The sequence below is a fragment of the Canis lupus genome, chromosome 10 (assembly GCF_011100685.1).
Source record: "Canis lupus familiaris isolate Mischka breed German Shepherd chromosome 10, alternate assembly UU_Cfam_GSD_1.0, whole genome shotgun sequence".
In the NCBI taxonomy this organism is placed as follows: domain Eukaryota; kingdom Metazoa; phylum Chordata; class Mammalia; order Carnivora; family Canidae; genus Canis; species Canis lupus.
The window spans coordinates 38,342,261-38,486,439 of record NC_049231.1 but is presented as its reverse complement, the minus strand read 5'-3'; the positions used below and the strand labels follow the sequence as shown (position 1 = coordinate 38,486,439).

Below are 144,179 nucleotides of genomic sequence, written 5' to 3'. Positions count from 1 at the left end.
CGAAGTCTTCCTGACCTGCAGGTCTGAACCCAGACTGGGGAGCCTTTCAAAATCGCACAAAAGGCAGCACCGCCAAAAGCACCCCGAGGCGCAGCGCGGGAATTAGGGAAATTCCTAAGGCCGCGGTGGACGCGCAGGCGGGGGCGGGGGCAGCACCCCGAGCCGGGGCCGGGGGCCCGGGGCCCGGAGCCCGTCGCGCCCCCCTTCCCCGGCCTCGGAGCCGAGGGGCGGCGCCCCGGGCAGGTCCCGCCCCGGCCGGGAGGAGGGACGCAGCACCCGCCGGCCCGCGCCCGGGTCCCCGCGCCCAGTCCTCTGGCGGCGGCTGCAGGTGCGCGCTGTCCCTCCGGCCCCGCCGCAGCCATGGCCGCCTCCTCCGCGCGGCCCGCCGTCCTGGCCCTGACCGCGCTGGCGCTGCTCCTGCTGCTGTGCCTGGGCCCGGGTAAGCGGGGCGGCGGCGGGGCGCGGGAGGGAGATCCGACACCTGCCAGGGCGGAGGGACCCGGCCGAGCCTGGGCCAGTGCCCGGGGCACAGGGTGTTGGGTGTGGCCCGCGCACAGGTGGGGGTGGCGCGCTTGCCCCGCACACGGAGGACCAGGGGCAGGGGCAGCTCCGGCACGCGTGCTCACCTTGGGAAAGAATGAGGGTCACGGTCGGAAGCGGGGGGCGGCAAGAAGTGTTTGGGACCGAACCTAAGGGGCGGGGGCGGGGGGTAACGCGAGCGGCGGCGGGAGGCGCGCCGGCCCGGGGGTGGGGGGTGGGGGAGCCCCGAGCGCCGCGATGCAGAGGCTCTTGCAGGCCGGCAGGTCCCTGCCAGGCGCTCCCCAACCGACTCAAGTTCCAGGTCTGCCACGCCGTTCCCAGGCCTCCCCTCCCGCCCGGGGAGGTGCTCCTAAAGGAGAAACGCTTCACCTTCTGTGCTTCCTGGAGTCCTCAGCGAATCGGTTGAAAATTCCAGGTTCCTTCCCTATAAAATGAGCGTATTCGTACAAATCCCCCCAAATGAAGCAGTTTGGTGCAGGCATCTGAACCCGGAGTCCACAGACCCGGCCTTAGGGTTCTGGCCTGCGAACACTGCCTTCCACTTGTAGGGTCACCGTTCACAACTCGGAGAGGCCTAGGGTGATCCCGGATCTCCTGCTAAGGGGACTCACTGGAAGGCACGGAATACTCGCCCAACATGCAAGACTGGTGCTCTTGCCCCTGCAGAGTAGCTGGCTAATGACTGGGAGACACCCTTCATAGCTTGGCTTCTGTGCTTGCTTATTCAAAACAGGTGTGGAAAAGAAAACTGCAGGTGGAAGAGAGGGAGGAAGCCCACCTCTAGGAGTCCTGAGGCCAAAGCTCCAGGTCGCCCCAATAGCAGGGGACCTGTTCCACTGGAGAGAATTGCTCTCCTTCTAAATTACAACCACAGGGGGGGCTAATCAATTATGTGATTGATCCACCTCTCCTACTTCGTTCCTCCCATTTTCAGAAGCACATCCTCTTTTTTTTTTCTTTTAAGATTTTATTTATTTATTCATGAGAGACACAGAGAGAAAGGCAGAGACACAGGCGGAGGGAGAAGCAGGCTCCATGCAGGGAGGCCGATGTGGGACTCGATCCTGGGACTCCGGGGTCAGGCCCTGAGCGAAGGCAGACGCTCAACCGCTGAGCCACCCAGGCGTCCCAGAAGCACATGCTTATAAGCGAGTGAGCACCTGCCAAAGCCATTCCTTTTCAGACTTGTGTCTTACCTCACTCATATGAAAAACAGGGCGAACAGTGTCAGGTAAAATAGTATCATCATTGAGCTGGAGTGTGAAAGTTCTTATGACATAAAATGAAAATCCTTATACACCGAGTCCCACAGGTGGCTCTTTATGACCTCCAAAATCATTTCATGGGGAAAATGATCATTGCTCCTTCTTGAGCAGTTTATTAATAGTTAGCACCTTCAAAGGGATATCCTGCAATTCTGCATCTGCTGGGAGATCTAATGTCAGGTTAAATAAATTCAAGAGTGCCTGTTATCACCATCTAGAAGTAGTGACTGATGATGTTGGGACCAAAAAATCCATTCTGTAGGAAAAAATTCACAGCTCTTCATTTTTTCATTTTTCCCCCTCAAACTAATGTGGTATCTGATTATATGTATTAATATTTATACTTCAGTGGGTAGTAATTGGCACAGTGGCCACATTAATAATTCACAATTTAGGATTTTCCCGAGCCTTTCCTTTGTACAGCTGAGATTTGGTGAGGCTTTCATTTCTGGAACTGCAGTGACACATTTGCTGTTAGAAATTGCAACGACTTCATCAATGCCTGAATCCAGTGTCTATTTCAACATCAGGCCACATTTCATTCACTTAATGTTAAGTGCTTTTACAGAAGGCAAACAGATGGGCGGACGATACTTAATTCTGTGTGTGCCACGCTGTTGTTAAAAGATGGACAAATGTTAAGATATTAATAAACCCTAATATTAGTGGCAAGGAGTGGATCTGTCTGCTTTGGCAAGTGTATTCACAGATTTCTTTATTGACTCTTAAGGTTTGATGGGAAGTACAGCCTTTAAGAGTAGTCTCCCTCCAATCTAATTAAATAATCCTCTCTACAGGAGCCCCGTCAAGGGCTCATCTCTGCTTACGTACTCTTGATGGGGAACATCTTTGGGGTGACTCACCCCATCTTTGGGGTGGCTGCCTAGGTGTTGGAAACCTTACTTTATGCCCTAATCTATGGCCCAAGTGTGTTTCTGGAAACAACTTGCTGACTCGTTTTCTCAGATCAGATTCCACTGTATCAGTTAACGTAGTTTAAAATGTATATATTATAAATATCTGTAGCCAAATCATTTGAAGGCTTGGTAAATTTTTAACAAAGTTTGTGCATTCTTAGTGAAAGTGACTAGTAATGCTTATTTTTAATCCCTGTGCCAAATTTTGGAGTTGAGACGGTTGTTGGTAATAAATGTATGATGTACCAAAAAAAAAAAAAAAAAATTCCCTGGCTCCTAGAGATTCTTCCCAGCCATGCTCCCTGGCTGGCACATCCCCTCTACAGGCAGTTGGGTAGCCTTCAAATCCAGATGCCTACAGAGGCTAATAGGCTCTTTGTGGACCATGGGGGTGTGCTGAGTGACTTGGGCCCAGAGCATTCAAATTCAGATTTTTTAAACACTGGGTGCACTCATAAAACACAGCTCCAGGTAAAGCTCAGCTGCAGGCAGCTAATTTGTGGCCTTTGGCCACACGTGTGGCTTTATCCCCCAGTTACATAGTCAATTCTTTAAGCAGGAGGGGTTCTTAATCTTATCTGTGTCCCAGACACTTTTTGAAAGTCTGGCAAAAACTATGGCTCCTATTCCCAGGAAACTATCTTTGCAGAAGCAAACACAGGCATTAGGGCCTGTCCATGGGCAGGGAGGTTAAGGACCTGCCGTGAAAGGTGGACAGGACACCACTTCCTCCATCCTGGGGCCAGACCATCTCCTTACACCTGAACATGCTCTGCTCGTTATTTAGGAGGTCGGGCTTTTCTCCTGGGTGCTTTAGACACCCCTTCACCGGATAAGCCTTGCACCTATGTATAGCGCTTAAGGATCAGAGGTGTCTACCGATCCTCACATCTGCTCACCAGGAGGAGGAGGGTGTCCTACCAGGCCAGGTTTTCGGTTCAGATGTTTAGGCTGATTAGAAATACTTTCAGAACTCAATATAAATAACAGCAAATGGTACCAATGATGCCAAACTGGGAAGATAATCCAGGTAAGCTGTAAAACTGGGCTGGATTTTTTTAAAGAATTAAAGTGCATTCCTTGGCTTGTGGCAGCATGAGTTCTTGATAGCTGCCCACCTCTGCCTTCACATGGCTACCTTCTCTGTACCCTCGCCCTTGCCTCCAAAGATCCCAGCCATCGGATTCAGAGCCCACTCTAGAGCCAGCGTGATATCACCTCATTTTAGTTAGTTAACTGAGATCCTTGATTATACCTGCAAATGCCCTATTGCCAAATAAGTCCACATTCAGAGGTTCTGGGTGGATGTAAATTTGGGGGGATCACTATTCCATTTGCTCTACCACAAAAAAAGAGAGAGTCTGCAGGAAGGTACACATGACAGGTGGCCTCATCGTAAGGTATATGTAAGGAGCTAAAAGAACAATGTCATTTCTCCCAGGGAGTATCTCAAATCCTAGCGCCCCTGATCAGTCATGGTCATGGTCACCAGTATGAGCCACAGGCAGCCTGAATTGCTTTTCCTGCATGACATGGAATGCAGCAAACATGAAAACCGTGATACCACCAGGTTGCCAAGTGGAGAGGGGGCGCGTGGTGATTTTTTTTCCAGCTCTGATTTTTGCACTTGGGAAATTAAAGTGTACAGTGCAACTCTGACCTGATTTCTATCTTCTTTCCGTTAGGTGGCATAAGTGGGAATAAACTCAAGCTGCTGCTTCAGAAGCGGGAAGGTAAGCAAACCCCACACGGATAAGGGCGGCATTCTTAATGGATCCCAGTGAAAGGCCATGTTGAGTGTGCTCACTGGGGTCTTGTATTTGGAAAATCGGAAGTGTTTACTCCTTGAAAGGTTGGCAGATCTGAAGGGCTTCGTCTGTGGGTATGTGTGTGGTATTTTATTAGGTAAATATTATTACCAGTAAGTGTTTGAAGATTGTTTTCCTGAAAGCTGTCGGTGTGGACTCCAAAATAAAAGAAACAGTGCTACTGTGTTAATCGAATGCTCTGTGTGTTAGAACCATGATGCCCTTTATCTGAATTTAGAGCATATCCTCTAGAGAACAATCAAACCTCCATCAGTGAGGTAGACTCGGATTAGCACTATTTGGTGTTCTGTGTCTAATTAGCCCTCTGGGGCAGGGTGGCACAGAAAAAACTGTTTTGTTACTAACACCTGTTGCGAAAAAATACTCCTATGATGAATGTGGTGGCAGCGGCAAGATGTTTAAAGCAGAGCAGGCTGGGAGCCAGGCACTCTGAGTCCCGGGCTCACCAGAATCAGGTAGATCAGTTGGACCGATCGTGGGGTCTTGCGAAGGCCAGCTCCCCTCGGAACTGTCACCTTTGCCTGTAAAATAAAGAAGTTGTCTAGCTCTTGAAAATCAGGAGTGGGACCACATTTCTGGTGTGAGCCTTTGATCCCGTGTTTGTCTCTCCTCAGCCCCACCCTCCCACCCCCACGCAGTTAAGAGCGGTTCTGGCAGGTGGGGTCTGCTCCCTGACCACAGGGGCCCCTCATGCTAGTCACATGCCCCGCAGCCCCCTCCAGAGATTCCTCAGGTGCCGAGCACTTGGGGCCCCTCATAGGGGCAGAGGGCTCCTGAGGGAGCTCCCAGCATCTTCCTTAGCATTTCCAACCGCTCCCCAGGCACTGGCCAATCCCTGATCTCCGTGCGGGGCAGCACACTCCTCCAGGACACCTGGGGTGATGGAAGCTCTGGAAGGGCCAGCCTGTCAGAGGTGGGAGAGCACAGACCACCAAGACACTCCTGAGTCCTGATGCACATCCTCAGCTTTTTTTCAAGTCAAGCCTAGAAACACATATTGAGCACCCACTATGTGCAAAGAGTTGTAACAAACCCTGAACTGAACGGGAAGTGAGGAAACAAATCCACTGCTGCTCTATCCATGTGACCAAGGGACTCATAGAGCTTCTCTCCCAATGTCCATGCGGCCTTCGTAACAACACCAAGATAGGGACTGTCAATCCAGTTTGCTAGATGAGGGGGTGGAGAGCAGGGATAAGCCAAGCGGCACAGCTCCTTCTCCTGAGCACTTCCTGCAGAAGTGGTGCCTTTTAAACAGTTGTGACCACAGTGGGAAGATGCTGGGAGAAGCCGTGTATACCAGTACCCTCCAAGACTCAGTCAAATCGTCGATGATCTGTGAGGCCCACACATGGTAGCCCAAGGTGGGCCTGTCCCAGCTCCCCAGCCTGAGAGCTCACCAGCCCACCAGCTTGGGCTGGGGCCCAGAGCTATTGTTTTCATTCTCTTTTCTTCCTGGTCTCCTGAGCAAGCACGGCATCCTCATGCTCGCACATATAAGGAGTATCCACTTGTGTGGCCATACAACTGGATAGTTGTTTCTAAACACCTAAGGGGTAAGCCGCCAGCCCCTGCCTGAGACTGGGGTCTAGGCCTGGTGAGTAGCTGCAGAGGATGGGCTAAAATTTTGTCTCTCCCTTGTACCTTTGAAGTTGGGGGCTGGCCTGTGCCCCTTTATAGGGCTGCACCCAAATGGAGAACTTACTGCCAAGGGGCATGGAGTCCAGTGACAGGAAGCTGTATTTTATCCCATGTGATGTAAGAATGAACTTCAGAATCAAAACCATCTCTTGCAGGGTGGGCTTGGGGTCTGGGATAGATACTAGTGACTCACCTCAATAAGAAAAGAAATCATTCCTTCTACCTTGGGGGGTGGGGAATTGATCATTTCAGCACCTGCTCCAGCTAAGACTAATGTGGCAGTGGGCGAGAGCAAGGCCAAAGAATTCTTGAGCGGCCTGAAGCGCCAGAAGCGACAGCTGTGGGACCGGACTCGGCCAGAGGTCCAGCAGTGGTATCAGCAGTTCCTCTATATGGGTTTCGACGAAGCGGTGGGTATTCCTGCCTCCTGGAGGCCTGGCTCCCTTCAGGGCAGTGTGGTGGGGACAGCAGCTTGGTGGGGAAATAGGGCACAGAAAATTAGCCTTCGTAACACACTCCAAAGGATGAGCCCCCATTGTATGCCAGGTGCTACCCAGGCACCGGATAACATTTCCATCAGGATATAGGGATATCAGCTGGAATTTTTCATCACACCACAAACAAATGGGAATCTCTTCCAACACGACTGGGAAGCGGGATTCCAGAAAAGTCGTCGTCCAAAATGGCAGGGACTTAAATTCATCCCAGAATCCGATGTAATGTATCTGCATAGTTTTGCCTGGGTGTCTTTAAAATAACTCATAACTTCCTCTCCCCCCAAAAAAAATTTGCAGCTTTACCTCCCCCATATGTCAGAAACAACAAGATCGATGCAAAGACCCCTGTGGACAATGGGAAGAGATGAAAAGTGACTTTTTAACAGAGATGGGTCTTTGCAGATGTTTTCCGGAAAATCTGGCAATGCATTTGCAGGGAAAGTTGGTTCCATTCTGTTCATGGGTCCAGGCAGGGAGGTGCCTCAGAATGGATGTCTTCGCTAAGTCAAGGAAAAAGAGTGTTTACAGTGACAGACTCCCAGCGGGGAGGTACAGGTGAGGCAGCGGCAGAGCAAGCTGGCAGATCCGGCTGCACAAAAGGCAGTGTACAGAGTGCCCAGCAGGGCGGCGCTAGCGGAGCGCTCTCCTGGAGGCTCGGCGGCCTGGAGAACACTCAGCCCGCCACCCCATGCCCCAGGGGGGTGGGGGCAGATGACAGGCAGCATCTCCCAGCAGGGGCATCTGGAAATACTCTTCTAAATGGCCCAAGATTCATACTGTGCATCAAGGATGTATAAGATGTTGCAATAGATGGAAAAAAATTAAACTCTTTAGAAGCCTCATTTTTAATGGCTGCATAAAGTGCAGTCATGTAACGGGATTATAATTTCCTTCCCATTCCCAACCATTGGGTATATTGGTTATTCCCTAAGTATCTTCCTGTGCAAAAAGCTAAACACCTACATCTAGACTCCGTGCCAGGCAGGAATCTAAGCACTTATATGAATTCACTTATGGTCATAACCACCCAGAAGGCAGGTACTATGACTCGCATCTTCGTGTGTAGTTTGTTTCGTACTTGGTGTTGTGTTCTTCCCAGTGGAGTAGCTGAGGCAAAAGATAGAACCACTCGCAGGTCTTTAGGCTTGTCGGATTGCACATTCCCAGCAGTCACGTGTGAGAGCACCAGTCTTCTGGCATCTTCAGCACCACCTCGAATTCTCATTGAAAATTAAAACAAAACAAAACAAAAAAAGTACTTGCTTAAACATGAAAATGGTATGTCATTTGTAGTAATTTGTATTTCTTTGATGCAGTCCTTGAAAATGGGTATTAAAAGTGTAGCATGGAAATGGCTAAAATAACGACTGGTGACAAGGTGAGAATAAGGTGAGGATCCATAAGATTATAACTAAATATTAAAGAAGAGACTAGAAGGAAATACTCCAAAGTGTCAGTTGTGGTTGTCTTTGGCAATGGAGTTACGATCCCCCCCTTGACTCTGTCCCACTCCCATGTATCGATTTGTAAAATATAAGTCTGTGTTATTTCTGTGCTCATAGAACAATTTTTTAACTTCTTGGAACCCTTGACATTTCAAGGTCTGAGTTTTGCCAAAACTTCAAACAAGATTATAAAATGCCAAGAACCAAGGAGCAAGATGATTTGCTGCAATGTTGTGAGGAAAGCAAACATTCTCACTTTCCTGGCTGAGGCAGAAGGAGGGCTGAGCAGAGGCCAGAGCCCCTGGGGTTCAGCAAACAGAGGAGGGGCAGACTGCGCTCACCAGCGTGGCACAGGCTGACCCAGGGTTCACCTGAAGCGGGTGGCCACAGAGAACCGCATCGTGGGCGAGGCCGGGCCTTCCGGCCTCAGGGAGTGCCCAAATACTCATGGTACCCGGCAGTCTTATTAAATGCATTCCTGAGACCCAACCACCGGAAAATTCCATCCAGGCAGTGTGGACGGGTGCCTGAGAACGTGCACTTCATAGCATCCAAGAGATTTGGATGCAGGGGTGCACTGGGCGCACTTTGAGAAAAATTGGACCCAAACTTGTAGGTACCCTGCAAGCTCCCTAGGTCATCCTTCTCTTGTGCCCACCTTTCCGGCCTCACGCCAAACCTCGAACCAAGTCGTCGGCAGAGTCGTGTGCAAGTGCCCATCTACGTTCATCCTGTGCCTTCACTACCGACAAAGAATTAGTCTTTCTTTTAAGAGAGGCACCGACGGCAAAGACCTGTTACCCCGGCTGTAAAGCTGAAAATCCTTCTTTGCTTCTCACTCGATTCAGTTCTCCCCCTTCCCTTTTATCCCTGCTCACTGCCACTGTCTCTTTTCATGTGACTCTCAGCAGCTGTCGGCTTCATGAAGGCAGGGACTGTGTCCTACTTCGGGTGGCCCTTCAGTGCCAAGCACAGAGCTGACAGGCTGGGCCCATTTAATCAGGGTTTGTGGAATGAAGAAGTGCAGCCGTGCACGCTCGAACAACGCCATGGGTATAAAAGGTCATCATTGCAAGGTCGTGCGGCTGAAACACGCCAGGACAGTGGCTGATTTAACTTACGGAGCATCTACGCCGTGCACTTGAGGGGCCAGGTGACAGGACGGGGCGGGGAGAGAAGGCAATGTCTGCAAGATGTGTGCAGGAAGAGGTGTACCGTGCCCAGGGGGCAGGCCAAGTTATTGCGATCTTTGAGAGATGTCCATTTTATTTCCCCCAAAAAAGAGAAAAATATTGAAGTGTTGGGTACATTAAGAACTCAAAGGGCAAATGTTTACAGGGGCTCGGATGGGCCCTGTCCTGAGGGCAACGGCTTTTACCAGCGCTCTTCAGCTGTCTGCTGACCTCCATGCTATCAAGCCAAGTGGTTCTTGGTAAGAGTTGTTCATGGTTGAAGAAAAGCTGTCACAGAGAAAAGCCAGAGATAAGATGTGGTCTGGGGGGGTGGGGGGGTGCGTGTCCTTAAATCCGTTCTCTGCTTTTCTCTTTTTCTCCAGAAATTTGAAGATGACATCACTTACTGGCTGAACAGAGATCGAAATGGGCACGACTATGATTACTACCAGCGTCACTATGACGAGGACGCCGCCATCGGTCCCCAGAGCCCCTACAGCTTCAGGCACGGAGCCAGCGTCAACTACGATGACTACTGACCAACCACCCCTCGGCCCTCGGCGCCCCGGCCGCGGAGGTGACCCACTGGGCTGCCTTGCACCACGTGGCTTCCGCTGGGCTTTACTCCAGCAGATCTTGCCTACCCCCTTTCTGCAGCCAGGAAGGAAGAGTTAAACAATATAAATGCCTTTGATATTTCATGCAAGTGCCTAACATCGCATTTCATTTAAAAAATAGAAATAAAAGCAGTTTGTTAAAAACAGAAGTCTCAGAATTCATTTCGGTTGGGAAGAAGGCTGGCCACAGTTTTCATTCCCTGGATTTTGTCAGAGTCTGAGCCTCATCCAAGAGGCAGCTCTCTGTTACCCCTACCCTGCCGGGATCCCCGCCACCCCCCGGGCAGACCATGGCACTGAGCAGGGGTCTTTGGTTGGTTAAAATTCTGCCCCTGCTAAACGCAAGGTAGGAAGCCAGCGAGAGAATCTGGTCAGAAGTTATTTAAGGTCACAGAACACGGCTTGGAGTAGTCTAATCATCCCACAGGTGTTGGAGCCCTTGCTGGGCCCCAGGCCCTGAGCTCGCGCTGGGCCTGTTTAAGTCGATCATGCAGGAAATGAAGGGTAATAAGGAAAAAGCTGAAGCTTGGGTGAATTCAAGGCCTCGCTTCTCTTAAAAGAATTAAAGCTTCGCCAATGAATTCAAGAAATATTTAAGAACACACTTTACGTAGTCTTTAAACAACCTGAGTGGATGAAAGAGAAAAGTGGGGTGGGTGTGAGGAGAGGGAGGGAGGAAGGTAGGGTGGGGGGCAGAGGGGGTTAGGAGGAGGTCATGAGGCATTGCTGATGGAGGGAGTCAGGTCACAGCCTGTGTGATGCCCACAGAGCTGTGGCGGAGGTTGGGGAGCACTCAAAATGGTCTTACACTCTTGTGGGTCACAGACCCCTCTGACAGTCTGATGGAAACTTTTTGTTCTTTCTCAGAAAAATGGTGATTTTGTTTATAGTCCCTGAAATACATCTCCATTCACAAATCATGAGTAATTAGAAAAAAAAAAAAAAAAGCCGGCTTAGTAGGAAGTAGTGGCTTCAGGAGAGTGATGTTTATGGACACTCATAACATCTGCCTCTAATAATTTTGTTTCTTCCTTTAGAATCCTTACAACTTTTAAGAATTTTCACAAAGTATTCATACCATACAATTTACCATTTTTAGGTGTAGTGTATAGTTCAGTGGCATTGAGTGCTTTCACATTACTGTGCCCATCACCACCATCCATCTCCAGAACTTTTTCATCTTCCCTAACTGAAAATCTAGCCCCGACAGCCCTCCCTCCCAGCTCCTGGCAGCCCCCAGTCCACTGTCAGTCTCTATGAGCAGGATTACGCTGGTACCTCATTTAAGTGGAACCATACATTTTTTTTGTGTGTATGTATTTTTTTCATTTCACTTAGTGTAATGTCCTCAAGATTCAACAATGTTGTAGTCCGTGTCAGAATTTCTCTCCTTTGGGGACGCCTGGTGACTTGGTGGTTGAGCATTTGCCTTCAGCTCAGGGTGTGATCCTGGGATCCTGGGATCAAATCCTGCATCAGGCTCCCTGCAGGGAACCTGCTTCTTCCTCTGCCTGTGTCTCTGCCTGTTTCTCTCTGTGCCTCTCATGATAAATAAATAAAATCTTTAAAAAAATTTCCCTCCTTTGAAGGATGAATAATATTCCAATGGGTATTTGTATGGCATGTTATTTATCCATTCATCTGTCAATGGACACTTGGGTTACTTCTCCCTCTTTTTTTTTTGTCCTGTGCATAATGCTATGAACATGGGTGTGCACCTACCTCTTCATGTCCCTGCTTTCAATTCTTTTGGGTAGGTGTCCAGAAGTAGAATTGCTGGATCATATGGCAATTGCTTAATTCTTTTGAGGAACTGCCACCCATGTGTTTCACAGTGGCTGTCCTATTTTACATTCTCACCCTTTATTTTTATTTTTTAAGATTTTATTTATTTATTCATGAGAGATACAGAGAGAGTGAGAGAGAGAGAGAAGAGAGAGGAGAGAGAGAATGAGAGAGAATGAGAGAGGCAGAGGGAGAAACAGGCTCCATGCAGGGAGCCCGACGTGGGATTTGATCCTGGGTCAGGATCAGGCCCTGGGCTGAAGGTGGCACTAAAGCTCTGAGCCACCGGGCTGCCCCACATTCTCACCTTTTAAATGTGTTTCTTTTTCTTGCCTACTATTGGGCTACCTCAAGCCCCAGCAAAACTAAAGAGGAGGGAGGGAGAGGTGATGGAGAGGGCATCTTAGTTTTGTTCTCAATCTTGCTGTGTTCCTCCATACAGTATGTTTGCTGGATGATTTTTGTTGATGTCTTTTGTCAAATTAAGGAAATTTATCAAGTTAAGGAAATGGACTTTTCTATTTATCCTGCTGGCTTAAACAATATGCTAAGAAATGTTTTAAATGTCATGTATGGATGTCAAATTCTGTTTTCCTTATCTGTTGAGATGATACCACATTTCTTTGTTAATCAATTAACAAAATTCTAATATTTATGAATTGAATCCCTGGAGTGAAACCTAACCTGATCATGATTGCTTTTACTTATCTGGTTGGATGTGTTCAGAATTCCTGTACACATGCTCATGAGAGGGTTGGCTTTAGTGTTTTTTTCTGGTTGTTTTTATCCATTTAGATATCACGGTTATTCTGGCCTCTTAAAATGAGAGGGTTTCTTTTCTATTCGGTGTAGGAATGGAATGCTCTGTTCCCTGTTTGGTAGCATTCGGATAAAGCCGTTTGAATGCAGTGTTTTCTTTGTGGTAATATTGTTTCCTATCAACTGCATTTCTTTTATAGGTAAAGAATTATTCTGATTTTGTGTTTCTTCCTGATCTGTTTTGCTAAATTCTATCTTTCTAGGTAGTCATTCATTCTATCAAAATTTAAAGTATAGGGCGCCTGAGTTGCTCAGTCAGTTAAGCCTCTGCCTTGGCTCAGGTCATGATCTTAGGGTCCTGGGATCCAGCCCCGTGTTGAGCTCCCAGCTCGGTGGGGAGCCTGCTTCTCCCTCTCCTGCTCCCCTCTCCCCTGCTTCTGCTCTCTATCAAATAAATAAATAAAATCTTTTTAAAAAAATTTCTAGTGTTCTTGGTATCCTCTTACATGTTTTCACTGTAGCATCTGTGGTTTTATTTTTTTTCCCATTCCATTCCACTCAGGTCTTTAAAAAAAAAGTGAATCATCTTTTCAAACTTGAAGATTTTGCTTTGTTGATCTGTTCTTTTGTATGTTTCTCTGTTTCATGAATTTCTGTTCTCTTAATTTCCTTCCTTTTACGTCTGTGGGCCTTTGATTTATATTAGATCTTAGCTTTATTTTGAACCTTCTTATGTTTTGAAGGCTTTTAATATTGTTTCCTTCCAAGAACTGTATCCCATGAGTTTGATGCGAAAAGTTAAGATGATGAAATCATCGCATTTCAGTTATATTTTCTCCTCTGACCCTTAAGTTTATTACATGTGTTATTAAATTTCCAAGTGAATGGATTTTTTAAATTATTGTGTTGGCTTTGTTTTCTAACTTAATTGCTTTGTGGTAAAAACATTTTTTTAATAAATATTTTTTAAAAACCCAACTAGAGTCAGATCCTGGTCCTTTGAACTATACTGAGGTCAGCTTTATGTACCTGTATGTCGGCCCCAGCAAGTGTTCCATGTGTGCTCAAAAGGACTGTGTCTTTTCCAGACATCAGATGCAGTCAAGTCTATTAGTTCAAGCTTGATTTTTCTGTTTTCTTACTGTTTCTTTTGTTTGATCTACTAATTACTGTCAAATGTGTTAAAATCTACTATGATGATGGAATTTTGACAAGTTTCTCCTTTAATTCTCTCAGTCTGGTGTCATTCGAGGCTATACACAAATTTACAGGGTATACGCAAATTTAAAATCAATGCATCTTCCTGGTCAGAGGAATCATTGATCATTATGTAGCAAATTTATTATTCCCAGTAATGCATTTTGCCTGAATTCTCCTTTGATATCAATATAACTATATTTGCCTGGTATATCTAACTGCCTGGTATATCTTTTCCATAGTTTAGCCTTTTTTCTGTGTTCTTTATGTGTGTCTTTTGTAAAGAGTACATAGCAGAAATTTATTTTGTTTTTAAAATATGGCATAACTATTAAGATCTTAATGGGAGAATTTAGCCTACTTAAACTTATTGTGATTAACAATTTCATTTCTAACATCACATTTTGAACGCTTTGGAAAGATATTTATTTATTTATTTATTTATTTATTTATTTATTTATTTATTTATTTATTTATAGCACAAGGTGGGGGGAGAGGCAAAGGGAGAGGGAGAGATCTTAAGCAGACTTGTGCTGAGTGCAAAGCCTAACCTGGGGCTCGACCTCACAACCCTGAGATCCTGCTCCAAGAGATAGAGGCTTAACTGACTGAACCACCCAGGTGCTTCATATTTTGAACTTTTGACTCATTCCGTTTCACCTATTCTGTTCCCCTTGTTCTTCTTTTCTTGCCTTCCTTTGGACTGCTTTGTTTTCTTTGGCTTATTCTTCTCCCTTAACTTCTTTTGAAGGCATACACTGGGTCTATTCTATTATCGTTTGCTCTATTTAATACCTATTTGACAACACGACAGGCACTCAGTAGTCATGGTCTTCTTCTGGACAGCACAAGGACCTTGCAAACCTTATTCTTCAGTCTCCTTTCTCAACTTCTGAGCAGTTGGAACTTGGCATTTTAAGTCCAGCCTGATTTATTCTCCCAACAGTTTATCTTTGTTTCATATATAGTCATTAGTTTGCTTAGATATCGCATAGTTACCTTGGTTCACTATTTCTCCTTGCAGCTCAGACGGCACACCTGCAGTCATTTTCCCTTGGATAGAATTACATCCTTCAGAATCCATTTACTGAGGGTCATTTGGTGGGAAACTCTCAAGTTTGGCACTTTCCCTTGTTTCACTTTGTACAGAATTTTTGGTTGTTTACTCAGCACTTTGAGGATGATTCTTATGGTTTCTATTGTTGACATTAAGAATTTTGCTATTCATCTATCACTTCTCTGTGCGTGACACTGTCCCTCCAACAGTCTTTTGTAACCTACTTGTCTGCTATCTCCTACAGCTAGGTATACATATATACGCGCTATATGTGCTATAAATAAATAAATAAATAAATAAATAAATAAATAAATAAATAAATATTTACATTATTTGGGGTTTGTTGACTTTCTTAATCTGGGGGTCAGTGTCTTTCAACAAATTTGGAAAGTTCTCCGCATTACTTCTTTGAATATTGCTTCCTCTCCATTCTATTATCTCTTCAAAAAATGTTATTCAAATATATAAACTTCAATTATGTTTTACCTTTCTTTTTCAAATATATGTTATCTATGTCTCTGGTTATCTGCTCAGATTTTCAATTTTTTATTTCTTTAAATGTATTAAACTTCTTTTATATTGTTTGCTGTCTCCAGTATCTGAAGAAGTCTTTGTGGATCTGTTACCACCTGCCTTGCATTCATTGTTTTTCACCCATGATGTCATCTTGATTTTATGTAACATCTAATTCCTGCCCATTTTCTTTAGAGCTTTATTTGGTTGAGAACATTTGATGCCCGACTTAAACTGAATTCTTCCACGGGGCACTTGCATTTGCCTTTACTAGTGTCCTTGAGTGGAGGGGCAAGGGGAGGGGAAGTCTTACCAAGCTGGGACCACTGTAGATTAAATTCTCCACATGTGGATTTATAGACTACACAGGGACACCTTGAGGTTAAGATTCTCATGGATCTTCTCTCCCCACCAGCCCACTCACTCCAACCCAGCTGTTTGAAAGAAAGTATTCTCACTGCCTTCTTCAGTGTGGTGGGTTTATTTATTTATCCATACAAGTGGATTCCTTATTTTGTATCATTTAAGAGATACATCTAGAAAGATTTTATAAATTATAATCAGTATTTTATTTGCCCTCATTGGAGATTTACTCAGGTTATCTAATCTGACATGCTACTAGAAATAGAACTCCTGTTTGGTCATTTACTTCAAATCAGACATTCTTCACTTTTTTCATGTGTTTAGGAATCTCTTTGAAGCATAATGCTTTTTAATATGTAAAATATATAGGATTACGAGTGAAACCAATTATAGGATAAAGTTACCAACATTTTAAAAGACAAATTTGTGATATAGCAATAAGTGTGTTTCCTCATGCTATAAGTAACAAAATCTGGTGACAGGTACACAATCATGGTAATTTGACAGTAGTGAAAGTATTTTGAGATATTCATCACAAGTATAATGTGATGCCATATCTGATTTGTACGCATGACAACATCCCAAGTAAGAGCTAAGACTACTGCAGTTTGTTGTTTATAATTAAAGAAAAGGCTAAATTTGAGTAAAGGGATAGTAAAAAAAATTAATATTTTTTCCCCATTCAAGTTCATGAAACTCTATTAAAAGGGATTTCCAGTCCAAATCCTACAGTATATTCAGAGTGAAAGTTCCTGATTTTCTTAGGTTAAAGGTGAAAATACACGTGGAGTCGTAAGAAGTCTAGCCCCTGCCTCTCCCATTAGCCTTCTCCTGCCTTGCTCTGTGATTCAGCCACTCCAATCATTCAATCCCTTTAGCATGCCATCTACTCCCTCCTCTGGAAGGTTCTCTCTCCTTCTTTGCCTAGTTAACTCCCAGACTTTTTCAGGGTTCAGTGTTGTCATTTCCCCCTCCCTGGTTCTTCCAAGTCCACTTCCTCACACAGGCTGTGCTATAGTGCTGTGATTTAGCATTTCCTGAGAGAAAGTTATCATGTGGACCAGTATCTGACAGACCTCTTTCTCTGTTGCACTGTAATCTCCAGAGTAGAGAGCATGATTATCTTTTGCTAATCACTGAATTCCCAGAGCCTAGCACAGAGCCCATCAGAGTAATTGCTCTTCCATGTGGGCTGGATGGAGCCTGACCACATTCTGGAAAGGAGAAATTGATCTAGTCTCATTTTTACAAATGAGGAAAACAGCCGTAAGTGTTGGACGATAGACACCCTCCTAAAATACAAAGTGAGTTAAGGATCAGAATAGGAGTTATAACCCAGATTTGGGGGTCCTTCCCATATGGGGTAATCTCTCTCCTTCTTCCCCAGGATAAGGGCCACCTAATTTAGCTTATTCTTGTCCCTACCCCTATTTACCCATGGCAGTGTCCACCTCCTCCCTCCAAAGTGTATCTCATAGGCCTATAGTTTTCTGAACCTGGACTCAGACCGGAAATAGTGAACTTTTTCCTCATTTAACTATTGCACTGACAGCCAGCTGCCTTCTGAGCAGAAGCTCAGGTGACCAAGGGTGACAACTTGGTGAGAAGTTGAGGCCAGTCTGGGTGGGTCAGAGGCCCTTGATCAAGTGCTTTCCACATCATACCACCTAATTCTCTAAATGTCCCTTTTAAGATAAAGAAATATTGTCTTCTTTTATGGATCAGATTTACTCTCCAGGATTTTATAAACCAACTATTTTCTTTTTTTTTTAAACCAACTATTTTCATATAAAGCTTCAACAAAGGGCAAAAATTGCCATTTTAAAAAGATAAAAAGAATAAAAATGGAAGGATGGCCTGTGCCCAGACATTGCTATCCACCCCCACCCCACCCCATCTTTTTAAAGACTGAGTAGAGGGCATCAGGGGGGAGGATGATCAGGAATCTATGTTGTAGATGAGATGCCTGGAGTGACCAGACTGCTCATTTTCAAACATCTGAAGGGCTATTAGGAGAAAAAAGTCTTTGTCTTGTTCTTGGAGAGCCCCAAGGGCACAACCAGAACCCAATTTTAGCTCAAAATTCCAAACATGGAATGGGTTGCTTCACAAAGTTAAGTGTTTCCACCAGGGTGAGTGAACATTTTGTGAAGACTGTTTATTGAAAATTCTGCACTTGAAGATTAGTTTCTTAAAGTTTGAGATAATGGGATATCCAGTGGTGATTCTTCTACAACACTGATTCACTTTTCCATCCCTGCTGAGCCCTTGTGAGATCTAGCACCTGATTCCTCTGAAACTCTTGACTAAACTTCCTTCTCTCGTAAAACTAATAGCGTATATACATAAGGGCATAGGAAAGACTAGATAACGGTAGAAAAGTTAGAACTAAAAGAAATACACCCCATTCAGGCTCAGACCACTAAATAAACTTTCAAGGAAGTCTTGTTACTACTTTTCTAGTAGTATGTGATCTACTCTGCTTCTACAACATATTGTAGTAATTGGAGGGAAAAGCAAATATATCTAGGAAATCTGGATTTATAAAAGCTGTGTCTTTTCCTTGAAAGTTCATTTCTTTTCATGTAAATAAATACCTACCCTACCTAACATAAAACGGCCTGGGGAGAGGACAGAGAAAAACACTAAGAGGTGCTACTGCAGTGACCATCAGCATTAAAAAGAGGTGGAGAAGCAGTGGAAGATGCAGATGCAGTAATTCTGAACAAAATGTGTGGAGTCGACTGTTACAAAGGATGTGTGTATGCACTGGATGTAATTCATGGCTAGTTTTTTGTTGTTTTAAATTTAGATCTCTCATCCTATTCCTGATTTCCAGTTCCTTTTCTTTCTTTGCTGAGAAACAAACTTTGTGCAAATAAACCAGGAAATGTGAAATAGAACATCGTAAATAAGCATCCAATACCAAAGAAGCCCAAATGTTGATAGAAACGCTGACAAAGTGTTCTTAAATTGCTCTGATAACAGGTAAATTTTCCTCCTGCCATTTGATCTGTGAAACTAGGAGTGATGGGCAGTCCCGGTGGCGCAGCGGTTTAGCGCTGCCTGCAGCCCAGGGAGTGATCCTGGAGACCCTGGATGAGTCCCACGTCAGGCTCTCTGCATGGAGCCGGCTTCTCCCTCTGCCTGTGTCTCTGCCTCTCTCTGTGTCTCTATGAATAAATAAATAAAATCTTAAAAAAAAAAAAGAAACTAAGAGTGGTGATTTTGATTAATTGTCCATCCATGACCTTTCCAGCTGGCCAGTTGACTCAGTCATGGTTCTATAGTGGGAAGTATAAACACAATTATCTTCATTTCCTCCTCACATTCCTATATTGTATCACTGCAACCTCACCATCACCTTTAAAATAGGAAAATCAGGTGTTATCACCTTCACTTACATCTTTTCTGTATACCTTCAACAAATTTTATTTCATTAATACTTGATTAATGAAATTCCATTTTTAGCTACTGATTCTTATTTAATCCTTTTCAATGCTTATTAAAATTTTTATTTAAAAGTAATCTTTCGAATTCAAGTTTTGTCAGAAAGATAGCACACAGCATCAGACCATGATATAGCTGGAATACCTAACATCATTGGATTTTTGGCATCATGTAATCATCATGGGATTTTTTTTCTTCCACCTTTATAAGCAGAATATATTGATCAGGGTTTTCAAATATGGTACCAGCTTTGTTTTCCTGAATAAGTTCCACTTGGTCATGGTACATAGTTCTTTTTATATGTTGTTGAATTCAATTTGCTAACATTTTATTTAAAATCTTTGCACTTAAATATTCAATAAAAATTTTGTACCTATATTTGTGAGGGATATTGGTCTATAGTTCTTTTTTTGTACTATCTTTGCCTGGTTCTGATGACAGGGTAACACTGCCTCATAAAATAAATTAGGAAGTGTTCCTTCCTCTTCTAGTTTTTGGAAGAGATTGATGTGAATTCTAGAATTGATGTGAATTCTTCAAACATTTGGTAGGATTTTCCAGTGAAATCTTCTAGGCCTGGAGGTATTTTAGGAGGGTATTATGAATTTTATATAATTATTCAAATTATGCATTTCATATTGAATACATTGTGTTAGTTTGGGTTTTTCCAGGAATTGGTCTAGTTCATCTAAGTTGTCAAATTTATGTACAAAATTGTACCAACTGTTTCCTACATTCTCTTGATGTCTCCTAATTGGTGTTATTGGCCACTTACACTTAATGTAATTATGTAATTATCATGTTAAGTCTCTGCCTTTATTTCTTGTTTTCTGCTTGTTGTGTTTTGTTTCCTTTTTCCCACTTTCCTGTGGGTTTGTTTGTTTTACAATTCTATTTGCACATTGGGGTATGTCTCTGTATAACTTTCAGTGGCCACTCTAGATATTACATTATATATACACATGACTTCTCAAAACCTACTGGTATCAGCTTTTACCAGTTTGAGTGTAATATGGAAACATTTTCTCCTCCAACATTTATATACAGTTGCTTTCTTTAAATGAATTGAAAGCCACAAGAGTGTTAAAATTTTTGCTTCAATCATCAAACATAATTCAGAAAACTTAAGAGAAAGAAAACCTATTACATATACCCATATTTTTGCTCTTTCCATGTTTCTTCCTTCCTGATACTCCATGGTTCCACCTTTTATCATTTCCTTTTTGTTTAAATAATTTTACTTTAGTCATGCTTTTAGCATGAGTCAGCTGTTAAAACTTTCATAGTTTTCCTTCATAAGAGAGGAAGGAATGCTTTCCCCTCCATTTCTAAAGGATATTTTCACTGGATATAGAATTCTGGATTGACAGTTTTTTTCTTCCAGTACTTGGAAAATGTGCCATTTATTCATGGACTCCATGGTTTCTGATGAGAAACTCATGGCCATTCTAATTGTTTTGCCCCTAGAGGCGATGTGTCACTTCCCTTTGCCCTGGAGACTGTTTGCCTTTGGCTTTAGTTTTCAGTTTGATTATTATTATGTATCTTGGCACGGATTCCTTTAGGTTTATCTTATTTAGGATTCACTTTGCATTTTTAAATCTGTTGGTTTATGTTGCTTTGGAAACTTTAGGAAATTGTGCATTCTTTTTCTTGGAATATTTTTTTCAGTTCCACCTTCCTCTCCTCTTCTGGCACTCCAATGACATGATCCATTTTTTCGTTATAGTTCCACACACCTTTTTTTTCAGTCTACTTCTTCAGACTGGGTAATTTCTATTGTTTCATCTTCAAGTTCATAGAGTCTTCCCTTTGTTGTCTCCACTCTGCTGTTAAATTCATCCACAGAGCTTTTTATTTTGGTTATTTTTCACTTCTAAAATTCCATGTAAGTTTTTATACTTCCTTTTTGCTGAATTTTTCTGTTTTTCATGTTTCAAGCAGGTTTATGATTTCTCACTCAAGTGTTTTAATGATGCCTGCTTAAAATATTTGTCAGGTGGGGATGAGAAAGGTACAGCATCAGTAATATAGTCAATGGTACTGAAGTAGCATCCACTGAATGGTGACACACGGGATGGTAGCTACGTTTGTGAGCATAGTGTAATGTACAGAATTGCCAAATCATTATGCTGTACACCCAAAACTATATAACAGTGTGTTTCAACAATAATTCAATATAAAAAATTAAAAATAAAGTATTTGTCAGATAATTCTAACATCTGTTGTCTCTTCTTACTCCACTTGAGATCATCTTGGTTCTTAGTATGACATGCAACCTGGCTGAATGTTGTAAGATAAAACTCTGGGCCTTGGCAGGCCTTGCCTGACACCACTCCTGGGTGAGAGGGAGCACTGCTCTTTATTGTTTCCTGGGCATAGTCCAGGCTCCTCACTGGGTCGCCACTAATGACAATCAGGCTGGAAGGGGATAGAGGCATCTCATTAGTACTGCAAAGCGGTCCCCACTGGGATTGCTTTGTAACTACTGATCAAAGTGCTGAAAGTCCTGATTCTTCACTAGGGTTCCCCTGATACCACCCCAGTGGAAAGAGAAAGGGGCATGTCAATACTGCTGGTGGGGGTGGAGATCCAGGACCCTCACATGGTCAGACATCATGAAGATGGGGCCATCACCACTCACTGGAGATGCAAGTCCCTAGATCAGGCTGTCTGGTTCCTAGCTCCCGCTCAGTCCTTCTCGGATACTACCAGGGAGAGTGGTGGGGAGGAGGTTGACACATCTTGTTACAGCCAGGCAAGGGGAACTTCAGGCCCCACTTGGCCTTTGCTGGCAGGAAGGGGGGGTGGGATACGCTGTAATTTTTTCACATGATGTTTGGCTGGAGTAGACCCACTACTGTTGGAAGCCTTCTGCCTTACTAGGCTGCCCCTTTCCTGGTACGTTTGCTACAGTGACCAGGTTTCAGGCACATTGGCTGTGCCCATTGGCATTTCTGCATTGCCGGCTTCTCAAATCTGGGATATATGACACAAAAGGAAAACCCAGGGAACTCACCACCACTCAGTTTCCTCAGGCTGCCATAACAAAATACAGGAGACCAGCGGCTAAACAACAGCAACTCATTTTCTCACAGACCCAGAAACTGAAAATCCAAGATCAAGATGTCAGATTTGGTTTCTCATGAGGTCTTTCTCCTCAGCTTTCAGATGGCCACCTGCTTGCCGTGTCCTCACATGGTCTTTCCTGTGTGCGTGCACACATACGCTGTCTGAATTTCCACCTTATAAGGACACCAGTCACACGATTAGGTTCTACCCTAAAGGTCGCCTTTTTAACTTAATAAACTCTTTAAAGACCTTATCTCCAAATATAGCCTACATTTCAAGGTGGAGGGTCTTAGGAATCCAACATGTGAATTCTGGGTGGGACACAAGTCCACCCATGACACCACTGTATCCCTCCTCAGGTCCTGAGACACCTAGTCACTTCCCAAGTCCTCCTACATGTGTTTTTCATATAATGTCCAGGATTTTAAATTGTACTTAGTGGGAAGAAAAGGGAGTCTGTCTACTCCATCTTCTTGGAAATAGAAGTCTCCTCCTTGCATTTTTCTTTAACTCTATTTCTTTACAAACTGACCTTCCTTGGTTGGTAAATGGTAGAGCCAGCTCTTCTGACTCCTGCATCCTGGGTCTTTATGCCACGACATATTGGTTTCACTTCAAATAAAATGTTTAAAAAAATACAGAAACACAAAATTCAAAATGCACCCAAACAGCAAGACTTTTAAAAAGCATTAAAGTTCTTGAATGAACCCTTTTGCCAACACTGAAGGAGCTTGCAAGTCATCCCTCTGTCCTAACTGCTAAAAAGCAGAACTGAAAAAACCAACATCTCTTCTTAGGTACAAGAAGAGGCACGGGGCAAACTGCCATCCCTCACATTGAAGACTGATAAGCAAAAATACAGAGTTACAACTTACTGGAATAGTCGGCTCTGAGTGAACAAGGGCTGAAGGAGGAAAATCTGAACTGTAATTGTCAAACTGCTGGAGGCTCGGTGCAGACAAGTCTTAGTTGTCTAAAATCCAGGGGGAGCCCATCATAGGGGGACCCCACAATTTTGTGAGTTTTATCTTTAGGAACTAAGCCCAGTATTCACAGCAAAGAGCAGAGAAAAATGTCATGCTTAGTATGCTCAGGAGAGAAAACGGAACTGTTTTGAATCACAGCAGGAGTACTCTGTTCTCCCTGCCAACACCTGCCCTCAGGAGGCATGAGTCAACGGGTCTAACTGCTGTGGTTTTATCAGAGCCTAACTAATCTGGGGAGAGGGAAATCATGCCAGTCCTGCCAAATGTGTCCCACCCAAAAGCAGAAAAAAAAAATTAAGATTTCTGATAATGAAATCCCTACTTTTCCTGCCCACAACACAACTGTAGATAAAAATGACCCTGGTTCCCCAGTGTGCCTAAGGTACAAACAGGCCTAGTCAAGAATTTTTACTACAGAGAAAATAAGCAGGTTAATCTTGATAATTAGAACAAAGCTACCCCAGGGTCTTTGAAGCAGTGTGCATCTCCACCTCAGATACTGTGGTCAACAGTTCTCAGGGCAACGCAATGTTTCAATTCCCTATCAAATATAACAATCTGCCACAGAGTCTACCTGATACACACAAATCACCTTCATATGCAAACCTCCTCTGCCCCAGGAAGTCACTTGGACTTCCCAGATTTCCCACAGCCTCCCTTATGAGGCCAAATTGTCACTCACTGCCAGGGCCAGACCAGCATTTCACTCAATAAAACGTCGACATTGAGAACAAGGTCAGGCTCACAGTACAACTCAGAACCGTGAGAGGGAGCCCATCCAGGGCCATGACTTGAGGCTCCAGCAGGGCCCATGGAGTAGCCAGGCTGCTGCAAGTCTCCTCAGGGCCAGTGGGCCCGGCTTTATACTGAAATCCAGTATGTTCTGACTCTGTCATGTGCACCTTGCTTGAGCTCACTCACGGTCATCGAAGGAAGAGGAGTTGTACCCCCACAGTAACGTCCAGGTCAGGAGCCAATCCTGAAATGCAGGGGGCACCATCATCTAAGCACTCACCTGTCCATCTCCAGGCTCTTCAGTACCACTCTCCTCTCTCCCTGGACAGTTACATGCTCCATCTGAAGCTTACATTACTTCCCTGGATGCATAACCCTTATCCTTAGGGAAAATTAGACATGATCCCTCTTCCCCTTTTCCTTATCTCCGGAAAATCTTTATGAAAACCATGGGGATGAAAGTCAAAAGAATTCCAGAATTCTAGCCACGAGCAAATAACAAGCTAAAAGAATTCTGAACCCCAGGGCTTTTGGGTACCCCCGAAGTGCTCTGCCCAGCCTAGCTCTACAGAAGTTCCCTTCAGGTCTCTGCTAATTTTTCCATTTCTGGGGGTCACCAATAGCATGTCCCAAACTTCTCAGCTCTATTCACCTCTGCCCAGCAAAGTGGTGTATCACATAGTTTAGGCCAAAATAATGACAATTAAAATAAGAAACCTTCCTTGAATCCTCGTTCTCTTTTATACAATGTCTGGTCTAGCAATAATCTTGAGTTCCAGACTCTACTAGGGAATTTAGCATGACAAATCAAACAAAACCACAGCTTCCTTGGCCTGGCCTCAGAGATTCTAATAGGAAAAACATGTCCAATTAAAAAAAGAAAATCCCCAAGTGATTCTGAAAGGCAGGCAAGTCTGGCTTCCCCTGGTTGGCTATGGAAACAAGCATTCGGCCCAACCACTGAGCTCTCACGGTGGCAGGTCAGCTTTTTGTTGTTATTATGCAACAAAATGGAAAATGGAAAATGTAGGTGCTTTAACTCACTGCATTGCTCTCCCATTTATTATAAAAGGAATGAAAACATACTAACATTAGAGCTTGGAAAGAATTCTTAATGAAAGCCAAGGCTCTCAAAGTTTTCACTCAATGAGCCTAGTTTATAGATTTTACAAAAAAATGGCACTTCTTTTTCTCCATCTGGTCTGTGCTGCCAGAGGAGGACACACACTGATTCAAACCCTGGGTGAGATCTGAAAAATCTCTCCACGCAGCAGTTAATATCGCATGTAGATTCAGCCCCAGTAGCAATGTGTTTAATATCTACTCCTCAAGTTACATCCACCAACCTGGAAGCTTTTGGATTTTTCCTTTAAAATTCTACAGTGCTTTTCTTAGCAATCCAACAACGTACCACGCAAAGCAGAAAGTCAGCCAATCCTTAAAACTGCAAATGTGTTTCAATATTTTATTAAAATAGCATATTTAACCACTGTTAACCAAGAATACGTTAACTTTGTCCCCCCGCCCCCACCCCAAATACGCAGCACAACACAGTAGTGATTTCAAATATCCTTGATCGTGATAACCAACAGAAGTATTTCAAAGTCAAGTTTGCAACTAAAAACTAGACCTTGGAAAAATTCTGAATTAAAAGAAACATAAAGCTCTCAAACAGAATTCTTTTATCCGCCTGAAGAATAGATGTCGGTGTGTCACCCACCTGACAATACTGCTAAGTTCACTTTTTTTTTTTTTGTCCTTTATGCATAGTATAAGGTCTCATTTATAAGTACCCACTTTTATAAATAAAATTGGCATATTTCACCCCATTCAATGTTCCTTTTCAGCTTCACAAAGAAACCAGTAAATAAAACTGTCAACGACAGTCACGACATATGCTCTCATAGCAAGATAAAAAACGTGAAAATATGCAAAGATGCATCTACGCTATTTTACATAAAAAGACAAGATTTTAAAAAGTGCAAGGCAAAATTTGCAGTTTTCTGAGGGGAGTTTTTAGGCACATCCATTTCTTTAAAGCAAGCTTCAGAATGAAATTCCAGTTTGTTCTTCATGACACCTGTTTTAAGTCTTTCTTAAAAAAAAGAAAAAAAAAATACATCCCATCAAGTGTGACACAGGGAGTCTCCCATCGTGAGAAGTGAGGTTTTCAGTTATGGCGTGTCCGTCCTTTTTTTATCCTTGCGGGCTTTGGTTTGGGGATGTACTGATTATTTGCCTGGTACTCGAGTTCTTTACGGAAGTAGTGGATTGCTTTGTTTAAACCTTCTTCTAGTGGGACCTGTTGAAAGAGAAGGTAAGAATAGGAGACCAGGTCAGTGTTGAGAGCAACAGCAGACACTCCTAGGGCTCTGCAGGAAGGAAATGCTGATGATGGGTGGCCTGTTCCATGGGGGTGTGTCACAGGGCACCAGGGCTGACCAGGAAGAGCAGCCAAAGCTGCTTTCAGAGCGCACTGTGCAATTTGACAAATTACACCCCAGACTGACAGAGAATGAGCTCTGATCCCCCAAAGACCCTAGACTCTTGCTGGTCTGGGGTCCACCCTGCTTGAATCAACCACAAAACACCTGAAAACGACGCACGTTTGCGTCTGTGTGCTTTTCTTTTGGAAGTGTGTGATGGAGGGAGGGTGCCTTGGGAAGCACCTGGGTGTGAGCCACACACTCATTCTCCCACGGGACACTCACTCCCAGTGACCTAAGAGGCTGAGTCTGAGGAGAATTCATGACAACACCATGGAAGCAATTTTAATTTAGAGCATCCCTCCTGCAGCAAACAGAAAACAGAAATCTAACCAGCTGCCTAGGAGTAAAAAAGGGCAGAAGTCGGAAAGGAAGCACGGCCAAGGGGCACCGGACACCACTAGGAGAGAAGACTATGCGCCTATTACCTTGACAGCGGTGATGGTTTCAGGGGCATAAAAATACACCAAAACTTATTAAGTTGTACTTTTTAAATACAGGCAGTTTGCTGTCTGCCAATTGTACCTCAATAGCACTGTCAAAAAAGACACACATGGAGAAATTAAGATGGGTATATGACTAAATGCTTCTTTGGACAAGATCCCTCAAAAATTATTAATGAGATGAAACTAGTATGAAGAGAAACTAGTGGTAGGTACCTCATCTAAATGTGTTAGAATATTATCCATTTAAACTCCAGAAAAATAAAAATACCTACATACCTTACCTACTATAAAAGCAAAAGTTACTATGTAGCGAATGTGCATTTAGCTTTTTAAAAAATATTTTAAGACATAGGTTCTACTTACAAAAGACCAATGGCAAATGCCTTCTAAAAACAGAGATCTACACTTGCTGCTTTGTGCAGCAGGAACTCTTATGTATTAAATTTTGTCTGGGCATGACCATATTTTTAGTGCACTCAACAAATCCCTGTGACCTTCAGATCACTCAGACTTGTAGACCCTGGGATAAAATAAGATCAGACTGGAACTCTCAGGTCCCTTTAAGGCCCAACACTGGAGGATTCTTCTCACTTAGCTCTCTGGAGGGCAGCAGAAAAGGCCACCCCATAACAGGACTGTGGGAGCTCAGGGTGACATCAGCCCCAAATCCACTACTTTGATACGCTGACCATGCTGAGTTGCAGGCACCTGAGCAAGTAGAGAGCGAGGCTTTCTCTGAACTCCTCCCAGCAGCCCAAAGACAGCCCCTCCAACAGAAATTCAGCTGTCCCAAGTCCCCTCCCCAAAGTGTCATCAACCAGGGAGGACTGACTCTCACCACAGGAGAGAGGACTAGACATTGATACCACATAAATTGTCATAAGCTATCGTTATCTCCCAGGAGTTCTTCTAAGGGCCCATTCACCTTTCTTAAAAATCACTTACTGTCCTCTAAGAGGCCTATGTGCCCCTCTTCTTTCCCTATGAAGATGGTATTTAAGCCTGAATTCTATGGCCGCCTCCTGAGTCCTTATTTCTCCCCGGGTATCTCCCACATACACCTGTGGGATAGATGCTAACACACTTGTATAGTCCCGCAGGCCACAAGGAGTCTCATCTAATCTAGGAACAACAGAAAGGCATGGAGGGTCACCTCTCCCTGGCCTTTGGTTTCTCATGCTTCCAATCTGGGGTTCCGCCTTCCTGGGAACCGAGTGGCTCTGCTCGCCCTGATTCATGTAGCAACCTTGCCCAACCCTGCGCATCCAAGGACATCCTGAGCTGAGTGGAGACAGACAGGTCAGCCAGGCCTCCTAGGCCCAGAGTGCACGTGGCCACTGCCCTGGATGCTCCTTTCACAGACTGAGACACATGAAAGGAGAAGCCATGTAACAGCTCGGAACCCTATGTCTTATCTGCCCAAGCTTGCCAGTGCCTACAAGGACCCGCTGTGGACCTCTATTGACGGGTCAGCATAGAGCCACACACTCACCACAGGCTCCCATGCCAGCATCATCTTCGCTTTTCTGATATCTGGTTTTCTTTTCTGTGGGTCATCCTGGGCTTCGGAGAGAAACTGAATCTCACTTCCACTACCTGAATTGATTAAGAAAAAAGGAAGGTAAGAGAATCACAAACCAGTCCAGGTGGGACTTTTACTATACTCCTCAAAGTGAAATCCCCTCTGCATAGTGAATAAGGGTGCATAACATGTGCATGACAGAACACATTTCTCACACAGTCACTGAGCCACATGGGGGACCGTACCTCTGGCCCCATGAGAACTGCGTGAGAAGCAGTTACTCTGTCTCTACAGGCCTGGGCCACCCCTGAGGGAAAGGACAGGGCCTACCCTAGCTGCTGGCTCCAAGGTGGACCACCTACCACCAGCTAATGCAGCATGGATGTCCACAGAACCAGACTCCAAAGTAAATAAAAGTGGCAAATGTGTGCGTCCATCTGTGATGCCAATGGCCCCAGTGAGCCCTCCTGAGGCATTCACACACTATAGGAGACTCCGGCCTAGAAACAGGCTGGCTTTCAACTTGTTTAACCAAGTAGAGTGCAGGAGGAATGACTGTGGGCTAGTTCTGAGCTGATGCCTTAGAAAGACCTAACCATTTATGCACCTACAGGTGTGAGCCCTGCGCCAACACAGATGTCCAGCTACCCTGCTACAGAGACCACATGCAGAAGGACAAAGAGCCTGGCTTGTCCAGCACCCTAGCAGGGCCCAGACACTGGGGATCAACAGAATGAAGTCACATGAGGGGCCATCGGCAAGACTTGCAGAAGAATCATGCCTCCCCAGTGGAAGCCAGTTCCAAAGAATCATAAACAAATACAACAGTTGCTGTTGTGAGCTTCCGAAGTTTGGGGCAGTGTGCTATTCAGCCCTTCACAGAACCATACTGATTATAATGCCTGAGGATATTGTCAAAATGCAGATTCTGATCCAGAAGATATGAGTGGGGTGTGTGATTCTGCATTTCTAACAAGCATCTGGGTGACACTGAAGATGCTGGATCATGGGCCCCACTTAGGTAGAGGTTCTGGATGGCCCAGATCCCAGACAACCTGTTACCTGAGCACATCCCTTCCTTATCTGGGTAGAGACAGGCAGACCTAGAGTCGGAAAGCAGATCTTGGGGAAGCTGCTGGGGCCATGAGATCCTGCAATTTATGACTGAGGAAGGCCAGCCCCCTCTGTCCAAGTATCCAGAGCTGATAAGAACATGCTGGTAGATGATACCTCCAAGTCAGAAAGGACAGCCCTGAAGACAACCCAGCTAAGTATGGGGCCTGGACAGGCACTTCAGAATATCCTACATCATGTTCACCCCAGTCTAGCCAGCCACACTCCATTCTAGTTATGTCCTGACTCAAATTTCTTCATCAACCATGGAAAACAGACCAACCCTCCAACCCCACCCCCACCCAGAGAGCCAGACTTCCCAGAGCTCTAGGAAGCCTGCTGATGTGACAAATGGCTCACCCAGTATACATCTGCAACACAAGGGCTGGCTGAAAATACAGAAACTTCTAATAACTTTCAGAGCACGCCCCTGATTGGGTTTACTTCCAGTGTCTACACTGCCTCCAACATGTCATGGCCAGGTTGGCCAGAACTGCCAAGAACTCGAAAATCGTCAACAGATTCCATCAGAAACACACAAGCTGGTGTTATTCCTTTCTCGGCAATTCAAAATCCCATTCACATCACTGTCCATGTTTGGAAATCAAACATTTGTTACCTGTGTGGAGTGATCTACCAGAATCACATCTCAAGCACTGGGAACATATCTCCTCCTCCCACTCCACCCCAACCTGCTGACAGACCTGTGAACAGGACCAACCCCCCTTCCCACCTTCATCTGTATCTTTCTATTACTTAATTAAAGAATCAGAAGACAATTAAGTGTTTCTGATAAAGTTCTGCTTTTTATCCAATTCAATTAGCTTGTATTAATTACACATTTTCTAGTCCGAATGTTATTAACTGATAGGGTAAGTGCAGCCAATTTCACTCAGCAATGTGTTTGTCTTACTTACCAACAAGGTTTTTAATTAACTGAGCAAACTCTAGGATTGTGTGTTCTTCCGGGTTCCCCTAGGGAAGAAACGGTTGCTAGTTATAAGTGTAATTACAACAGCAGAGACCACTTCCACCCAAATCATATACATGTCTTCAAAGTATTCACGGGCTAACTGGCTTCTTGGGAAGTCATGAGGCTCCTGCCTCTTCATGTTTCCTTGGGTGCTTCCCTGATCAGGATGATGACTAGTCCACCTAGCAAAGTGCTAAACTGTATCTGGCGCTGCTTTTGTCTGCTAGACTGACTGTTGACAAGAACGCCCCTCAGCTAGGTCAAGAGCATCTAATACAGACATACATTACCTAGCCAACCAGGACAATTTCCTTATATAAAGTTACTGTAACTGCATGGTCACTGTGCATACAAGTTTGGTTCTATAAAATGAGCTCTCATAAGATAAGACATTTCCCTCTAGGTGCATGGTGATAACAGCGTAAGCAATAATGGACTTGCGAACTTGTACATGGAACTGCAATGGAACCAAAATGCACTCACAGATGAGGGCTCTGGGTAGCCAGAGGAAAAGCCTTTAAAAAAAGTGAGCTTGCCTTTAGGGACTGTCAAGGAAAATCATTTCTCCTTTTCTTCCATCACACAAGACTGCAGGATTCCCTTCTCAATCCTGCTACTCTTATTTGCCACCCCCTCTCCATTGTAAGAGACCACCACCAAGTCTGACCATTAGGTGTCCGAAATACCCTGCACTCCCAACTTCCTGGTCTGGCCTGGAGCTGGAAGGAAAGAGAGCAGGAAAGGACCCTAGTCCCACATCTAAGCACAAAGAAAGGACTGACTAGCAAAGTGGAGTGATGGGAACTTGGGAAAGAGAGGGCCCATCTTTGTCAGGGCTACTGGCAGACAGTCTTCAGACTTCAGGGAAGGCAGGTTTCTACAGGGGATGGGAGTTCTCAAACAGCCTGTGTAAAGGCCCCCTCAGAAAGAAAAGAAGGAACCTAGTATCTAAAGACTGTGCTTATGTGGAAAATGGGGGGCATCACCAACATCACGCACATTTTAAAGTGCCTGGAGCAAAACCCAGGATGAAGGTGGCGTGGCCTTTGAAGTTATTAGGTAGGCAAATGCTTGAAAGAAACTGAGGCTCACAAGACTCGTCTCAATCTATTCTTAATTTCATCATTTTTCTTTAAAAGTGCACAAAAGCAGCCCTAGCTGGGTGCTGGCAGCCACTGGCACCCATGAATCGGTCTACACCCAGACAAGGGAGTGATGTCTCCACCTCTTCCTATGTGGTGAAAACTCCCTCCCAACTCAGTGAAAAATGAAGACAGGATATGCTGGTTACAAAGACAAGCAAAAAGAAATGTTTCTGAATGAAGTAGTTTTGAGGAATAAGCAGGCATGGGTACCCCTTTGAGCCTTAAAACCTTGGAGGAAGCAGGAGAGGTAGTCTGGGGGAAGCACCTGAAGCAGACTCCAAGGCCTGTCAAGGTGAGGCCACGACTCCCCATAAACTAATGTCAGCAGTCATTGGCATCAGCAGAATATCCTGAATGACGGACAGTCTATACTGAACACTTCATATTTTAAACAGAATGAGATGGAGTTATCCAGAGGGACAGCAGGTGAGAGGGTAGGAGGACTCAGGACCTGAATGTGAACTCTGGCTGAGAGCTGGGGAGGAGACTCAGTGTGACCCTGCCCCCCAAATCCTTGGAGAGTCACCATGCTGTGGAGGGAGGCATTAGCTAGCCTTAATGGGCCCCACACTGAGAAGTAAGGCTAGTGGGCCTTACTCACAGAGAATGAGATTCTAGTTCTTAATAGAAGGAAATACTTCCTGCCAGTAAGAACTGGCCAGAGACAGAATGAAGTGCTTTGAAGAGAAGCATGTTCACCCAGTAGTAAAACCGCTTAAAAACATGGAGCAAGGGCACCCCGGGTGGCTCAGCGGTTTAATGCCTCCTGGAGACACAGGATCGAGTCCCACATCAGGCTCCCTGCATGAAGCCTGTTTCCCCCTCTGCCTGTGTCTCTGCCTCTCTCTCTTTCTCATGAGTAAATAAATAAAATCTTTAAAAAAAAATTATTACACGGAGTGAGAGAACCTTAGGATCCCTCCAACAAGGAGACTCTGGGGCCATAGGAAGGAATGAAGGAAGAAGCAACAAAGGTGCTCAGTATAGCCAGGTGACCTACAGACATGATCATAAACTGGGAAACTCCCTTAACCTCCATAATCTATAAAGCTCACTTAATCAAGTCTTACAGGGAGTACATAATGTCAAATAATAGAGAAAGAAATGCACACAGAAAACTGTCCATCTACTGCCACCACAGCCTTTCACAACCTTTTAGTCCTAGGCCCTTCCGGATGACAGAGGTAGGTGAGTGCTTATCATACCACTCATACATGCCTTGCAGACATTTTACTCCTTTGCATATTCTTATTTTGTGTTTTTCCTCCCTCTAATGTGCAATAAGCAAACACATGCATGCCCTATGCGTGCTCTTGGCAAATAAAGCCATGGCTGCTGCTCTTCATGATTTCCTAAAAGCATGGAACCTGTTCTAGGGGGCGTGGAGGAAGTGGACACACTCACCAGGTTGACTGGGCTGCTCACGTTGCTGTTCATGAGAGCCACGAGACCATTCACCAGGTCACTGGAACAGAAAGGAAAGCCAGGTCAGGCGCTGTCTGCTGTAGGGCGATGCCGAGCAGAGCAGACCCATGTCACCTCCCGAAAGAAAACCAAAATCCAAATGGAAAACTAATGACAAAAAAAAAAAAAAAAAAAAAAATCCTGCAAAAAAGCATTGTTGAGAATGCTAAAGTACTTGTGGATAATGATATGATGTCTGGGATTCGCTTTCAGCGCATGGGGTATAGGATGGCTAAACAGGAATGGAAGCGATTGATGGGCTTAATTAAGTGCTCTACTATTGTCTATTTCTGAAACCCTTTAATGACTGAAAAATCAAAAATAGACAAACGCCCCCAAAAGATGGTGTTATTACAGTTTCTGATGGAAAGTGTCCATGTTTAAATGTGAGCCCACATAGCTGGTTCATATGAAAAAGCAATGATTAAAAAAAACACTAAGACCCACTGAAATGAAAGCTCTCCAGTATGTCACTCTCATACTGGCAAATCACAGATAAAGCCAAACGACACAGCATTGAAATAGACCTGGACCACTGCTCCCTACCCCCTCAGATTTCAATCCCCTCCCCATCCATGGTCCCCCCCCCCGCCCAAGACTCTTCGCATGAACGGTCAGGACGATCTGGATGTTTCAGATGGATCGTAACCGACTGGGCCATGAAGGTGAAGAGAAGTAAGCAAACTTTAGCTTACCAAGGTTTGGTTCTTATTTTCAGAGGCTTTAAAGTGTGGCTCTGTTAAAAAAAAGTTACTTCGTAAAAATGACACCTCACTGCTGCACACGAGCACTTTCCTATGTCTACGTTCATCAGGTATACTTCTCAGAAGACTGTTAAAGCTGTTGTGGTGATCCAAATGCAGTCTGTGGTGAAACCTTCCCCTCCGCTTCCTCCTCCTCCATCATTACCAGCAAGGAACAGGTTGCTATGGTTAACTTCAAAACAAAACCTGTTTTTGCTTTCTTTTTCATCAGAAAAAAAAAAAAAAATGGCGGGGGGCAGGTATTTAGCTAAGTATTTTCTGAATTTTTGTTTTCAATGATTAGGTATCTTATGTGAACATGCCTAAGTCCGTTCCATTCTCATAGGTCAAGCATAAATGCAAATAACTGCTGACTTTGGATGACTTTCTAGAAACTGGCAAAAAGTCACTTCATCACGATGGCAGTAATTATTATTATATTACATCATAACACATCTCTCATGGCATAGGTCTCTGCATATTCATAAGAAGACGTTAAAAGCTGCCATTCACGAGCATCCACAATCAATTTTAATACTGAAACGGGGTGGAGGTCCACGTTAAGCTGGAAGACAACGGACTCATGCAATCATCCTCATGGTGCGGAGGGGTGCATCTTTTGTATAATAATCTGGCAACTTTTAAGGTCAAAATTGCATAGATCACACCCATTTATCCTGAAACTCTTTAAAAGTGTCATTTTGACAAAGTGACTTTTTTTTTTTTTTTTTTTTTAAAGACAGCACGCCTTTGTTATGTGGATGAGGCTGTAACCGGACCAGGAAAACATCAGTCATGCCAAGGTGTGAATGTGTATGGTATGATCATCTGGACCTCAGAAACCATGAAATGCTACTTCAAGGCAATTGTGGATTTTGGAAACAGTTAATTTAGTACAGTAACTATAGATTCAGACATGGAGCATTTTTAACTACAAAAAATTATTTCTCAAAAATAGCTTATCAGAACTAGCAAAACTGTAACTCTTCTATCTCAGCTGAGTCTTGAATGCCAAAAACGGGAAATCGGGACAGTTGTTTGCCCTACTTTGGTTCAGTCGTGGAAGTGCATCAGGGCAGGCCACACACTGTGGGCATGTACACTCCTGAGCTGGGATGGTATGTGGCATGTGCATTGCTGAATTCTTAACATATTTTAATTACCAGCAGAAAAAGTCTGAGACTCTTTTAAGTGAATTTGTATGTGTTGCCTTTGAAGTAATGAGCAGTTAAGAAGAATGAGCTCTGACTGCTTTGCCCTTTACTGCTGTCTCCCTGACAGTTCATGCTCTCTCAGCTGGAGAAGTTTGGCGGCCAGTGGCGAGGGGTTCCAGGTCATGCCACATAACTGATGACATACGACTCTCTCCTGATGTGCACAACTGGGAAGTGGGTGGAGGCGAGTGGGATGGAAGGTCAGTTATTATGAAAAGACACTGCTCAATACACAAAGGTCCAATTAAGATGGTCCGGATATAGAAAAGTGGCATGATGCATTTTCTCTGCATGCATTTTCTCACATGGCTCCTGGGATAAGTGTTTTGAAATGAAAACAGTCCTGTAGGCATCTTGCTATTTCCTGGTTAAATCTCATCTCAGGTTATTTGGGCGAAAGTGTGCCAGTTATATTTTACTCCTAAGGTTTTTGTGCCCTGCTTGGCAAGACACTCATGGCTGGGGAGAAAAAGCATGGACCTGTGATGTGTATTTATTTGTAGCTTTCTTTTAGACTAAATGTGAAAACTGACTGATAGTTTCAGGGGAAAAAAAAAACATCTACAATGGTTTTTAATTTTTATTAATTTTTATTATTACTTTTTTAATGAGCAGTTCTATTTCCCAAAGAGACTTCTACTCAGGATTCTCAAATAATCACACAAAAGTCTATGTGGCTGCTCTCGGTGAGGTGGCCCAGACCTGTACCCTCACTGCCACCCTGCCACCACTTCACTGCTTAGAGCACCCCCAGATGGCCTCAGGACACAACAGGAACAGCATTTTCCAGCTGATAGGCATTCCAGGGTATTTGCATCGCAAAGTGAAAATATATGGTACCAAAATATAGAACTGGATTTTACGATGATTCAGGATATCAGAAACTTAAACAGAATTTATAATAAATGTGTCATGTGTAGAAATATTTTGGTCTATGCAAATGTTTATAGGGTAACTCTTCTCTCAGAACCCAAACTGCATTTTAAAATGTCACCACCCAAACTGACCAATGAGAATACCAGCCTTACACGAATTAACAAGAAAATGGTAATAATTACCACGTGCGACTACTTGACAAGGTTCTCGAATATATTTTCATCCGCATTCAGTTCCAATATAAAATTTGACAACATGAGAACAGACTATCTTCTCTTTCCCTTAATGAGGACAATTTCAACCTCCCCAGAAAGCCACGATTAAAATGGGTCTGATTTCAGCATCTGTAGGGTTTGCTGGATGATTAAGGCCAGCTCTCCAATTGGTATGATCTGAAATCAAGTTGCCCTCAGGAACTGGGTGAGTTTCCTTATGAAACACTAGGTGGCAGTAAAAGATTAGCACATGAGTCATAAATATCAGCCTTATATGTAAAATTTTAACTTTTTTTTTAAAGATTCTTTAAGTAATGCCTACACCCAACATGGGGCTCAAACTCACAACCCTGAGATCAAGAGTTGCATGCTCCACGTATTGGGCCAGGCAGGCACCTGTAAAATTTTACCTTTTAAATGGAGAAGCTCAAGGGCTTTCCCATCTGAAAATTAAAATCCTTTTATCCAAGCCACGTTAGAGATGTGAAAATAATGAACATACAAAACAGACACAGGCTGTTTAGTCTGCACCACTTCTGCTGGAAGCAGCACTAAGGCTGCATTGTGGGCAGCAGGCCCAGCTGCCTTACCTGACATACTGGAATGCCCTTGTCTGCGACCCGGACCCATACACCTAGGAGGAAAGCAACAGTTAGGCCTCCTGAGAAAACCACACTATCATGGGAAAACAGGGTTCCTTAAGCCTCCAGCGGCACAGTCTGACCCTAGATCTAGCACGGAAGAGGCAGTGAGACCACAACTCACTCTGTACTTCAAGTTATGTCCCAACGGTGAGAAAGTGCATGCATGCATGTATCAAGTCTGTCCTCTAAAGTCAGTAGTGGGAGGAGTCAGCTATTACTGTCTTGTGACGAGTCAGGGATTATGTGAGGCTCCCAGGTCTCTGAGTCCAGCAGGGTGATTGATGGACACATGCACAGGCAGGAGAGGTAGGTAGTGCCTGAGGCCTGCACCCTGGAACATTGTGCACATGCACAGGCAAGAGCGGTAGGTAGTGCCTGGGGGCCGCACATTGGAACAGCTGGGCGTTCAGTCAGACTAGTCCCAGAATCTCTGGGAAGGAGGAGGTGAGCCTCCTGATACTTTTACAGCCAGCTCCCCGGGTGATTACTAACATGCAGCCAAGTTTGGGAACAAACCAGGAAACTCCAGATAGGAGACAGAGGCAGAGGAAGGGAGGAAGGGGGAGGCCCTCGCACTCTTCTGTGCTCCCCATATGTTGCCGCGTCGCCAGGCCCCCACTCAGTTCCTCCCCTCCACCAGCTACAGACCCTCTTGTCCAAATGCTCCCTCTCCTTTTGATACTTCTCTGGCTCGTTCCTCCAGCCACAATGAACAGCTCTGCCCTTCACGCTCAGCCTTCCTCTCCTATCCCTCTAACCTCTGCCACTCAGCCCACTTTCCCAAGCTATGAACTCCCCAGACACGGCACGGCACCAGCTCCCCTGCGCCCCACCTCAGCTGCAGGCCACCAGGGCTCCACAAACATGTACGAACAATAACCTCGTAGGTCCTGCAGTTTAGACACTTAGTGAGAATGGAGAGACACAGGCTCTTTGAGGCAGTCCCTTACCCTACGGTCACAGAGAAGGAACCACGGGCTTCTGTCTGCTTGCTGGTGGGGAAAGAAAGAGGGTAGCTAGGAGGAGGGACTGACTCCTAGAAAAGCCTGATCTCCGCACCTAAAGGGAATCACACTGGTGTCTCCTGCCCTGATGCCAAAAAGGAGCGGAGGCCAACAGCCAACAGCCCACAGCCCACACTAGCTCCACACCAGCCTCATTGGCCTATGCTTTTTTCCCAGAGGGCTTCCCTGGGCTCAGGCCACCAGATCTGAGAAGCAGATGGGGAGGACAATGGAAGGGAAGAAAAGCAAGCCTCACAGGCACCCAGTGCCTTTTCCTTTTTTGAAAAGCAGGTTTAGAAGGCTGCTTTCGTTATCTTAATAAGTATTTGCATATACCAATATCAAAAGGGCACCAGATTTACCTACTTAGGCAGAAGCCCTTCCAGTGAGGAAAGGTTAGAGAACCGATTTACAGAGGTTTCTGTCCAAAGGACACAAGTACAACAGCCAAACTCAGTAAAGGAATGTTGAAGAAAGATGAATGGGCCTCTTAGAAGCAGGCATCTTGGCATCTCTGCCTGAACCCAATTCCCTGGTCTTGCGGACCCATCTGGTACATTTGGGCAATCAGAAAGGAAGCCATGGGCCCAGTAAATAGGAAGTAGGATGGCGAAGTCCATCTACGACTGCATCGCCGGCCTGTCATCCTGGAAATCCACCTGCACCTGAGGAGTCCCACAGGTGGGACACATCTGCATTATTTTTTATGCAACCTCATTACAGATGAGGTCGTGGAAGCCCTGAGCACTGCAGCAACGGGGATCCAGGACAGGAAAATCTACCCTGACTCTAGAAGTCTTTGTTTTACCCCAGTGCATCAATAAGTTCAGAATTGCCTGTAACTCCAGCTGTCAACTATGGGCCACAGTAAGCTGGCACTGAACCATTCTCCCACATTATAAAGTGAGTATGAGAGTGGGGCAACACCCATCAATCAGAGTCACAGCACCCAGAACACAGAGGTTTGTGTGTTGAGCTGTATGTACAGTTTGTTTGTTTGTTTCAGTTGCCTGCATGTACCTACCGTTCCTGGGTTGGCCTAGTCAATGCTGATGGTCCAGACACCACTGCCTACGTTCTTTGCACCCTCCCACCCACCCCGGTCAGGTCACTGCAACAGTGGGTCAGCCGGTCTGCTGTCTGCCGTGTGCCGGCAACATTCACAGGAAGCCCACAGCATGTGCAGAGCAGCAAGGGCCTTCACCAAGTCTGGCTCAAGGCCTGGTCTTCACTCCCATCAGCCCTCCAAGCTGTGACGTACCAGAGCCGACCCCACAGAAAAACATGCAGGGGCAGTCTTTTGTCCTACCCGATGTGACTCAGCACTGCTGGCTGGCTGAGCCACAGCCAGGGGTTGGTGAGATGGGCCTCCAGGGTTCTGGAGAATCACACCAAACACCTTCTCAACAAAAGGAACAAGAGAATCATGATGGCAATGTTCTGTGGTTTGAAAGTCACAAAACGACTTAACCCAAAGGTTTAGAGCCTTGCACTGCGAAGTCCATAAAAGCTCCTGAAGGTTGAAATAAATGGCATCTGCTGAAGTGTTTCACTGCCGCCTCAATCAGAGTGCCCTCCTGGAGGGGGTGCTGTTGCCCAGAATGCCAGGTTATCTTTAGGCACCCCTGCTACCTGACTCATCCCCATAAGGCTGGAGGGGCCTAGAGCTGAGCTGCAGGCACCAGTCAAAGGGCATTCAGCTTGCTCCCTGAAAGGTTCAGTGACTAAAGCCTGCTCGGCACCACCCCCACGGCAGTCCCACCTGGTGCCCATGTGGGTGGCACCTGGGCCTCTGAGGAAAAGTCCTCCTCACAGGGCGGGGGTGGGGGGGGGGCTGCACCAGGCTGTGGCAGGAACATGTGGTTCTCGGGGAACCCCATGCACGACTGTCCTGGGTCCTGTCGATGATAGAGAGGAGATGTGCTCCAGTGCGTGCACACAGTTAAAATGCAACATAAGCAGTGCCCCTGGACCCTTCTCCCTGGTATCCTGGTAAAGTCCTGTTGGGTTTGAGTTTCTGTAGTGTGTCCTACTGTTCATTTCTATTCTGGTTTAAATCAGCCTCCCTATATATACTACATACATCTTCAGTCTTTACCATAATTGTTAACTCCTGTGTGTACTATTCATTCTACGCATGTGCAACGATGAATAAGTAAAGTAAAAAACACTATGTGTGAGAGAGAAGATGCAATTCCACCTCCCCCTGCAAATATGCCCACCCTGGCCTCAGGAGCACCTGCAACCCCCACACCCCCACTCCCTGCCAGATGATAAGGCACACCAGGTCAGAGACTGTATCTCACTTACAGGCCTGGCCAAAAGTAGATAAGCAACAAATGCCAAAACATGATTAACACAGGGCCTGGTGCTGATGGTGAACACCCTGCAAGGCTCCCATGGCTGCCTTGTTTTCCTCTAAGAGAAGACAGCCAGGTTTGTAGCAGCTCTGGTGGCATTTCCCAGAATGAGAGAGGTGCGAGGACACTCAGGTCTGGGGGACCAGGGCTGTGTGCAGGTCAAAGCAGCACAGTGATTCAGCAATCACCAACAGGGAGAGGCAAATGGGTGTGCAGACAGACAGGCAGCCAAGAGCACAAGGAGTACTATCAGGAAGCACTACAGCGGGGGGCACACAGCCCACCACAAGGAAGCCCTGCAGGGGAGGGGGGGGGAGCACATAGACCACCACAGGGGAGCCCTGCAGGGGAGAACAACAAAGGGGGGGGGGCAAGGGGAGCACCACAGTGGGGTACGAGGGACAGCACAGGGAGCCCTGCAGGGGAGCACAAAGAACATAGAGGGCATGAGGAGCACTGTGGGGCTGCATGGGGAGCACTCCCCATTTCCAATCCACTGCTGTGTCTCATGTGCCTCCATGAACAAAGGTCCAAAGTTAAAACCTCACTTCCCAATATCACACTGTAGATACAAAGGATAAATAAAATGCAGACTTTGGTCTTAGAAGCATGGTTTCTCCAAAATTTCCCCTTAGAAAAAAACAGCATGGCTTTTTAAAAAGATACATACCGGGGCCCAAACCCTAATTTTGCCACATCTGGAAAAATTCATCTCAATCAAGCTGTTCCCCGTCATCTGCAAACTGGAATCAATCACAGTAAGGGGACAAAACAGAATCAAACCCTAATACGAATATGCACATGCTCACAAGTGCAGATGTGCGAGGGCTTTGACTGACCTTCAGAGCAGACAATATGCTTACTCTACCTGAACCTTACCATCTATTTTCTAAACTTTCTAAATTGAAACACAGTATCTTCTGAGCTTCCATATGCAGACGCTAGAATTAGAAACAGCTTCTGCGTGACTTGTAAAACTCAGCGAAGTCCTCCCCCAGTTACCCTGACAGACCTCTGACTCCAGATATGGGACAGGCCCAAAGAAGGAAATTTGCCCCAAGGTGAGATAACAAAGGGCTGTGGGGTGAAAGCAGCTGGAAGGCAAGTGGTAAGGCAGCTCAGAAAAGGGAAGGCCAGACACCGAGCGGTCACAAAAAGAGGTCCTCAGTATTGGAAAGAACTTGTTGGAAATGGAGTAGGAAAGGAAAGGATGGATGGGCCTCCTTACTCTGCTCGCTTGATAAATAAAATGTTCTCGAAGATGGGATGGAAGGAGAGCCATGAACCCCTCCAGAACCTCTCCACAGAGCCCTCTGACAAACACAAGAGATGTCGTCTCAATGGACAGCAAAGGATGAAGGGAAACAGAATCCTGCAGGATGAGGGGACCACACACTTCTGAAAGGCCTCCCTGAAGACTCCTGCCACTGGAAGTGCCTAGAAAATGACAAACTGCTGCATGCTGGACTCACTGCCGTCGGGCATGGCACCAGCCACCCTGCTCCCCGGCCCCAGAGTCCTGGCGGCCAAGCAACAGCACGTGAGTTATCACCTCTGCCCACAACAGGTGCTTCCTCGGGAGGGCCAGGGACTTCTGTCCCACCTGACACTTGGGCCAGAGCCGCTGCCTGGGAGGCAATCGTTCAAACTGTTTCTCAGAAGGCTTTTACCAGTTTGCTCTGCAAACAAAGCAGCATCTCAGGGGTGAGGAGAGTTAGGGCAGGGGCTAAAAAAGCTCCAGGAGTGTCCCTGAGGGCAGCTGGACTAAGGGGTCCCCATGCAGGTGCTCTTGGAATGCAAACAGCAGGCAGAAAGGGAGCGCGGATGTGAGGCAGTTTTGCCTGGCAGTAACACTACGATCACTACTTCCAGAACAAGGTACAGGGCACTTGAGCTCAGCCCAAAAGCAAACAGCCTCTGTAACCCCAATCCTTAGCTTGACCAGCATTTATCATGGGCTGCCTAGGCACCGGGCATCCTTCTGGCAGCTGGGGACACAGCCATGAATGGAACCGGCTCCTGATTTCAAAGAGCTTACACTCGAGGTGGAATTGGGGCCTGGAAAAATAATACTTCAGTCTGTTCAGTGAAAACAACAGGTACGGACAGGTAGAGGGGTGGCTGGGTGTCATCTCACGTAAAATGGTCCAGCGCTCCCCCAGTGAGAGGATGGCTGAAAAAGAAGATGCCCGGAAGGAATGTGCTCCTGGGACAGGTGGGAGCAAGGGACTGAGCTTGCAGAACAGCAGGGGCAAAGCTGGGGTACACGGCGAGGCCTGTGCATCACACTCTCAGATGAAAGCCCCTGAGCTGCTACTTTTCTTGAAAGGCTCTCCCGACAGGGAGAATGAGCGCTAGGAGGCCAGGGCAATAAACAGGGAGTGCAGGGCAGTGAGGACCAGGAACAATGGGAGGAGAGGTGGATGGGGCCCGATTCTGGATCTTCTTAGGGCAAGACCACCAGGCTGTAGCAGCAGAGCACTATGTGTCGACAGGGCTAGAAGAGCAGAGACGTGCGGCAGCCAGGAGGAGGAGGAATGAGAAGAGCAGGACAGAGGAGAGAGAGAGAGCACTAAGGATTCAGCAAAACCAAAGAGAAAACCAACTGAACTAATTCAGCAAACCCCTCTAGAGCAATTGAGGGCCACTCTTCCTCGAGGAGGTGACAGGGGGCAGTGGGGACACATGTGGAATGAGCTGCCTACCCTAACGCCCCAGGCACTGGTACTGCACCCTTGAACCACTGACCCTAGACCATTGAGCTCCAGAAGCCTCCCAGGTTGGGTGTGATCAGCAGAGGGCATGCTTCTGGACATCACTAAGGAAACCACTAAGACCACATTTCTCAGCAACCCTGCGGGGCATCGAGAATACACATGGCCCTGGTTATAGCCTGTGGGCCGGGACAACATCTGGAGAGATCTTTGCAGACAGGCCATGCAGGCAGACACACTCTGAGACTGCGCAGTGTGGACCAGGCTGCAGCCCACGCACTAGGCTATCTGTGTGCCTGGAGGTAACAACACCAGGGCTCCTTCATGCTTCTGGATTCGAGCCCCCACACTTCCCTCCTCCTTACTAAGAGCGGCAGGGGGTCCCCAAGGCAAAGGGGCAACCTTGGGAAAGTAATCCCCCGAGGCACGGCTCCTTGGTTGCTTGCCTGCAGATTGCCAGCTCCTTCTGCCACACCCTCACCCGCGACACCCCACCCCAAGGCCCGCACCTACCGTGAGTGGCTCGCCCTGCAGCGCCTGCAGGATGAAGTTGCTGACCACCCGGCCGTCATTCATGTGCATGCGTGGCCCAAAGGTGTTGAAGATCCTGGCCACCCGCACTTCAACGCCTTCCTAGAACAGGAGAAGAGGATGTGGGATGCATTTCGCTTTGTGTTTCCAGTGTCTGGCTTATAAAGCAAGTCTGAAAACATCCCAGCTTTTCGCTCCTGTGTGAAAGTGGCTTTCTGGTTGTGTCTCTATAATACATTGACTAACAAGTCTGAAGACTGCACAGAGTTATAACAAACTCCAATGTGTCCCCAGTTCCACTGCCATCAGGCCACTGGAATTGACCTTCTGGCAGAGAACCTCTGAGGTAGCAAATAGTACAAGGGGTAAAAATATTTACAGAATACTTTCTTCCCCAGTAAGTAAGTATATTCCCCAAATAGAGCCATGCTATGCCTACTCTTTTATAATCTTCTTCACATAGTATTTCACACAAGTTTATCGCTCAATAGTGATTTAAACGTCAATGAATGACAATGAATGATATGAAGGAAAACAAGCAAGTGCTTTATCCTGGAAAAGGCGGGACACACACGCATCCGTAAACAGGCACACTGCCCTACACCCCCAGTCTGTTCTGGAAGCAAACAGACTTGTTCTAGTGAAAAACCAAAGACAGCGCAGCGCCCCCTAGAGACTATTAGCTACAAGGCCTGGACAGACTAGTACCAACATTATTGAGAACAGCTATCCCTACATGGTGGGTTTACAGGTGTTCATTTTCTTGTTTTTTAAATCTTTCTGTTTGTTACAATAAGTGTGCATTACTTTTGTAACCGGGAAAGGTATATTTTCAAATACTTAATTAGGAAAGTGTGCTTACTACTTTTATTTATTTTTTAGATTTTTTATTTATCGGGATCCCTGGGTGGCGCAGCGGTTTGGCGCCTGCCTTTGGCCCAGGGCGCGATCCTGGAGACCCGGGATCGAATCCCACGTCGGGCTCCCTGCATGGAGCCTGCTTCTCCCTCTGCCTGTGTCGCTGCCCCCCCCCCCCTCTCTCTGTGTGTGTTTATCAGGAATAAATAAAATCTTTAAAAAAAAAGATTATTTATCATGAGAGACACAGAGAAAGAGAGAGAGAGAAAGAGAGGGAGGGAGAGGGAGAGAGAGAGGGAGGCAGAGACACAGGCAGAGGGAGAAGCAGGCTCCATGCAGGGAGCCCGACGTGGGACTCGATCCCGGGTCTCCAGCATCAGACCCTAGGCTGAAGGTGGTGCTAAACCGCTGAGCCACCCGGGCTGCCCACCACGTGTGATTTTTAAACCCCAAGAGCCTTCTCAAATCTATCTCATGCAACTATTAATTTCACAGGCTGCTTCTTCATGAATCAAAAGTTAAAAGTTTTGGGGGCACCTGGGTGGCTCAGCGGTTGAGCGTCTGCCTTCAGCCCAGGGTGTGATCCCAGAGTCCCGGGACTGAACTGAGTCCCACATTGGGCTCCCTGCATGGAGCCTGCTTCTCCCTCTGCCTGTGTCTCTGCCTCTCTCTCTGTGTCTCTCATGAATAAATAAATAAAATCTTTTTTAAAAAAGTTAAATGTTTTTAATCACACCCTGAATTAGCGGACTTTCACAGCGTCTGTATCCCTCACCTGTTTTGCACATTAGACTTCAGACCATCTGCGGGCAGTTGTGTGCCGTCCACCTCCACTTAACCTCGCTCAGCCATACTATACCCGGAGGGGGCAGTGCTCACCTTACAGGGGCGCACTAAGGGAAGCCAATCCCCACACAACCCTTGGCACGGGCCTGGGAGCAAAAAGCACGGGTTGCTACTGTTGTCTCTACTTGTCCAGAAGGTTTTCTAATTCTACCACCTTAGGTCTGGCACAGGTTGGGATCCAAAGGACCCTCAACTAACGGGGCTGATTTAGCACCGATTTCTCCAGCAGTGTGATGAGTGGGAGGTAAGGAGGTACAGTGTCCCAGGGGCTCATGTGGCCTCTCTGTGCCAGAGCTCCCCGGGCTGGCCATCTCTGCCCATGTCTCTGGACCAGTTACTAGACAAACACGAGCAGTTTTTATGTGCACCGAGATTTGAAGCACATGAGAAGCATGGATCCATTCAGCACACAGCTCACTTCTAGAAACCAGAGGGCTATATTTTTGCTAGTTCCTCCCAGCAATGCATTATAGTGCCCACACCAGCTACTCAGAGTTTTAGGATTAAGGTACGAGCTATAATCCTAGGTCCAGAAATAAATCAACTCTTTTCTCCACTGAACTAACCAGAGACTATTTCCAAAATGGGGAGTAGAGAAGAAAGCAGCAGAGATGTTGATCTCAATAGAAAAGAACTCAAAAAGTATCAATTTGCATTTAATTAGTAAGATGAAGAAAGAATCAGAAGTGAATGAATGTGGAGTTATTCTAGAAAAAGGCTGGAAAAACCTCATCAAATTTACAAAAGTCAAACCCACACACCCAGCAGGGGGAAGCTCACTGGGCTATGCAAGGTTGCAACAAATCAAATGCTTTCATCCTCTGGACTTCTCTGTCCTTGAGAATAACCTTCCAGAACACAGCCTAATAGAAGCTGTGTTCTGCAGACAGGAACTGGCCAGCACCTACACAGGTCTGTTTGTTTTGATTTTCCATTTCAACTGTAACCTTTGGTGCTACAGGATAATACCTCTGACCAGGTAAACTTGCTGGGATAGCCACCATGCTTTTCTGGAAACTCCAGGTCTCAAACTCAAATGAAAGAAACATAAACCCAAGGGCTCATTCAACTTAAGACCTGCTCTCCTCTCACATGCTGGCATCTTCTGGAGTTTGTGTTCTGCTTCATCACGACACAATGACCACCTCCAACTCAGTCCATCAGCCCTCATCCCCTGGGATCCTGCCAAGACCCCAAGTGGGAGGGCGGACCTCAGCAGATACTGACACAGCTGTTTATGGTGCCAGTCCAGTTGAGTGTTCACACACACATGCTGGAGGAAAGTATAATTACTCTCCATCTCAGGCCTGTGTCTGATCCACAGCCTACTTCCCTGAATGCAAACCCAGAAGGTGCCCACCAGGCCATGATGCCTCTTCAGGAAGACTCTGCTCTGAAGGACCAATGAGCAAACACATGCACAAACTCTTAACTCACATTCAACGTTCCACCTGCCAGGGACAGGGTCCTGCCGACTACTGGTGCACCTGAGCTTCCACCATGGCACAAGGCAGGGTCTCTGCACATGCGTGCATGCACACACACAACAGTGATTCAGGCAAGGAACTGCCCAGTCACTAAGAATGGCTGGTTTCAGACAGCCCAGGTGGCTCAGCAGTTTAGCGCCGCCTTCGGCCCAGGGCGTGATCCTGGAGACCCGGGACTGAGTCCCATGTCGGGCTCCCTGCATGAGCCTGCTTCTCCCTCTGCCTGTGTCTGTGTCTCTGTCTCTGCGCCCCCTCTCTCTGTGTCTTTCACGAATAAATAAATAAAATCTTAAAAAACAAAACAAAAAAAGAATGGCTGGTTTCCTAGTGCCCATAGTTTTGTCCCAGGTGGGGACCAAGAGTCATTCAATTATAATTCCAACTGTCAGGAAGTTCTTATCAAACATCAGGACGACTCCTCCAAGTTTGAGTTATAACAATATAAAACCAGTAGAAACTTTAGAGAAGGCAATGCTCAGGGCACCACGCAAGTGAGCATATATAAACATAAGCAGGGAAAGAGCACGTGGCTTGCTCTGATAACTGGGCTTTGCAAATAGTGGTCAGGCTACAATAAACATGGGTGAGCTGCCATCAGAATGTCTCCTTCCCTACCTCTACTGCCCGGGAGGGGTGAGTGGCTTGGTAGGCAGGCCTGTCTGATCAACCAGCAGTAACCCCAGAGACAGAGTGAAGGAACAAACCACTCTTCCCTCCTCAAATATCTCCAGAGGACAGAAAGGTTGCCAGGATTAAATGGGCTCTCCCCCAAAAGCTCTTTTTTTTAAATGCACTCATTCCTTGGTGAGTACTATCTCAAGCCACTGAACACAGGATCACAGTCACCGTCTTCACTGATGGCAGGCGCCAGAGGATGGAACACAGAAGCCCTGCGTAGGGAGGAGCAGCTGCTGACCAAGAGCTTTCCCTCTGCCACCCTCTCCATGCTACAGGCAGCCTGCCCTGAAGGGGGACCTAGGGCAAGGATGGGAGAAATAGCAAAGTGCTTCCTGGTACCACGGTCCTGACTCTATGAAGCCTCCATGATTTTTCCCATGCTTCTGGGAGAAGTGCTTGCACATCACAAAAGCAACAGGGTCATGAGATGCTAAACAGTGAACCCTGTAATTCCCCTGTGGCCTCTCCTAAATGCATCCTAATGGGGTCTGCCCCTACCTGGCGGGAGGATGGAGGCCATTACAGAACACAGAGCAATCCTGCTGAGCATGACTCTCCCAGGTGCTAAGAAGCTGCAATTCACTGTTGATGGTGGCAAAGGGACAAGGCCATACAAGGTCAGGGGATAGCAGTGATGTGTCTGCCTGCCAATCTCCCTCAATAGCCCTGCTTTGGCCTTAACTATCAGTCCAGAGTGTTCTCTGTGCAGCAGGTTAGGCCAATGCTCACAGTGAGGCCAGGAGGGGGCAAATACTACTCTGTTTCTAGATGTGGGAAGGGCTTGATGAGCAAGTGGCAGAGCCAGGAGCCAAGGTTATGGTGGGCAAGTCCAGGCCCCAGGTCTTCACACCGAAGGGTGAACACTACCTTCAAACATCTGATTTGTTAGCTGCTTGTTGAATATCTATTTTTAAAAATATTTTCTTTATTTATCATGAGAGACACAGAGAGAGAGGCAGAGCCACAGGCAGAGTTGGAGAAGCAGGCTCCCTGCAGGGAGCCTGATGTGGAACTCAATCTCAGGACCCCGGAATCATAACCTGAGCCAAAGGCAGATGCTCACCCACTGAGCCACCCCGGTGCCCCGAGTATCAATTTATTATTATTACTTATTTTTAAAAATATTTTATTTATTTATTCCTGAGAAACACAGACAGGAGAGAGAGAGAGAGACAGGCAGAGACAACAGGCAGAGGGAGAAGCAGGCTCCATGCAGGGAACCTGGTGTGGGACTCGATCCTGGGTCTCGAGGATCACACCCTGGGCCCATGGCGGCGCTAAACCGCTGAGCCACCTGGGCTGCCCTCAATTCTTTTTTAAACTAAAATATACATCTGAACCCTCTAATTTCTTAAAAGTTTCTGATGCCAGAGAATAAAACCCTCAAGGCTAGTGGACTTGGCCACTGGATGATTTCTGAGCTGCCTTTCTGCTCTGCCAATCTACAGATTTACAAATGGTGGCTTGTTTTGCAGACCCAGCCCCAGCTGGTGGGCCACGGACTCCAGAGAGTCGTACCTGTGCAGGGCCGTGAGCTACAATGCACACCAAGCACCAACCACAGCATGCAGACAAGTCCCCACATTTAAAGTCCCCACATTTACAAAAGCATTGCATCCAAGTGCACAAAGAAAATACACTTTAATTCGTCTCTGACAAGTTCAAAGGACAGGTTTCTCCCAGTATTTGAGCATTCCTATGAAACCCTACAGAAGCCAGGATGACGTAAAACAAAGAAGCAATTACCATGAATCTTTTAGCTTTCTCAGACCCCCCAAAATAACTTCTCTTAGGCTCTTCTGATACCCAAGGACACACCTTGCTAACATGAACAGAATAAATCAAGAGTAAGCTCACATGCTCCCACACAGGTCAGAGCCCAGGCATCCAGTGTGATGCTGAGTGGGGCTCCTGGGGAAGGGGCTCAGGGTGAGTACCACCTCTGGGATGCAAAACAAACTTTGAACACTATTTTCATTTTTCCCATGTTTTTGTAAAGGTCAAAATCCTCTTTGGGTTCCATCTCATTCCACCTCCTGGAAGGAGACTCACAGGACTTGCATCTTCTCTTTCCCCGAAGGACGTGTTTTGAAATGTGAATGTGGGACAGATTTTTCTGGGAAATCAAGTTCTATTTCCAATACATTAGGGCATTTCCATATGTGAAAATGAACTCATTATTCTGAGAATCCTTTGGAAAAGAGAAAAATCTTCCTTTAGATCTTTAGAAAAGTTCTTTAGGAACAGATCTTTAACATCTTTAGAAAAAGATTATTCATACCTCTATTTACTTTGACTATATTCTCAATCCTTATTCATTGGATTTACTCAGAGTAAGACACAGCCGCCTACCATATGCAGTCTTCACAATGAAGTGACAATATATACTTAAGAAGGGATGGGTCATGTAAAAAAATAAGAGTTTGGGCAGCACAGTTTAGTGCCACCTTCAGCCCAGGGCTTGATCCTGGAGTCCCGGGATCAAGTCCCACGTTGGGCTCCCTGCATAGGGCCTGCTTCTCCCTCTGCCTGTGTCTCTGCCCCTCTCTCTCTCTCTCTCTCTCTCTGTTTCTCTCATGAATAAATAAAATCTTTTTTAAAAAAAAGAGTTTAAGTTCTTAAAATTATGAATTAAAAATATGCCAAAGGATGATGGTTTCCCCTTCTTTCTGGTCATTCTTTTCTCATGTCTCCAGACAGCATAAATTGTATACCTAAAGTCTTGAATCTACCATGCCATCCTGAAAGTCTGAATATTTAGAACTATGAACGGACCATGTCACAACACAGCCCCTTACTGGCTAACCACACTGCTCTAAGGAGCAGCAGGCAATTCCAGAGCAAAGCTGCGTGGACTGCTGGCTCTGGTGTCCTCGCTGGGTGTGTGCTTCACCGGAGCACTGAGGCCCTTGGACTTGGAGCTGCCATCTTCTTTTGCTGAGCCAAGCTTCCTCACCTGCAATGCCCCCTGCAGGGCCATCAGCAGCCAGGCAGCCAGGTGTGGGTTCAAACTCCACTTACAGGCCAAGGAGCTAAACACAAGTTTTGCAGCCACTTTTCCATCTGTAAAATGGGCTACTCACCCCTACCTCAAAGGTGTTAGGAGAATGAAGTGTGATTAAACAAATCTGCCTTACAGGCTGAGCCCTAAGAGAGGCCAACTTACCCCAGGCACTCCTAGCCCACAAGGGCCACCCTCCGACTCCCCCAGACCAGGCCGTGCCCAGAGGGGCCACCCCCCGATGCCCCCAGACCAGGCCGTGCCCAGAGAGGCCACCCAACTTCCCCAGAGCAGGCCATGCCCAGGTGGGCCACCCCGGACTTCCCCAGACCAGGCCGCTCCCTGAGGGGCCTCTTCCGACTCTCCCAGACCAGGCCACACCCGGAGGGGCCACCTCTGACTCCCGGCAGACCAGCCCACGCCCTCAGGGGCCACTCCTGACTCTCTCAGACCAAGCCACACCCAGAGGGGCCACTCCCAACTCCCCCAGACCAGGCCACCCCGGGATGCCCCCTGACCAGGCCGGATGCCCTCTGACCAGGCCGCACCCAGAGGGGCCACCCCTGACTCCCACAGACCAGGCCACGCTCTGAAGGGCCACCCCCAACTCCCCCAGACCAGGCAGTACCCAGAGGGGCCAAAACCATATGGGCAGGAGGTGCTCTGACCCACTCTTTTCTCATCACTACTATAAAATTCTGAGTAAAAGATTTGTTTTAATGTCTTAAATGTTTACATCTTTTACAATTTTCACATGGTGGTATCTATTTCACTTTGTTCTATCCTTATTTTTTCTCTGGATAGGATTATGGGTAACATTTCTTCCTTCCTGCTCATCTGTGTTCTCATAATTTCTGTTCCTGGCCACGCTTCCCACCAGGGCAGGAACACAAACACCTCTGAACTACAGGGTGCATCCATGTTTCTTTCTTCTCAGCATGGATCCTAAGGAGGGAGAGAGAACCCAAGGGGGTCTGGTCTTGGACTTGTGGCTCTCCTTGCAAGGGAGCAGAGTATTTGTAAGACAGATAGGAGAGGGACGGTGGGAAACCCATGCTGTGCCTTCCTCACAGGCCTCTTAGAACTCTGGCAAGGCCACAGTGACCTCTGTCCCATCCCACTGCCCTTGGCCACACTGTCCTCACATCAAGAGATATAATGTCCATTTGTCTGCTGTGCAGCCACCAGAACCAGATATGATCTTATCACCCACAGGGGCAGAGGCATAGTCACTTCCTGACCTAATGGCCATCCTGAAGGAGCAGGAGCAGTGCTACGGGAAGGTGGTTGCATCACACAGCTCACAGGTCCCAACTTGCAATGAGAGGCAGGTGCTATTTCAGGCAGCAGTGACCATAACACTCACCCAGGCAGACAAGAGTCCTTGGGCAAAAGTGTGCTAAATAATGTGATGAGCCTGGATGAATCTACTGACTACTGGGTGCTATTAGCCAAGACCCCAAGCTTCTCAAAAACACAGAGCTTTTCTTCCACAAGGTCTTCTCAAACCTAGTACCAAGAGAGAAAGTAATCCATACACTGTTCCCACACGTAGAACTTGGCTCTACCAAGTAGAGCCCTCAGTGTCCCAGGGAGAAGCACATTATTCACTTGACCACCAATGTGACTTTTCCATCCATGCAATAGTCATCTGTTAGGGGCTCCTGTGGGTGAAGCACATGCCGGACATTCCATAGTAGAGGTATCACTCAAATGAGTGACTGTCCTTCACAATGATGGCCCCTGCTATGCAGAGGTACCTTCTCATCAGGGCTCTTAGGGACACAGGTACAGACCAACTGTATACACAAAGGGCTTCTAATGGGAAGATGACTTTACAGTTTTCAGAGCAATGCTACCTATGCCACTAACCCCCCAAGACCTATGTGGGCAGAAATGTAAATGCTGACAGATCCAGATTTATCTAGATGTTATATTCCTGAGCTCATGAGCCTGATGACATGTACAGATGCAGCGCTAATCTGTGTTTGAAATGAATACCCTGGCTAGTGTCTGGATGTGTATCACAGTTCCTGGCATATAGTCAGTGCTCAATAAATGCTGGCTATATTATTACTACAATTATCATGAGGTCACATCTTGAGAAAATAGGTATCTCCTATAGACTCACCAGACTCATTTACTACATAACACAAGAATGAAAATACAAGAAAACAGTCCAGAAACTCAATAGTCTTTATACTTATTATGCAGTAAAATGTAACATGTACCCGTTAAGCACTCACGTTCGTTTTCTCAAGTACCAACATACCCATCCAGAGGTTGTTCTTTGTATCTGGGAGACCATCTTAAATTGTGGGGTGAAGGCACTCTGGATTCAAGAACAACAAAGATGTCTTTTCTAGAATTGATTTATGTTTCTTAAGATAAACGGATAATGTAAGCCAATTGCCCAAAGTAGTTCAGAAAGCAATTAGTTTTTCCTCTGGCTGAGAAAGAAGAGAATAAATAAATACCTCTATCAGCACAGTATTCTATGAGTCTTTAATGTTAGTATTTCATTAAAAATATGAGGAAAAAAGCTCCTGACAACTCTCCACTGGAAAAAAAATAAGGTGTTCAGGGATACTCTGCTAGACACGTTGACAAACCTCTTCTGTCATGCAAAAGCACATGGCCATCTGAGCTCAACTGCAGGCGGGACCCTTGGCCTCAGAATGCTGCTCCCAGGAACAGACACTCAAGTCTCTAAGTCCTGGGAGCATGGGCCACACCATCTGACTCTAGTCTGCAACAATCTGCCTCCACGTACCACCCCTTACCAGAGGGTACATCTGTGAGGATGTCAGAAAACTGGTCCAAATTCAGGGACAGCAACCGAGGAAAGGATGGACTAGACTGGGCCCTTGCCTGGAGACAGACAGTGCTATGATGGATAGGTCACAGTCCAGGGCACAAGGAGGCAGAGCCGGGGTGGGAACACAGACCCTCCACCTCTCGGTCTCGTGGGCTCCTTCTGCCGTAGCACATGGGTGAACGGATCTGCCACATGATGTCGTCCAAGGGGGAAGCCCCCAGTGCAGCAATATTGAATAATTAAGAGATCAGGAAACAATAGTAAATAAATATAAGTAACAATTCCTAAAAAGGTTCAAATTACAGCAATCACAAATTCACTTTTATACCTATTAAATAACTCAAAGAAAACTAAAAAAGGTATTTTGGATTTGGAGGCTTCAGGAAAACAGAGGCCTTTACTAACTGCTAGCAGGCAATCAAGCAATGGAGAAATGTACCATTCATAGCCATGTGGTAGCACTCCACACTGAAGAATTTATCTCCAGAAAATCATTTTTTAAAAAGGACATACACAGGAAAAGCTGCTGATAATACTATGAAGTTACAGTAGTGAGAAAACTAAGCTTCCCCAGTGGCCACTGTCAGGCAAACTTCATTATGGTGTTTCATTCCTGTATGGTGCTCTGCATTTGATGGAACAGGTGTTCTGAATGTCTACACCACAACCCCCAGAACATGGTTTGATACCTGCTTCATGTAGGCATAGCACATGGTCTCGGCAACACGCTTCCCTTCATCGTAGCAGGCTCGCGGTCCTATGGGGTTCACGTGGCCCCAGTAATCCTCACTCTGAGGGTGGACTTCAGGATCTAGGAGTATGGGAAAGTAAGACCGTGTGTTCATTCAGTCATTCGCATTCTGAATAATGAGTATTTATGACGTCCAAGGCTGCTCTAGAAAAACCAAGGTAAACATTTACAAATGGGGAGATACCTATCAACGTGGCACAGGCCATTTTCCAAGTTTCAGAAGGATGCACTGCTCTCATCTCTCATATTAAGTAAGGACAGTACTTTACAGGGATAAAAAATAAAAGACCAAGGTATCTCAACTACAAGTGTCCCTTCTCTTCCATAAATTGTTCTTAACACTTATTATACAGACTATAGTTAAATGTAGTCTATGTGAAGGGATATATGGCTCCACTTCATATTTACAAAATACATAATTATAGTAAAGCATGTACTTATTGAAATGATTTTAAGAGCATCTCTGTGCAACAGGAGGATTTTCCCATGTGCCAACAAGACGAGAACAAACTTGAGAACCTCAGTGAGACTATTACTTCCCCCTTCTGAGTAGGGTGGAAGGATGGAGTGTCAGGCAAATGACTGCTTGTTCCTTTAGCACACATTTTACACTTCCCAATTCCTGTTTTTCTGATGTGTAAATCAATCACATTTTAAGATGTGCCAAGGGAACTGATTATTTAAAGAACTCTAGCAACAAATTATTTTTTAACACAAGTGTATTTTTGGAAAGTGAATTAATACCTAATGTATATGGTACATACAGTCATGGTATAGAATGTATAAATCTTTGCCAAGAAATCTGGACAATACACAGGAACTCTATTATAAATTCATTTCTTGCTTATCTTTTTTTTTTTTTTTTTTTTTTTTTTAAGATTTTATTTGTTTGAAAGAGAGAGAGAAAGACTGGGGTAAGGAGCAGAGAGAGAGAAGCAGGCTGCCCGAAGAGCAGGGATCCCAATGTGGGGCTTGATCCAGGACCCTAAGATCATGACCTGAGCTGAAGGCAGATGCTTAATCAACTAAGCCACTCAGGCACCCCTTTTTGCTTATCTTAAAGCCAAAATCTGACTTCAAGCTCATGGGAACAATAGGACCTTTGCAGGACAAACACATGAATGCACAGGCACCCAAGCTGGCTGGCCCCCTTCAGGAGGCCGGCACCCCTTCTACAACATGGCGAAATCAAGGCAAAGATCCAGACCTCTCTAGCCACTGCTATGGTTTAAAATTCTCTTAAGAAGGGAGCACAGTTTTACTGCAGGATGAGAGAAGAGGTCTATGGCGAATACTCCCTGAGAGAAGAAAGCCAGTGACTTAATTTCACACAGATGTAACAGATGATTGATAGCAGACCTTTTTTGGGGATATGTGACAAGAGTTGGGCCACCTAGACTCCAAAGAGACCATCATAAATTTGGCAAATGCAAGAAAGAGAAGATCGGGCACACTTGTGTGTCTGCCTCTCGATGGGCACCCTGGGCTGAGGTGTCCAGATGACTGAGGTTCAAGACGAGGCTTTACAAAATCCTCACATGTTGTTGCTATAAAAGTTCTGGAGTTGAAACTAATTTCCAATTAATCTCCCTTTCTCAGCATGTTGGAGGCTAAGACATCAAACACCCACCCTATGAAGCGTCAGTTTACTGCACTGATCAAACACAGGAGCTGAACTGTCACATCTCAATGTTATTTAAGAACCCTAAGGGACACGAGCTGTCATCAGACATACAGATAATGAAGAAGGCGACAGGAAGATGATTGGACAGGGGTCCTTGTAAGAAGAAGGGGTCCAGTAAGAAGAGTACTTTTATATATGGGACATTTAGAAAGAGCCCTTTGAAATGTATCAACACCCTCCTCTTGTGACACATGAAGCCAGCAGAGGAAGCCGAGGGGAATCTTCTCTCTAAAGGGAAATTTACTGATCCCTTGTAAGTCTTGCTACAGAAACAACAGGGAGGGGAAACTTAAGTCTACTCAATGCCTGCTCCAAAAGCATCATGGTAAATGGGTTGGGGGTGGATCCTTTTAACTGCCGAGATTCAAGGTGGATGGTGCTTTCTACCTTTTCACAGGGAGTACAAAGAACAGAACTGCAGTTAGTAGAATTTCCTTGTTTCTGTAATTATTTTTTTCACTTGGTTCCCTTATTTAAAAAAACAAACACACACCTCTTCCTATTTTGCCCCTTCACTTCCTCATTTTTCCATCCCAAATAGTAACGTGCAGTAGACAGATTACACCATGTCAGAGCCTCGCTTCTGTTGCTTCAACTACACAGTTCTCCACAACTCCACACCAGCTGGCTGAGCACCAAATGTTAATCAGCGTGCACTGAACATGCAGCCTTCACCCTGCTCCGAATGCTGGCTTCCTTAACAGGCCTCGAGGGTGGTGAAAGTTGATAAAACAGGCTCAAGAGTTTTCTGGCACTATCTACTTAAGATTCTTCCAGAAATCATTGTATAACAGGTGAGGCAATCAGCACCTATCTCTTCGCCAAGTGAGCAAAGGCCAACCTCCGAGTTCCCAGTGGGTTATGCTCACCACTCCCGCTGCTAACACCCAAGAATGACCCGCACCAGCTAGACTGGCAAGAGAAATCCCTGATGAAGGATTTCCAGGGTCCTTTCAGAGCTGAATGGAAAAAAACACTCTGTGGGTTCGTAAGTGGTAGGGCCTTCCTGGAAAGGTGACAGGAACACAGTCCTCTGAGAGCGTTCTGGGGCAGGAGGAAGAGGGGTTCAGCCCTGAGAGCAGACCACAGAGGGCTCAGATGGTAGGCCTCTCTGCTGCCTTACACACAAACAGGGACAGTAGGCTGGGCCTTCTTACAATGGAATCCCGACTCATTTTTGACTCCTTCTTCACCTAATACAGTCCCCTGGGCCCAGAGCAAGTGCCCCTGTGGGAGTCCCGCTACTCACCTCCATACACCTCTGAGGTGGAAGCCAGCAGCAGGCGAGCGCCAACTCGTTTTGCCAGTCCTACAGAAAGCAAACATCTGATCAGAGAGGTAGTCGGCTACGGGGCAACAGGGAGATTACATATGCACATGTGTGTAGCCAATTTATGTCATTTTTTTAGCATCAATCATATCTGATCATTTGTGCACTGTGAACCATCGGCTCATAGCGCATCTATGTTGGAACCAAAATAAAAACAAGAGCAGTAAGAAAAATACAAATGAACCATCAGACACACAATATTTAGTCAGATACTGCTAAATGGAGGCAGGGCCAAATGGAGAATCTGTGAGTTTGGGAAGGTGCGGGCTTGGGGTTACCGCTGGTAGGCAGAAGCCAAGGCTGTTCGCACCTTCACTTCCACTATCCTCCCCACAAACTCGTCCAGCTGCCACCTCCTCAACACACCATGTGTCACTGTGTGTGTACCCGAGGCAGTCTCCCTGGCTGGGCCCCTCCACCCCATTCTCCTGTCTCCTTCAATGCTCTGCTTCTCCAAAGTGAGCTGCCACATTCCTGTGACCAGCTCTGAACCATTTCCTGTATAAATCCCCCCACAGGTAGAACAGCCTAGAACATCAGGCTCTATGGTGGTCATGAAAGTATGAAAGTCCTCCAGACACTCTCAGATTTCTAATGTTAAGCAGTTCATCAGAGGCTCACAGCCCTAAGGCAAAGAAACTCTGGCCCTTCAGTTAACCTGAAGGTACTCCCCCACAGTGCCTCCATGCACAGATGCCACCAGGCCCAAGGGCTGGCTGTGCTAGCGCTCTGCTTGGGGCAGAGGTCCAGCAAGGCACCCGTGAAGTGCTGGGGAAGGAGCTGGGTGGGCACACACAAGCTGTAGGCACTTCTACGGAAGCTGGGTGACTAGAAATGTCCTAAGCATGAGGGGCCCCAGAGGTGTGGGTGAGGTAGCACCAGGAGGAAGGAAGCAGGGAGCCATGAAGAGTGAAGATGTGCATCAAGAGCAAGAGAACAGGGCTGCAGAACAGTAAGGAACTAGAAATCGTCTGTGCCGATGCCACGATGCAATGCAACACAGGACAGAGCAGGACATGGAATTTATAGGCTTTATACTTTATCCCATAGAAGCTCTAGTTTCAAAAGGAAGGATCCTGAGGTGTTTTTGATGGTCAACTTTTGAAGTAACTGTAGATTCAAATGCAGTCGTACAAACTAACAGAGAGGGATCCTGTGAACCCTTTACCGAATTCCCTCAACAGTAAAACCCTGCAAAATTAGAGTATGATGCCACAAGCAAGACAGTGACATGGATACACTCAGGACACGGAGCATCTCTATCGTCACATGGACCTCTCAGCAGGGGAGCCAGGGGAGCCCATGGGCACTGCTCCAGTGCCTGGTTTATGCAGACTAGACAAAGGAGTCTCATCTTGAAGAAGCCGAGCACGGGCCCAGAGAAATAGGGAGGCACAGCGAGGGAAGAGCCTCACTGGGAAGGGGCCAGGTGGGGTTCGTTGCATCTTATCTCAAGTGCAAAATGATTAAAGACAACACTTCTCTCCATTCAGCATAAGAAGTCTTACTTGGGTCTCTGTGGCCTAGCAACTGCCTGTAACCTCCCTGCCCCGCCCCCCGCCCATTTCAGCTTTTTGTCCCTGTAGCCCTGGAAAGCAGTTTACCATTCCTCTTCAAGACTTCCAGACTTCAAGACTTGGGCCATGGCTCAAGAGTCCTCTCCACCTAACACTTCACTGGTACCTCCCTTCTGGAAGGGTCCCTTCCTCACTGGTATGACTGGTGCCCAGGACCGTATGTCACCTCCTGCAGGAAACACCAAGTTCCCCAGCAGAAGAGCCTGAGATGATCCTTATCTGAGGACAGGAATGTGTCCTGGGCACAGTGATTAGTATTCATTATCATTATAAACATCTGGCTTAGAGGCTTTTCCTCTGCTGCATCTAGCTCGGGTACAAAGAAGGTGGCTGGGGAAGCAGAGAGTGTGTGGGCAGGTGGCAGGAATGGGTAGCAAGCAGCTCTACCAATGTCTTACCTCTGAGCAGAAATGGGGACTCTGTTTTGTCTGGCGGCCAGGGCAGGAGTTGCAACAAAGAGAACAAATGCCCTTTCTAGACTAGAAGAATGAATCATTTTACTTCACACAGAGCTTGACCCCCTAGAGTGTTTAGTCTGAGAGATTCGAAAACCAATCTCCGGCTGCCCTTTCAATCCCCCGTCTCTGTGCTTCCTCAATTAAAATTTAGTGCTGTGTTTCCCAAATCCATTTATAGAAGCTGTTTTAAATGTTCCCAAAATTAAAACCATTTTTCACTTGACATTTTAAAAAGTGGTTCCTTTTTTCTATTTTGCAACTATTCAAGCCCCTAGCTTTTGAAACCCACGTCAAACTTCAGATGTCTCTAATGCAAGCATTAATATGCACATGTCACCCACAGCTATAAATCTAAGGGGTCTTGTTTGTGAACGTGCATGGGTGGCCACTTTTAAAGGTGCTCATGCCATCACCTTTCACTTCCAAAGTGAATATTGCAGTTCAGTCTAGACTTGGACACTCAGCTTGGACAACCCCATCAGGTATGCCGGTCTCCTGCTCCTCCCAGGAGTGCTCCAGAAGCCCCCGTGTGTGTAGTCCGCACCAACCCAACCTCGGATCAGAGTCACCAGTGCCTCTTCTAGCCCAGAGGCACACACACCAGGTGTGAGGGGAAAGTGAGCAAAGGATGTGTGGTCACAGTGTTGGGTAGTCACTCTTCCTGGGAATTTAACTGAGGAATGCAGACTGGTTACTATGATGGCTGTGTTCCCCTGTGACAACTGATGGCTCATAAGGTCACTCTGAAAGAGCACAAACAGGGGATGAAGGAGACCAAGATCTAAAGACCAAGATCAAACTCTTAACAGAACTTCAATGACCTATGCTTGGAATTGTCTGGCGTATCCCTAGCAACAGCTGCGAAATAAGGAAAGGACAACTTACCCAGCATGTTTAATGTCCCGATCGTATTGGTCTTCAGGGTCTTGATGGGGTTATACATGTAGTTTGGAGGGGAGGCTGGGGAGGCCAGGTGGTATATCTGGTCAACTAGAGACAAAAATGGAAGTAGGTGATTCTGGAGGAAAACATTAGAAACATCTCTGCATCTTTCACTGAAGTCCCAGTTGTTACTGTTTTATTCTTCATAAGAACTAATTTGCTTTTGCAATTAGAACTTTAAACAAAAATAAAGTCTAATTGTCTGCAACAAAAATACATGGGGGCCTGGTTATCTAGGCCTGTTCTCTAATGAGAGGAAATCTGATTACAGAGTTGACTGTTTCTGAGATCTATCCCAGATATAGTTCGCAAATCAAAATGAAGACTGATTTTTCAGACACTGAATTAAGCATGAATATTAATTTAAAGCAAACGAGGTTTTTGATTTGTAAAACCAATCTGACATAAAAGCACTAAAATATGCTTTTGTTGCTTTGTTTTCACATATTTTGTGTACATAAAACCAGACCCTGAGATGACAGTCGGAGGGTCATTTTTGTTTTCGTTGACTGATTATTTATTAAGCATCTGCTCAGTGGCTCAATAAATAATCAGTCAATGAAAACCAACAAAAATGACCCCCTGACACACTGGAAACCAACATTAATAATGAAACTTCAGTCATCAAATGCCTATTTCAGGAAGGACACAGAACAAGGGTGGAGATAAAATGACAAATCACCAGCTCTGGAGGATCCTGGTCTGATGAAGGAGACTAGGCAAGGAGTCTGGCCTCTAGGTGGACCTGCCTGTACAGAGAGATGGGCCAGGAGCTCATTCACACTCGGGTTACTTGGGAGTAAGGGTACTGTGAACCATGGAGGAGAAAGGACAAAATTTCTGTTGAGGCTCTGAAAGGTCTAAGTGACAAGTTTGGTATGGTGACAGTGTACGAGACTTTAAATACCAGGATAGAGGCTGGACTTGCACTGACAATGAAGACTGTTGAGTTTTAAGCCGGAGGCATTTTGAGAACATAGATTTTGACACCAATCACTAAGCAGCTGAAAACACATTATAATTATTATCATAATTTTGAGGGTAAAGTACTGTTATTCTTGTTTTACACTAGAGATTAAGAAGCTTGCAGATGAAGCAGCTAAAATAATGACAAAGCCAGGATTTGAACCCAGTTTAATATAAATCCAAACCTAGAGCTTTTTGAGCACTATATGGTACTACCATTAGTAAAGCTGCAGTAGGAGAGTGGTTTTTAAAACCATGAATGGCAAAACGAGTGGGTTCTACACAACTCCCCTCATGCACAGGCATGCACTGTGACATTGCCACCCCCAACCCTTGCTCTCCTGGGTTGTACTGGCCACACAACAGAGAGGCCCCTGGGAAACAACATCTCCCTGTGAAATAGCAGCGATGAATAAGCATGTTTAGGAAGCCATCCCTACAGACAAGTCTGGGCTGCACCATTCTACTTCAGCTCCAAGTGAGAGAAAACATCACCACCATCATAGCAAGCCAAGGAACAGGTGGTCTGAAACACCCCTGCCAACAAGAATCCTCCCTGTACATGGCTTCAGCACCCATATAAGAGGGCCCACAGGTACACTCCCCTGGTCTCCCACCCTCTTCCCATCCAGGGACCACTGCTCTCTTTTAGGTAACAGCACATTAGGGGCTAGGTTTCAGAAATGACAGGCGAAAGATAAACTGGGAAAAACAGTCCTCATGGTAAATTCTCCAAAACAACTTTTTCAGAAAACATCCCCTCCCACCAGAAAGTGCCCTACCTCCCCACCCACATCCACTCACCAGCTGTCCCCTGCTGAAAATCTCCTGTCATGCCCAGGATGGCATGGGAATCACTGCAGTGCCTTCTGGGGGCTGGGGTTACTCTGGAACATGCTCTCCCACCAGGGGTGAGAGCTGAACAAGTTTCTTATCTTCCAACAAAGGGCAAAAGTAGTGGCTCTGTACAAGAGCATGATATTCTAGACTGTGAGCTTGGTCTCCACTCAATTCACCCTAATTATCTCAGTCTTTCAAGCCCAAGCACATGTGGGAGGCTCAATACACAAGTACCACCAAGACGAGGAGAAAGGGAAGCAGATGGTTATATGGAGACAGTATCTTTGGAAAGGGGTTCTAGTTACTATGCAGGCTCACAGAACATTCTGGTAAATGATGTGTTTCTCCTATACCATGACCATACCTCAAGGGAGGCAAGAACAACATGTGTAAGACTGTGGGTCTCATCTGCTGGATATTTATTTGTGAGGCTTCCCTCTTGCTAAGACTTCCAGCAAATTTCTGATGAGATTTTTAAAGAAGTCTTCTTATTTTAAAAATACTTCTGCAATACCATCTCTATCAAAATCTCAACAATGATTTTTACAGAAAAAAAAAAAAATCATCCTGAAATCCATATGGAATTTCAAGGGACCCTGACTAGCCAAAACAATTTTGAAAAAGAACAAAGTGGGAAGACTTACATTTCCTGATTTCAAAACAATACAAAGCTACAGTAATCAAAGCAGTGTGTTACTGGCATAAAGACAGACACACAGACCAATGGAACAGGATATGGAGTCTAGAAATAAATCCTTGTGTACACAGTTCAGTGATCTTCGACAGGATACCAAGCCACTCAGTGAAGAAAGGACAATCTCTTTAACAAACAGTGCTGGGAAAATGAGTATTTTTTTTTAAAAGACTGATTGATTTATTTATTCATGATAGAGAGAGGGAGAGAGAGAGGCAGAGACACAGGAGGAGGGAGAAGCAGGCTCCATGCCTGGAGCCCGACGTGGGACTCGATCCCAGGACTCCAGGATAGCGCCCTGGGCCAAAGGCAGGCGCTAAACTGCTGAGCCACCCAGGGATCCCTGGAAAATGAGTATCTATACACAGAAGAATAAAGTTGTATCCTTGTCTTACACTACATACAAAAATTAACTTAAAATGGACAAAAGACCTAAACCTAACACCTAAAACAATAAAACTCTTAGAAGAAAACAGGGAAAAAGCTGTAGGACATTGGATTTGGCAAAGATTTCTTGGATATGACACCAAAGCAAAGGCAACAGAAGCAAAAATAGAAAAATGGCATCACATCAACTTTAAAAACTTTTCTGACAATATCAAAGGACACAATCACCATTAAAAGGACAAACTACACAATAGGAGAAAATATGTACAAGTCATATATATGATAAGGTGTTAATATCCAGAATATACAAAGAGTTCCTATAAATCAACAATAGACTCAAATAACTCAAAAAATGGCAAAACACTTGAATAATTTTTCCAAAGATGACACACAAATTGCCAACAAGCACATGAAAAGAAGTTCAGCATCACTAACCATTAGAGAAATGTAAATCAAAATCATAATGAGGTAAGGTATCACTTCACACCCATTAGGATGGCTACTATTAAAAAAAAAAGAAAGCCAAAAATAACAGGTATTATTGAGGATAAAAGAGCAAGAATCCCACTTCTGAGACCCTGAATGCAGGGTCTCAAAGAGATATTTGCACACCCATGTTCACAGCAGCACTATCCACAATAGCCATGTGGTGGAACCAACTCAAGTGTCCATGGACAAATGAACAGATAGACAAAAATAGTGTATACACATACATGCAGTGAAATACTATTCAACCTTAAAATGAAAAAAATCCTGTCACATACTACAATAGAACAAAGATGTACTTTGAGGACATTACCTTAAAGTGAAACAATCAAGTCACAAAAAGACAAATCCTGTAGGATTCCACTTATAAGTGGTACCTAGAGTTGTCAAACTCAGAGACAGAAGGTAGGTCAGTGGTTCCCAGGGCCTGTGGGAGGAGTGCTACTGTTCATGGCTAGGGAGTTCTAGTTTTGCAGACGAAAAAGTTAAGTTCTGGAGATCTGGTCTAATACAGTGTATTTAACACTACTGGCTGATACACTTGAAAAATGGTTAAGATGGCAAAAAGCAAAGTAAGATACTTGTAAGCAGTAAAAGATGAAAAGAGTATTAGTGGGAAAAGGGCTTAACTTTTACTAAAGCTGAAGTCAAGATGAATGGTTTGGGTTTATCTATTTGTTCTCCCTGTCTCTCCCCTAGGAATATAAGAGCTAAAAGTCAGGTTCCATCTATTTGTTCTTCCTGTCTCTCCCCTAGGAATATAAGAGCTAAAAGTCAGGTTCCTGACCACTGCTGTCATTCAAGATTCTCAATCAATCCTTGCCGGATACACGAGCTCCCCAGTGAAGCTTCTGAATGAGAGATGCCTGCACCCCTGGCATCCAGATGCAGACACTCCAGGTGGGGAGACTCTGGACACACATATACACACACGCATACTTTTAAAGCCACATTTGAAAACTACTTATTTAAAAATAGAACCCACACTTTTAAAGACCAATCTTTCTTCAAGAAAACCAAGAAAACTCAAAACCTTTTGAAATTGTTTATAATCTTAACATGCAAATTCATTAAGAGTAAAGGAAAATCCTGTGACTGCTTCCTGACCCCCACCCTGGAGTTATTCTGAGTTGATAAACAGCTAAAAATAAAAAGCAAACATAAACACTTACAAAGTTTAAGTTAACAAGTCAGGTCTCATGGAATGCTGTCCTTCTTAGGTTGTTTTACCCTTTGTAGCTTACAGACAGACCAGTAAGAGCATGGGTCAGTCCGTCCCTGCTCACCTGCTTCAGAGCTCAAAGATGGCAGGTGTATAGGCAGCAGACCACCAACTCCACATACACGTGTTGTATCTCCTCTGTGCAAAATACCTCAGCACACCCCGCTGCCGCTCTTGAGCAAGAGTGGGCCAGATCCACAACAGAATTCATCTGGCCAGGCCTTCAGACCTGTGCACCACACCGGAGAGCACATAACCGTGTGCCTGGACCTGGAGCCTGCTCCCCTGGATTTCTGCTCATGCAGGTGCAGCCGCCACATGCTTCCCAAAGACCATGTCAACCAGGTGTATGGGTTGTGATCTCACAGAACAAATCATGTAGCAGTTTTTACTCTTGAGGTGACAACATCTGCAGCGAAGAAGTCATAGTGCATCAAAGACTAGAAAAGTGGGTGCTCTGAGAGCCTGTGCCTCATAAGTCAGACACCAAATAAAACACATGAATATTTCCAACCTGCTCCTTGTCTCCTGTGCATAAGCACGAGTCTACACTTTATCCTGGAAGGCTCAATTCAGAGGTCAGTTTATGTGCAAAGCCCTCCCACAGGCCCTGTCAGAGATAATCACTCTCACTGCTGGCTGTCCGTGGCACTAACTGCACCCCGCCTTGTCTGGGCCTTTCTACACATCCTCTTCACCAGATGAAAAGTCACTGAGAACAAGACAGCCTTGTTCCTCCTTAGGTGCTCCACACAGCTTTGCTCTCTGCAGGAGGGTGCCCCCTACTTGTTACCTATGTGCACACACAAATGCAGATACCCGGGCAGATCTAATGCATCAGAAGGGCTAGACAGGCTTATAAGAAACACCAATTCCCCCTACGTGGCTCCGGAGCCAGGGCCAGTTTGGGAGCAGAGCTCACTAAAGCGAGCTGAGTAAGGAGATGAGCCATAGACTGGCCTCTTTATCCAAAAAGCTATTCCATCTGGTTTGTTGATGTTTTCACACCTTGTAGTTCAGCCTGACCACAGCTCCCTGGTCATCCCACCAGGAAAGGCTAAGGTGGGCCCTAAAAACTGTCACTTTTAAGTAGTACCACTGATGCATCATGTTTAAAAAGAATCTGAAATCCTATGAAAATCAATATATCCAACAGTCCCTCCCCTTCCCATGAGAATGTGTTCTGTCTGGAGCTTTAATGACAGTAACTCTGGTCCCTGTCCTAGAAAGGACCAAGCAATGGAGGCTGTTGAGCAATTACTTGGGTAAGGAATTCTGAAGAGGAGAGAAGGGGTGGGGGGGATTTAGAACTATGTTTGTTCTAATAATCAGAAGAATGAGAAGTGCTATAAAAGTACTAAGCAATATTAATAATAACAGCAAAGTGAACCCTCACAGCCCAGGGGGGAAAAAAAGTCCTCAAAAGATGTCAACTGCACTGCAAAAACATACACCAAAAATGAACATGATGTTCAAACATCTAAGTTGAGGGGAGGGAGAGAAGACGAGAAAGCAGGGCATGCCCATTAATTCACTGGAGCTGAGCCTCTCCATTTGACCAAGTGACCTTGTGACCCTGTCACATTTGCAAGGGCCATGAGCTGTAATCATGGCCAGAAAAATAGGAGCCTAAACAATTAGCCCTAAAAGAGCTCAAATTAATGATCAAAGAAGGGAAACAGTAAAGCAAACTAGTGTTTACTTTTTCACAGAATTTCCTTAAATAGGTCCAAAGCAGCACTCCTGCCAGAACACAGGACGTTATTTTTATGCTGGGAAGAGGATGGCCAAGGGGTGGGGTCCAACTGAGGCACACTCGGCCCCACCATCAATCCCAAAAACAACAGTCCTGCAACTATACTGACCACAAACCAACATCCTATAGATTTTCAGGATGAATGTCACTGTGCCTGAAAATACACAGATGATACATAAGTATGAAAGGGAAAAGGTGTCGAAATTGAACAACTTGAGATCACCCAGAATTGTTCAGGCTCCATGAAAAAAATCAAGTATAGTTTCCTACCAAAGGGGAAATCCACATAAAAACCAACTGAATGTTTACATCTCCCAGTGATTTTCGTGGCCTGTGTCTGACTGCTTCCCTGTACCAGAGCCACACCTTACTAAACTGGTAAGGTACCCATTAAGGAGTTGTACCCTGAAGCTTTGAATAAAACAAAAAGTTGGTTGGTGCTGTGAATTGGTGCAATTATTTAGCATACAGTAAAATCCCAGCATAAAGGTACTCCCATTGATACACTTTCTTTCCCTGTAGTCTAGGCCAGAGCCCTGCCATAAATGCTGCACAAGATGTTCCCTGTCTGCCACGTGGAACATAGGCCTTCACCCTGATTCCCCAACACCAGCATTTATGATGGAAAACAGGATTTTAGAAGATATAGAACTTTTCAGTGTAAAGACCAAATTTCTCTCTTGGCACAAAGAACTGAGAGTGGGATTTTTGCCTTGATTTCATATTAAATAATATTGATTTAATGCAAAGGGAAGACTGTACATGCCAGAGATCTGCCTCAGCCCCAGCATCAAAAGTTACAGTCAGTGCTGCCGCCTGTCCATTTCCTGCGGCCAGCAGCTGCCCTCACCTCCCTCGGAATCTCCCCCAAGTGCTAAAGGGTCACCATGATAACACGGTGGTGAGAAAGCACCCATGGTGCCGGAGCTTCCCTGCAGAAATCCCCCCTCCCCCCACCCCAAGTTTAACAGAGGGGGAATCTTGGATCTGCAGCCTTTGCACTTTATGTTTACATTTGCAACAAAAACTGAAAGGGAGAAAAAAAATGTCTAAATTATAATTCAACAAAAATCTCATCAGAATAGCACTCCTCAAGTATCTACATCAACACAGACCCAATACTCTTGGCAAATGCAGTTTCCATCCATCACTCATGGTCAACTCTGGGGCATCTGGGTATGCCAGTCCAGCCTTCCCTGTCTTCCCTGTCTTGGTACCCACCCCTCCTGGCCTTGCACAGGATCCCCACACCTAGGTACGAGGTGCGATATGGGACTCCAGGCACTGGTTCCTGACTTGTACATGAGAATAATACCTATCTACCTCCGGAGCACAGTCAGTATTCATAGAGTGTTTATGATGGTCATTTTCTGCTTTCATTTTCCAGGACCTCTTACAGGTCAGGTAACTGCATGTTCCAGAAGCAGGCTCCCCATGATGCAATGGCTGTCTCTTCTTCTGTCCTCTATAGAAATGTCAGTTTCAAGATTCCTGCTTATGCAGACAGTGGACAAGTAAATTGGGACAGCATCTGGAGGGTCACAGGCTGTATACATCAGGAGCCTGGACATGAGTCTAAGGCAATTAACAAAAGTGGCTTTGATGTGTATGTGGGGCAGCTTTCTCAAGCAGGGTTCATCATGGCCCCGTATTTGCAAACATCCTAGATATCGAACAACACCAATAATAAAACTATACTACATTCAAATGATGAGGAAGTCCTGAACATATAGCTTAGCCTCACCTGTACCACAAGTGTTCAGAACACTTGTATTAGCCCACAGTTGGGCAAAATCCTCTAACACAAAGCCTACTTTGTAATACGTACAGGTTGCTGACCCTTGTGATCGCTGGCGATCACACTGGGAGCTGTGGCTGTCACTGTCCAGCATCACAAGAGGATGGGACGGCATGTTCCTAGCCCAGAAGATACAAATGAAAAATCTGAAGTGTGGTTTCTACTGAATGTGTACTGTTATCACACCACTATTAAGGTCATAAAATCTTTAAGTTGATCATCATAAGTTGGGGACCTGTCTATCCTTCAGCAGAGTTAGCTCTCTCTGAAAAGTCTCTGGGGTCAGTGCTCCGTGTCCCATGCATCCCAAATCATCCTTGCCCCCATGATCACAGGGATCTTTCTCCAGACATCCTCCCTTCTCACAGAGCCCCCTGTGGCCCAAAACTGCCCGCCAGGCCTCCAGGCTGGAATGAGGGGCTGTCCCAGCGCGTACCTCCTTTCACAATCTCCATGGCCTGGCATCACCCTCACAAAACCCGAACACACCTGCTACTTCCCAAATCTGGCTTGTCAGAACCTTCCCCAAACCCTTAATAGATGGGTTGCAAGAATTAACCTTACTCCTTCCACAGCTCAATATTTGCAGGGTGGATTCACTATCTGAAACTTCAATGTCTCATTTAGTAAAATCCAGAGTTCTTTTAAAGCAATATGAAACCAGATTCAGTTATTTCAGTATTATAATTCCTTCCAAAGCAGTGATACTCCTCTATATAACATAGCCCAGACAACGTGGAGGCCTCTAACAGAACCCCCATGACAACAGCACCACTGGTCTTAAAGCAGTTTACAATTCATGATTACATGGCGATCCCTGAATTCCATGGTACCCACTCTCAGCCCTGACCCTGGGCGTGTGGCAATCACTTTCTCCCCTCCCAATCTCACCACGCTCAAGTGCATCCAACAGTTAATTTCCCACAACAGTTAAATCGCTTTAAAATTTTTTATAAATATAAATATAAAATTTTATAAATATAAAATTAAAAATTTTATAAATTTTTAGAAATTAAAATTTTTTAGTTAAATCACTTTAAAAATTTTTTTTAAATGCCTCTGCTTCTGAGGCATAATGGTTACACTTTGAAAATAACAAGAGGAAATCTGTGAAGGAAAATTAATGAAGCTCCACCATGACACTGCCAAATTAAGTGACACCATTGTTACCCCATTAGAATCCAAACAACAACAACAACAACAAAAAGAATCCAAACAACTTGTCAGCCCCAGAAAAACCAACCAAAACAAGTTCCATAAAATGCTTTTCAGAGCTGAAGAACATTCCTGCTATGGTATAAACATCACATCAAATGGAATTTCTTTTACTAGGAAAAAGGTACTCAAAAGCAGAGTTATGAGAACACTAGGTGTACATACTTTGTAATACACTCTACCACACATAGGAGAATAATTTTATCCCATCAATGGGACACATTAACTTGTTCATCACTGCTCAAAAACTGGCTACTCAAAGACACTACCCTAAATGGCAATCCCACCTAGGATGAGCACCGGCTATAAAATTCAATCAGAGGAAAAACTGCAGTGTAAGTGAACTATGGCAAGCAATGCAAACTCAAGGTGATGACAGGTCACACAAGGGTGCCCTGAATTATGTCATCCTCCATGTGACGATGCAACACCGAGGGGAGGGAGCAAATCAAGCTAAGTTCATCTGGTTAAATTCATGCTGTGTCTGGCTTGGTGGGGGAAGGATTACTGCCCGTGAAACGCACTACTGTACCCACACATGGGATCCAATGATGGGTGCTCTTTTACCCATATGGGGTGCAGACTCAGGTGGGCCTGTGGGGGCAGAAGGAGTGAGGAAATGGGGAGGTGGTGGGGGGACTGACTCTGTGCTAAGGTTGGAGAAAGTGGAAAACAGGCTTTAGACTATGGAGGTGGGGAAATGTTCTATGCACTCCTGCACGGGTGCCACTCCCACAGCAAAGGGCAAGAAGTATGAACCTTTTCTTGTGCGAGTCCACTTGGTGCATTCATGGTTGTCCTCTACACGGAGTCTACTGCCTGAAGCAGGAGAAATGGTCTCAAATAGTTCTGGTGTCAAGGCTCTGAGGCAAAGCAGATAATTTACTTACCAACATACTGTGTTTACTAAGTTTCAGCTTCTTGGTAGTACTAAATTATGTGATCAATAGTTTCATTTCACAAATGTTTACTGCCATGTGCGGAAATAGAGCAATAATAACAGCAGCTACTATTTGGGGGAACACTTACTAGGCGCCAGCCCCTATGCTAAGCTCTGCAGTTTTCTCCTGATGCCCTAACAAACTTAGAAGCTAAAAAAATGCCCATTTATAATCTACTGCATCTGCAGGTCAGAAGCCACGCACAGTGTGGCTCAGCTGGTTCTCATCTCTGCCCTCACAGGCTGAAATCAGGTGTCAGCAGGGCTGCATGCATTCCTGCCATCAGCGGGTGAGTCAAGCTGTTGACAAAATTCAGTTCCATGAGGCTGCAGCACTGAGGTCCCCATCTTCGTGCTGGCTGTGGGCTGCCGGCACACTCTGGCTCCAGGCCACCTTCAAAGCCAACAGCCGTGGGTCGAGTCCTCCTCATACCCCGAATCCCCCCAACCTCCCCCGTGCCTATCTCTCGGTGGCATCCCTCCTACCAAATCTCTCCAACTAGCTCCTCCACCTTCTGCCGCCACTGCTTTGCAATACCGGCGTGATCACGTGGGCCCACCCACACAATCCCAGGTAATCACAGTTATCTTAGAGCCAGCTGATTCATGACCTTAATTGCATGAGGGAGGACTTTCACTGCAGCATGCTATCGCCCACACTTTGCAATTCCGCCTGTAAGCGCCCCATCACGTGCATTACCTCAATTAACCCTCACAGCAAACCCACAATCAAGTCCAGGGTGAAGGGGAGCTAATTTATCTACTACCTAGGCTCACTTCACTAACTACAGCCTAACCCTAAAATATTTCCCTGATAAATTAAATAATCACATGTTTAAAAAAAAAAAATCACACAAAGGACACCGTGACTAAATATTTCTCTATTCTTGGTGAATAAAATTTACAGCATAAAAGAACTTACAGCATAAAAGAAATAGAACAGCACAGAGGGAAAATAAACAGATGAGACTGTAATTATAAAATTTCAATTAAATAAAAGCCAGATTCGGGGGGAGGGGCAGGCAGGTACTAAATATATACTAAATGATTAATATCCCTATTATGAAGAACTATGAAAAGCAAAATTTTTTTGAAAAGGTAAAAGAAAGTATTTAGGTTTCTTTTATGAAACTTAACATGTTAGAAATTCTAACTTTTTGTTAGTCACCAAAGAACCATGTGTTTTCGATCAAGTTAGCAATATTTTTGTTAGTAGTTTTTGAAGATAATGCCCAGGGCTATTCAGGAGTTAGTGAAACAGACAACACCAAACAATGAAGACATTATCAGCATTTGGCCAAATTCACATTCAAACTCTTCATTAAGGAAATAAAACTCAGACGAAGAAGATACTTGTAATAAAACACTGGAGAACTTTCAAGGATAGGAGTAAATGAAACATAGTATACCCACAGTAAGCCTGCTCAGTAATTACAGGGACTCTCCAAGATACCTGCTATTGACAAGGGAATATACGCAGGACTGGTTAACACCTGAAGGCAGAAGGCCACACTACCCACACAGGAGGAGGGGCGGGTGATGATCGCAGCCTGAAACCCGAGGCTGAGTTCTGGCCTGACCACTTCACAGCCGCAGGGCTTTGGGCAGACCACGACCCAATTCCAGTTTTCCATTATACATTCAAGAGAGGATGATACCATTTACTCTCAGGGTTCTGGTCAGATTTAAATGAGAACGAACGTGAAGTCTGGTGACCTCAAGGCCCTTAGAAGCCTGCTAACCAAGCACCTCAGACAATCTCAATAAAAGTCCACCAGAGGCCCCCATATTCAGCTCCTGTGGCTGTTGTAGCTAAAGTGCCACATATCAGGCAAACTAAAACACCAGAAATTTCTTTTCCCACAGTTGTAGAAAACGGGGGCTGCTGGCAAGGCCACACTTCCCCTGAACACTTTAGAGGAGAATCCCTCCTTGGCTTTTAGGTAGTCCTCAGCTTGGGGCTACGTGGCCTCAATCTCTGCCTCGGTCTCCAAGAGACGTGCTCTTCTCACCATGCGTCTGTGTCCTCTCCATTCCGTCTCTTACAAAGACACTTGCCATTGGAAATCCAGACTGATCTCATCTTGAGATATGAACTTCATTACACCAGCAAAGACCTTTTCCCCATATAAGATCACATTCACAGGTTCCAGCGTTTAAGGCATCGATATATTCTTTGGGGGACCACCATCCAACTCACATAGCCCCCAACCCCCAACTCCTTTAGAATAACAAAGTTACTGAGGCTTTAAACTCTTAGATGTGGAATTTCACTATTAATCAGCATTCCATACCAGCTAGCACCCTGCAGGGAGCTAGAAGTACTTTTACTTGAGTGGGATGGGCAACTGATGTGTGATGCAGTGGGGAGGATTACACAAGCCCTTCTTGAACAGACCACAACACTCAAAGCCAGGAGTGCTCAAAACAGTGAAGTCAAATTCCCACACTGCCGTAATCGTTATCTTATCACAGAAACTAGGATAGTGCCTTGTACCCAGTAAGACCGTTTCAGAAAGGAGACACAGCTCAAACTCACTGTGGCCAGGTCAGAAGGTTCAGCTGGGGGCCAGCTGCTCTGGGGAGCCCACCCACCGGGCTCAATGTGCTGTTAATGTGCACTTTCGCTCACCTTCGATGTAGAGTGGCTCCACCACGTCGTGGTTTATCAGCTCAAAGTTCTCATGGCCGATCCAGTGCTCCACGTTCCTCTTCCTGCCGGTGAAGAAGTTGTCCACCACAGTCACTTCGTGGCCATCCATCATGAGCTTGTCGGTGAGGTGAGAACCCACGAACCCTGCTCCTCCGGTTATCTGCACCAGGACACGGTGCCCAATGTCCCCAGAGAAAGCACAAGAGGACACAGTGACAACCAACTTCAAGGGGATATGCCTATGGTGCAGCCTCAACTTAAAACTTGGTAGGAGAGCAAGGAAGAAGACACTGTTTACAGGCAGCATCTTCACTTTTCCTCCAGAACAAGTCATTATACTACTGTCAACTTCTAAGCAGCCTAAAAACTTAAGCTACCACCCAGTCGACAGTATAGAAAGTTACAAGTTTCCAAATGTCTCCTCTTACAGAGAATTTTATATTAAAAGGTTCTTGTTTTATAATGGAGAGGACACTGAACATCAGTTGTATAACTCTACCACTACTCCTGGAGAGTTTCAGAATGACTCTCTTTTAAAAAATGATTAGCAACGTGCAGAGATTCAGTGAACTACCAAATAATGTAAGTGCTTTTTAAACTGGACACACACAAAAAAAAAACCCTCATAAAAAACAAAACAAAAACAAAAAACGATCTTTCCAACTATTTACAAGAACAAATGAATAAGCAACAGATACTTTTGCAGACCAAAGCCCTAAATGATTAGGTTCTACCGCTGGGTCAGTGTCTGAATGGGAGTGCAAACGCTGCATGGGGTGCACCAACAGGGACAAGATGCAGTTGTGGGGGGCAGGGGGCCAGCAATATTGTGCTTCCAAGACCTGAGCCACAACAAATGGAAAGAGGCAACCACGACGGAAAAACATCATTTAAACTAATAAAAGACTATTCAAATTATGTGGTATAAGTGAAGGGGGCCAGATAAAGCATACTGCGTTTTGGGGAGGAAGAAGTGAAAAGAACAAACTCAGAAAGCAGACAAGGCTGTGAAACTACCCTCTCTGCCCTGTTCTGTTCTCTGCTCCGCCTTCTCTGCCATCAAAACTTGCACTCATCTCACCCTCCTCCTCCAAACTGAAAGAATTCACAGTAGGGAAAAAAAATCCGCCAATTCTTTTACCAAAAAAAAAGCACATAAACCCTTAGGACTATGGGTCTTAAAACATTTAGTTTGCCACCAGGTGCTCTGTTCAGATAAAATCTGATACCTAATTACAGTGTTTACCAGGGGTGTAAGCTAAGCCACCTCTGGTTGAAGGAGGTAGATCTGGGGGACGGGGTGGGGACCTGCCAGCCATAGAGGAATCCCACCAACACCAACCAGACATTTACATATGCTCTAACGAAAATAAAAACACAGCTGAGCTTTGAACAACACAGGTGTGAACTGCACGGCTCCACTTTTGCGCAGATTTTTGTTCAATAAACACAGGATGGTACGGTGATTGTATTTTCTCTTACGATGTTCTTAATAACATTTTCTTTTCTCCAGTTTAAGAACAAAATACGTAATACACATAACATTCAGAGTATGTGTTGTTCGACTGTTCACGTCATGGTGAGGCTGCCAGTCAACAGCAGGCAAAAGGAGTCAAAAGTTACATGTGGATTCTCGACAGCACGTGGCAAGGTGGGGGGGCGGATGGTCAGTGTCTCTCACCCCTGAGTTATTCAAGGGTCAACTGTATAATGGTTGAGAATGTGGATGGTTGAAAAGTCCTGATGCTCATCAGCTTTCAATCAGGTGCATTCCTTCTTTATGGAGAGCACCATTTCCTAAATCTGCTCTATTCTGGAGACAGGAAACGGACACATAGAGGAAGAGAGGTTCTGACCAAGATCCCCAGATCCCCAGTAATGACAGAATATGGTCAGAGACGTCAGAATCTCAGTCTTTTTTTTTTTTTTTTTAAAGATTTTATTTATTTATCCACAAGACACACACACAGAGATGCAGAGACACAGGCAGAGGGAGAAGCAGGCTCCTTGCAGGGAGCCCGATGTGGGACTTGATCCCAGGACTCCAGGATCATGTCCTGAGCTGAAGGCAGACGCTCAACCGCTGAGCCACCTGGGTGCCCCCAGAATTTCATGGTCTTCCTACTACCCGTAGATGTGCCTGGTTCATGCTTTATCCTCAGCATGCCTACATCTCCCCTATACACCTGAACAATGATTTGAAAACAGAATTTTCAGGAAAAATAACTGAATTCCAAATGTAGTGCTTGAGGGATGAAAATTCACTTTATTGTGCCTTCATTTCATTGCATTTTCCCAAGCCTTCCACAGTTCATAAATCAGAAAAATTACATCTCTTTTCAAAGAAATTTAACCTTCTTTAATGTAACTCTGTATCTATATGCAAATGTTACTTAAACTAAGATGTTCTGTCGCACGCTAACTTTATCTCCACACCTAAAATAACTGAGTGACAGCTCAGAGCTACCAGAAATGCAGTGCACTAAATTATACGTGATTGCCTCCAACATTTTACTAGTTTTAGTGGTGACATAAAATTGCTGGAAGCACCTCAGCCTTGCTTAAAATGCATCTGAACCGTTTTTCTCGAGTAAGTCCTTTCTATCAAAAATACTTAAAGATTTATGTAACACAGCTGAGTGGCTCTCCAAGGTCTCTCCCTAATCAATCTCAGCCCATTAGGCAAGCACTTCAAACAGAAACAAACCTGGCAGGATCTCCTCTCTTACAAGCTTCCTCAGGAGTATGAATCGCCAAGCCCAGGCATACCCTTTGAATAACAAGAGCTAACACCCCAAAAAGACAGTAGGAACAAAGGACAGAACACCTCTTATAGTGGAACTGAAAAGGCTGCACACGGCTTCGCATGGCTCTGCAGCCATGAGCTCATCTCAACTGCTTGTACTTCCTGCTCTTGTGGGAGCTCACAGGCAGCCAACCTGGTCCAGTTCAAGGACAGCATTCAAACTCATGCTGCTCAGAAAGCAAGAAGAATACCTTTCTGAACAAACCTCTCCTTTGTGCTAAGGCTTCAACAATCACTGAAAAGGCTTTGGGTCTTGGGAACGACATGGCACCAGATGACTCTGACATGTGGCTTAAGACGGCAGATGAGTAAAGAACACACAGTCCATTTATTGTGGTTATATGAAAAGGGAAATAAATTCACTAATACTCAGCAACAACGGGAAGATCATCCCATGTGGATACAATGATAACCCTTGCAAGATGTGCAGGACTCATACATGAGTGCAGGGCATCAGATATTCTGATCAATCTGACATGTGGCAGCAGAAAGATTAGAAAAATTAACTCTTCTCTGCTGAAGACATGGATATATATCTCAGTTCATGCTTAAGTGCCTATGCATTTTTGATATGGTAGAAATAACCCCAAAAGACAGGGGTATATGTAGAACAGAAGTCAGAGTCTGCTCAGGGTAAGATTTATGTACACCATCTAAAAAGGCAAGAGGTCTTCCACAACTCAGAAGAAAAAAGGAGATTCTGTGGTGTACAAAGGTTAATATTGATTCAAGAGTATTACTTTGGTGTTTGGGATACATAGTCCTACAGCCTAGAGAATGGGCAAAAGAACAAAAAACCTTGTATATATATCAAGATCACAGATAAAACACATCTTACAGAATGGCAACATCAGGTGTTCCACAGACCCATCCCCCAGCAAAAACCAACCATAACTGGTGAGAATTAATTCAAAAACCTGTTTAAAGTCTCTGCAAATTGTCCTAAGGGTATACAGCAAATGAAGAAACATTTATTAAGAAAATCTAAAATTCAAAAAAAAAAAAAAAAGAATATCTAAAATTCAGTAAGAACAAAGAGAATCAATGAGACCTGAGCCATGGCCCACACCCACATTTCCACCCTTCACCCTCATAGTTCAGAGTGGGTGGGTATTAGATGTGGCCAAAACAATGGCGCTCCCAGTCAAAAGATAATGGTATCTCACCAGAAAGAGCAGGTCATCCACATTCCTCATTCCTTCCAGTTGTGAGCTGCCCAGACTAAATTCCTGAGATGTTAGCCAAGTGGTTAAGAGACATCTTCCTCCTCCAGTTCCCACATACAGGGCAGAAGCTCTATTCCAGGCATGGCAGGCTGTGATTGAGTAATGGGATTCTGGTCACCTTTGCCCCAGTGAACTCACAGAGTGGACTCCATGCCCAGAGAGGCAAGGCAAGAGGACCTGGGGTACTGTTCCTGCCAGGTCCCTGCTTGTAAGCAGGAATGTCGATCCCTTTTCCAGCTCCATAGTAGTGGCTCAGAGATTTTCTGCAGGGACAGAGGCAGTCCATACAAACACAGAGCTCCAAAGCTCTCCCCAGAGGGACAGACTTAATTTGAAAGAGAAAGTAAGAAAGTTCAAGCATAAAGATTATCTCAAAAACTGGGCAACCCTGGTGGCTCAGCGGTTTAGTGCAGCCTTCGGCCCAGGGCATGATCCTAAAGACCCAAGCTCGAGTCCCACGTCAGGCTCCCTGCATGGAGCCTGCTTCTCCCTCTGCCTGTGCCTCTGCCCCTCTCTCTGTGTGTCTCTCATGATGAAATAAATAAAATCTTTTAAAAAAATATCTCGAAAACAATGGAGATTTAAGTGGTAATCAACAGAAAGGAGCCCAGCAGTTCTATAACAACAAGTTTAACCACAGGCCAGCTGATTAGTAGAGAGAACCAGAAGAAACACCTAAAAGAGCCCTCTTCAGATCAGAACAAACCTGAACAAACCTCAAAGACTGGCCTAAAAATCTACCACTGCAAAGGGGCCAGAATTTAACTAGATCAGACTGAGGAACAATTTATAATGCAAAATACTGTTTAAAGCACAGTTGGCTCAACTAGCAATTACTAGAGCCTAACAGTGTGATACCACACAAGGCAGACAGCTTAACAGAGAAATCAGGCTAAGAGATGGTCAACAAGAGCCCTTCTAGAACCACAGCCATCCCAGAGTGACTATGTCCGTCCCCAAGGCTGCAGCCTCTGAGCAATGACCATCAGAGTCCCACACTCCAAGTGAACAGACATCACTGAAAGAAATCAGCCAAGTCACTAAACAAACAAGTAAACAAGAAAAAATAAAACAAGGCTTGGAGAAAGGGGAGAACAGTACCCAGAGTTGCTACAATATACTCCCTAAAATATCGAGTTCGCTACAAAAGATTCTGAGACATGCAAAGAAATAGGAACGCATGTGACCTGGACACAGAGAAAAACAGCCAGGCAACAGAAACTGCCTGTGTGAGGGCCCAGCTGTCACATTCAACAGAGTCTTCAAATCCGCCAGCATAAATAAGTTCACAAGAGTGGGAGGAAACCATGCTTGAAGAAGTAAATAGAGACTAAAAAGAGAAAAATTATAAAATAGAAACATGGGAATTTGGGAGTTGACAAGTATAGAAAAACTCACTACAGCGAGGCAACAACCGATTGGATCTGGCAGAAGCAAGCGCACAAACCTGAAGATAAATCAAGACTGCTTATGCAGCCTGAAGAGCAGAGAGAAGAAAGAAAGGAAAGTGCATAGCGCTCAGAGCAGTATGAGACAGCAATAAACACACCAACAGGCTTGTCATGGGAGCACCTGAAGAGACGAGCAGGAAAATAGTCAAAGAAATAATGGCTGAAAAGTCCCCCAAACTCATAAAACACGTGAACCTACATATTCAAGAAGCTTGACAAATTCCATCCAAGCAGGAGAAATGCAAACACAAACAGATGCTTGTAGCCACATCATCCTGAAAATGCTGAAAATCAGAGACGAAGATAAAGTTTTGGAAGCAGCTGTACTGGGTGAAATACTGCCCTAGAGAAAATATATCCTTCTTAGAATCTCGGAACATGACCTTATCTGGAAATAGGGTCATCAGCTGAGATGTCATCAGTTGAGATATGATCATTCTGGAGTAGGGTAAACCCTAAATCCAGTATGAGACACACGGGAGAACACCATGTGATGATGGCGGCAAAGACTGGATGGAAGTGTCTACAAGACAAGGAATCAAGCACTAGTGGCAACACCAGAAGCTAAGAGAAAGGCATGAAACAGATTTCGTGCTAGAAACTTCAGAGAGAGCACCGCCCTGCCAATGCCCTGATGTCAGAATTCTAGCTTCCAGTAGGGGGAGATTTTCAGTTTCTGTTGTTTTACTACTGAGCTTGTAATTTACATGATAGCAACCCCTGGAAAGTAGACAGGAAACAAAGAAAAATACTCAGGTACAAGGGACCCCAACATGACTAACAGCCTACTCTCTGTCACAAAAGGTGGAAGAAGCAGTAGGGTAACACATTCAAAGTGCAAAAAGGAAACTGCCAGCCAAGAATTTTATATTCAACCCAAACTTCTCAAACTGAAAAGCAAAAATAAACAAAAAATGAAAGTATTCATTGCCAGCAGCTCTGCCATAAAAGAAATACTAAAGGATGTTCTTCAGGCTGAAAGCAAATGATCCCAGGCAGCATTTCCCACCCAGGAAACAAAAGGGGAGGAACAAATAAAGTAATTAGGTAATTTAAAAGGCAATATAGTGGCACTTTCTCCTTTCTACTCTTAATCAATTTAAAGACCAAATTGTATAGCACAATAATGTGAAAGTACTTAAAGCCAAAGAACTATATACTTAACATGATACAATGATAAACTGTGTTGTGTATATTTTACCACTACCACCGCAAAACAATTGTATAAAATAGTATGTATACCACTGTATTATTTGTCCTGCAAAATATAGAAATATATGTGACAACAACAGCATGAAGAGGATAGGTGGGAGCAAAGTTGTACTGCTGTAAAGCAATGACACCAAAAGTTTACTCAAACCCACAGGATTAAATGAAGGAAACTAGACAGGGTAATGAAAAAGATGATGTAACAAATTCTGTAAATACATCTTTACTCTCTTTTATTCACTCAGCTTATTTAAAAGACATAAAATATAAAATAATTATAACAATGTATTATGGATTTGTAACTTGGACTAAAATAATACATGAAACTTGCAGAAATAATGTCACAAGAAGGGGTGGATAATAGAACTATGTAGGAGTGGCATTTCTATATCTCACTGGAACTCAGTATAAAGCTGAAGTAGTGTATAAGTTAAAACATAGATGGTAAGCACTAGAATACTTAGTAACAAAATGAATTTTTAAAATACAGTAAAAAATAAAGGAATTCAAATATCACATAAGAAAAAAATTACTTCATGCATAAGAAAAGAAAAATGGAAGAATGGAGAACAAAGAAGATATGAGGCATATGGGAAACACAAAATATAGTGGCAGTTATAAATCCAAATATGTCAGTAACAACATTAAATGTGAATGAATTAAGCCAACCACTCAAAAGTCAGTGACTGTCAAATGGGAGAAAAACAAAACAAAACAAGGTCCAACTATATAAAGTATTAAGGGAATACACTGAAGACTGGAAGATACAATGTGTTGAATGTAAAAAAGTATAACACCTAGCATAGAAACAGTAAGAAAGCTGGAATGGCTATGATGACATCAGACAAAATAAACGTTACAACAAAAAAAAAATCTTAGTAGATAAAGGGGGGGGGGGATTTTATAATGATAAAAGGGTCAATCCAATCCAGTGCATACCAGTAGATATAACAGGTATAAACATTTATACACCTAACAGAGAATCAAAATATACAAAGCCAAAGTTGAAAGAATTAAAGGAAGAAATAGAAGATTTCAGCAACAGTTGGAGGCAGCAACACCTCTCTCAATAACGTAAGGAACTAAACAGCAGATTAGCAAGGAAATAGAGGACTTGAAAAACACTGTAATCCAGCTAGACCTAACAGACATATATAGAACACTCAACAACAGCACAACACACAGTCCTTTTCAGAGTACATTGAGGGGTGCCTGCCTGGCTCAGTTAGTGGAGCATGAGACTCCTGAACTCAGGGTTGTGAGTTCAAGCTCCACACTGGGTATAAAGATTGCTTAAAAATAAAATCTTACGAAGAAAAAGAGTACATGAAATATCCTCTAGGACAGACCATATCCTAGGCCATATAATAAGCCTCAATAATTTAAAAGGAATTGAAGCATACAAAGTACAATCTCTGACTACAATGGAATGAAATTAGATCTCAGTAACAAAGAAATTTGAGAAATTCACTAGTACACAGAAATTAACCAGCACACTCCCAGATGACTAAAGGATCAAACAGTGAGTTAAAAAATTAACCATCCTTTGAAATGGGTGACAATGAAGAAACAGCACACCAAAACTTAGAGTAGGCAGCCAAAGCAATGAAATTTCTAAAAAGATACAAAATACCAAAATAACTCAAGAACAGAAAATCTGAATAGATCTCTAAAAAGAGATTGAATTAGCAATGTTAAAAAAAAAAAAAATCAACAACAAAAAACAGCTTAAGCCCAAATAACTACTGTGGTGCATTCCACCAAACACCTCAATAAGAATTAATACCAAATCTTCACAATTCATCTCAAAAAACAGAAGAAGAAACACTTTCCCACTTATCCCATGAGGTCAGTATTACCCTGATACCAAAACCAGCAAAAGAGATCATAGGAAAGGAAAATTATAGAGATGCCTGGGTGGCTCAGTAGTTGAGCATCTGCCTTTGGCTCAGGTCCTGATTCCAGAGTCCTGGGATCGAGGCCCGCATCGGGCTCCCTGCATGGAGCCTGCTTCTCCCTCTGCCCTCTGCCGGTGTCTCTGCCTCTCTCGCTCTCTCTGTGTGACTATCATAAATAAATAAAAATCTAAATTAATTAATTAATTAATTAAAAAAGATTTTATAAATAAAATATTTTTTAAAAAGATTTTATTTATTCATGAGAGACACACGGAAAGAGAGAAAGAGAGAAGCAGGGCACAGGCAGAGGGAGAAGGAGGCTCCATGTTGGGAATGTGACGCAGGACTCCATCCCGGGTCTCCAGGATCATGCCCTGGGCGGAAGGCAGCGCTAGACCGCTAAGCCACCCAGGCTACCTAAATAAATAAAATCTTAAAAAAAATAAATAAATAAAAAATAAAAAGGAAAATTATAGACCAAAATCTCCCATAAATACAAACATAAGAATTCTCAACAAAATGCTAGCAAATCAAATCCACCAGTATATAAAAAAAGGATTATACATTAACCAATAGAAATTTATCCCAGGTATGCAAGATCGGTTGTAAACTGAACAAAGCAGGGGTAGAAGAGAATCAACCTGTTTAAAAAGGCATCTATGACAAGCCCTCAACTAACATCCTATTTCACCGTGAAAGACTAACAGCTTTTCCCTAAAATGAGGAACAAGACAACAATGTCTGCTCTTCCCACTCTAGTCAACACTGTAGGAGGTTCCAGCCAGGACCATTAGGCAAGGAAACAAAGTATCCAAATTGTTAGGGCAGAAGTCAACCACCTATAATTGCAGACAACATGATCTTGTACAGTATATAAAAAAATCCTCAGGAATCTATTTGAAACTATTAGAAACCAATGATTTCAGCAAAGTTGCAGGATATAAGAAAATATGAAAATCTATTGTATTTCTAGTTACTTGCAATACAAAATATAAAAATTAAACTAAAAAAAATTCCATTTATGCTAACATCAAGAAGGATAAAACGCTATAAAATAAGTCCAACGTAAGTATGAAACTTATACTCTGAAAACTACAAAAAGGATGTTAAAAAAAATTAATGAAGACTAAATAAATAGAAAGATAGCCCCTGTTCAAGGATCGGAAGACAATACTGTTAAGGTGACACCACCACCCAAATTCATCCACAGATTCAATGTGATCTGTTATCAAACCCTCAGGTGGCTTCTGTAAAGAAACTTGATGAGTTAATCTTAAAATTCACCAGGAACTGCAAGGAATCCAGAAGAGTCGAAAACTGTCTTGAAAAAGACAAAGTGGGAGGATTCACACTTCCCAATTTCAAAACTTACTATGAAGTTACAGTAACCAAGACAGTGGTACTGGCCCAAGGACAGACAGGATCAATGGAATGGAACCAAGAGTGTAGACAAAGATATTTTCGTTTCTGGTCACCTGTTTTCTGACAAGGGGCCAAGACGATTCAATGGGACACAATTAGTCCCATCAGCCAGTGGCACTAGGTATATACCCAAGAGACCCAAAAAACTACCTCTGTGCACAAACTTGTGCACCCACGGTTCACAGCAGTATTATTCACAATGGCCTCAAAGCAGAAACCGCCCCAAACGTCCATCAACAGATAAACAGAGAAACAAAATGTGGTACATCCATAATATGGAATGTTACCAGCCACAGAAAGGACCGGGCAGCGATCTGTGCTACAGCTTACGTGGACGTTAGAAACATCACTCTGAGTTTAAGGAAGCAGACACTAAGGACCCCACGTATTTCACTCGCGGGAAATGTCCAGAATTGGCAGAGACAGAGGGTGGCCTCAGCGGTTGCCAGGAGCGGGGAGGAGCATGGCTGACAACAGGGATGGGGTTTCCTTCTGGGGGATGGAAACGCTGCGGAATTAGAAGGCAATGCTGTCCTGTGACTGTGGGAACAGGCTGCAAACCAGCCAGCGTACTGGCCGCGCGGTGACTCCCAGTACGGCGGTCACGCCTCTACTTAAAAAGCAAGTTTCTTGATATGACAAATATTCATCAGGTATGCAAACTTACCAAAATTCTTTTACGGTCCTTTTCTGATAAAAATTTTACTGGCGGGTATTTCTGGGTGAAGCTGTAGAACACGAAGAGATGAGAAAAGAAAAGTCAAACATCTCCTGTGAGGATTTGCTCCACTATCATCAAAACAAAGGCCAGACTGTGGCACGGTTATTGCCTCCTCCCTTTACCCGTCTCCAAGCAAGGGCTGTGGGGACCGGGCGACTGCTCGGTCATTTGAATTCAAGAAATCTGCAACCTGCCCCTTGTGCAGACTCAAGCTGGGGCCACAGAGTCCATCCTGGACGAGGGAAAATTTACCCAGGTACAGGCTACGCGTAGCCAGAGCTAAACACAAAATGGGGGAGGTGGCGGCCTCCTCACAGTGAGGAGGCCTGGAAGGGAGAAAGCAGCTGTGTGAAGTGACAGACCCAAAGCAGGCCACTGTGCCTTGCAAGGGGAAGAAGACACGAAAAGCTGAGCCCGTCCCCTTATTCTGGGCGATGGCACAATGGCAGCACCCGCCCCCGGCCTGTCCCCACCAGTGCCCCGGGACAGATGACTGGGCACCAGCACTTCCTGCCTCCCGTGGGCTGCTCCGAACCCACCTTGGGGCTCCCCTCACGTCTCCACGACGCCTCTTGCCCCCCGAGGAGCTCCCGGGACTCCCCGGCCCACGCTGACGGCGGGAGCAGGGCAATGCGAGCCGACAAATGCAGACGTGAAGTACCTATTCTGGAAGTAGGCCCGTCAGGAACAAAGTGCGTTCAGGAGACTCAGAGCCATCACCTTGACAGTCACTATCTAACTGGAGAGGCGCCAGGGGCACGGCCTCATCCCCTCCACGGGCCCGGCCGGCTACAGAAGGCACTTCCTTAACGGCCGCTCAACTGAACGGAACAGGACAGGTCACTAGACAGAAGACCTTGCACCGAGTGTTTCTCACCTCCCGACAATGGAAACACGCTTAACTCGGAGCTTGGGCAGGAGGGCTTCTCTCACTTAAGAGCTTCCAGATTCTCAGAGGGGCAAGCTCCCCTTGCAGACTGCAAAAGCAGAGGCAGGCAGGTGCGAGAACCTGAGGGAACGGGTGAGAATCCCGGCCGTCCCCTGCGTAGTCCTGTGACCCAGGGCAAGAGCCCCGAGAGCTCTGTCCGCCTCGGGGCGTCCTGCTGTCGGGGTAACCACAGCATCCTCCCGAGGGCTGCGCCGGCAGGAGCCGTCCCCAGCACAGGCCCCACGGTAACGGCCAAGTGAATGTCCTCACAGCGGCTACGGGGCAGGCACGTTCCGCCTGCTGAACACTGGAAGCCTTCAGGGAACCTGACAGATGCCTTGTTTGCACAGTGACACTTCTTGTCATTCCAAGTACTTCCTCCATCAGTCAGCTGGAGGGTGGCCAGGCGAACCACAGCACCGGACGTGTGCACCCCTCACACGGCCCGACGTCCCCTCTCTTCTCTGAGCGCCCACATCCACCATCCAGCCCCAATCCCAAATTCTGCAGCCGGCCCCGGTGCCCCTACAGTGCCTCTCTCCTTCCACGCCTACCCCCTCCTCACCTGCCCACTGCTGCCCACTGGTACCAGAAAGAAAACAGCAGTTTTCTTACAGGAAATACAGTTAAATAAAACTGAAGCAGAAACACAACTGCTGGACGTGTGGTCACCTGTAGAACACGGACTGATAAGCCTACCTCAAACACGGTGTGCCAAAACCTTTAAAAAAAAACGAAAATACTGGCTGGATTTCTTACTTCGTTTTTCTTCAACGTGTAGTAAGTATCAGATTTCATATGTGACCAAGTTATAACTGTTGGGAGAACTCCCTCATAATCCTCGTTTCTTCCTTTGAGAAGTCAGGTGCACAAAGTCAGAAGTAAGACCAGGGTTAAGCTCCTTCAGGCTCCTCAGTCTGCACTTCACACTGCTTGCCTTCTCGCAGTCACAGATGACAGAGTTAGGAGGCTGCATGAGGGGACTGTGTGAGGTGACTTTCTGAGGTGAGTACGTGAGGTGACTCAGAAGTGACTGTGTGAGGGGACTGTATGAGGTGACTGCGTGAGGGGACTGTGTGAGGTGACTAAGGGGACTGCATGAGCAGACTATGTGAGGGGATTGTATGAGGTGACTGTGTGAGGGACTGTGTGAGGTGACTGAGGGGACTGTGTGAGGTGACACTGAGGCAACTGTGTGAGGGGACTGTGTGAGGTGATGCTGAGGTGACTGCGTGAAGGGACTGTGTGAAGTGACTGAGGTATGACTCTGAGGTGACTGCATGAGGGGACTGTGTGAAGTGACTGAGGGACTGTGTGAGGTGACTCTGAGGGGACTGCATGAGGGGACTGTGTGAAGTGACTGAGGGAACTGTGAGAGGACACTGAGGCGACTGTGTGAGGAGACTGAGGTGACACTGAAGTGACTGCGTAAGGGGACTGTGAGGTGACTGAGGGGACTGCATGAGGGGACTGTGTGAAGTGACTGAGGGGACTGTATGAGGTGACTCTGAGGGAACTGCGTGAGGAGACTATGTGAGGGAACTTAATGTGACTGCATGAGGGACTGTGTGAAGTGACTGAAGGGACTGTATGAGGTGACTCTGAGGGAACTGTATGAGGTGATGCTGACATGACTGCATGAGGGGACTGTGTGAGGTGTCACTGAGGTGACTGTGTGGGACACTGAGGCGACTATGTGAGTGGAATGTGTGACAGGACTTTGACGGGACTATGTGAGGTGACTGAGGGGACTGTGTGAAGTGACGCTGAGGTGACTGTGTGAGGGGACATTGAGGTGATTGTGTGATGTGACTCTGAAGGGACTGCGTGAGCAGACGTATGAAGTGACACTGAGATAACACCAAGGGGACTTTGTGAGGTAACTCTGACATGGTGCTCGCTGGGCCACTCCTTCAGCATGCCACTCAGCCCTTCCCTCCTGCGCTTTCCTAGCATTAGGCAAAGTGGGCAAGGGAGAGATATCAGCTTCTTTAAAGGCCTAAAGTAGGTCAAAACCCTATGCAGCAGCATCCTGGCTCATCCATATATTTATTCGGCAACTTTTTATTGGGCACCTATTCTGTGCCACACGCTGGGAACACAGAAGCAAACAACGTAGAAAGACAAGGTCCTGCCCACGTGAAGCCTGCATTCTGCATTTCTGAGTGTGAGAGAGAGAAGCAAGGGAGGTGAATGAAGCAGGAACTGAATAATGGATTTTTTCTTACCCCCCCACCAATTAATCCTTTAATAACTATTTTACACCATTCCAGACTCTAACCCTCCTATTTGTTAAGGTAGCCAGTAAGAAGCAATTTTACTAAGAATTTAAATTCTTATCACTACTTTCTATCTATTTACAGAACATTTAAAGATACTGAAATGCAATCAAACAAATGGCAAACTGTTAAGAAATGGGGGGTGTGGTAAAGAGGAGAAAAAACATAACCCATTTATTCAGGCTTCTAGAATGGCATTACCCCCATTTCTTTCCTCACATACATATAATCCTTACCTTTCAAAATGTTTTATTCCTATTTCCTGGGGGTCACTTTACCCCCAAGTGACAAGCACATCAAGACAACATGGTCCAGTTACATCCGTATCTTGTTCACGTCAAGATGGTTATTTGATCATTCTTATCACACAAATCAGTCAGGAAAAATAAAACCAGACAGAGCTCCATCAATTTCTACCACAGTCATGTCTCTACTTGACTTTCTAGCTAACACAACAACCCCGGGTTCATCTGTCGCCTGACTTGCTCACCAACCTGGAGACCAAAACCATTTTAGGATGAGTAACTAGTAAAGCAGTCCTAAGTAGAAAACACTTAACCTCTGTATTTATCTTAAAGGTAACTCTCACAGTTTGACAAGAATGAGTCGCTGGTACATTCCTTAAGATTATATTCACACTTGTGCTTTACTTTCCAATTTAAAAAGCACAAAGAACATCAACAAAGTATCAAAAGGAATCATAAAACTCTCCTGTATCAAGAGATCAAGAGATCGCCTATATAAACCATTGTTTTAGGGAAGTTATCTAACTAATTCACTTTTCACAAATATTCCTCTCTAAAAAAATATCAGTGGTGGGTAATTTTTTTTGTGGGGGGGAAATATAAAACCTGATGGGGCAGCCCGGGGGCTCAGCGGTCTAGCGCCACCTTCAGCCCAGGGCGTGATCCTGGAAACCCGGTATCAAGCCCAACATCAGGCTCCCTGCATGCAGCCTGCTTCTCCCTCTGCCTCTCTCTCTTTCTCTCTCTGTGTCTCTCATGAATAAATAAAATCTTTAAAAAAAAAAAAAACCTGATGAGTTATTCTTACCATAAACATATATATATATATATATATATATATATATATTTTTTTTTTAAGTTTCCATTAAAATCTTTCAAATTATTCCTGTCTTACCAAAGGCAGAATTTCTGGCTCCCACCCAATGAAACGTTACAAGCAGTATTAATTTCAGCCCAGATCACAGTGAGAAAAATGTAAAGTACAAATGACAAATTTATGCCACTTAACTTGATCTGTTAAAAAATAACTTTTAGTCCAGTGAGAGTTGACATTAACAGTTTGCCTCACTGCAAATAAGCCATCAGTAGAGGATAAGAAGAAAATGAATGAACACATTTTGTTTGATGGCTCTTCTCCACCCTTATTTCTCTTTGACTAAATTATTTACTGAAAACACCAAAATCAAAGAAAAATCTGCTCTCCATTTCTTCCTTTTTAATCTGGGCTTGACAAAAGGCTCACACAATGCCGATGTACAACATCCAAACTCGTCCCAAGAAAAGACAAAAAACAAAAGAAAAACATTCATGTAAACTTGAACATTCATGTAAACTTGAACGAATGTTTTGACTTTTCTTTTTCAAGCTTCTAAAGACTCAACTGTCACTCTGGATACCCAGCTTTCCAGATTAACTCAAGGGAAAAGTTCCAGCGCCCAGAGCTCAACTGTTTGAGAGAGAGAGAGAGAATGTGGGTGCGGCAGAGCTACACAGGGCAGGTAGAGGGCCGGCGGGAACGCCAGAGCAAAAGGTGAGGAGCAACTTGCCTTGGGATCTGATTCAAGTAAGTTCCCACCCTATTATACAATTCTTCCCTCCCAGCCACTTTACTTGGACTCCATTTTGGAACCTTCCTGATGCCTGGTGACAAACAAATAACTGACCCTAATTTCTCAGAGTTTTACATACAATACTAGGTTTCAGGCCCTCCAGCTTTATTTTCTTGTTCTGGAATTCTCTCAGCCCAATCAGTATATGCCAGAAACCACCTCACCACCCTGCATAACTTGAAAGAAGGTAAGGCTTCGCCTCAACCTGTATGCCACGAATTTGCAGGAATGGAGAAATTCACAGGGTTTGGAAAAGGAAGGTTTCCACACACCTGTATCTTCTCTTCCTTTAATGTTTGGCCTATTTGAGTGTCATATTCAAAGAGGAGTTAAAAAAAATGTATGTGGACATTTGTTGAGATCATTATTGTTTGTAGAAATCAAACTGACAGAAGATAACAGAGGAAGGACTTTTAATGTAGGATCTGTGTGGCTGGGCTTCAGGAAGACTCCTGAAAAAAGTAACTTTATTAAAATTAAGAAATAAGTTTTTTTCTAGGAAGAATTCATAGCTTTCATCAGAAATAGTTCATAACAACAAAAGGAAAAAAAAAGGTTGTAAAACACTATATCCAAATTTGACAGTATATATCTACCTTCTTATAAAAAAGTTCCTGTGTTGGAAGTGCCTGATATCTTTCATACTATAGAATTAATTTTAAAAATGAATTAATTACACAGTTGGAATAAATTTATATTAGATACTGACCTTCTAAAGTCGTAAGATAGAAGCATTTTTCAAAAAAAACCAAAAAACCAAAAGTGCACATACCTTTTTTCCAAATCTCTGATTTTCTCTCTTAGTGGTTCAACGATCTAAAACAAAAATAACCTAAATCAGTTCTGCAGCCAAGACAGTCCTCCACCACTTCCACCCTCTGAGGTTCTACACAGGCATGACATTATGCAAAACAGATTTTCATTTCTTCTACTATCCACTTCCAGTCTGATATTCAGTTATACCAGGCGAATCAAATCACAAGTGAAGAATTGAGATGCTAAACTGCATGCTGGAGCTCTTTCTCCAAGGATACTTAAGTCTCTGGGAAAATTAACCTCTTAATTTCCTTACTACACGCAAAGTGGTTGAGGCTCACAGAAGTAGGCAGACCAACACCACCCTCTTCTTTTCAGGAATGAAAGAATCCCCGAAATGCTGCCACAGAGCTTAGCCTCTTGTTTCTGCACATCATCTCCACGTCCTGTCACCTGCTCAGCACATGGACTGAGGGCAGGCTGACCCCTTTCCTGTGTTAACACCAGGAGCAACAATGGAAGGACAAGAGCAATCCAAGGCCATCCCCATCAACTACAACATTTGGCTTCAGATCAAAATGACTGACTCCCCATCTCCTCCCATGGCCCACTGTGCACTAGTATACCTGTATCTACAATTATTTGACTAAAAACATAAGCAATTCTTTTGAAGTAGAAGGTATATAATCAACCAGAGGAGCAAGCTCTCAGTTAGCAGGTGAGCGGTTCCCCACCTGTGCATGTGGACAAGTCCCAGTGTCTGAGTTGAGCAGATTTGCCTTCCAGCATCTGCTGGGGCGAGTGGATGCTGGCACTTGCCTCCATCCCTAGAGTAAAGGTCCTCACTTCCCCTTCTCTAAGAAATTCTGGGAAGGTCACTTGAAAAGTCAGACAAACTTTTATATCCATTCTGCCTCAGAGGTAGAATTTAGTACATCACACCTTGATAGAATGGACAACTACTGACACAGAGGTGCATCCACAGGGAAACAGATAGAAAAGGGAGTCCTTTCTGAAGGGCGGTTTTCAAAATCAGGGGTTAGCATCAGCCTGCCACAATAAAGATATCCCCACAAACAAAGGAACCGAAATTCACAAACCTTAACAAAAAAATAGGAGCAAAATATGGGAAAGTAACTAACCTCCTCAATCTTGCTCTCGATCTTGAGTTCACCATTTTCCTGGATAGACCTGTTGAGTAGAAAGCTGCGAAACTGAGATCCATTGAGAGGCTTGATGACCTCAAGATTTATTTCTGAACAAATGACAGCACAAACCAAAGGCTGCAGACCATCTCTGCTCCCCTTCCCAAACATCAGTCCCAGGTTCTAATTTCCTCCAGAAAGGGGTGCACCAGAGAAATGGAAGATAATGGAGGGGAAATCTCAAGTTCACCTCACAGGCTCACTTCTACCTTGTAAGAGTTATTTCTATTCCACTAAAATAATCTCATTTTCATGTTACACTCAACATGGGATTTTAAATTAGAGGCAGGAAGTGTGTCTATAGGAGTCCAAGTTTCTCTGCTGGGCTTTCCTGGGAATTTGATGCAAAATGGAGCTTTTCCAGGTGAAAAAACAGAGTTCCTTTAAATGGGATCTGAGCACCCCTCCTAGCCACACACAGAAGTCTTTGTCAGGAGACACGCCCTGGTGGTAGGAGTCCGATCAACACCGCCCCACTGGCCTTGCAAAACCTACTCAATATGAAAAGCCTGGTGAGAGCACAGCAACCCTTTACCCTAGTAGCCTAGTGCAGGGACACTCAACTTCCAAGCTCACAGCAAGCACCACAACTGTGATGGCTGCTCTTTTATTTTCACTACCAAGAAATAAAAAGTGTAACGAATTTGTCTTTAAATGCAAAACTGTTCTAACAGCGCCAAATTTGTTATTATAATGAATGCTTATTAAGGTTTTTTTTTCTAGAATATCAACACAGGATGTTACTCTTCTGGGTGTCCCTGTTACATTTATCACAAAGCACAAATAATGCACATGCAGGCCAGAAGGCTCCTTGTTCGGAATTTGAGATAAACAGGTGGCCTCAGGACTCAGTGGTCTGCTCCCAGGCCAGGGGCCAGCCACGGTTTCCTTAAGACAGCCCCCTTCTCAAAAGGCTTTGGACAGGCATGCCCCCACCATGTGTTTGTTCAAGCCACCCAGAAACACAAACACATTTTAGCCAGTTAAAAGCTAGGGTCAACCCCTTCCTGTGTACAAAAGGAGGGAAGGGACCCTGCAGTGGGCAATGCAGAAGAATCAGCCAGTAAAGATGGGCTTTACCTGAATAAATAGTAAAATCACCTGTATTCCTTGAGAAAATCCATAAGAAAAAACACAAGCTTAGATGTGTGAATGGAGAGGAGGAAAAAAAAACCAAACCCTCAGTTTCATTTTTAAAATCCTCCAGTTAACCCATACCATCTACAGTATATATGTAATAACTGAAATATGTCTATAAACCCAAACCACAGTATTCAAGTTATTAAAAACAGTTACCTCATATTAACGAAGTTGCCCCAAACGGCTGGAAGGGAAAGAAGAGAAAAAGAGGTCAATATTTAACTTCAAGACATTCAAGGATTCCAAATAATACAATTTTAATATTCAACCAATATTTTCAAGTACTCTACAAAATCTAAATTACAGCTCATGAAGACAACAGAATGCATACTTGTGAAGTATTAAGTCCTACTAAAAAATAAGTGAAAAGAGGATCCTATACATCTCTTTAATTTTGGAATACCTCTTTTGGAGGTCTGCAGTTCAGCTGTGCTTGTGTTTCAATAAACAGTATGTCCCCAACCTTTGAGGAAGAGCCAGTCACAAGCATCAAAGAACTGCATGCCTGAAAGAGATCCTAGGGCTCAGTCCAGTCTTTTCCTTTAAATGTCTATGAAACCAAAACCCAGAGAGGTTAGACAACGGCCTGACTCTGTGGCTTAACTTCACCTGGACGCCCAAATGCTTTCTCAGCACTTCCCACATCTCTCTTATAATCCAGTTTCTTGTCTGCTGGCCTGCTTCTTTGATTATAGACACCGGAGGGGGGGTTATCATGTGTACACAGCTGGTGCTCAATAAATGTGCATAACCAGCCCAGCTGCAACAGTGAAGTTTTGCCATGGATGACTGTAAAAACATAATACCAGGCCATGTGCCGCCACATGAAGTTACCAGACAGAGAAAGAAACCCTTCCCGTGAATGAATGTCTCTCTTATTTGTACTCATTCCTATTAGGCCCTTCTGTAGTCATTCCCCAAATACTCAATACCTCCTAAGGGCCAGATGCTCTTAAGAACTAGAAAAAGATGACAGAGCAAATGCAAAACCCTCCTCCCCACCCCCAACCTGGAGACAGTGATTCTGTGAGCCTGGGAAGGCCTTCAGGTTAGGATCTTTTCCCAGGCATCTTCTTATTGTCAGCATCAGGTACTTAGTAGGGGTTTAACAAATGTTTACTGACTAGGACTCAGTTTCCAAAACCACATATCGCTGATTCCATACAAGCACATTCCTCTCCAAATGGAGTAGTAAGCAACTGATACACAATATAGTAATAAAATAACTGAAAAGTGGCAAATAAGCAAGAAATGGGAGAAATTAAAATAAGTCCACACTATGTTCTTTATTCACGAAAAAATTTTTTAAACGTTTATACCTTTAGACCATGTGAGCTTACTTTTGAGTATTATCCTCAGGATAATCCACACACATACACATACACATACACACACATATACACATACATGCATACAGGAAAGCTGTCTTTACAAATCATGGCTTTACTTACAATAAAAAAAGGGGGGGGGGCGAATAAGCCAAAATATCCTACAAGTGGGGAATATATATATAAATTATGATAGTCATTCAATTAAATCATAAAGCCATTAAATACCATGATGACTATTATCAAGCAGACAAGAACTAACAAGCGTTGGCAAGGACGTAGAGAAAAGGGAAGCCTCGTGCACTGCTGGCAGGAACTTAGGCTGGGGCAGCCACTATGTAAAACAGTCAGAAGTTCCTCAAAAATTAAAGACAGAAATGCCACAGGATCCAGCAATTCCATTTCTGATGCTTATCTGAAGGAAACAAAAACACTGATTTGAAAAGGTATCTGCTTCCCATGTTCAGTGCAGCATGACTGTCAACAGCCAAGACACAGACAACCCAAGTGTCTGTCAAGAGATGAATTGGAGAAAAAAAAAAAGAGAGAGAGATGAATGGAATATTATTCCGCTATGAAAAGAAGGAAATCCTGCGACTTGGGTAACATGGATGGACCTCAAAGACATTATGCTATGTGAAATAAGTCGATAGAGAAAGATAAACACTCTATGATCTATCTCCCTTATCTGTGGAATGTTAAAACAGAAAAAAACAAAAAAAAAACCAAGTTTAGAAATACAGAGAACTGATTAGAGGTTGCCAGAGGTGAGTGGGTGAAGGTGGTTAAAATAAATAAGTCCTGGAGATATAATGTACAGCATGGTAACTACAGCTAACAACAGTGTATTTGCTTATTTGAAAGTTGCTAAGAGCAAATCGTCAAAGTTCTCATCACACGCATACATAATGTCTAACTGTGTGGCGAGGGATGGTAATTAGACTTATGTAACATATACCATGTATTTATACAGCAGTATATAGGGAGATATTAACTATTAACTTATATAAGCTAAAATGTAGCATTATATATTATTAACATAATACTATTTATAACACATGTCAATTATATCTTGCTAATATTGTATATAATGTTACATGTCAATTTTGTTAAAAAATACGGTTATGAAAATATGCTGTAACATGGTAATGCAGTTATGACAATTCCAGATGAGAAAATATATATGTAGTAGGACTTCTGCTACTAAGAACCACACAGAATCGGAAGACTGTCCGAAGATGCCACAATACTGTTTAAATGGCGACATAATTGTTTATTTTTCCTTCTTTGTTTTTATCTTGCTTTTTAAAAAGGAGGGAAAGATTTTTAAACCCTTGTTGAACTCCATGCCCCCCCAAGACAACCTGGGGACACGTGGGTTGGTGCTCAGCTCAGACAGCTGGCACTGTGGGCAAACCAGCAGGTGCCAAGCCCCATAGGCCCCACTTCACTGTGTACCTCAAATAAACAGAGCGTCTGTTCTTGGCTTCAGGGTTCTGTTAAAACACACCAGGAAGTTCTCCCTCTCTGGCTATGGAAGCTCAGGAGGGTAGCTATCCATTCCTGAAGGTGCCTTCAGGGTACATAATGCCTTCTGACAACCTTTTCAAATCATTCCATTGTATTTAGTTCCTTTTTAGTCTTTTCTTAAGTCAGTTTAAAATGCCAGTCTCGGGCAGCCCCAGTGGCGCAGCGGTTTAGTGCCGCCTGCAGCCTGGGTGTGATCCTGGAGCCCCGGGATCGAGTCCCACGTCGGGCTCCCTGCATGGAGCCTGCTTCTCCCTCTGCCTGTGTCTCTGCCTCTCTCTCTGTGTGTCTCTCTCATGAATAAAAAAATTCTTAAATAAATAAAATGAATGAATGAATGAATGAATGAATGAATGAAATGCCTGTCTCAGAGATGTTTCTCAATCCTTCTATCACCCCTTAGACCATCTGAGGGCATGTAAGGCTGCCCCCCTTCTCTGGATGTCTTCTGCCTCCTTGAAGTATAAACACCAGGGCTCTGCGTGCTCTCCCCTTTCCAACTGGTCCTCTGGGCAAGCGTCACTCCCCTGGGAAGCAGGGGAGGCCCTGGGATCTGCCCCAGGGAATGAGGCCTAGGGTCACATCATTGCCACCTTTTATAAACAGGTAATAATGGCCATACACGGTTAAAGCCCGAAACTATTCTTGTGGGTCAGACTTCTTTGATTGGCTCCCTGCACTTGCAAACTCATCTTGCTCTTCCAGTTCACCACCACACCCCATAGCTTCATGAACCCCATCTCCCCTCCTCATCAAACAGACCTCTATGTAGGCTCCCCATCCAGTACCACCAACCCTCCACCCCCTTGCAGCCTCCACCGTTCCTGAAGCAGCTCCATCTCCAGTGCTCTCCTTGGCCAGAAGTGTAGATACCTCACCTAAGCATTACATTCCTGGGAAAGCCTTCCCCACCACCCTGCCTGCCCCAGGGGAACCTTAGGAGCCCTGTGTTGTCACAGCACTCACTACAACACTTCTTCATTGGCAGTTTACAGGGGAGTCTCCCTGCAAGATGAGGGGTTTCTGATTCACATCTGCAGCTCCCAACACATGTAGGCCAGCCACCCAAAAATTAGTTGAAAGAAGGAGGTCGAAGAACGTGTTCACTTTATTACTTTTATCCTGTGCGTATCCTGTACTTTTTCTCTTCAGAAGTGTTATGACCAATTAATCTTGAAGATGTTTTTATGTTGAGTTTCTGGCCTCCTTCTAAACTCTCAAAGGCTCGGTCTGCTTTGCTTTGGAGAACAAAAAGGACTGGTACCCAGCACAGACCAAACAGCAGGCAGGAGAACTTCCTGAATTACTGCAGACTCATTCCAAGGGGGAAAACACAAGCAATTCCCAACGATTATGGAGCCCTGCTCCCAGTGTTCTGTGTTGACTGGCCTGCAACCTTGTAGAGCACAGAGTTTACAAGTTCAACATTATTAAAAATTAACACTGCTTTTAGAATTTTGCAACTGCTTAAGTGAATCTGACTCACCTTACAGTGTTACAAGGGGGTCGTTGGGAATTACTAAGAGCTGTGCTCTACAGACACCTGTACTAAATGGAACTAAATGAAGTCAATTATGTGCTATACAAGGACTCGGTATTAAGAGAAGTACTTAAAAAAAAAAGATAATCATTCACCATCACTGACAAAGAACTTAAAACCAAATTCCCTTACACAGCGTTCAAGATATCTTAATTTATTCTGATTTTTATTTTAAAAATATTGACACGCAAAATGAGGCACACTGCTTTCACAATTCTCTGTCTGTATCTAGACTTCATGCTATGCCAGGAAACTCTGTTCCAGGAAAATCTATCACACAGAAATTTTCATTTAGGACAAAAAAATTGAGTGATTTTTTTAAGGGTATGATTAAAAATGAGTGTCCTTCTCCAACAAAGAACATATTAAAATGCTCATTCAACACCGTTGTAGTTTCTATTAGTCTAATGTGATTACTTAAATATTAATCAGACAGCACTAGAGACAAATCCTTGTAGAACATAATTTCTCAACCTGGAACCTGTGGGTCTCCATCAGATTCCTGATGACTTTCAGGAAGTCTAGGGGGGAAAACCTTGAAAGTCCATACAAAACCACACATACAAAGCTTTCAAAAATCCTCCATAAAAGCTTGACATTTCAGGGGACCATTGGTTTTCTAATGTTTTCAAATGGGGACAGATTATGTGTCCTTGAATACCAGGCTGCACAGAAGATGCAGATTCGTCCCCAGAAAGCCCTTTACCTAAATTACCTAAAATTACCCTATTTTAATTATTATTATGATACTGAATCAAACAAAACTACCATTTCTGTTTCACACCTGTATATTCTAAAAGGCTGCACTGTGTTTTAGCATGTTTTTGTTGGGCATTCTGACCACCATTTTTACCTAGAAAGTACATGTACTTTTTTTATCCTAAGTCATAGGAAGAAGTGTGAGTTAGGGAAAGCACTTCCCAGCCCGACGGGCACACAATTCTATCACACACAGTATACTCGGTGTGCCTGTAGGCAAGCACTGACAACCAGGCATCCTACAAACCAGGAGGCCAAGAGCTCACCAACTCAGCTTGCTGATATTAGAAAGTGTGACTGCATGGAGATCCCATGCAGGATTTGCCTTCTGTCTTCGATGTTTGCCAAAATCCTTTCGTTGCTCATCCACTAACATGATGGCCAGGGAGGACCCCAAGAGAGGTGGGCCAGAGAAGGTGGCGAGGCTCAGATGACAAGAAGCAGTAGGGGTCCACCGGTGGCGAGGCTCAGATGACAAGAAGCAGTAGGGGTCCACCTGGAGCCCCAAGGGGAAACAGCTTGAGCCCGCTCAGGCAGGAACAGGTGGAGTGCCCGCCACTCCTGAGACAATGGGAAACTGACCCACATCATGAACAGTCCTTCCAAGACCGGGCAGTAGGAGAAACAGCAAGCCCATGAAGTCTAGTAGGAGAGGACAGTCACCAACATAAATGCAGGTCTCTTTTTAAAAACACAAACTTTTATATTTTGAGCCCCTGCTAGGAGCCAAGCACTTTAGGAGGTCTTGCAACAAAAGCTCCTAACTCCATGGTGCCCATTAGACTGAAGTTTCTCCAGGACCTAACAATGACTAGGAATTGGCAGGGGGGCTGTGGGAGAGTACACTGGGTCTGCCTTCTCCAGTTCCAAAGGGATAAAATCTGGGCATCTCAGAGGCTGGGAGGCCCTACAAGGTCTACACTTCAGACCTCCCGAATCAGGATCTCTGCAGAGGAGCCTGGGTATGGCATTTTTCAAGTGACCCAGGTGACTGTGCCCCCTGGGGAAGGGGGAGAGTCTGCATCCTAAGGGATCTGGTGGCAGGCCACAGCCACATCTCACCTGTTGCCCACCTGCCGGGTCACACGGTCCAGGCTCAAGGCACTCCGGTCCCTGGTGATTTTTCCAACTTGCCTCAGACTCTTCATGCTTACTCTTTACCCAAATACCGCTTTATCTGCCTCCCTCCAATTCATTCAGGTATCAGCTCAATGAGGTCTTCCTGACCAATCTATCCCTAATAATGCTCCCACACACACACCCTCTTTCCTCCCTACCCACACTCAACCTGCTTTCTTTTGCTTCACACCACTTACCACCACATACTATATCCACATATCTATCTATCTATCTATCTCTGCTTGTATGTTTCCAGCCAAGAAAATGGAAGCCCCAACACAGCAAAGACTATTTTGTTCATGGCTGTTCTCTATGACGTTGAGATACTTCCACACAATATTCAGTGGTCACTCAGTATTTGCTGAAAGAATCAATGCATGAATAAAACGCTCTCTCAAATGACTGTGAATCACGGCTCTAAGGCAGGAGTCAGCAAACTTTTTCTGTAATGGGCAAAGAGTAAATACTTTAGGCTTTGTTGGCCATAAGATCTCTAGAGCCACTACTCAACATCGCCACTGAAGTGGGAACAGAGTCATAGATAATTCTAAAAGTGTGACCGCACTCCCATGCCACTTCATTCAAAGATATAGAAATTTGAATTTCATGTGTTATGAAGCAGCATTTCTTTCTTGACTTTCTTTCAACCATGTAAAAATTGTTAAAACTTTCTTAGCTCAAGGGTGGGCTGGATTTGGCTCATGGGCCACAGTTGCTTATCAATTCCTTCTCTAAGGGATACCAGAATGACTAGGTGCCATCCTAGTGCAGGAAGTCTTGTCCTTACAGGCAGAACTGCCAAAAGCCACCTATATGTAATACATATCAGAGAAGTAAAGGCTGCATTTGACCAGGCCTGGGGAGCAGAGAGGAGGCAGCAGGTCACGGACCTGGGGAGAGGGGGGTGCAGGCTTCACATACGCAGGGGGTGTCTCCTGGCCTGTGATGATGTACTCAGAGGAGAAGGGTGGGGAGGCCAATGCTAGCAGAAATATCCCAGGGAGGGAAGGATGAAGGGATAGGCCCAGATGGACCAAGAAGGTTTCCTTAACAAGCCCCCCATGGGGATTCTGTTGCTGCACCCAATATGAGCACCAACAGTTCCTCTTCCTAGCATTCGTTCCAAGACAGCAGGGCTCCTGGGGAGTGGACAACCAACAATCATCAGTCAGAGTGTGGCTCAGGGCAGCTGTGTTCTGGCCTAACAGGAAGCAGGGGTGTGAGGGACAGATGGGTCAAGAATGCAGAGGACAGAAGAGCATGGGCAGTGTACCAGGATGGGGTGGAGAATGGGTGTTCTTAGGAGATGAGAACACCAGAGGTGGAGGGAAGGCAGTGAGGGGAGGGGATAATGGTCTGAGATTAGCACACACTCCCTCAGAGGCAACCTGTCGTGATCCAGGCTGAAGATGTCTACTAGGCAAGTAGAAGCAGAGCCTCGGAGCCAGGAAGGCCAGCACCAGCTAGAGGTGTGGGTAGGGCACCTACTTGAGGCAAACATGTCAGAGGTTCAATGGAACATGGCACTGACTGTTGCATCCAGCCAGGCCATGGGGAATCATGTGACAAGGACAAGGCATGTGAGCAGTAAGCACAACGATGCCAGTACCACTGCCGCTGGTTCCTGCATATTGGCCTTCTTAGCTCCACTCAGTTTCTAGTCACCAGGTTGTGCAATCACCTCCATTTCACAGCTGAAGACCAGATCCAAGAGTAGTCTTGTGGGATTTGCTCAAGGTCACACGACCAGTCACCCCCCCCCCCCATACTCCACCAACACTACAAGTGCAAGGCCTCGTTCCAAAGCCCCAGAGTCACCCCCAACTCCAATGGGAAAAGGCATCTTGGTTTTGTTCCTAAACTTGGCCTCTAAGCCAATCCCCTAACCTCTAAGCCCCATGTGTGGCAGGTGCTCCACCTAAAACTGAGGAACACTGAGGTCATAAAACCCTTCTGGGGACAGCAAAGCCTCTATGCATGCTGCAGATGCTCCCTGTCTTGAAAGAGTGAACAGCAATTCCAATCCCCACTTGCTCAGGTCAAGAACACTTCAATTCAGAGAAGCATTCAGATCAGGAACCCCGTACAAAGACTGGGCACCTGGAGCTCATTTAAAAGGAGTATTACTGGCAGAGTAAGTTCCAGCAACGCTAAAGCACAGCAACACTGACGCACGCGTTCTGCTGTGACTCTGTTTACTGTTCTTCTCCAGGTTTTCTGAGCGTGTTAACTACAACAGAACGCCTCGTCTAAGCTATGACTCACTTTGTGCCAAGTCCTCACTGCAGAGATGTATGGTGTCATTGTGTTTTTCACACAGTGCCTCCCTGGTGGCACTATAAAACCTGTCCCCAAATTCTTTGACATGCCTCCTGCCAGGAAGTGGGATCAGTGTGGACTCATGTGACCATCTCCACTACAGGGGAGGCTGGCAGTGATGCCATGTGGCTTTGGAGCTGGTGACAGAGTGCTATTCCCTCGAGTTTGCTAGCATACTTGCTCTGAGGGGCCTGGGCCGCTGTGGACGAGGTCTGACCACTCCTTGGCTCTACAGGTCACAGCCAGGTACTGTGCAGGTGCTAACAGTCAGTCCTAGCAGAGCCCATCCTCAGGGGCCAGATGTGCCAGCAAAGAAACCCCCAGGAAGTAAATTTTCCAGCCTAACTGAAGTCCCAGACATCATGAAACAGATGTCTGAGATATTTCTGTTTCATTTCAAATTCCTGACCCAATGAACTCGTAAACAAAATAAAATGGTTGCTATTTCATACCCCTAAATTTTGAAGTAGTGGGTTAAGCAGCAAAAACATAAGCTGAATCAAAACAGATAAGTATGTCTGTGTCCCCAACCCTTTAACCTAGAGAGGAGGCAGGCCTTAAGTCCTCCCCATCCGACGCACTCCCTACCAAGTGCATATGCACTCTTCCCTGTGCCCAAAGCACACCTCTGCACAGACCTTGGTAGAAAGCCTGGATGGAGACTGCAACCTGGAGAAACCCTTCCTCCCCCCACCCAGGCTGCCTGCCTTCACCTGAACTGACTAGTAAACGTGCCAAGGAAAGATGCACCCTTGCTTAGCGCAAATGAACCTCAACAATCTTCGTACCAGAACATGGCAAATATTTGCCTGCCCTCAGGTAAACTTTGAAGCAGCTAGACTAAAATGTTTTTCAAAGAAGGCAAAAATATACATTATTTTTTTAAAGATTTTATTTATTTGACGAGAGAGAGAGAGGGAGAGAGCATGAGCAGGAGTGGCAGAGGGAGAAAGTCCCAAGCCTGACTCTGGGCTCAATCCCACAAGACACTGAGATCACAACCTGAGTCGAAACCAAAGTGGGATGCTTATCTTCATGCACCACCCAGATGTCCCTACTTTTTTTTTTTTTTTAAATACACTACTGTTGTAATGAGAAAAGCTTTAAAAGAGTTGTTTCAGTGGAGCAGAAGGTCCAAATTAAGAGCTACTCTTGTTTTTAATTCTTCAAATAAGAAAGGGAGATGTGTTGAAGGAGGGAGATTCAGTCTCTGGTTCCCGCTGAAAGAATTAGGTGTTCAAGGTCAGGCAGCATCATATATCAAAGGGCAGCAGTCACCGAACAGGGATCTTTGCCTCCTGCCTAACCTGAAGGAGCCTAGCCCAAAACTATGCACCCTGCAGCCAGCCAGGCCCCTGACTGTCCTAGGCAGTTAGACATGATGAAAACTGTCCAAGGAAAAGGTCATGAAACCCTTCCAGGGTTGGGGTGGCTGAGCAGACACCAGTAACAAGCAAGCGTCACAAGCCAAACGGAGGGCACCTGCTTGAGATCTCCCTGTGACAGTAGTCCCACTCTGGGCTAAGCTGCAGAGGCAGGCAAGCTCCAGAAGCAGAAAGGACAGCAGCACTTTCTAGGCCCTGCCCTGTGTTCCCTGCCATCCCCGCTGGCAGGTCCCAAACTTCAGCTATAAAACACTTTAAGTGACTCACACATTCTCATAGGCTTATCTAATAAAATGTACTGCCATTCCCATGGGAAAAAAAATTTTGTCCCAAGATGTTCCTTTTTTTTTTTTTTTTTTTTTTTTACAAAGTGGTTAAAAAAGCAAGAAACTATGGGCTTTGCAGCAGACATATGGTCCTCCAAAGAATCTTTTTTTTTTTTTTAAGAATCTTTATTACATGTAAAACTGCTGATATTTAGAACAGAAATTTAATAGAATCAATTTTTTCCTTTTAAAAACTATATACATGCTTAAAAAACATGAAAGTGCCTTCACAGAAGAAATCTGAGAGACTTGGGGTAAGACGTCTTTATACCTTCTGCATTATTTTAATTTCTACAACTCACAAAAAGCAAGTCTGAAATACAGTTTTTTAGGTCTGAAGAGGACAGAGTTGCTTCTGTCCATTCCAGGCATGGCAGCTTCATGGCTTACAAAGCACACGGTGACCTATTAAAATCCCCCAAACTGCTAAGTGAGAAAAACCCAGAATCCAAAACCATTTACTCAACCATCGTGTCAAGGAACTCCACCACTCTGGTTTAAAAGCCTGGATAAGACAAACTCTCTTCCACAGGGACCCTCTGATCCACACACAGGACAAAAGGTTATTTAAAACAGAGCTCCACAAAGTGTGTCCCGGGAGTGGTGGCAGGAGCGTCACGGGGACCTTGTCAGGAATGCAGATCCTCTTGCCTGCCAAGGTCGCCTAAATCAGAAACTCCAGGTAGGCACGAGTCCTCAGGTTTTAATGAGGCCTCTGGGTGAGGCACAAATCCTCAGGTTTCTTTTTTTTTTTTTAATTAATTAATTTATTTATTTATGATAGTCATACAGAGAGAGAGAGGCAGAGACATAGGCAGAGGGAGAAGCAGGCTCCATGCACTGGGAGCCCGACGTGGGATTCATCTCCAGGATCACGCCCTGGGCCAAAGGCAGGCGCCAAACCGCTGTGCCACCCAGGGATCCCTATCCTCAGGTTTCAATGAGGCCCTTGGGTGACGCCGATTCACCTACAATCCGAGACTGCAGGAAACCGCCAACCTCTGTTGCTCTGCCATGCTCAAATCCTCCTAGGACACCCCGTGTTTTGTTAAGAGGACAAGAGTTCAACAATGTCCAAGTAAGCCACCTGCGGACACTCCCTCCACACTTCTAGATGTGCCCACCCTCCCTTCCCAGGCCAGCTCTGACGAGGCCCGACCCTTTGCTTCATGCCCTACTCCAACCCTGGGCTCTGGCCACTGCACCACCAGGACCAGAAACCCTCCCCCTCTGCCCTCCCATTTCCTCCACCTTCATGTAGCACTCTCATTCACTCACTCACCTGGCAGGCACCAGGTGTCCCGCCTTGAAAGCTGCTGGCTTTGCCATGTTCCTGCTCAAGATTTCCAAGCTCACCAAACCATCCTGACTGCCGGCTACAGTGATCGAAACCCCTGAGCATGCACCCCAGTTCCCCATATATATGGATATACACATTGTAAAGGCTGAGGTAGAAAGTGTGTGTATATATTTATATTCCAGAATTTCTTCCACTGCCCCCATGTGAAGGGTTCCAAGGACACATCGTCCCCCACCCTAATGCCTAATGCCAGCCCTGCAAGATGCCCTCATCCCCAGCACCCTGGCCCCCACACCTCCATCAACTGTCCCAGCAGGTCAGTGCAGTTCTGAATACAACAAGCAATCTTCCCCAGCCTTCCTACCCCACTGACTGAGCGATTCTTTTTTTTTTTTTTTTTTTTTTTTTTATTTATGATAGTCACACACGGAGAGAGAGGCAGAGACACAGACAGAGGAAGAAGCAGGCTCCATGCACCAGGAGCCCGATGTGGGATTCGATCCCGGGTCTCCAGGATCGCACCCTGGGCCAAAGGCAGGTGCCAAACCACTGCGCCACCCAGGGATCCCTGACTGGGCGATTCTTACATTGTATTTGTGCTTCCCAACTATGAAGTAATCAGCACCTTATCATAGATGAGAATCGGCACACCTAAGGACAGAGACTCCGTGTCACTGTCACTCTGTACCACAAAGCCCTGGCATAATCACGGCATCTGACTTTCTCCCCAAAGGTTGTCCAGTGCTCCCCCCTGGCACCCCATGCTCGAGGCCTAGGAGGAGTCCCCTCTCCAAGCAGAAGCCAATCCCAGGGCTCCTCCTATGCTCCTGGGCAGGATGCCCAAGTACCCCTCTGCAGCCCCCTCCAGCCTCACCTCCCATGACTCACTGCCCTCTCTCATGCTCCCCTCCCCCATGTTCAAACACTGAACCCCCATGTCAGAGTGCACTGCACTTGCTGACTTCAAATCCTGCCCCGTTCTTCACCTTTTCACAGAGGCCTTCCCTACCCCTCCACCTCTCTGGGCCAGGTGGCTCTGTTCTATGGTCTTTCCAAGCCCTACATGTGCCTTCTCATCCCTCAGATGCCCTCTCTGACCCTTCACACCACTGCAGAGCCTTATACCTGCTTCTGTCTGCCCCTCCCCAACTAGATCTCTGAGGTCAAGGTCAAGATCTTCTGTTCTTTCTATCCCATGTATTTACTCTGCAACATAAACACTATGCAGAATGAAAATTCCAACAGAAATTCCACACACTGACCTTGAAAACCCAAAATAGTCTTTCAGGTAAAGGTTTAAAATTCTAAAACATTGAGTTATCCTTAATAGGTGTCACTTTTATTCAAAAAGGCTCTAAGAACAAATTTGAAGGAAAAGAGCTCTCCCATTGAGGGATGCCTGGGTGGCTCAGTGGTTGAGCATCTGCCTTCTCAGGGCGTGATCCCAGGGTCTCAGGATTGAGTCCCACATCCTGCTCCCCACAGGGAGCCTGCTTCTTCCTCTGCCTGTGTCTCTGCCTCTGTGTCTCTCATGAATAAATAAATAAAATCTTAAAAAAAAAAAAAAAAAAAAAAAAAAAAAGAAAGCCTCGGCCACGCAAAATCTTCCTTTAAGTGAGGACAACCCATGATATACATCTACCATTCTTCTCCATATATTAAGTACAAATGCAAATCACAGAAAAATCCGTGGTATAAAACCATTCACATTTTAAAAGTACCTAAATATATTTCACGAATTCATAATGCAGAGGAAACCATACAGACTCATTCATATATACTAAAATGTCAACCAGTGACTGACAGGAAGGGAAACAGGGTTAGCTGGAAGGAGGAAGAAGAGGGAAAGGCATCTTCCAAATGCTTCCATATTGTTAAACTGTTAAAACTGTGATGTAAAACTCAGTACCAAAACACATAAAAGATATGAATGCCCTCTGCACCTTAGTATGCAAACTGTAACTTACTCCTAACCACAAAGCTTGGTTTCCTCCAGGTTCTTCAATTTAAGGCAGTACTGAGAGGCAACCATCTACCAACAGAAAGCTACCAAGCTATTTACCCTATGTCATAACGTCTATGTGTGTCTGTTTCTTGCAGCTGGAATTAAGATGCATTCCGTCTCCAAATCTTCACCTGAGAAAATCACTTTTGCATTTTCACAACAGGACACCGATACATCTGTAAGCATGTTCCACTCAAACATATTCTCAAGTTCTACTGCACAGTACTACTATTTAATTAAACATTCAAAAGCTGCTTAATCTGTACTAGACAGTAGTATCAAGTTTAGAGAAACAGGTACAAAAAAGATAGAAAAATGCCAGACCACCCCAGAAGGCAAACATGAGATTCTTCAAATCATAAGAGACAGAAGTGACAAGAAGTGGACTCTCCTTCTCCCCTTCTCCTCTCCTGCAACTTCACAGATACCAACAGATGTATATAGGCGTATATAGGCATAGATGTATACCTAGCAAGAATAGAAGTTGCCACATTATTTTTTTCGCTTTTTTTCACCCACTTAAAGAGACAGTAGGCCCAACCTAAGCAAGTGCGGCAGTAGAAAATGAAAATAGACGTCCCCCGAGGCTACCAAATAAAGGCATCTTCTTAGTTTTCTGACAAGAAGAAACATTCATTAAAGAAAAAGGAGAGCAACAAAGGGCGAATCCTGTCCAGCCCAGCCCAGCCCCGCCTCAGGCTGCAGGGATTAAAGCATCGCCTGTACCACCTCTACCACCTGGGTTACATACAGCCCAGGAAGCTTACAGCACAATCAGGGACTTCACTTCCCTTGGATTCACTCTGAAATAGACTCCGTCCATGCTCTTCCCTTCTGACCAATCACTTCCCACTTCCTAGTGGAAACAGAAGTCAGGAGAAAGCACACATTTCCAGTCCCAGCACAGAGCAGGCCACTCAATAAACATCTGCTGCCTAGTGGATGATGAATCTGCTGAAAACTGACAGGGCAACAGCTCTGTACATGCGCTTCCTTTTTCAACTAAATTCCAATGGACACCACTGATGAAGTTCTGAGAGTAAATGCTGATAAATCTATTTTCAGAATGCTGAAGGCAAAGAACAGCAGAAAAAAGAATTTTTTTTAAAGTAGGTAGGAAGAAAAGGAAAATTCAGACTGCACAGCACAACTTCTAAATGAAGAAAGGGGGATCCCTGGGTGGCGCAGCGGTTTAGCGCCTGTCTTTGGCCCAGGGCGCGATCCTGGAGACCCGGGTTCGAATCCCACGTCGGGCTCCCGGTGCATGGAGCCTGCTTCTCCCTCTGCCTGTGTCTCTGCCTCTCTCTCTCTCTCTGTGACTATCATAAATAAATAAAAATTAAAAAAATAATAAATGAAGAAAGGAGCCATCGTATGACCAAATCCAGAATGTGAAGATATGACGTAACACACAAAGGTGTAGTAACCTTTTTTGGAAAGTAGAACACTATGAGTAAGAGCAAGACAGAAAGAGAATATGTGTATATATAAGGATTCGTGCAAAGCACAAAGGAGAAATATTTTTAAAACTGAATACTGTTTTGGGGGTAACTTTGCAGCCTGATGTTAAAAGTTGCTTTGAAAAAAAAAAAAAGTTGCTTTGTTAATAACGTATTTGCTACTGGATCAGAATGCTACAGAGAAACCTGATAAACTTCACAAATATAAAACCTGTATAAAAGAAATTATAAAACTTTACTATAAAAAGAAAGCCCTCATTAAAAATGAAGAGACATCACTATTTCTGTATGGGAAGGCAGTTTAATATGCTAAAACTGTGAGAACTAGGATTTTATTTTTGTATTTCATTCTCTAGTTTTTCCACACTGAGTACACTATTTTCCTATTTACAAATTATTTAGTTTTAAATGGGAACTTTAAAAATCTTGATGATGCTTTTAAGTTGGCCTTTTCATTTTGTATTTGAAAGGGTGGAGAGGGAAAAAAGGTACACGAGGGATTGAGGAGGGACATCTCCCAGCACAGTGCCCACGGGCATCACCAAGACTGCAGCCAGGTGTGCTTGAGATGAGTGCGCTGGTTTTCCATTGCTGGGGTGGCTGTCCAACGGCTGTGTCCGCACGTCACCCTAACAGGCTGGAAAATGCCAGGCTTCTGTCCACAGCCTTTGTCAGGGATGGCACAGTCCCAGAGAACAAGATAAAAGGTACATATGTGGGGAGCCAGACCAGGGTGTGTGTGTGTGTGGGGGGGTGTTGCACGGGTGAGAGCAGGGAGGGAGGGAGGGAAAGAGATGGGAGTAGGAGGGACTGGATGGGGGAGTGGGGAGGAAAGCAGGAAAGGAGATAAGGGGATAGGAGGATAGTGAGGAGGTGTTCCTTAGACAAAGCGGTTAGAATGGGGGGGGGGGGGCAGAGAGGAAGAGGGAAGTGAGCAGACAGTGAGGGGAGTACCAGGACTAATATAGTGAGGTGGGAGTATGGGAAGGGGGAAGGGTAAGAGTGAGTGGCAGGTGTGTGGGGTGGGGGAAGTGTTTGGAGCACATGGGGGACAGGTGCCCTAGAGGCTCAGAAGGCCTCAGGTGCTCAGTAGTGGGGGATTGGGCAGGTGAGCCAGGCAGGTGCAGGTACAAGACTTGCCACTCTGGCTCAGAAGGGCTGCAAGCATTGCCAACTCAGCACCTGGCCTGGACAGGACATTGCTGCTAGGACAGAAGGACCTGCCTTCCAACTACCCAAGCAAGGGCATCGAGGCTGAAGAGCTCCAGGGCAGACAAGCTGCCCAGTAGCCACCTGGGCCCACCATGCTCACCAGCCAGGTTAGAGTCATAAAGAAAAAGGGGTTTTGCACAGCAGGGTCAAAGGGGAGAACCAGAAGCCAGTCAACCATCCACTAAGACAAGGGCAATGCCAGGAGTGGGGTCCCCTAAAATACTTTCCTGCTCCCTCCACCTTGGAGGTACCTCGTTGGGACTGCTTCGAAGTGAAACGTTCTTTCAGGACAAATGTCACTAAAAGTCAACACAGAAGCTACGAAATGAGGTAGGTGCAGCCTTCGGGTTCCTTTGGGTCTCTCCACACCACCATGGAGTACCAGATTAAGAGCCAGGGCAGGTCACGTAACCATTCTCTGCCTCAGTTTCCCCATCTACAAAATGGGGAGATTATCCTCCTCCCATGCCTCATTGCAAGACAGTAGCATTATCAAAGTCAGTCACTCCTCAACCTGAATTTCAGCACCTGCATCAGTGGCAGAGGCAGGGAGAGGGGGCTTTTCATTGCTTTGAGAGCCTAGGATAGAAATTATGTCTTTTAAATAATTAAGGTGTATTGGGACTAAGGAGAGCAAAGAATCAGAATTCTTTTAAAAAAATAAAAAATTAAGAAAAAAAAAAAAAACCTAAGAGGCAGACGAGATCTAAGATCCTGATTTGGCTGCATGCAAGTTACAAGGAGAACCACCATTTATGGCCCTTATCATTCACGGCTAGTAACCATTTCTACAAGGCCTGTCACTGGCCCCTGAGAGCATCAGATTAATGTGATTCTTTCACTTGATTCCAATGGAGCCATCCTACCCCTTCAATCTTCTGTTGCTGATATAAGACGGCTGTCTGCTCACCCTTCAAAAATAAATAAAGAGGGGTGCCTGGGTAGCTTAGTCGGTTAAACATCGGGACTCCTGGTTTGGGCTCAGGTCATGATCTCAGAGTTGTGAGATCGAGCCCCATGTCAGGCTCCCCACTCAGTGGAGAGTCAACTTGGGATTCTCTCTCCAGCCTCTCCCTCTGCCCCTCCCACCCCTAAGTGAGCACTCCCTCCCGAAATGAAATAAATAAGACCTTTAAAAATAAATAAATAGATAAATAAACGAAACTCAGATCACTTATATTACATATGTCAACTGAATTCTAATTTAGAAACAGCATATTTGTTTTCAGAAAGAGTATAAAAATGTTCAAAGATACTAAGAATAAAATTCCAAGGTCTCACTACCCTAACAAAATTGTTTTCATTTTCCAAGATGTTTAGACTCTGAAAAAGATACAATAAAAGGATTCAACTGTTTGCTGGTGCTGCTATAAAGGCACTAGTTTCTTTTGGTTAGAAAAATAGAAAGCTTAACTAAAAACTCAAAGAAATTCATGGATTATTCCCTTGAAATTCACTCCTTGCCCTTCTGAATCAAAGGGAGGGAAAGAACACCTTGCCCCACCTCCAGGGTGCACCTGTTTGTCCACTGTCACTGCCCTTCCTCCGTGAGGACAATCCCTCCCCAGAGGTCACTTTCTCACACTCACACCTGGAAACATCTGTTCTTCCAGGTGGCTCATCAACTGAAGCTACTATCTCTTGAAAGAAATTCTTTCAATTCCTCATAGCTGTTTTTAAAAAGTACTATTACCTGCCAAGTATAAAAGAACACAGCATTCCATGTTATAAGTGCATAAAAATGAAACACCAGGGTTAGATGACTGTCCCCAAGGCACAGAATGAGCTGAATGAAGGCAAGTGAAACCGCCCTTCTCCAAAAAGGGCCAATCCTGAATCATTCTCCCCACTTGTATCCTTCAGGAGCTCCTAAGATCCAAACATGTGCAGAACATAAAGCAAGAAAACAAAAAGGGGGAAGCAGGCATTAATGTGCATTCAACACTCATGGAGAATCTGGCAACCGGGCCTGCATGTTAAACATCTACTCATGAAAGCTCTTCGACGTCACAACAACCAGGCTCTTGACTTCCTGGCCTACTCAGCAGTGCCACATACCAGGCCGAAAACCCGGCAGTGCATCTACACAAAACAGGGGGATGCACCTGGCAGAGTGCAACATCCAGGCTAGATGGGCTGCCTCAAATGCAAAACTGTTTCTCTTTGGCCCTGCCCTAATGTTTGTGTGTTCTGAAATATATTCATCAAAATCTCTACCTTCTCAGCTGCACGAATTTTGATCAAAAGTTTACGCAATCTCACTGAATAAAGTTTATGTGGAGGCAGACTTCAAATGCTGCCTTTAAGCACCAGAAGGGCCTGCTCTGTGCACCCTGTCACCTCCATGCCCATAGTCATGCTGGCACCTGTGCCTTCAACTCTACTGTCCAAATCCTATCCATCCTCTAAAGTACCAACCCCTGGGCCTTGAGGGGATTCCCATTCCTTCCCAATCCCTGCTTGCATTTCTCAGGGCAAGGTACAGGGAGGAGCCTGGAGCTTCTATGAGCATTCTGGCATACCACTCTCTCAGTAACCCCTTGTGTTCAAAAACTGGGGAGCTCAACAAATCCCACTGCTCAGGTTTCTGTAGAGCTCAACCTCCAGCACTGCATTTTCTTCCTGAAGATTGGTGGATGGGGGGCCAAAGTGCCAACCCTCTAAGCAGACGGCTGGTCCTTCTCATGACCAGCCCCATCCTGGCTACCCAGGGGACCCTGCGCCAAGAATAGGGGACAGAGACCAAATATATTTTTCTCCACACCATACCAGGCATGAGAAAGTAATCACCGTTCACTTCACACAGGACAGCTAACATATACATAAAAAGTTCTTAAAAAGCAGTGGAAAAGAGAGGTGCCTAGCAGGCTCAGACAGAGGAAGATGTGATTCTTGATCTCCCGGTCATGAGTTCAAGACCCATGATACTTACGGAGTCTATTTGAAATAAAAAATGAGTGGAAAAAAGAACCAGCAACTCAACAGAAAAATGAGCAAATCCATCAACAGTTCTCCGAAGAAGAGATATTAATAGCTCTTGAACATTTCAAAAGATGCTTCATGACACTCACAATAAGAGAAACGCAAATTAAAACAAGGAGATGCCATTTTTCAGCCTGGTGAAAAAGCAAATGTTTGCCCAAAGCTCTGCTGGGGAGGCTGAGGGGAACCAGCTGCTTGTGACCCTGGTGGGAACATGAGCACAAGTTTCCCTGCTGTGGCGGTCCTTGTGACAGCAACATATCTGAAATCACTGAAATGCCTTCTGTAGGAGACAGGTGCATGCACACAGGAGTACTACAGTTGTACAACAGCACAGGGGCATCTGTTTGCACACACACAGCACGCTCGCTCTCCAGGAAGGGAGGCAAGGAGTCTGCACAGGATGCTACCTGCTGAGTAAAACCCAAAGAAAGGGCAAGCATCCACAGACTAAGGCCAACATTTGCAGTAAGATGGACAAAATATATCGAAAGGGTGCGGAAGGCTCCAGATTTCCCCAAAAGGCTGCTAATTTTTTAGGTACTTTGACTTTTGAACCAGGTATATGGTTTAAATACTTTATCAGAAAGAAGAAAATTGACACCTACCAAGAAATGAGTCTGACTTGTATCAGGCATTAAAAAAAAAATTATTACAAGGAGCTTTTGGACACAATAACTGCACATCCTCAGTGGGTCATATTTTCTGAGGATAAAAAAGAACTACAAAGAAATCTTGAATTCGGTGAAGTTTGTTGTCAGTAGTAGTACTGACATAGTAATTCCCAAACCATTCTGTCTGTACAGTAGTAGAGAGCTAACGATTTTTTACTGATGTCAGAAATGAGATTTTCACAGTGGCAAAAAGAACACAACAATATGGAATGGGGGAAGGTAAGGAAGAAACCTGTTAGGATTTAAACTGGGTGCATGTGTATAAACTCATGATTGGAAAAAGTGTGTATGTTTCCTGGCTCTGTCCCCTAAAAAAGATGGGAGCAAGGACACCTCGATGGCGATGTGCACAACCAGGGCACAGGCTCTGATTCCTTAACAACGTCTCCCAGTGAAAGAAGCAGGACTTCCTCAAGAAATGGCTACTTCAAGGTCTGGGGCAGGGAAAGAACAAGAGCCCAGAACATTTGGAGACCAGGGAAGTGCTCACAGACGCAGAGAATCTATGAGTCCACAAAGATTTTTTTTTAAAGGGAGGTGGGGGTAGGTGAGACATACCTCCAAAATATGTCCACAGCCTAATCCCTGGAACCCTGAATGTGATCTTGCTTAGAAAAGGATTCCTGGTGGATGTAATTAAGGATCTTGAGTCCAAAAGAGAATCCTAGATTACCCAGTTGGGCCCTAAGTCTAGGACCAAGTGTCCTCATAAAGGACACAGAGATGTGACAGACAGGAGGCAATGTGGCCACCCACAGAGGCAGATGGAGGGATGCATCCACAAGCCAAGACATCTGGAGGCTCAAAGGAGCCTACAGAGGGACAGTGGCCTCAGAAGCACATTGATTTCAGACTTCTGGCCTCTGAATTGTGAGAGAATAACCTTCTCTCATGTGAAAGCCACCTAGTTTGTGGCAATTACTTACAGCAGGCAAAGGAAACTACTACAGAAAGTGAGAGATGAATGAGAGAGGCAAGTTCTTTCCAGAAGAATACACGTTAATAAACACAGAAGGGCTTATAGGATCAGAAACCAGCATTTTGGATTTCCCAATGTTAAAACTGATCCAAGCAAGGACTGCCAATGGACGCTGAATGCATTGGCTGGACAAGAAGATACTCCAAGCCCCCAAGAACTGCCCCCAGGACTGTGTGCAGGGAAAAGACACCTTTAAAATAAAGCCAGCCCTTCCAGGCATCTAGCATATGATGAAGGGTGCGACAACCGTGACAGGATGCGAATCAACAAGCACTAGTATAAAAAAAAAAAGTTCAGCTGAATTTAATTGTAAAGAAACACTCAGATGAATCTAGGAAGCAAGCCGTTTTATAGGACAACTGGCCTGGGCTTTTCTTAAAAGGTGAGGGTCATGAATAATCAAACTAAGTTAGAGAACTAACAGCCAAATGCAACATATAAACCTTGACTGATTCTAGAGTTAAAACAACAACAACAGAAAAGGCTGTCAGACACGGATGGTACCATTAGTGGAAACTCAAACATGGACTGTACATTGGACAATACCATTTATGTTAGTTTTTTGAGTATGAGATTCTACAGAAGATGCTTCTAGTCTCAGCAGATCTATATTACTTAAAGGTAAAGCAATATTATGTCTGCAGCTTTCATATATTTCCACCAAATTAAAAAAGTATACATTAAAACAGAGAGAAAGAACAAATGTGGAAAAAAAGAACAGCTGGTAAATCTGGGCAGGGGAGTATTTGGGTGTTTGCCAAAATACTCTTTCACTAGAAAGAATAGAAAACAGGCATGAGAATTCTTAAAATAAAATGTCGAGGGCTCAAAACCATTTTGAGATGCCCCTCCCTAACCCCAAAAGAGGGCTGGAAGGAAGGTCCTCAGGCCCCTGCCTGGTGGGTCTCAGGAGGATCCTGAGAACCTGCATTTAACAAGCATGAGCTAATCCTCATGCTCAGGTAAATCTGGAACCAGCACCTGGACTGTTTGTTTTTCCCCTGCCTTTTTTTTCCAGTAGTCTGCTGGCATCAGGATGCAGTCTAACTCCCCATGTCTCCCAAGCAGCAGGCCAGTGGGTATTTACTGTGTGAATTCTCGAGGACAGTCCCTAGTCACGTGAGGTTGATTATCTTAAGGCAAAACTATTCTAAGGGAAGCCCAACTCAGACTGGTGGATGAAGGTTGAAGGTTGAAGGTTGAAGGTTGAAGTCTGTTCCCACAAATGCAAATACCATGCTTCTAGATGGGTTTCAGTGTTCCATTTAGTGGCTTTCCTCTCCAGTGGAACAAGAGTAACAGGATGGAAAGGTATCACAAGTGTGGTGTCATTACCACATGATGCATGATACACCAAAAAATACCTGAATATTACAAGGTATCACAACTCTAATTTTCAAAAGCTGAAGAATGGCTCCTAAGCTCACTATAACATCAGAAAGTAGACTTCTTTGTCATTCTTGCTTAGGGTCTAAGCCTAAGTGGACAGGAAAAGGGGAACAGAAGGTGGCTAGAGAGCAAAAGAAGGATGAGCAGGCAGCGGAGAAGGCCGGAATGGTCAGGAGAGTCTGGAATGGTCATGACTGGTGCATGTGGAAATGGGGTGACAAGGCTACAGAAACAGGGGTCTGACTTTCAAATCTGTCTGAATAGCAGAACGAGTGGCAGCTCCACTCCTCACCCTAGCAGATGCCAGGCAGCTCCTTCTCTAGGAAGGGCATCTTGGACTGGGGAGCCCCAGGTTCACCTGGGACGATGATCAAGGTACTGCTGAGACCCGAAGCCCTGTCCCCACTGGGCCGTCCAGCAGAAACCTGGCAATGCCCTGTCACCAGAGCTCAGAGCCCAGAGGACAGATCTACAGTACTCCTCCGAAACAGGAGCAAACAACCTAGGGCCAGCAGAAAACCAAAGAAAGCCTCGCACAAGAAATGTGGGAAAGGACCTGGAGGGAAGAGACTCTTCAGCGAGAAAGAAAAATGAGCAAACAAAACTACTATGAAGAGAACACAAACATGAAATGAAGACATTTTTAAAATTTCTTTTAAATCCAGAGAAAAAAGAACTCATGAATAATAATAATTTTAAAAGATAGCAAAAATACTATTAAAAAAAGAATCTCTAGAAGTGCTAAAATACAAAGAGGAATTTTCCAGAAAGCAGAGCAAAACTTTTTTAAAGAGGGTGGGGTGGGGGAGAATAGGAAATAAAAGGCCTAGAGCAGGCAATACTACATCAGCATACTGATATTCCGGGGAGACAGAACACAGAATGGAGGAGGTGAAACAAGCAAAGAATTATTTAAGAAAATCCCCGGAACTGAAAAGGAAGAGTCTTTGGGTTGCCAGGGGCCTCTCCAGTACCCAGCACAAGGGGCACAAATGCATGCCAGGCTCTGCTGAGCTGCAGCAACAAGCAAGCCCAGACCCTATGACGCTTAAAAACAATGATGCATTCCTCATGGCATGTCACTCTAAGGCAGGGGAGGGGGGTGCTCCGCACTGAGTGTCATCACCTTAAATGATGCCAGTTATCAACTAAGAGAGGAGGAAACGTTCACAATTAATCACTGGCCCCAGAACTGGAGCAGGGCACCCCGTGCCTCAGCTCCAGGGCATGGTGACTGCATGAGGCCACCGAGCTCTGGGAGTGAGGACAAGGCCAGGGTGGCAGAAAGCTGGAAATGTGTGGTCAACCATGACTATCATGGGCCAAAAGAAGATCCTGCAATCTTCCAGAAAGAAAACACAAGTCCCATGGAAAGGGACAGACCTGAAACAACTTGTCAACATTAGAAGGCAGAGGGATGCCTGGGTGGCGCAGCGGTTTAGCGCCTGCCTTTGGCCCAGGGCGCGATCCTGGAGACCGGGGATCGAATCCCACGTTGGGCTCTCGGTGCACGGAGCCTGCTTCTCCCTCTGCCTATGTCTCTGCCTCTCTCTCTCTCTCTCTGTGACTATCATAAATAAATAAAAATTTAAAAAAAATTAGAAGGCAGAAAGTAAGGAGACAATCCCTAAAAAGTTCTAAAGGAATCTTTTTCTAGAATTCTGCATTATCAATCTACCAACTAAATGCAAAGAAAGACACTTATGATGGTCTCAAAATTCTCCTCCAATGCATGTCCAAGTGAAAGAAGTGTGAAATAAGTTAGGGGAAGTCAGGGGACAGGACACCTGTGACGGGCAGAGCAGGTCCGAAGGCTCTGGGGGCCCTTCCTCCGGAAGGTGCTAGTCAAAAGGTCCTCTGGCTCTGAACATTTGGGGAAAGATGCAAACAACTGACAAGCATTTGGAGTTGAATCAGAAATAGTACATAGAAAGAAAAAAAAAAGTTATTAGCTGCAGGAAAAACAAAAATTCATGCACAACATGCTCAGTAGCAATAAGAATAGTGTTCAGTCATACACATATATATTAAATGTTGATCTCAAAATTACACCATATCTACATGAGGGATGTAAACATGGAGGAGGAGGGCAGCTTTAGAGAATAAACCATCATCTTCCAAAGAATAAAGGCACTAAGTAACACGGACAAATAACAAATTAGCAAGCTATTATCCTATGACACAAAGACAAATACCAAAATCAGCTAACCGAAGTTAAGTGCTTGCCTCTGGGTGGGGAAAAACAAAGGCAGGGACTCTGTTTTACCCAACAAACCATGCAGAGACTATTTGGCTTTTCAAACTATATGCATGTTAAAAAAAAAAAAAAAAACACTAAAGGTAAGTCCAGTTCAGCCTCTGCCTGGGGAGCCTCAGCCTAGTAGGTTGGCATGATTTTCAATCAGGCATCGGAGCTCTTCCAAAGAGCTAGCAGCACTGATCCAAGTGATACAAGGGCTGAAACACTTAAGTGACAATTCCTGTCCTGGAGATTGGGAATTTTATTGAGAAGAAAACACAGGCATGGAAAAGAGCTCTAGTGCACAATGCACGGGGCACAAGCTCACTCCCCTAGGCATGGTCCAGAATGTTCACTGATAGGAAGGGAGACTCTGGCACAAGCAGTAAAAAACAAACAAACAAAAACACCCTTTGAGAAATGAGAAAGACTAGCAGAACTTGAGAGGAACAGGCAATGCACTTCCAGAACCGGGACGGGCTAGCCGTGAGGGCGTGTGTTAAGTGGGAATGTGAACAGTTTTTTCAAAGAGATTTCACTCCTAACAAGGAGGGCAAGATTGTCAATGGGCTGGCTCCCTGTTGACTTACATTTTCAGTGTCCTTGGACACTACCAATCGGAAGTCCTGTAACATTTTTCACCCCTTCTGCAGTGTCTCGGATATACCATCCCTGCTCATTAGTAACACTGATCCACCCTATTCTTCAGCCCCTCATAACTAAAATCACAAATTTTATAATCTGGCCCAAGGCCTCTTCCAAGCCAGCCAGATATGACCCCCATCTGCCGGCCAGCCTCAACACTGTACCCTGTTTTCATGTTCTAAAGAACACTACCCTTCTTTGCATTCCTGCTCTTGGCTGCCACAGGACCTCTGCACATGCAGAGGAACAAATTCCCTCCTAGGCCTCCCTATTCTATACATCCTTATTCTCAGCTTGAGCCTCAACTCATCATGGAAACAAGTGCCCCTGATTACTGTAACTCAGGAGTCCTTCTCATAAGCTCTCAGGCATTCCTTTCCTTCATACCAGTTTGTAAATTAACCCTCATTTGTATGATTATCTAATTCTTGGTCCCTTTACTGTCTAGGCCAGGGGTTCCTAGACCACAGCAACAGCTTCCCAAGTGAAGCTATGAAGTGCAACATCCCAGACCTATTCCATCAAAAACTTGAGGTGGGAGGTAAAAACTCCACGTTTTGAAAATCCTCAGGGCGATTCTGATGCACACTCCAGTTTGAGAATCCCTGCTCCAGGGACCAGGATGGCACTTCTCAGCGTCCCCTGACACCAAGCATGGTCACAGACAACAGTTAAGGACTTGGCAGGATTTCCCGGTGGAATGAATGGTGAAAAACTTCCCATGGCTTCCTACATCCCCCTTTATTAATTCTAAACACCTCTGTCCAACTTTAGAAGTCCGATAACCAAAGCTGAGGCTGCTGCAGACATGGGTTCTACCCAGGGCTCCCTGGCCTTTCTGCGTTCAAAATTTGGCTATTATTTGTTATCTGTGTAGATTTCTCTTGGTCTTAATTTCCTCAGCTCTAAAATGAGAATGACCACAGTATTTCCTAAGGTTGTTGAGATAACTGAATAAGCCAATGAGACTCCTGCCTGCACACACATGTAAACACCCAGCAAATTTAGGTATTATTGTTTCATAACAATAATTATGCAATTTTAAATGATCTTCCCCCTGAGTCTCAGCTCTTCTTACTCAAGAGTGACTACAAACACTTAAGAGTAGCTTTTCTCCCTTTCAAACTACTCGCATCTAACACCCATCCCCGGCTTGAAACTGTCTAGGATCTAAGAGCCCTGCTTGAGCTTTCTCTGCTCCACCTCCTGGAACAGCTGGGCTGTGCTGGCTGGACAGCCTGCGTCTTAATAACACATATCCTCCCAGAGCTCTACTGAAGTCACTTTCTAAAGTCCCCTGCCACCTCTGGAATCAGATCTTGGTAACTCAAACAGTTAGCAGGGGGTTTCATTGAAGACTTTGGTGGCTAGGAATCAAACGGAGCTCACACGAGGAGCTATTTCTAGACCAACAGTGGTAGTTGGTAAAGTATTAATAGCAACAATTAAAATGTATTCCCATCATATAGATTAGAAAACAACCACCACCACCACCCAGCAAGCAAGCCCGCACAGGGCAGTTCCCGCCTCTAGGATGCCACAGGGTCTACCCGCTGCCTGCGCGTGCGGGTCCGCCGGGGTCCGGCCGAGGCTGGGCGTCCCGGGAGCCGCGGGAGCCGCGGGAGCCACACGGCGCACAGCGTGCACCCGGCCGCCGCCGCGCCTGCCCGGGACCCGGGGCACCCGCACGTCTGGGCGCGGCCGCGGGCCGGCGGGGGCCGCAGCCCTTGGCTCCCCAACGGTTAAGTGCTGAGTAATTTTCCTGCGGAGCCAACAGGCGAAGCGGGGGCTCTGCCAACGGCAACAGTATTTTTATCCTCCTTCCCCAACGCGGCGGCGCGGCAGCGGCGGCGCCCAGGGGTCCTCGCGGCACGCTCGGGAATCGCCGGCTGCCGGGGCGACGTGGACGCCAGATCCTCCGCGCGGGGCCGGCGGGGCCGGGGCCGGCGGGGCCGGGGGCGGGGGGCGCCGGCCGACCCGGAGCCCCGCGGCCAGCACCCCCCGCCGGGCCTAGGCGCTCGCGGTCTGCGCCCGAGTTGGCCGGCAGCTGTGCCGCACGAGCGCACCGGGAGGGCCGGACCGCAGCCCCCAGCGGGCTGAGAGCGCGGCGCGCGGTCCCGCAGGCCGCCCCGGGCCGCACGCGCCCCCGGCCCCCAACCCCGCCGCCGCGGCGCCGCGGAATGAATGGGGCTCCCCGCCCGCCCGCCGAGGGCGCGAACTCACAGGCGACGTAGGCGAGGAGCGCGATGCCCAGCAGCAGCTTCATCCTCCTGCGGTTGACGGCAGACACGAGGCGCAGCAGCGCCTTGCTCACCATGCCCGGGAGCCGCGCCGGTCCAGGGCCCTGCCGCGCGGGGCCGCCTGCTGCACAATGCGCGGCGGCGCGGACGGCGGCGGCGGCGGCTGTGGCGGCGGCGGCGGCGGCGGCGGCGGCCGCGGAGAGCCCCGCCCCCTACCTCCGGCCCGCGCGGTCCCGCCCCCGCGCGCCGGGTTTCCTGCCGGGGGAGCCGCCGCGCACGCGCGCCCCCGCCCCGCCGCGCCCCGCCCCGCCCCGCCGCGCCCCGCCCCTCTGCCTCCTCGCCCCGCAGGCGCAATCGCCGCCACAGGCTCCTCCGTTTTCGAAGAATGTGGCCGCGTGCCGGGGGCGGGGCGTGCGCGGCGCATGCGCGTGCCGGCGCGCTTTCCCCGCGGGGCCGGCGGGGTCCTACCTGGGGCGCGTTGGTGTCCGGGCCCGGCCCAGCGGGCGGCGGGGCCCCCGGGAGCCAGGAGAGGTTTATGCGGAATTTGGGCCTGTCTCTGAAGTTCTTTGAGCGCGTCTTTCAGAAAGTGGGCCGGCCCCGTGGGCTGCTGTGTGGCTTCGGCCGCAACAGGGCGGGAAGAGGCTCGATCCTTCGGCCGCGCTGCAGTCGGAGCCCGGTGGCGGGTTCTCGGCCTTGACCCGCTGGGAGGTCTGTCTCAGAAAGTGCTTTGTTGTTATTATTATGAACACGTACTGCTGGCGGTACAGAATTAGGACACACCAGGGAAGGGGAGGAATGACGGCGCGCCGTCCGTCCCGGAGGAAACACGGAAGGTGTCGGCTCCGGGTGCCCCGGGGCGCCCACCTGTGACCCCGTGGCCCGGCGGTGTGCGCCCGCGGCGGTGCCGGCTCGGTGTGCCCAGGCCGCGAGCATCGAGCATCGGAGCATCGGGGACTGCCCGCTGCAAACGCGGAGCCGCGCCAGGCACCAGGACCAGCAGCCGGCCCCGGTACAGGAGAGGGCATGGTCCGCGCAGGCCTGCGGTGCCAAGCCCGTGAGCCCCAGAAAATGCTGGGGAGCTACCGGATGGAAGTGCTGAGAGCGTCGGGGAGAAATCGGAGGAGCACCAGCGTCCCTGGAATGCCAGGCCGATTTGCCAGTTAGATACTTTGTATTAGCTTCCCGAGAAGCCTCCAAGAATAGTCAACGACTAGCAATAAACCCAAAGCACTAACACGTTACAGCCCTGAAACCACACAGTGCAAATGCTGTGATTGTGTGATGCAATACAAACTTCCCCTATCCCTGGCGTATCCCAGGAACTCTCTGGGAGAATCGGTGAATGGAAGGAAACACGCTGAGCAGCCTTATGGCGGGAAGAGCCACCCTGCTGTCATGCTGCCCACAAATGGAGGGGCCCACTTTCAAGATGCCTGGATCCCAGTCTCTGAAAATATGGGAGCAGCCAGGTGGTACTTCCTTCACTTCCTGTGGAGGCAGACAGAGCCCTACGGTGGGAGCCAGAAGCCTGTGTTCCCACACACGCAGGGGTTCTGGAGTCCGCCTCTGAGCCTTGAACAAATCGCTTTTTGCCTGTGAATCTTAGTTCACCTATCATTAACATTTTGGATTTGGATTTGGGTTAGATCTATGATTGCTGCACCGAAGCGCCTAGGGCAGGCAGGGCCCTGGGCTCCTCTGATTCTGATTCTGTGATTTTTTGATTAAATGTAAGGGACAGATATGAAAAAGATTTTGTTGACACTTGCCCTACTGGGAAAATCGTAAGTGGGTTTCAAACATATTCGGTTGTAGGTACGATTTGGTTAATAGATTCCTATCAACTAAATTGATAGGTATCTATCGATTCAAACAGGACAGCAATGAAACACATGCTATTTCTGAACAAAAAGGCAGAACCACATTCCTAGTTGAGTGTTTTTCTGCCACCATACACCATTCCCAATTTCTCCTACCCCACTGGAGTAAGTATATGGAAATGCCATCAGTGGCTACAGGTAAAATGCTGCTGCTGCCATCATTACCACCAGGAAAGCTGTTGGTGGCCCAAGACCCTGATTTCCAGCTCAACCAAAGCCAGAATTGGGAAGTGGGCAACAGCACATCTCGTGCCCAGTGGAGGTGCAAAGGCGCAAGGAAACAGAGGTACCAAAGAGGTCCTCCAAACTCATCAGGGAATCTGTGGGCTTTGGTCTGTCATTCCCTCTGCCCCCTTCTCTGCTTTCTCTTGTCTTGTTCCAACCAGTCCACCTCCACTTCCCCCAACAGGCCTGTGCTTATGTCCCCACCCCCACGCCTCCTCCTTGCTATCAATGACATCATTCTTTCTGTGGATATGTTAACAAGAATATTTTTTTAAAAGATTTTATTTATTTATTCATGACAACACAGAGCGAGAGAGGCAGAGACACAGGTTGAGGGAGAAGCAGGCTCCATGCAGGGAGCCTAATGTGGGACTCCATCCCGGGTCTCCAGGATCACAACCCGGCCGAAGGCGGCACCAAACCACTGGGCCACTGGGGCTGCCCAACAAGAATATTTTTGAGCAATTACTAGTTACAAGGGGTAATTAAGAATTGAATCGATATGGCTCCTGTTCTAGAGTGTTAAAAATCTACGAAGGGCAGGAAATAACACTTATTACCCCTCTATCACATGCCAGGGCCTGTTCCACAAGATGCTTTGACACATGATCTCCTGAAATTCTTGTAGCAGCCCTGTGGTATAGGGACACCATTGCTGCTGCTGTGTTTAATAGAGGGACTGAAACCTTAAGAGTTTAGGCAGTAACTGGAAGCCTGGGGATGGGGTTTTAGTTCATACCTTGCCCCTAGGTCAGGATGCTCTCTGCAGGAGAGTGAAAACATGCGCAGAAACAACTGTAATTCCTGGTAGCAGATGGTGAGGGCTGTGGGACAGGCTCTGTCGATGGCTAAGAAATTTCACAAGACAGAAACACTGCTCCCAGGAAGTATGGGGCACCAGGTCTGTGGGTACATGCTCACCAAAGTTGAGAGGCAGCAGCTCCAGCGGGAGTGTTTGTACTACAGAAATAACCTATGGATATAAATCAGGGCTGCTGCTGCCTTTTTTTGTTTGTTTTCCTTTTAAACTAGCACATCTGTGCTTCCAGGTGAGAACAGGGAGAGGAAGGTTTGGCAGAATAGGGCTACGTCAGCAGGATTTAAAAGAACTGGTAAGATTTTGTGTGGGGGGTTTCCCTGGGGAAAGAGCAAGGACAGGGGCAAGGGGGAGGGATAGGCTTCCAGAAGGAACGGTGGGATGTTTGTCCGGCTGGAGGGACAGGGATTGAGAGGAGAAGGTATAAATGTTGGAAAGAAAACATTCTGGAAGGCCTTGAGGGTTAGTACAAACCATGAGTCAGTCAGGCCCTGGCCAAGGGTCACTTTCTTTGCTGGCTACTTACCGGTGGCCTCAGCCTCCATCTGTACTTGGGGTCTCTGTTCTTTTTTTTTTTCTTTCTTTCTTTCTTTCTTTCTTTCTTTCTTTCTTTCTTTCTTTTTTTTTTTTTTAAGATTTATTTATTTGTTTATTCATGAGAGACACAGAAAGAGAGAGAGGCAGAGACACAGGCAGAGGGAGAAGCAGGCCCCATGCAAGGAGCTCGATGTGGGACTTGATCCTGGGACTCCAGGATCATGCCCTGGGCTGAAGGCAGGCGCTAAACCGCTGAGCCACCCAGGGATCCCCAGAGGCCTCTGTTCTGTTCTGCAGGAGTACATGCACTGCATGGTCCAGCCCCTGGCAGGATCTGCCCCTCGGAGGTCCTCGTGGAAGACCAGTGGGAGAGACAACTTCTGCTTCTGGCTCTTCCAGTGTAGCCATTGCTAGTGGTTGCTGCAAGTTGCTAGTGGTTGCATTAGCCATTCACTAGCAAAGGTAGGTGATTCCAAACCCCAGCTGTCATCTTGTCATCTTGTCAGAGAATCAGTGCCTCTCTTCTGAGCTGTTCCAGGGCTGAGCACCCTTGGGCATTCACTGCTTCTCAACTCTGGGTATTCTTTCTTATTCTTCTAATATCTCTCCTCTTTGTCCTCATAAGCCTCCCAACAGCTTTGTCACCAATCTCCTGTATTACATTTCTAATGTTTGAAATACTTAGGATAGTTTTACTGACTAGACCTTGACTAACACATCTTCCACTAAGATACTTGAGAAAGAACTGCCTGTCATGAAGCTGCTTCTCCACACCAGGCCAGCTCTGCCACAGGTCACTGCTGCTTTCTGCTGGGTGCTGACCCTGATGCATGCCCTGGAGTCCCTCTGTAGAGGACATTACTGCCGTGGGTCTCAAAAGAGAGCAGAGGAGAGGCGGGTCTCTTGTTTCCTGCCCTACGGTCGCACCACCACCACCACCGTAGTGAGTGCACTGGACCTTCTCTTGGGCTTGGGGACACAGGAGGGTTTAATATGCCAGCCACATGAACAATTTGAAATTGTATATCTAACATTCCCATCTCTAGGAGTCTTTTTAAAAAATAGGCTTTTTTTTTTAACAGCTTTGTACTTAAAAAAAATAACAGCTTTAGACTTGCAGAAAAATTGAGAAAGTACAGAGCATTCTCATGCACTCATTTTCTCCTGTCATTGACATCTTGCATTTACATAGGATCTATGTCCCTTCATGTCAGGGCTTCATACTGTCACCATGATTTGTGACTGCCTGATGTTGGCCTTGATTGCCTGGCTTAGGCGTGTTTGTCAGGTTCCTCCACTGCACGGCTATACTTTGCCACTTTCCATTCTGTCTTTGCAAGAAAGCCACTCTACACAGCCTGCACCTGAGAAGCTGGAAGTTCTGTACCACCTCCTTGAGAGGGGGTGTATCTATATAAATTATGTGGAATTTTTGTCTCATCAAACCTATCATAATATCCAATTATTTAATTATACAATCTATCATCCAGTAGGGATTTAGGGATATTATTTTGTGCCTTCAGTTGTAATGCAATGCCACTTTGTTTATTTCATTGCTCAAATTGTTTCAGCTTGGGTCCCTGGGAGCTCTTTAAGTTGGCTCTTGTGCACCTGTGATCTACCCTCATTCACTGTGGTTGGGTGTTCTGGTTTTGTCTTGTGTTTTGTTTTTTGTTTTTAGCATTTCCTTACTTTCTGCCACTGCAAGTGCTCCAGGTTCATTCATCTTGTATATTTCCTACCCCAGGCCCAGAATGTGTTCATCCTGATGTCTCCAACTCCAATCCATTGCTACATGGATCCTTCTAGCCTCTTCCCTTGCTACTTTCAGTGAGAAACCTGGCTCCTGCCCACTACCCACTGTCCATTTACTTCATTGTCTGATTACAGAACTCATGTACAGCAGTGTCACCTAAGAGATCTTTGACCAATGCACCACTGGGGATGGCCATCTGTGCAGTCTTCCATCCCTTCCCCTCTATGCACACACACACATACATGTACTCCTGTCTTCTCCTCTGCCCTGTCCCCCACTCCCAGGCCCTCCATCTGGCCCTAACCCTGGAATTCCTGTTTATTTCTATACAGCGCATTTTGTTTCCCCTTGTTTAGTTCATACCCTGGTGGCCTCCCCTTCCTATGTTCCAAAGCAAATACAGTTCCCTTTCTACAAAATACCCTGGTGTCCTCCTTAAAGTACCTTCCCAAGCCCAATTAGGCTCGGAGTCTGGTCTTTAGTCCATAGATGCTGGGTGTGACCGGCCCTCCCTGGGCAGTGGCATCCATTGTCAGGCAGGTCTCCTGACCACAGAGGCCAGAGTGGAAAAGGGGTCATGGGAGGGGCACCGGGTATGGTAGGCACAACAGCCCAGGTGGACAGGAGGAGGAACACGCCAGGAGTTGTGGGGGAAATGGCACAGAGATAAGTTTGAGGGTTATTTCAGAAGCAGAACAATGGAAGGTCTAGTTGATTGTAGCAGTCAAAGGAGAGAAAAATTAATCACATAAGACTCTCATGTTTTATGGCGGGCTGACAGGTCTTCGTGAGGTGTTACTCAGTGAAGACTGAAAATATTTTCCTCCCAGGTGTTTGCATTTTAATGAGACTCCTGGTCTAGAATTCAGAATTGGCAAAGAGATTTCAAGTGCACATCAACTGCAGGAGCAATGCAGTGGTTGCTCGCAGCAGGAGTTAGGAAGGTCTCCTGCTTCCAGACCCAGCAGGTGACATGCTGTGATGTTAGTGATGCCTGTGTGGTTGGGGAAGACTGGGGCAAGGTTGGGAGACCCAGGGCACTTTTGGTTGTCCTAGTTCTATCTGCAAGTTTCCTTCTAGTTCAGGGATTTTTCGGTGAATTGTTAAGTACTAAAAACTACCATTGGAGGTGATCATTTTGAGCAAAGTCTCCATGTCATATCCTGCAGGCAGCATCCTTCCTTGTCTACTGTAAAGGCAGTCCTATATTCCTGGCTAAAATAGCCAAGGAGCTGGAAGGTAGCCTGATAATAATGAGTTCCTTAAAACTGACCTAGGACTTTAGTCAGAGCACTGTCTTATAAGGCAACAGTGAACTAATCAGTACTTCAGTGGATTAGGTATCAGCCACGAAACCATGTTTTTCAGACCTTATAATACTTCATTTTTTAAAGATTGTATTTATTCATGAGAGACACACAGAGAGAGAGAGAGAGAGGCAGAGACACAGGCAGAGGGAGAAGCAGGCTCCCCACGAGGAGCCCAATGTGGGACTTGATCCTGGGACTCCAGGAATCACGCCCTAAACTGAAGGCAGGTGCCCAACCACTGAGCCACCCAGGCATCCCAAGACCTTATAATACTTTACATATTAAGGGAGAAAACTTAAAATGAGAATTTTGTGGGCACAAAGAGTGATGAGAAAATTTTGTGTGTGTGTGCACGTGCACACTCACACACACACACAGGCATGCACATGTACATGTGTGTAAATATACACCTGTATGGGATCTTCAGAAGCAGAGAATGCAAAATATGGCATTTTCATAAGAAACAGAAAAAGGCCCTTCTTTCTCAAAATACCTCACTTCTATCCGGCAGGAAGTTCTCATAGTAAATATATAAATTATGATATTATAATAAATCATAAAAATTATTTATTAATATTAATCTATGATATTGTACCTTTAATTAATGCATAACCTGTACAACTATATGTGGTATACATGGCCAGAAGTAGAGTGAGATGCAATGACACAGCAAGAAGTCAGGGGAGCAGACAGTCGGAAAATGGCTTCCTGAGGTGCCGGGGTGGCTCAGTTGTTGAATGACTGACTCTTGATTTTGGCTCAGGTCATGATCTCCGGGTGGTGGGATTGAGTGCTGCATTGGCCTCCATGCTCAGCACAGAGTCTCCTTGTCCCTCTCCCTCTGCTCCTCTCTACCTCTTGTGCACGCACATTCTGTCTCAAGTAAATAAATAAATAAAATCTTTTTTTTTTTAAAGGAAAAAAATGACTTCCCTGTTAGCATATGAAGCCATGGAATTATAACAATGAGATCTACTCTTATTGGGTTTTCTGGTGCACAACTAGTTATCATTTAGTAAAGCACTTCAAGCAGGCAAGCATCTGGCACATGCAGAACCGTGCATGAAATAGCCCACGTCTTGACATCCTCCACTTGTACTTCGCTGTCTGGACCCACAGTCAATGCCAGCAGTACAGGAAGTTGGGATGGGACCGAATTAAGCTAAGTAGGGGACGAGGTAATTAGCCACGGCAGCACCCTGTGATTGTAAAGTAGTCAAACTCATAGCAGAGATGTGAAGATAATTCTACAGACATTTCAAAGATCATTGTGAAGGACAATGGATGTTTAGACGCACGTTAAAAGAGCAGTTACTTTATTCGTACTTTATATGCAGCTTTCTGATTGCTTTTATTTTATTTTATTTATTTATATTTTTTTTATTTTTTCTTTTTTTTTTTAAAGATTATTTTTTTTTTATTTTTATTTATAATAGTCACAGAGAGAGAGAGAGAGAGGCGCAGAGACACAGGCAGAGGGAGAAGCAGGCTCCATACACCGGGAGCCCGATGTGGGACTCGATCCCGGGTCTCCAGGATCACGCCCTGGGCCAAAGGCAGGTGCCAAACCGCTGCGCCACCTAGGGATCCCGTATTTTTTTTTTTTTTCTGATTGCTTTTAAATTACCAACATCAGGGAAAGGCAAGACCTCATGGGGGTAGCAGATCGCCATCATAAGGTAGTGTCAGAACTCAAGGCTCAAGGAGTGAATTTTCCAGTATTAATGGGTCAACACTGAAATGTTTGGGCAGAATAAAACCCAGAGAAGGAAGGAAGAACAGGCTCTAGAGTCAGTACAAGTAGGTATCAGTTTATTCGTTTTAAAGATAGGTAAGCCTTGTTTCCTATACAGATTCAAGGGCAAGCATTAAGCAGTGATAACATAGCAGCTCAAGAAATTGCCAAAGGCCTTCTTCCTCCCTTCATAGACCAGGGTCCTGGATGCAGGGTTTGCCTAAGGGAGATTTTCCCTGGAAAACAACTTCAAAAAAGATATCCCTTGGTGAATTTCTAAATAAAATGAAAATAACACTCCCCAGATTTCCATCAGTGAATGAATGGCTAAACAAAACGTGGTGTATATGTGGTGGAAGGTTATTCAGCCTTGACAAGGGAGGAGATGTCTGCTACAGCTTGGAGAAACATTGAGGATGTCGTGCTAAGTAGCGAAATAAGCCAGTCGCAAAAGGACAAACACCGTGTGATTCCATGAGTATGAGGAACCTACATTAGACATACTCACAGAGCAGGAAAGTAGAATGGTGGCTGCCAGAAACTGAGGAGGGAAAAACAGGGAGTCACACTTAATGGGTCATTAGGACAGATGAAAAGTTCTGGAAACAGATGGTGGTGATGGTTGCACAGGCATATGAAAGCCCTTAGTGCCACCAGACTATATGTTTAAAAATGGTAAATTTCATGTTATGTGTATTTTACCACAACTACAAAAAAGGGAATCATTCCTACTTTCTATCCTCACTCTAAAGTGATAAGAATCTGAATTTCATGAGCTTATAACTAAGTAACAGAAATGTGGCTTTTCTGGTTTGGTATTCTCTCCTGGTCCAATAAATGTATTCTTACATTAAAAAAAAAAAAAGAAAAGAAAAGAAAAACACCAAAAATACCCACCAAAGCCCTTTCAAAGATTTCTGTCAAAATCCCCCAAAGGAAATCCTTCTGAATTATTTTATCAAATACACGTGGTAATTTACTTTGTACTTTGCTGAAATTAAAGCAATGTCATACTACAAAGAAACAGGGGCCTCGTAGAGTAGGCTGTAACATTCCATACACAATTTGTGTGAGCGGTCACTTAGAAGTTCAATTTAGTTGGCCTAATAAGCTTTCTGAAGCTTTATAGAACATAAAGGTACGTGTGTCTGATTACGTTATGATCACTGTTGTGAGCAGTTCAGCATTGGGACCTTCCTTTATCCTCACTGCAACATCCTGTCTTTGAAAAAGAGAAACAGAAAAAAAAAATGAAAAAGAGAGAAAGAGAGAGAGAGAAGTGTCTCATTGTGATTTGTGCATGTTGTTCCAAAATGAAATGAATCATAGGTATCTGTGAAATCTTGTAGCACTCAAGGATTTTTCTGATCCCCATACTCTTATGTCCCCTTCTGTTGAGGAGAGAGGTATATTTATGCATGGTGTCATGAGAAAGCATGGTAAGCCTTCTTTAGCAATTTAGACTAAGGTTTCCTGTAACAGAGACCTCTGCATTACCCTACCATAGAATGGCTAGCAGCCACACCGTGGTTGAGGAGGAGAGGGCACAGCATTTAATATTTAAAGTCGAATGATTGCAGATTCCAATTCTGACCCCACATCTCATATGGCTCTGGACATGGTACTTAGCCTCCATTTGTAAAATGTGTTGAATAGTACATACCTTTCAGGGTTGCTGAGAGGGTTGGAGATAGTATAGTACCATATAGTACTATATATGAGACCATATAGTACCTGGCATAGAAAGGATGCTCCATTAACACCAGTAACTCTTGCTTTTATCAATGCTGTCTTTGTTAGAGTGTTTGCTCAGAAGATCTGGCTCTTATAACAATAGATACGCGTTGGCAAAAAATGTGCTTCCTCAAAACTTTGATAATAATGCTGGATTGAGAATGTCAATAATTAGCAATAGCATTATTGGTTGATTTCAATAAAATCCTTCACATTTGTACTTGTTAACTCTTTGGACTTTTCTGATCATTTCATCCCTATTTTTCACATTCTCAAGAACAAAAATGTCGTATGGAAAATGTGGTCTTGGGACGCCTGGGTGGCTCGGCAGCTTAATGCCTGCCTTCCGCCCAGGGCATGATCCTGGAATCCCAGGATTGAGTCCCACATGATCCTGGAGTCCCAGGATTGAGTCCACATGCTCCCAGCATGGAGCCTGCTTCTCCCTCTGCCTATGTCTCTGCCTCTCTTTCTGTGTGTCTCTCATGAATAAATAAATAAAATCTTAAAAAAAAATAAAGAAAATGTGGTCTTAAGGCATGCTGACAATTGCCTTCACTAAGTGAAGAAAAAGGAAATATCTATTTTTACACGTGTTATATCCCCTTATAAAGATGATCACAAACAGCAGATATTACAAAAAATGCAGATTGTGACTTAGCAGTAGGCGCCATAAGGAAATCAGAGAGGGCAGCCTGGGTGGCTCAGCGGTTTAGCGCTGCCTTCAGCCCGGGGTGTGATCCTGGAGACCGGGTTTGAGTCCCATGTCAGGCTCCCTGCATGGAGCCTGCTTCTCCCTCTGCTTCTCCCTCTGCCTGTGTCTCTGTCTCTCTCTCTCTCTGTCTCTCATGAATAAATAAATAAAATTAAAAAAAAAAAGGAAATCAGAGAAGTGTCATACTAACCATCCTTATCCCTGAAGCAGTCTTTCATCAGATCAGTAGAATGGAGCCCTCAGGTATTGTGTTATTACTCTTACAGCTCTGTCTCTCTTAGCATTTGAAAAGCAAATGTTTTTATCCAGAATAAGGTTGCTGGCAATCGATAACTTCAGTAGTACTGTTAGAAGAGTTGCAGTTGCAAATGACAAAATTGAACTTTGTCCTCAAAGGAAGGAGGCTGGAATTATTCACAAAACCGAAGGAAGGACAATGGAAACTGGAGTCTTTGGGTCTAGAATTGGGAACCCAATAACTGTCTGTCTATATGTCTCTACCACACATATGCACACACACTCAGATTCTCTTATCCTGGATAGAATTGCCTTTAAACAAAGGAAATATGGTTCCAAGGAGTTCTAGGATTACTATTCAAGGTCAACAAGTTACAGTTGGCTGACCTCTTGCTTTTGTATAGCCTACATGTCAAGAGTGGTTTTACATTTCTTAAAATTTATTTTTATTGTTTTAAAATATTTTATTTATTTATTTGAGAGAGCGAGAGAGAGAGAACACAGTGGGGTGAGGGGCAGAGGGAGAAGCAGACTCCCTGCTGAGCAGGGAGCTCAATGTGGGGCTCCATCCAGAGACCCCAGGATCATGACCTGAGCTGAAGGCAGACACTTAACCCACTGAGCCACCCAAGCTCTGGTTTTACATTTTAAGTGGCTAAGAACAATCAAAAAGAGAATACTGTTTTGTGACATGAAAATGATATGAAATGTACACTTTCATGTCTATCAAGTTCTATTGAAACATAGAAACACACTCATTCATTTGGTTGCACTGGCAATGCAAGGGTAGGGTTGAGTAGGCACCACAGAGAGCATCTGTGACACTCATCACTTTAAATGTTGCCCAGCACACCACACAGGGCAGTGACATGGCTGTGACTCGACAGCATTCAATTGCCATAGATACCAGTAGATCACAACATCTTAAGTTTTATTACCAGTGCATACTCATGATGCCAGAATATAAAAAAGAAGAGAAAAGTGGGCTTCAAATGTGTCTGCTTTTAAGGCACAGGAGAATGCAGATTACTGGAATCGATGGCAAAGCATTTTTTTAATCATGCAGTAACGCTGCAGCGTGCTAAGTGAATATGACATAGGTTGGCATTACCAGACTTAGCGCTCAATTCACAGGAAAGCAGCAGTCAGAAAAATTAGAGCACTTAAAAAAGAAAGTCTCATCAAGCAGAATTCCTGCACGAAAGTGAAATATGAAAATAAGGCTGCAAAGTATATTTCCTAATGGCTCATTTGTTAGCTAAGCAAGGACAACTATTTACCAATGGTGAGTTAATTAAAATGTATTTTACAGCAGTAGCCAAGGAAGTGTGTTCAGAGAAAATAGATCCATTTAAACCTATTGCCATTTGGTGAGAAACACTTCCTCGCAGAGTTGAAGACTTTTTTTTTTAAACAGAGAAGTGATTTTGGGGTGCCTGGGTGGCTCAGTCAGTTAGGAGTCTGACTCTTGATTTTATTTCAGGTTATGATCTCAGGGTTATGGGATCAAGCCCCACATCAGGCTCTTGGCTGAGCATAGAACCTGCTTAAGATTCTGTCTCTCATTTTCCCTCTGTCCCTCCCTGGTACAATCTCTCTCTCTCTCTCTCTCTCTCTCTCTCTCTCTCTCTCTCTCCTCTCTCTCAAAAATGAAATATAATAAAATAAGATAAAGTAAAATAGTGATTTCAAGTGGTTTTCTTTTGCTCTTGACAAATCAACAAATGTTGATGAATCTACTCAGCTCTTATTTATTTAAGAAATCCATGGCGAGCTTGAAGTAACCAAAAAATTAGTGCCTATAGTCTGTATGAAAGAACTATAGGTAAGACTATTTCCAAAGAGGCTGAGAAAATACTAATTCAGTCCAACGTGAAGTGGAATCTGCTAAGATGTGTTACTCTGATACTGATCCAAACGTGTGAAGTAGAAAAAAGATTTAGCTGGACAAATTTACTATAATAATTACTCATTGTAGTATTCATCAGTAGGTATAGGTACGTGGTAGAAAATATTTCAATATCTTGTGTGCTGTTGAACAAACAGCATCAACAGTGGACTTTATTCACTCTAATGGGCTTAGCCAGTGTCAGTTTCATGAGTATTTTGTCAGATGGAAACTGAAAATCCCGAATTGCCTGACCACGTGGGATTCAATGGCTCAGCAGGGGCAGGGCTGTACTGCCCTTGTTTCAGTACTGGGCTTAGGTGGAATTTCTGAGCAAAAAGAACTGCACTTAACCCCTATTATCACACACCAAATAGCTTTAGAAATTCACTTCTGCTGCAGACTTGATAATGTTTCTCAGTGAATTCATCCAGAAACTAGAAGGCAAGACAACACTAACATGCCAACACTTAAACCGTGGAAAACCATTTCAGCAAAAACTAACGTTTATATCAGACACTGTGTCAAGCAGCTTTATACACTTCGCACGCTGTCAAAAGTTAACTGTTATCTGCATTCCCACACAAATGTGCAGAGGATATATATATATGTATATACATATACATATATATGTGTGTGTGTATTCTTTTTTATAGAATATATATAAATATATATATATATATTCTCTTTTAGTTCAACCTGCAGTTTCAGCAATGTTTGTTAAATCTTGATGCAAGCAAAAAGCAAATTTCCATATTGCAGAAACTATTGAACTATGGAATTGAGGAGCTTCAGCCAACCTTTCTTTCACTGGAAGTAGTTGATTTTAAATGCAATGGCATACTAAATGCAAATATCAAAAGAATCATAGAATTGTAGCAGTGACTTCCAAAGAATGAATAATCTCAATAAAATTATGAGTTTATATCAGTATTTGACAGCACTTACCTGTATTGAAAGATATTTTCAGTAATGAAATACACACTGTCTCAGCATTAGCATGTGAACATTTGTAATTGATTTTTTTAAAAGATTTTATTTATTTATTCATGAGAGACACACACAGAGAGAGAGGTAGAGACATAGGCAGAGAGAGAAGCAGGCTCCATGCAGGGAGCCTGATGTAGGACTCGATCCCGGGACTCCAGGACCACGCCCTGGGCAGAAGGCAGGCACTGAACCACTGAGCCATCCAGGGATCCCCTGTAATTGATTTTTTAAAAAAGATTGTATTCATTTACTCATGAGAGACACAAAGAGAGGCAGAGACATAGGAAGAGGGAGGAGAAGCAGGCTCCATGCAGGAAGCCTTATGCGGGACTTGATCTGGGGACTCTGGGATCACACCCTGAGCCAAAGGCAGACACTCAGCTGCTAAGCCACCCAGGTGATCCTGTAATTGATTTTAATAGGAATACTTACATTGAACACCAGTTCAACCAATCATCTTTTCTTGTGAATACAGTTTTCACAATGGTATTCACAAGAAAGGATTCTATTATTCTTACTAATAGACTTGGATTATAGAAAACAACATTCAATCATTATTACACTTTGAATTTTGTCAATAAAATTCTTGTAAAAATGTCTTTTCTCTCAGAAATATAAATACCTATACCATTATCCTTACTTTGCCTCTTGATCTGCAAAACCTAAAGTATTTGCTAGCTGGTTCTTTAAAGAAAAATTCTGCCAACACTTGCCCCAGAAGAAGGGGAACTTTTACCACTCATCCCACTTAGAAAAGTGAAAAATTAGCCAAGCTCTCGTCGTGAACCAATTACTATCCCTGAACAATTACTGTTGCCAGCAGGATTAGGATCTATGACAGGATGGGCCTGGGCCACAGGCCAGTCCCTGCACCAGAGAGATAGGACATAGAGCTGAACAGCCCCCACTTAACTGCAGGGTGGAATGAGAAAAGAGAATGAGAAAGTGTTGGAAAATTGTCGTTGGGTGGTCTAAAAGGAGTGTATTAGTTTAAAAGTCATGGAAAAGCAGACTAGGACCACATTACAAGTGGCATTGATGTCATGACAGCCCATTTCCCAATACATATATTTTAGAAATAAGAACATTTTAGACATTACAATTTTTTAAGAATATTACTGGTTTTTGATCTGATGAGAGCTAGAGTTGACACCAGGAAGACTATAACACAGAGGTTTGGAAAATAACGGACGGGAGATAAAACACATGGAATCAAGAATGATAGATTCAACATATGGCTAAGAGTCCAAAAGGAGGGAATAGACAGAAAGGGATAGAATTAGTGTTTGAAGGATTCATGCCTTATAAGTTTTCTGAGTGGAAAGATATAATGAGTCCTCATATGTTAACAAACAAATCCATACCAAGACACTCCCACTAGAGAAACTGCAAATTATCAAACTCAAAGAGAAGCTTCTAGAAGCTACCAAAGGAAAAGACATATCAACTTTAAAACAATAACAACTATATTATGAGTAAACATCTCAACTACCAAAAATAGAATCCAAAAGACAATGGGACAACTTCAAAGTACGAAGGGAAAAATAATCTCAACCATAAGTCGGTACACAGTTAAACTATCATTCAAGAGGGAAAGAAAGAGAAGCGAAGACATTTCTAACATACGAACACTGCGTTTGCTGCTTGTAGACAGACACCAAGATTAGTTTGAAAAAGGATAAACAGTTTGTCTAGGAGGAAAGAACACATTTTATTTTGGACACATTGAGATGTGTACCGGGCTGAAGATGTCCAGTAGAAAGATAAATATTTGTACCTGGGGCTCAGAAGAACTGAACTGAGAGTGATGTCAAAGTCATGGGCCCACAGTAATTGTTTCAGGGAGAAAAAAAGGAAGGCAAGTGACAGGAAGGAGTAGAGAGAGCAGAGAACAGAATGGTAGAAACCCAGAGAAGAATGAGTAGTAGGGCAGAAACTGTGGTCTGCAACGTGGGATGATTCTTCAGACAAGAAACATCAGAAGAGGTTTGGGATTCAAAGCATGAAGTTCATACTGGTAGAGTTATTCTTGAAACCAGATTCTCATGCAAACTTCCTGTTCTTTTTTTAAGATTTTATTTATGTATTCACGAGAGACACAGAGAGAGAGGGACAGAGACATAGGCAGAAGGAGAAGCCGGCTCCCTGCGGGAAGCCTGATTCGAGACTCTATCCCAGGACCCCAGGATCACTCCCTGAGCCAAAGGCAGATGCTCAACCACTGAGCCACCCAGGTGTCCCAAATAAAATATTTTTAAAAAGGGACTTAAAATGCTCATTTTGGATATTGGTAGAGGTCACCTAAGGGATTATAAATTGAAAAAAAAAGGAAGATATTTGGCACAGGTTTAATCATTAGCCATTAGCCTGAAGGTATGACCTTAACTTTAAACTACTGAATGTCACAGCACACAGGCTTTATAAAGATCAATTTAAAAAGGAATAGAGGGGATCCCTGGGGGGCGCAGCGGTTTGGCGCCTGCCTTTGGCTCAGGGCGCGATCCTGGAGACCCGGGATCGAATCCCACGTTGGGCTCCCGGTGCATGGAGCCTGCTTCTCTCTCTGCCTCTCTCTCTCTCTCTGTGACTATGGTAAATAAATAATAAAAAGATAAATAAAAAGGAATAGAGTGATTATTCAAGTTACGGAGAGATCGTGTACACGTTGCATGGAAAGTCAGCTAGCTCAGTGTGTCGGCTTAGCCCAGGGGACTCTAAGCATGGAGTCTACATGCAGCAGACTTTGATAGTGTAGCAACTAGCTCAGCAACTATCTGTATGTAGCCTTTCCCTCCTTGCTGCTAGTGTTCCCAAAAGATGAGGCCTGGCACAGGGACATTCTTAGTTACAAAGCAGATACTCTGTGTTGGCCACACTCTGAGCCCCTGACCTTGAAAGCTGAAGAACACATTCTTCTACATATTCTACTTGATGGGAATACAGAAGGGAGGACAGGATCTGTATGTTCTCAAGATAGTGATTACCAGTGGCATTCAGGGTATGCTTGTACAGACCAGCCTTCAGCACATACCATGCATTTAATTAATTATGAGAATGGATATTTGTGATTCGAGTGGAATTTCCATTGGCAGCATAATACAATGTTCAAAAAGTTCTCTATCTCTGGGTGTCTTGGTGGCATAGTTGGTTAAACAGCAGGGTCTTGGTTTCGGCTCAGGTCGTGATCTCAGGGTCTTAGGATGGAGCCCTATGTCAGGCTCCATAGTCAGCACAGAGACTCCTTAAGATTCTCTGCCCCTCTCCCACCTTCTCTAAAATAAATAAATAAACAAATCTTTTTAAAAAACGTTCTGTATCTTAACTTGGTCAAGAACTAAAAATTGTGTGCTTTAGAAAATTATTTTAGAGCCTCAAAATTAGCTCTGGTAATGAGAGATACTTACACAGCACCACATAAAGAGTCTGCATAAAACTGAAGAAATAAGAGCACGGAAAAAGTAATATTTCTACATTCGTGTATTATTGAACATAGTTTGTAACATGTATTACAGTTAAGTTAATAAGTTAAGTATTGCAAGTAAATATTTGATCAGATCTACATTTACACTGATCAAAGCTTCCATGCTCAAATTGTCTACAAAACAAAACAAAAGATTCTGGGTAAATATTGAAAGCATTGAACATAGGATCCAGTTCTTAACAGGTAGGAATAAGTGTTTTCCAGTTTTGGATTGAAATCTTACTTCATCAGGCCCACATACACCCTGGTCCTTAAAAAAAAAAAAAAAAAAAACAAGAATGGACACCTGCTTCTTGCCTTTCTGAGTCAGCGTCGTCTGTGGCTACTGTCTAAAGCTTGAAGGCAGTAGTCTCATGCCTACTACTCACGCCTACTACTCACTACTGTGAGTTACCGTTTGCAGAGAGGATAGGGAGATGGTCAGCTTTTTAACAATCAGCAAGTAGGCTAAAAGCCTGTGTGATCACCTCCACCAGATAGCCTCCCAGGAGATGTCTGCAGGAAGAACTAGAGGAAACAAACAAATAAACAAGAAACCAAAAAGCAAAGAATGAGATTTTGCCTCTCTTCTCCAGGCCCTCTTCCCAGTGAGCGGAGGCCAGGCCCGGGTTGAATGTCTGAAGAGTGACGCTGGGGGCTGCGGGAGGACTCCTTGATCCTCTGTGCCACTCCTGTAGGACCACATGCGGATCTGGCATTCATGGGTCCTGTCCTAGCATTGTCTCACCGTGGTCTTGCGCTCAGAGGAGTAACCAATGGATACATTGTCATTGGAGAATTGTTGAAAATGTGACAATTTGGGGAATATACTCAGGGGGTGCAGCCAGACTCCCCTTCCCACCTCATGCCTATAAGTCCCTTATTGAAGGGGCATGGTGGGTGCTGGAAGTGAGCTGCCAGGAGCCAGTGTTGGCTGTGAAGCAGGCTGTTTCACTCCAGACAATGAGGACGTACAAAATATCCGAGGGATTAGCAGGGTGGAGAGCCAGCAAGCTGGGATGCTCATAAGCCACACAAGGAATCTAGCGATGGTCGCAACCACAGAGAATAAGGGGGAAGCTGGTAACAGAGCCAGAGAGGGCCAGACCCTTAGGTACGTGTGTTATGGGGTACAGGGGTCAGTTCTGGGGTGCTTGCTCCTATTCCCTGCCGGTGTTGGAGGTTGCTTCTATGGGGCAAGCAGAGTCTCTGGAGGGTGCTGGCGGAGTGAGGCATATGCAAGAGTCAAGGACCTTCAGGGCTCTCGCAGATCTCACAGGAGAGCTTTTCACCTCCTTGGTCCCCGTCACTGGCAAGCCCCAGAGCTTCGGAACAGAGGATCTCACCGGTAATCGGCTAAGTCCAAGTTCAGAAGTAGATGGCTCTGGTGTGACTGGCAATTTTTGAAGTGCTGAATTCCAAGCTTCTGTAGAACTTGAAAGATTTCCAAGAAGAAAAAACAAAGCCCCGGGCGCTGAACTATTTCTGAGGAAAGGAGTGGGAAAAAAAAGAAGAGGCTTCCTTCACTCTATCCTTAAGGCTTCCCCTCTTTTGTCCTTTTATGAGAGGAAAGGGTGAACTGTCATTTGTATATCTGACGGGTAACATGGTCTCTCTGCTAGGGGGAGGTTTCTGATGAGCAGGCAATAAATTCCGGTGGGTAATGGGCGTGCCAGCTGTAGCTGTGAATGCTCAGTGAATACTTATTGACCAACTGACTCCAGGGAAGTGCATTAGACAGGTGAATTATGTTTTCAATTTGTTATTTTGAGAAGTTTGCATTAGCCATTAAAGAACATGATTCCTCTGGGGTGTGCTGAGTAATTAACTTCCCATCAGTGGAGAAAAAAGCAGCCGTCAGAGACACAACACAACGAAACATAAAGTCTGCTTTTGAAAATGGTTGTTATCAAGTTTAGAGGCAGACTCCTCACCTTTTAAATAGTCACCTTCATCACCTGTAAATCTGGCCATTATTGAAAGTACAATTAATTTTAAGCACTCTAATTACACCGTTACATAATGATACCAGATTTTAAGAGTGAAAATGCAGAAGGCTTGCAAAAAAAAAAAAAAAAAGTGTTAATAGTCCATCTTTGATCCTTCCTTTCCCAGGAGGAGAGGTGAAACCTGTTTGAGATGGAAAGGAAGGCTTTGGAACTGTTTGGAAAAGATGGTCCATTACATAGCTGCTTTAATTAGCGTGTAAATTGCACATCAGTATATCTATTACCCTTCATGTGGGAGGACAGCCTAATAAAATATGCTCAGTCAAGTGGCTTTGCATAATATCTCCCTCTCTTCTTTCCTTTAGCCAAATGCAAATTATGTTCAGACTGGGCTACGGAAAATGTGTTTCAGAACTTAACTTAGGCTCACCTAGAAACAATTTTGCTATTTATTTATTTATTTATTTATTTATTTATTTATTTAAAGATTTGATTAATTTATTCATAAGAGAGAGAGAGAGGCAGAGACATAGGCAGAGGGAGAAGCAGGCTCCCCACGGAAAGCCTGATGCAGGACTCGATTCTGGAGCTCCAGGATCATGACCTGAGCCAAAGGCAGATGCTCAACCACTGAGCCACCCAGGTGCCCCCAATTTTGCTTTTTAAATTAAAAACAGCTACAGCTCTGTTAAAAAAAAAAGCAGATAAGCTGTTAAGAACTTTACTGTGCATAGTGCAACACTTTCCTCAAGATTGGTTAGGAAAAACACTGTTTTCTTTAAGGATCGCTCATCATTTTAAAGCAATGTATAGCACTTTGATGAGCAAGCAGAAATCATGCATTTGTTGGTGAACTGTTCAAAGTGCTGCATGAAACGTCCCAAGTTGCCCACAATTATTCAGGAATTGGCATTAGAATTGCCTTCCAGTTGTTTGCTACTTAATATCCTAGACACAGTGGGGGATGTAGACAAAACAGCCTCTTCTCCAGGAATGTCTCATCTTATTGGACAGGCTCAATTGGAAAAGGCACAAAACCTCAACCGGAGGAAATTTATTCAGTGGAAACTAGGCATTTGAGAACGAGAGGGGGTCATTCTGAGTCATCCTGGAGAAGTGGTTAATCTGGAAGGATCAATCCTAGAAGTCTTTTCTTCAGGAGACGAGTTTTGAGTTGGTATTTTAAAAATGACAGGACACAATTTGGCTGAAAGAATAAGGGGAAGAAGGTGGAGTCACTATTCAAATGTGACACAAAGTTGTGAGGAGGTAGAGTGTATGTTGGTTTTATTTTTTTTAAGTATCTTTGTTTTAAAAATACCCTGCATTCCAAAGGGTAAGGACAAAGGCAAATAATTTTAGACTTTGAATCAAAAACTTTGAAATAATTGGAGTCAAGTCAGGAAGTCATCACCACCCTGGAGGAATTTGGTGTGCATGCTCAGTGAGCTTCCCACTGCTTTTTTCTGCACAGAAGCTGACACTCCCAAGCACGTTTTCTGGCAGTTGATGGTTTATCCCTACCCCTTTGTATTTTGGAGGCTCATAAAAATACCTCCCCCCATAGTTTTGTTGCAATTGTTTTCCATGGATTTCTTGTTTTGCTTTTTAGATTTGGAAAGATGTACTAACTATGCAGCAATGCCACTGCCACATTCCTTAGGTCTGTCCCAAATGTGTGTCTGTGTGTTCTGATGATTTTTTAAAAACAACTTTATTGAGCTGTAATTTACATAGCATAAAATTGACCTACTTAAACTATATAATTCAATGATTTTAGTATATTCACAGACATGCACAACCATCACCACAAGTTTAGAACATTTTCATCGTCCCCCTCATACCCTTTGGCTACCAACCCCTATGACCACCCCTGCCCTCCAAACCTAGGCAACCACTAGTCTACTTTCTGTCTCTGGAGATTTCCATATTCTGGACATTTTATATGAATGAAATAATATACTATGTAGTCTTCTGAGACTAGCATAATGTTCTCAAGCTTCATCCATGTTGTAGCATGTTGGAAAGTGTTTGACTCTATGGCCATACCACATTTTGTTTATCCATTTGTCAGTTGATGGCAATGTGGTGTTTCCATCTTTTGGTTATTACTAGTAACGCTGCTGCAGACATATGTGTACAGATTTTTCATTTCTTAAGCGAAAAGACCTGGGAATATATACCTACAAATGGAATTGCTGAGTCAAATGGTAACCTGATGTTTAATCCTTTGGTGAGATGCCAAACTTTTCTGAAGTAGCTGTACCATTTTCTATGTGCCGGCAGTGTATGAGGGATCCAATTTCCTCACATCCTGCCAACATTTATCATCTCACTTTTAGATTCTAGCCATTTGAGTGGGTGCAAAGTGGTATCTCACTGTCATTTTGATGCACATTTCTCTGATGACCAAAATGATGTTGAGCATTTTTTCATGCACTTATTGGCCATTTCTACATCTTCCTTGGAAAAAATGATAATTCAGATCTTTTGCCCATTTATTGAGTTATTTGTGGTGTGTTTTTTTAAATTACTGAGTTGTAAGTTTTTTTTAATGTATGTATATTCAGGATACAAGTTCCTTATCAAATACATGATTTTCAAATATTTTATCCTATTCCATGAGTTGCCTTTTTGCTTTTTTGATGGTGTCTTTTGAGACACCGAAATTTAAATTTTGATGAAGTCTAATTTATCTTTTTTTCTTTTGTTCTTGTGTTCTTGCTGTCATATCTAAGAATCTTTTGCTAAATCCACAAAAATGAATGTTTATGCCCATGCTTTTTCTTTATTTTAATTTTTTATTTATTTATGACAGTCACACATAGAGAGAGAGAGAGAGAGAGAGAGAGGCAGAGACACAGGCAGAGGGAGAAGCAGGCTCCATGCACCGGGAGCCCGATGTGGGATTCGATCCAGGGTCTCCAGGATCACGCCCTGAGCCAAAGGCAGGCGCTAAACCACTGCGCCACCCAGGGATCCCTTTTTTTCTTTTTTAAGACTTTATTTATTTACTTGAGAGAGAGAGAGAGCAAGAGTAGGGTGAGGGGCAGAGGGAGAATCAGACTCCCCGCTGAGCAGGGAGCCTGATTTGGGCTTGATCCAGGGACTCCAGAATCATGACCTGAGCAGAAAGCAGACATACCCAACCATGCCCAACCAACTGAGCCATCCAGGCACTCCACCCATATTTTCTTCAAAGAGTTTTAGCTCTTACATTTAGGTCTTTGATCCATTTGGAGGTAATGTTGGCATATGGTATGAGGTAAGAATCCCACTTCATTCTTTTGCACATGGCTATCCAGTTGTCTCAGCATCTCTGTTGAAATACTATTCTTTCCCACATTGGATGATGGTCTCAGTACTTCATCAAAAATGAATGGACCACAGATGTATGGGTTTATTCCTGGACTCTCAATTCTATTCCATCAATCTGTGTGTTTATTCTTGTGCCAGAACCATACTATCTCAATTACTGTTGCTTTGTAGTAAGTATTGAAATTGAGGAGTGTTCATCCTCTTCCTCATTCTTCTTTCTGAAGATTATTTTGACTATTCTGCATCCCTTGCAATGCCATGTGAATTTAAGAATCCAGTTATCAGTTTCAGCAAAGAAGTCAGCTGGGATTCTTATTGGAATTACATGTAATCTGCATATCAGTTTGGGGACTATTTCCATCTTAACAATAAGTCTTTCGATTCATGAATAGGGACTATTTTCCCAATTGTTCAGATCTTCTTTAATTGGTCTTACACTTTTCAGGGTAGTGTAAGTTCTGCACTTCTTTTAAAAAATTTATTTGTAGCTTTGTGCAGTGGCACTATCATAGCCAATGAAATTTATCCCAGGTGTGATTATTGCTAATTAAAAAATTTATCCATAAAGAGCTATTCTTTTTGATGTTATTACAAATGGAATTATTTTATTAATTTCATTTTTGAATTTTCCTTAACATTAAAAAATACTTCTTATTATTGGGGTGCCTGGGTGGCTCGGTTGGTTAAGCAGGCGCTTAATCTCGGTCTCAGCTCAAGTCTTGATCTCAGGGTTGTGAGTTCAAGCCCCAAGTTGGAATCCATGCTGGGCATGGAGCCTACTTAAAAAAATGCTATTTATTGTTAAAATTTCAAATATATGTAAAAGATTCCTCATCACCTTCAGCAATTATCATCTAATGGCTGATCTTTTTTTCACTTTTATCCCATCCACTCTATCCATCCTGAAATACTTTAAAGCAAATTTCAGGTATGGTATTCTTTCCTTTATAAGCACTTCAGAATATATCTTTAAAAGCTAAAGATCTTTAGACATCACTACATTATTATCATTATGCCTAAAATATTAACATTAATCTCTTGCTATCATCCTGTATCCAAGCAGTTATTACTTCTCTCTCTCTCTCTCTCTCTCCTTGAGTACTCAACCACTTCATCCTTGTGTGCATACATTTTTCTGCTTCACTTACACAATTAACTGAAACCTACTTAAAGTAAGATACTGTATTATATTCATCATTGTAACTAAATGTCTGTTGTGGGAAGGCATGATGCTTCACAGGGTTTTCATTGACTTTCATTTGCTTAGAATTACCTCCTTGTAATATAGAATGAAAGACAACAATTCCGTAAGGCAACATCTGTTTCAACTTGACACATTTTGTGTTGGGAATTTTGTCAGATGAATTGTCCAAAATATAAGAAATCTATTAGACGGTTTATAAGGGAGTATTGACTTATGTGATTTTGAATTAAAGAAATATTTTCCCCTAAATTATCCCATAAGATGAGTTAGCCTGGGAGAAAATATAGTTACATTTTGGTACAATTTCTATAGATTTGGATTCCACTCAGTACTTACTAAGGTCTTCTGAGGTTTAAGTAGCGACTTGTCTTTGTTTGGACAGTGAGTCAGAAATGGATATTAAAAGCTTGTTTATAAGTTTCCATTTCCTCCGTGTTGAGCTTGGTTCCTGCAGAAGTCACAATCAAATTATGTCTAGACAGAATATTAACATCTATCCTGACTTCCTTTGTCCTCTGTTGTGTCTAAGGTATGTGTGCATTGTCAGAACAAGACTACATTACAAATCAAATAAACTATTCACTTAGATGTATTCCTGCAAATTTCCAATTTTAACTAGTTCTGTGAAAATTTCTTGGATACAAATATAGCTAAATATGAAAAAATAAATTGATTTCAGCATTCCTACAGGTCCAAATTTGGAGTGTGACCTTTCTCTTCTATAGAAAAATAAAAAAGACAATTTTAATCAGAGATAAGGAGTTAACTGTAGGAAAGACGGGTACCATGCCTTCCTTAGGGAGAGATGCACATTATTTTTCATGAATCTCTTATTCTGAATCCCCTGGGACTTGGAGAATAAGACAAAATTTAGCAATTCTGTGCTCCCTTTTAGTTTCTATTTTTTTTTGCTTGTTTTTGTTTATTTTCCCAATTTATTGGAACTGCCCAGATTTATGTTGGCCTTATAGTGCATTAATTGTGAAAGTCTATATGTTTATATATGTTATATAATTTATATATATTTTACTATATATATATATATATATATATATATATATATATATAACCCTAAATTGCTACTAACCCATGAACAGTTTCTGAAAGAAAACATGGCCCTTGATTCTTTTCTTGTTCTCAGCTTTATTGTGGCATATTTGACATTGTACTTGTGTTAGTAACCAAGGGAAGAGAAGTCAGAGCAGTACAGACTTTTAACCAGTCCCTCCTATGGTCTGCCCACCTAGGCAAAGCTGCCAAGGGCCAAGAAAACAGTGGATAGGCCACTCCTCTCTGCCCCCATGCCAGGACAAGTTCCCAGAGAATCAGGGTCCACTGAGTAAGGAAAAGGAGGGCAGCAAAGGACAGAGGCCAGGGAGGGAAGAAGCAAACAGAGCCTCTTGGTGGGCTGGTTCAACCTCTT

General features: G+C 44.8%; 2 protein-coding genes, 1 long non-coding RNA gene and 1 other non-coding gene across 6 annotated transcripts; 3 read left to right on the top strand and 1 right to left on the bottom strand.

The window, feature by feature from the left end:
• The first annotated feature begins 291 nt into the window (after positions 1-291).
• ECRG4 (ECRG4 augurin precursor) lies at positions 292-10,069 on the top strand. Its single transcript, XM_038549527.1, has 4 exons — positions 292-439; positions 4,408-4,455; positions 6,445-6,602; positions 9,690-10,069. The coding sequence occupies exons 1-4, from the start codon at positions 361-363 to the stop codon at positions 9,843-9,845; spliced, it is 441 nt and encodes a 146-aa protein (XP_038405455.1). The 5' UTR covers positions 292-360; the 3' UTR covers positions 9,846-10,069.
• Positions 10,070-25,535: 15,466 nt separating this feature from the next.
• UXS1 (UDP-glucuronate decarboxylase 1) lies at positions 25,536-119,160 on the bottom strand. 3 transcript variants are annotated; one of them, XM_038550877.1, is made up of 15 exons: positions 118,985-119,160; positions 91,730-91,757; positions 90,371-90,434; positions 89,245-89,288; positions 83,357-83,417; positions 72,657-72,837; positions 59,664-59,768; positions 56,663-56,722; positions 53,668-53,789; positions 43,273-43,392; positions 36,628-36,671; positions 32,930-32,990; positions 30,325-30,382; positions 28,265-28,368; positions 25,536-26,142 (listed from the first exon to the last, which is right to left on the bottom strand). In XM_038550877.1, the coding sequence occupies exons 1-15, from the start codon at positions 119,076-119,078 to the stop codon at positions 26,011-26,013; spliced, it is 1,278 nt and encodes a 425-aa protein (XP_038406805.1). In that variant the 5' UTR covers positions 119,079-119,160; the 3' UTR covers positions 25,536-26,010. The 3 variants fall into 3 exon arrangements, with proteins under 3 accessions (XP_038406805.1, XP_038406806.1, XP_038406807.1); XM_038550878.1 differs by having other exon boundaries at positions 90,371-90,419; XM_038550879.1 differs by lacking the exons at positions 83,357-83,417; positions 91,730-91,757; positions 118,985-119,160 and having other exon boundaries at positions 90,371-90,401.
• Positions 119,161-119,443: 283 nt separating this feature from the next.
• Positions 119,444-126,930, top strand: LOC119873650. The gene is made up of 3 exons (XR_005365714.1): positions 119,444-121,167; positions 122,758-122,922; positions 124,208-126,930. It is a non-coding gene; the product is annotated as an uncharacterized LOC119873650 (long non-coding RNA).
• A 15,108-nt stretch (positions 126,931-142,038) lies between these two features.
• On the top strand, positions 142,039-142,177 carry LOC119873802. The gene has a single exon (XR_005366307.1). It is a non-coding gene; the product is annotated as a U4 spliceosomal RNA (small nuclear RNA).
• The last annotated feature ends 2,002 nt before the right edge of the window (positions 142,178-144,179 follow it).

Coding starts and splice junctions, on each gene's coding strand:
- ECRG4 (XM_038549527.1), top strand. CDS start 361: ATGGCCGCCTCCTCCGCGCGGCCCGCCGTCCTGGCCCTGACCGCGCTG. Junction 440..4,407: donor GCTGCTGTGCCTGGGCCCGG/GTAAGCGGGGCG, acceptor TCTTTCCGTTAG/GTGGCATAAGTGGGAATAAA. Junction 4,456..6,444: donor GCTGCTTCAGAAGCGGGAAG/GTAAGCAAACCC, acceptor TGATCATTTCAG/CACCTGCTCCAGCTAAGACT.
- UXS1 (XM_038550877.1), bottom strand. CDS start 119,078: ATGGTGAGCAAGGCGCTGCTGCGCCTCGTGTCTGCCGTCAACCGCAGG. Junction 72,838..83,356: donor AGGACCGTAAAAGAATTTTG/GTAAGTTTGCAT, acceptor GTCCTGGTGCAG/ATAACCGGAGGAGCAGGGTT. Junction 30,383..32,929: donor TGAGCAGCCCAGTCAACCTG/GTGAGTGTGTCC, acceptor TTTCTTCCCTAG/GGGAACCCGGAAGAACACAC.